The 141236-nt window shown below is 38.1% G+C and overlaps 2 protein-coding genes and 2 pseudogenes across 3 annotated transcripts; 3 read left to right on the forward strand and 1 right to left on the reverse strand.

The window, feature by feature from the left end:
• Positions 1-483: 483 nt before the first annotated feature.
• CYTIP (cytohesin 1 interacting protein) lies at positions 484-74175 on the forward strand. Of its 2 annotated transcripts, XM_060301498.2 has the most exons (9): positions 484-557; positions 9798-9900; positions 51827-51879; positions 52093-52147; positions 57200-57302; positions 57516-57609; positions 60363-60432; positions 68419-68485; positions 70922-74175. In XM_060301498.2, the coding sequence occupies exons 2-9, from the start codon at positions 9898-9900 to the stop codon at positions 71380-71382; spliced, it is 906 nt and encodes a 301-aa protein (XP_060157481.1). In that variant the 5' UTR covers positions 484-557; positions 9798-9897; the 3' UTR covers positions 71383-74175. The 2 variants fall into 2 exon arrangements, with proteins under 2 accessions (XP_060157481.1, XP_069901960.1); XM_070045859.1 differs by lacking the exons at positions 484-557; positions 9798-9900 and adding an exon at positions 44657-44866.
• Positions 74176-77649: 3474 nt separating this feature from the next.
• Positions 77650-79400, forward strand: LOC138842743 (tigger transposable element-derived protein 1-like; annotated as a pseudogene).
• A 5828-nt stretch (positions 79401-85228) lies between these two features.
• On the reverse strand, positions 85229-85435 carry LOC115851141 (U2 spliceosomal RNA; annotated as a pseudogene).
• A 44337-nt stretch (positions 85436-129772) lies between these two features.
• ERMN (ermin) lies at positions 129773-136882 on the forward strand. The gene is made up of 3 exons (XM_030849886.2): positions 129773-130234; positions 130884-130976; positions 133817-136882. Exons 1-3 carry the CDS (start codon positions 129994-129996, stop codon positions 134338-134340), a joined length of 858 nt encoding a protein of 285 aa, XP_030705746.1. The 5' UTR covers positions 129773-129993; the 3' UTR covers positions 134341-136882.
• The last annotated feature ends 4354 nt before the right edge of the window (positions 136883-141236 follow it).

Raw genomic sequence — 141236 nt, forward strand, 5'->3', positions numbered from 1 at the left:
CATTATAGGCATTCTGAAGGATAGCACACTCCATTAAACAATTTGGGCAAAAGTAAAGTGTAAATAAGTGTGATAAGAAGTGTAGCCAGGTTCTTAGTGCCCTCATCGTACAAACAAGAGGCCATAGACTAGCATAAGAGCCTGGAGGAGCACAGATGTTGGCTGTCTTGCTTGTTTCTCTACCGCCAGTGCCCTGCACATAGTAGGCACTCATTAAATATCTGTGGTCTAACGAAACAATGAATAGACTCTCTTTCCTCATGACCTTGCTTGCAGTCATTACCTTAAGGGCATAATAAAGTAGTAATTGCTCCATGACTGCTTGGTCTTATGAGTTAATGTTTGCAAAGCACTTTGAACTTCTTGGGAAAAAGAATGGTGTTTTTTTTGGCACCATTTCATGTTTGCAGTGGCACACAAATTATTCCTCCTCCTCTTCCTCCAGCTGCCCACACTGTGCCCTCCCCCAGCTCTGTGCTGCACCAGGATCTCCCAGAAGGCAGCCACACCGCTCTCACTGCCTTCTTGCAGCTGTTACCTCCAGCCCTGCAGGACAGGTAGGGACAGAGCAAATGCCAGAAAGATTTCTTTAAGACCTTGCAAGAGACTCTGGAAATATGGAATTTGGGTTGATTTTAATAACACTTAGAGCAACTGGTGTATAGAGGGATGCAGATTCTTGGTCGGCCATGGAAGAAGCTATTGGGACAGGCAGGTTGATCTGTGACGATACATCAAACTAGATCCTGAAGGGGAGATAGAGGGTGTCACAGAGGCAACTGGGAGCATGTGCCAAAGCAGCTGGTTTCTAAAGTGTATATGATTTTAGACACACAATACAGAACCTTGACTAGTAACTGGCAGAAAGTACTAGAGTTGTTTTAAAAGGGACTCCATAAGACAAGATGTGTTTCTTTTACATGGGTAAAAATTTCAACTGTTATGATTACTTTCCCTATAATTTAAAAAAATATTTGATGATGAAAAAAAGAGATTCTATCTCACAATAGATAATCATAGGCTGCAATGTTTTCCAATGTGTTTATTGCTATAAAAATTGCCTTGATTTTTAGAAACTCAATAATTAAACAGTTCAAATGTGATTTGGGAAACAAAAGCTGTTTTCTATTAAGAATGGTTGTCCTTTATGAAGAAATTCTAGAAGAAGAGTTTTTTTTTCTTTTTCAGGTTACAATATATGAACTTTCAACTGATCACACACAATGCATATCTCAAGGTAATTCCGGGAAAGCCGGTTACAGGTGCAGAATAACTAGAATGACTATATCAGGGGCAGATCTTGCCTTAAAGGCAGGAACAGATCCTATTTTCCACAACTTTAAAATGACTTGTTTTCCAAACCAAATCATGATGTTTTCTCTGTGTGTGGAAAATTTTCCATGATGCATATTTATATGTTAGCTGCTGTATGCGTGAAAATTTGCTCTCTCTAGAAATAGTTTCTAGGGACTGGAAATGAATGTTATGGGGATAAAAGCTAACATGGTTTTCTATTGAAAAGATAGACCGTGTAAATGATGTCTGCTTTGCTTTAAAGGGAAAACTCAGGTAAGCATGGTTTAGTTGAACAGCATGAAGTCAACCAAAAGTCTCAAATTTTGTTCAGAATAAATTATGGAAGTACCTTCCAATTAAATTGCAATCATTATTAATCTGAAAACAAAAGCAAGGGGAATAAAATTTGTAGTTAGTTTACAGTAAGTAGTATTTGAAACTGAAAGTTTAGCATCCCCATAAAAGCCACATGTGAAACATTGAGATGGGAGTGACTCCAGATAAGAAATGGTTTCTTTCTCCGCTTAATTCATGATAAAATGAAGAACTCTGATTTTCCATTTGTACAGGGCTAAAGGATCACATAGGCATTACTGAATTTTTGTTGTTTCCCTCTGTCTTTTTTTTTTTTTTACATCTTTATTGGAGTATAATTGCTTTACAATGGTGTGTTACTTCTGCTTTATAACAAAGTGAATCAGTTATACATATACATATGTTCCCATATCTCTTCCCTCTTGCGTCTCCCTCCCTCCCACCCTCCATATCCCACCCCTCTACGTGGTCACAAAGCACCAAGCTGATCTCCCTGTGCTATGCGGCTGCTTCCCACTAGCTATTTACCTTACGTTTGGTAGTGTATATATGTCCATGCCTCTCTCTCGCTTTGTCACAGTTTACCCTTCCCCCTCCCCATATCCTCAAGTCCATTCTCTAGGAGGTCTGTGTCTTTATTCCTGTCTTACCCCTAGGTTCTTCATGACATTTTGTTTTCTTAAATTCCATATATATGTGTTAGCATAACGGTATTTGTCTTTCTCTTTTTTTTTTTTTTTTTGATATTTGTCTTTCTCTTTCTGACTTACTTCACTCTGTATGACAGACTCTAGGTCTATCCACCTCATTACAAATAGCTCAATTTCGTTTTTTTTTATGGCTGAGTAATATTCCATTGTATATATGTTCCACATCTTTATCCATTCATCTGATGATGGACACTTAGGTTGTTTCCATCTCCGGGCTATTGTAAATAGAGCTGCAATGAACATTTTGGTACATGACTCTTTGTTTTGTTTTGTTTTGTTTTTTTTTCTTTTCTTTTTTTTTTTTTGCAGTATGTGGGCATCTCACTGTTGTGGCCTCTCCCATTGCGGAGCACAGGCTCTGGGCGCGCAGGCTCAGCGGCCATGGCTCATGGGCCCAGCCGCTCCGCGGCATGTGGGATCCTCCCGGACTGGGGCACGAACCCGTGTCCCCTGCATTGGCAGGCGGACTCTCAACCACTGCGCCACCAGGGAAGCCCCATGACTCTTTTTGAATTATGGTTTTCTCAGGGCATATGCCCAGTAGTGGGATTGCTGGGTCATATGGTAGTTCTATTTGTAGGTTTTCAAGGAACCTCCATACTGTTCTCCACAGTGGCTGTATCAATTTACATTCCCATCAGCAGTGCAAGAGGGTTCCCTTTTCTCCACACCCTCTCCAGCATGCATTCTTTCTAGATTTTTTGATGATGGCCATTCTGACTGGTGTGAGATGATATCTCATTGTAGTTTTGATTTGCATTTCTCTAATGATTAATGAAGTTGAGCATTCTTTCATGTGTTTGTTGGCAGTCTGTATGTCTTCTTTGGAGAAATGTCTATTTAGGTCTTCTGCCCATTTTTGGATTGGGTTGTTTGTTTTTGGTTATTGAGCTGCATGAGCTGCTTATAAATTTTGGAGATGAATCCTTTGTCAGTTGCTTCATTTGCAAATATTGTCTCCCATTCTGAGGGTTGTCTTTTGGTCTTGTTTATGGTTTCCTTTGCTGTGCAAAAGCTTTGAAGTTTCATTAGGTCCCATTTGTTTATTTTTGTTTTTATTTCCATTTCTCTAGGAGGTGGGTCAAAAAGGATCTTGCTGTGATTTATGTCATAGAGTGTTCTGCCTATGTTTTCCTCTAAGAGTTTGACAGTTTCTGGCCTTATATTTAGGTCTTTAGTCCATTTTAAACTTATTTTTGTGTATGGTGTTAGGGAGTGATCTAATCTCATACTTTTACATGTATCTGTCCAGTTTTCCCAGCACCACTTATTGAAGAGGCTGTCCTTTCTCCACTCTACATTCCTGCCTACTTTGTCAAAGATAAGGTGACCATATGTGCGTGGGTTTATCTCTGGGCTTTCTATCCTGTTCCATTGATCTATCTTTCTGTTTTTGTGCCAGTACCATACTGTCTTGATTACTGTAGCTTTGTAGTATAGTCTGAAGTCAGGGAGCCTGATTCCTCCAGCTCCGTTTTTCTTTCTCAAGATGGCTTTGGCTATTTGGGGTCTTTTGTGTTTCCATAGAAATTGTGAAATTTTTTGTTCTACTTCTGTGAAAAATACCAATGGTAGTTTGATAGTGATTGCATTGAATCTGTAGATTGCTTTGGGTTGTAGAGTCACTTTCACAATGTTGATTCTTCCAATCCAAGAACATGGTATATCTCTCCATCTATTTGTATCACCTTTAATTTCTTTCCTCAGTGTCTTATAATTTTCTGCATACAGGTCTTTTGTCTCCTTGGGTAGGTTTATTCCTAGATATTTTGTTCTTTTTGTTGCAATGGTAAATGGGAGTGTTTTCTTGATTTCACTTTCAGATTTTTCATCATTAGTGTATAGGAATGCCAGAGATTTCTGTGCATTAATTTTGTATCCTGCTACTTTACCAAATTCATTGATTAGCTCTAGCAGTTTTCTGGTAGCATCTTTAGGATTCTCTAAGTATAGTATCATGTCACCTTCAAACAGTGACAGCTTTACTTCTTCTTTTCCGATTTGGATTCCTTTTATTTCCTTTTCTTCTCTGATTGCTGTGGCTAAAACTTCCAAAACTATTATGAATAAGAGTGGTGAGAGTGGGCAAGCTTGTCTTGTTCCTGATCTTAGTGGAAATGCTTTCAGTTTTTCACCATTGAGGACAATGTTGGCTGTGGGTTTGTCATATATGGCCTTCATTATGTTGAGGAAAGTTCCCTCTATGCCTACTTTCTGCAGGGTTATTATCATAAATGGGTGTTGAATTTTGTCAAAAGCTTTCTCTGCAACTGTTGAGATGATCCTATGGTTTTTCTCCTTCAATTTGTTAATAGGGTTTATCACATTGATTGTTTTGCATATATTGAAGAATCCTTGCATTCCTGGAATAAACCCCACTTGATCATGGTGTATGATTCATTTAATATGCTGTTGGATTCTGTTTGCTAGTTTTTTTTTTTTTTTTTTTTTTTTTTGGCGGTACGCAGGCCTCTCACTGTTGTGGCCTCTCCCATTGAGGAGCACATGCTCTGGACGCACAGGCTCAGTGGCCATGGCTCACGGGCCCAGCTGCTCTGCGGCATGTGGGATCTTCCTGGACTGGGGCATGAACCCGTGTCCCCTGCATCGGCAGGCGGACTCTCAACCACTGCGCTACCAGGGAAGCCTTGTTTGCTAGTATTTTGTTGAGGATTTTTGCATCTATGTCCATCAGTGATATTGGCCTGTAGTTTTCTTTCTATGTGATATCCTTGTCTGGTCTTGGTATCAAGCTGATGGTGGCCTCATAGAATGAGTTTGGGAGTGTTCCTCCCTCTGCTATATTTTGGAAGAGTTTGAGAAGGATAGGTGTTAGCTCTTCTCTAAATGTTTGATAGAATTCGCCTGTGAAGCCATCTGGTCCTGGGCTTTTGTTTGTTGGAAGATTTTTAATCACAATTTCAATTTCAGTGCTTGTGATTGGTCTGTTCCTATTTTCTATTTCTTCCTGATTGAGTCTTGGCAGGTTGTGCATTTCTAAGAATTTGTCCATTTCTTCCAGGTTGTCCATTTTATTGGCATAGAGTTGCTTGTAGTAATCTCTCATGATCTTTTGTATTTCTGCAATGTCAGTTGTTACTTCTCCTTTTTCATTTCTAGTTCTATTGATTTGAGTCTTCTCCCTTTTTTTCTTGATGAGTCTGGCTAATAGTTTATCAATTTTGTTTATCTTCTCAAAGAACCAGCTTTTAGTTTTATTGATCTTTGCTATCGTTTCCTTCATTTCTTTTTCATTTGTTTCTGATCTGATCTTTATGATTTCTTTCCTTTGCTAACTTTGAGGTATTTTTGTTCTTATTTCTCTAACTGCTTTAGGTGCAAGGTTAGGTTGTTTATTCGAGATGTTTCCTGTTTCTTAAGGTAGGATTGTATTGCCATAAACTTCCCTCATAGAACTACTTTTGCTGCATCCCATAGATTTTGGGTCGTCGTGTCTCCATTGTCATTTGTTTCTAGGTATTTTTTTTTATTTCCTCTTTGATTTCTTCAGTGATCACTTCCTTATTAAGTAGTGTATTGTTTAGCCTCCATGTGTTTGTATTTTTTACAGATCTTTTCCTGTAATTGATATCTAGTCCCATAGCATGTGGTCGGAAAACATACTTGATACAATTTCAATTTTCTTAAATTTACCAAGGCTTGACTTGTGACCCAAGATATGATCTATCCTGGAGAATGTTCCATGAGCACTTGCGAAAAATGTGTATTCTGTTGTTATTGGATGGAATGTCCTACAAATATCAATTAAGTCCATCTTGTTTAATGTATCATTTAAGGCTTGTGTTTCCTTATTTATTTTCATTTTGGATGATCTGTCCATTGGTGAAAGTGGGGTGTTAAAGTCCCCTACTATGAATGTGTTACTGTCGATTTCCGCTTTTACGGCTGTTAGTATTTGCCTTATGTATTGAGGTGCTCCTATGTTGGGTGCATAAATATTTACAATTGTTATAACTTCTTCTTGGATCGATCCCTTGATCATTATGTAGTGTCCTTCTTTGTCTCTTCTAATAGTCTTTATTTTAAAGTCTATTTTGTCTGATATGAGAATTGCTACTCCAGCTTTCTTTTGGTTTCCATTTGCATGGAATATCTTTTTCCATCCCCTTACTTTCATTCTGTATGTGTCTCTAGGTCTGAAGTGGGTCTCTTGTAGACAGCATATATATGGGTCTTGTTTTTGTATCCATTCAGCCAATCTGTGTCTTTGGTGGGAGCATTTAGTCCATTTACATTTAAGGTAATTATCGATATGTATGTTCCTATTCCCATTTTCTTAATTGTTTTGGGTTCGTTATTGTAGGTCTTTTCCTTCTCTTGTGTGTCTTGCCTAGAGAAGTTCTTTAGCAGTTGTTGTAAAGCTGGTTTGGTGATGCTGAACTCTCTCAGCTTTTGCTTGTCTGTAAAGGTTTTAATTTCTCCATCAAATCTGAATGAGATCCTTGCTGGGTAGAGTAATCTTGGTTGCAGGTTTTTCTCCTTCATCACTTTAAATATGTCCTGCCAGTCCTTTCTGGCTTGCAGAGTTTCTGCTGAAAGATCAGCTGTTAACCTTATGGGGATTTCCTTGTGTGTTATTTGTTGTTTTTCCCTTGCTGCTTTTAATATGTTTTCTTTGTATTTAATTTTTGACAGTTTGATTAATATGTGTCTTGGCGTATTTATTCTTGGATTTATCCTGTATGGCACTCTCTGTGCTTCCTGGACTTGATTAACTATTTCCTTTCCCATATTAGGGAAGTTTTCAACTATAATCTCTTCAAATATTTTCTCAGTCCCTTTCTTTTTCTCTTCTTCTTCTGGAACCCCTATAATTCGAATGTTGGTGCGTTTAATATTGTCCCAGAGGTCTCTGAGACTGTTCTCAGTTCTTTTCATTCTTTTTTCTTTATTCTGCTCTGCAGTAGTTATTTCCACTATTTTATCTTCCAGGTCACTTATCCGTTCTTCTGCCTCAGTTATTCTGCTATTGATCCCATCTAGAGTATTTTTAATGTCATTTATTGTGTTGTTCATCGTTGTTTGTTTCATCTTTAGTTCTTCTAGGTCCTTGTTAAATGTTTCTTGCATTTTGTCTATTCTATTCCCAAGATTTTGGATCATTTTTACTATCATTATTCTGAATTCTTTTTCAGGTAGACTGCCTATTTCCTCTTCATTTGTTAGGTCCGGTGGGTTTTTACCTTGCTCCTTCATCTGCTGTGTGTTTTTCTGTCTTCTCATTTTGCTTATCTTACTGTGTTTGGGGTCTCCTTTTTGCAGGCTGCAGGTTCGTAGTTCCCGTTGTGTTTGGTGTCTGTCCCCAGTGGCTAAGGTTGGTTCAGTGGGTTGTGTAGGCTTCCTGGTGGAGGGGACTAGTGCCTGTGTTCTGGTGGATGAGGCTGGATCTTATCTTTCTGGTGGGCAGGTCCACGTCTGGTGGTGTGTTTTGGGTTGTCTGTGGACTTACTATGATTTTAGGCAGCCTCTCTGCTAATGGGTGTTGTTGTGTTCCTGTCTTTCTAGTTGTTTGGCATAGGGTGTCCAGCACTGTAGCTTGCTGGTCGTTGAGTGAAGCTGGGTGCTGTTGTTGAGATGGAGATCTCTGGGAGATTTTCACCGTTTGATATTATGTGGAGCTGAGAGGTCTCTTGTAGACCAGTGTCCTGAAGTTGGCTCTCCCACCTCAGAGGCACAGCACTGACTCCTGGCTGCAGCACCAAGAGCCTTTCATCCACAGAGCTCAGAATAACAGGGAGAAAAAGTAGAAAGAAAGAATTAGTAGAAGTAGAAAGAAAGAAAGAAAGAAAGAAAAGAAAGAAAGAAAGTAGGGAGGGAGGGACGGAGGAAGGAAGGAAGGAAGGAGGGAAGGAAGAAAAAAAGAAAGAAAGAAGATAAAGAAAAATAAAATAAAGATAAAATATAATAAAGTTATTAAAATAAAAAAGTAATTATTTAGAAAAAAATTAAAAAAAAAAAAACTAAAAACGGACGGATAGAACCCTAGGACAAATGGTGGAAGCAAAGCTATACAGACAAAATCTCACACAGAAGCATACACATACACACTCACAAAAAGAGGAAAAGGGGAAAAAAATCATAAATCTTGCTCTCAAAGTCCACCTCCTCAATTTGGGATGATGGTTGTCTATTCATGTATTCCACAGATGCAGGGTACATTAAGTTGATTGTGGAGCTTTAATCCTCTGCTTCTGAGGCTGCTGGGAGAGATTTCCCTTTCTCTTCTTTGTTCGCACAGCTCCCAGGGGCTCAGCTTTGGATTTGGCCCCGCCTCTGCGTGTAGGTCGCTGGAGGGCGTCTGTTCTTCGCTCAGACAGGACGGGGTTAAAGGAGCCGCTGATTCGGGGTCTCTGGCTCACTCAGGCCGGGAGGAGGGAGGGGCACGGAGTGCGGGGCGGGGCTGCGGCGGCAGAGACCTGTGACGTTGCAGCACCCTGAGGCGCGCCGTGCATTCTCCCGTTCTCCCGGGGAAGTTGTTCCTGGATCCCGGGACCCTGGCAGTGGCGGGCTGCACAGGCTCCCCGGAAGGGGTGTGTGGAGAGTGACCTGTGCTCGGACACAGGCTTCTTGGTGGCGGCAGCAGCTGCCTTAGCGTCTCATTCCCGTCTCTGGGGTCCGCGCTTTTAGCCGCGGCTCGCGCGCGTCTCTGGAGCTCCTTTAAGCAGCGCTCTTAATCCCCTCTCCTCGCGCACCAGGAAACAAAGAGGGAAGAAAAAGTCTCTTGCCTCTTCGGCAGGTCCAGACTTTTTCCCGGGCTCCCTCCCGACTAGCCATGGTGCACTAACCCCCTGCAGGCTGTGTTCACGCCGCCAACCCCAGTCCTCTCCCTGCCTCCGACCGAAGCCGGAGCCTCAGCTCGCAGCCCCGCCCGCCCCGGCGGGTGAGCAGACAAGCCTCTCTGGGCTGCTGAGTGCCGGTCGGCCCTGATCCTCTGTGCGGGAATCTCCCTGCTTTGCCCTCTGCACCCCCGTTGCTGTGCTCTCCTCCGCGGCTCCGAAGCTTTCCCCCTCCGCCACCCGCAGTCTCCGCCCGCGAAGGGGCTTCCTACCTTTTCTCCTTCACAGCTCCCTCCCACTGGTGCAGGTCCCGTCCCTATCCTTTTATCTCTGTTTATTCTTTTTTCTTTTGCTCTACCCAGGTACGTGGAGGGTTTCTTGCCTTTTGGGAGGTCTGAGGTCTTCTGCCAGAGTTCAGTAGGTTTTCTGTAGGAGTTGTTCCACGTGTAGATGTATTTCTGGTGTATCTGTGGGGAGGAAGGTGATCTCCGCGTCTTACTCTTCCGCCATCTTCCCAGAACGCTCCCTCTGTCTTTGTAAGGTATTTGATACTAAGCAGTTTGTCCGTGTCCTGGAATAAATAGATGGGAACCCCCTTCAGGAAAGATGAGGAGGTTAGCATGAGTTAGGGTGAGATCAAATTTCCTTTTCAGAATGTCAGTGTCTTGTTGCATTGCAGGGGGCTGTAAATTCATCTGCAGCCGACTAGAGGACACCTCATATGCTCTGGTGTTGAGACCAGGAGGGATCTCTGACTGAGATTTGCCAACTAAACTTCTATGGTAAGTTTGACTTTGAAATATGCGGTTGATTCTCGTTATGTTCTTGTCTTTGATATGGGGGAGGGAAGGAAGCAAACGAGTTTTAATGAAGTGTTTTTTAATAAGATAAATAAAATATTGACGGAATTATTATTGGGATTTCCTTATTCAAGTGTTTAATGAGTAAGCTGGTTGGCTCTTTCTGGTTTATTTCCTAAATATTTTGGACTTCTTGTTTTTACTAGGTCTCTCGTTTTTGTTGATATTCTCGTTACTATGTCTCTGCTACTTTTTCTGATAGCATATGGTCAGCAGATTTGATGACAGGGTATCTTCTATCAAGGCAAAGGTTGAATTTGTAATATCCAGACAACTTTTGGTAATAGTTAGAAAGGTCCAATAAAAACAGGAGTGTGACGTTACTGCAAGAAGGGAAAAATAGAAGAGGCTGATTTAGAAAGTTGAAGGTTCTTATTAAGAGAAAAGAAAAGAGGGAATTGGTAAGAAGCCAGGTTTAAATTGGCTGAGTGCTAGAGCTCAAACACAATATTCTAATGATGAAGACAGGGTAAGGCAGCTAATGGAAATTTACGGTGTGTGTGTGTGTGTGTGTGTGTGTGTGTAAGAGACAGAGAGAAGACTTGCTTATTTTCTTATCTATATCCACACTAGCCTTTCTGAGGAGAGGGACTCTGTTCTTAGCTCTGTACAATCTGCAAAGAATGACAATTAAAAAACATTTATTGATCACAAAAGGTATTTCTTTTTGTAGCTGCTACAGAAAAAAGGTCCACAAACGAGTTGCTTTTATGTGCTTTCTGTGAGACAGGGCTGAAGAAGGTAATCAGAGCTCAGGCAGAGGCAGCTGGAACTTAATCAAATAAGTTGCAACCAAAAGGCGAGCTGTGAGCAGCAGATCACAGAGTATTCCCTCAAATCCCCGTCAGGGTGCTCACGCTTTTAGGTTAGACCACCACAGGTTAGGACATTGTCTCCAAGAAAGCTTTGTTAAAGGACACTTTTGGTGTCAAAGAAGAAAGACACAGGGCAGTGGATCTCAAACTTTTAAAAATGAAAAGTGTTCAAGGACTAGTTCCGGGTTGTCACTTCTAGTGATTGAGATTCAGGAAGTCATCAGTTGGAGTGGGACAGATATCCCTGGGAATCTTTACTTTGTAAAAGATGTAGGTGTTGGAGGACGTCACTTTTGAGAAAAAAGTGTCAGGCTTCTCTAGCTTGTTGATCTCATCGCAGGACTGTTGGTTCAGAACCCACCAGCTGCCCGGTTCTGAGAGGGACTGAGCAGCTTGGATGAAGAAGTAATTCATGCCTGTGCCCCGCAGACCAGGGTTTGAATCCCCTGTGGCTTTGCGCAAAGTGTTTTCCTTCTCTGAAATTCAGGTTCCTCCTTTTAGAAGGACGAGAACCCTATTGTCTACCTCATGGATTTAAAGAAATAATGCAAAAAAGCACTTAGCAGAGTGACTGGCACATAAGAAAGCAATCAGTAAACGTTACTTCTTGTGGTGGGGAGAGAAGGAGATGTCAATAAGTCCTCTGAGGCCAAGAAAAGGGTGTGCAGCAGACAGAGCAAGGCAGGACCAACCAGGAGGCTAGTTCTAAAGATAGATGAGATCCTAGACCAGAAGATGAATAAACATGAGCTTGGGAGACAAAATTTCTCACCATTACAAATGTTTCCCAAGAATGGTAATGAACAACCCAGATGGCACAGTTAATTGGAATTATAATTGATCCCCAAAAAGTATTTAAGTCAATAGTTTAATTGATTGTCCTCGGGAAAACCATTATAAGAACGTCTAAAAGGGAACAGAATGAAATGCATCAAATTCAGTGATTTGTTCATCTCTGCCGCCCACCCTACATAGAAGGATTAATGAATGAAGAGAAAAATGGTCAAAGGGAGGAAGGGAACAGGGACCGCAAACCAAATAGACTGTCATTAAATGAAATCCTTTTCTGGTAATTCATTGGTATGTCAGGTGGTACTGAACCGGCTGGCTGGCTTGCATGTGGCTGCTGCCAGGTACGCTCCCAAGATGACGCATGAAGAATAGAGGAAATGGGACTGATACCTTTCTTAAAAGACAAAGATGAAATTTATCAGCACTTGAATGTATGCTATGGCTGAACCAGCCAACAAGTTAGTAGATGAGGGATATGGACAGGTGGGGGTGAGGTAGGATCAGACTGTCTGTAGGCAAATCTTTTAGCTCTTTGGGCCTTACTTTCCTCTCTAAATGCCCTTCTAGGCCTGATACACTGTGATAAGGCATAGATGGTGGGTCAGATCCCAACACTTTAAACATTTTATTTTACATTTTTCACACCTGGAAAGTAGTCCCTAACTAAGGTACCTAAGTTATCACCAAATGCTAGCTATTTTGAGGAATGTTGTTTACCCTGAACTATGAATTTTTTAGTGTTTTTCCCCCATAAATCCAAATTTCAACTTAAATATGTTTTTACCAATGCTGTTAGTTCTCTGGATAAATAACTATGATAATACAGACTAATGATAAATAGTGAAGAAAAAAATAACAGAAGCCACTATATTTTGAACACCTATCATCTGCCAGTTACTGTGCTCATCACATTTCATCTTTCGTCCTTATACTAACCTTGTTAAGTTGGCGTTATTGTGGCCATCTTCCATGAGAATTCTGAGAGGTCACAGAGACAGCAAATAGCAGAGTCAGGATTTGAATCTAGGTCTTTCTAATTCCAAAACCCATGTTTCTACTCCTTTAATATACCATAAATCTGCTGTACTGAGTGCATTCATAATAATCCTGTATAGTTTCTCCTTGATTCAGAGTCTCCTAATTTTTATTCAGAAAGACGCAGACATAGAGAATGGACTTGAGGACACGGGGAGGGGGAAGGTTAAGCTGGGACGAAGTGAGAGAGTGGCATGGACATACATACACTACCAAATGTAAAATAGACAGCTAGTGGGAAGCAGCTGCATAGCACAGGGCGATCAGTTCAGTGCTTTGTTACCACATAGAGGGGTGGGATAGGGAGGGTGGGAGGGAGACGCAAGAGGGAGGAGATATGGAGATTTATGTATATGTATAGCTGATTCACTTTGTTATAAAGCAGAAACTAACAAAACAAATATTTGGTGGCTTGGAAAAATTATATATGTATTTGAAATTTAAAAAAAAAGAAATACAATGCAAAGTGTGTTAGTGTCCTACTCCTTCACTTTTCACTTATGATCACTTTAGTGGAGCATTTCTGTTCTTAACGGCAATATTATATTATTTTGTTTACTTTGAATAAAGAGTTTACTGATGAATCTGAACTTGCCTGAGGAGTCTGAACTTGAAGGAGATAGTGGCTCCAGTCATTAGTTATCCAACGTCTTTATCCCAATATTGGGGCCTTACAGGCCATATCTAGGGTAAGAGGAAGACTTGCCCTCAATAGCCTGTTACATTTGTGCAATCTTGGGGGCAAAAATTAATTGATATAAAATATAAGACTTCTTATCTGTGAAAGACATTGTCAGTAGAATGAAGAGGCAAGACACAGACTGGGAGAAAATACTTATAAAAGACATATCTGGTAAAAGACTGTTATCCAAAATATACAAAGAACACTTAAAACTCAACAATAAGAAAATGATCAATCTGATTAGTAAATGTGCAAAAGATCCGAAACAGACACCTCATCAAAGAAGGTATACAGATGGCAAATAAACATTTGTAAAGATGCCCAACATCATCTCATTAAGGAATTACAAATTGAAACAACAGTGAGATACCACTATACGCCTATTTGAATGGTGAAAATACAAAACACTGACAACAGTAAGTGCTGGCCAGGATGTGGAGCAACAGGAACTCTTATTCATTGCTAATGGGAATACAAAATGACAGTCACTCTGGAAGACAGTTTGACAGTTTCTTACAAAACTGAATATATTCTTACCATAGGATCCAATTGCACTCCTTGGCATTTACCCAAATGAGTTGAAAAATTGTATCCACGTTATAACCTATATATGAATGTTTAAGCAGCTTTATTCATAATCACCAAAACTTGAAAGCAACCAAGATGTCCTTCAGTAGGTAAATAGATAAACTGTGGTATGTCCAGACAATGCAATATTATTCAGTACTAAAAAAATGAGCTAGCTATCAAGCTATGAAAAGACATGGAAGAATCTTAACTGTATATTACTAAGTGAAAGAAAGCAATCTGAAAAGGCTACAAAATGTATGATTCCAAATTTCAACTATATGATATCCTGGAAAAGGCAAAACTATGGAGACATTAAAAAGATCAGTGGTTGCCAAGGACTGGAGGGACAGACATGAACCAGTGGAGAACAAAGGATTTTAGAGCAGTGAAATTTGTCTGTGTGATATTACAATGGTGAATACATGTCATTGTATACTTACCAAAACCCACAGAATGTACAACACCCAAAGTGAACCCTAATGTGAACTCTGGACTTTGGGTGATAATGAGGTGTTAGTGTAGGTTCATCAGTGGTAATAAATACGCTGGTGTGGAATGTTGATGGGGGAGGAGGCTGTGTGTGTATGAGGACAAGGGGTACATGAGAACTCTCTGCACTTTCTGTTCCATTTTGCTGTGAACCTAACACTACTGTAAAAGATAGTCTACTTAAGCATTAATTTATATTGAAATAGTATTATAAAAAGTCATAGGTAGCTAAAGTAGAGAAGTCCGCTTTCTAAATGGATAACAGATTTTCCACTTTTGTGTGGGACTGAGTGATGTTTTGTTATATGACTCCTTCCCTTGGACAGTGAATGTCTAGCAAATGATAGATGCATTAACTCTTCTGCCTCCTCTGTATTTTATGGTCATCGATACTGATCCTGAAATGACTAGGCAGCAGCACAGGTGAGTGAGTAGAGACGCCTCTTCCTGGAAGCCTTCTCTTTGATAGCGCAGCTGCTTTCAAGGCCACAGAAAACTGCACGACACTTACTGTTCTGAATGATGTAACTCTACAGTGACTCATTATTACCTAAAAAAACCAGCAGTTCCTCAAATTTGGGATTCTGTTTTCCTAGAACATTCATTTCTGTGTTCACAATTTTAGTTGATCTTTGAACCAGGTTAAAAGAAGCAGAGAAAGACAAAATTGAAGCTGGCAAACTTGACATGGTATAGCAGCTCTGAGAAATGTAGCCCCTTGGGCAAACCTCGCATTTGCCTATTATGTTACTTTTTCACATTTAGCTATAGACACCCATTCTGTGCCTCAGTATCTCAGACTACCTTCTATCAAAATAAGAGGTCGTGCCCAACTGATAAAGAGTTAATATTTGGAAATCTTCTAGCTAGGTATTAAGAACGTGTATTTCTTGGTGCTGGTATGAAAGGTGATTTAAAATTATATTTATGCATTTTCTGAAAAATGTTCTTATAATAGACATGCATTTTTTATTATCAGAAAAAATTAATCTATTTTCATTTGAAAATAAAGGTTATCTAAAAGAAAAACAGATAAAGGAGGTACGACAATTTTTTTTTTTAATTTTATTTATTTAATTTATTTATTTTTGGCTGTGTTGAGTCTTCGTTTCTGTGCGAGGGCTTTCTCCACTTGCGGCGAGCGGGGGCCACTCCTCATCGCGGTGCGCGGGCCTCTCACTGTCGCGGCCTCTCTTGTTGCGGAGCACAAGCTCCAGACGTGCAGGCTCAGAAGTTGTGGCTCACGGGCCTTGTGGCTCACGGGCCTAGTTGCTCCGTGGCATGTGGGATCTTCCCAGACCAGGGCTCGAACCCATGTCCCCTGCATTGACAGGCAGATTCTCAACCACTGCACCACCAGGGAAGCCTGGTACGACAGTTTTGAAAGATGAGGGTTACAAGAAGGACTTGCACTGCTAACACAGAACACTGACAACAATAATAGCCAATACTTCTGTGGCACTTTCTACGTGCCAAGCACTGTTCTAAGTTCTTTATTCTATTAATCACTTTACTCTTCATGACAGTCTCACGATGGAAGTAATATTGGTATGCCTATTTTACAGATAAGGAAACTGAGTCACAGAGAGGCCATAACTAGTCTATTGTTAGATAGCTAGTAAGGGGTAGAGCTGAAATCTGAGAACAAGCACCAGTACCAGCTAAAGATCAGAGCTACTAATGTAATAAAGATAAATAAGATAGAATAAAAGAAAAGCTTAACAGGATAAATGAAGCACCATATATCAGTGAGACAGGGGATGGGTAATTTAAAATGCTATTTTGGGGAAACTGATTATTTAGATTAAATAAATTCATTTTAGCAAATCCCCCTAAAAATAATAACCCATTTTATTCTAAATAGATTAAAAAGTTAAGTCTAAATAGCTAAACCAAAATAACTTAGAAGAAATATACTTTAATATTTACCTGATCTTTAGATGGAAAATGATTTTCTAAACTTAAAAGCAATTAAGGAAATCACAGAGGAAGAGATTGATGGATAAAATAAAAAAGTTTCTGTATGTTATAAACCAAATGAAAAGATAAACAACAACTAACACATTAAAGAAATTGTGGTTTTTCATACACATCTGTAAGAAAATCACAAAAGAGGAAACAGAAATTGTTAACAAAATATGAAAAATACCTTCTTTTGTAATATAACAAAGGCAAATTTTTCAGAAATTCAAATTAAAACAAAAATTAGGTAGCAGTTTTCACAGAGCACATTTTACCAAAGATTTTTAACTGATAATAATCAGGTTGTCAGGAGTTCTACAGGATGGATGGACGATTTCATGTTGAAGCTTTCTGACAATAATTTAGCAACTTCTGGCAAGAGCCTTAAAGACAGCCATATTTTTCAAACCAATATTTTTTCATATAAGGATTTGTCCTAAGAAAATGGTTATGTGGACAAAGATTTATGTTCACATTTTTATAACATCATTAATTTCTAATAGGGCAATATTAGAAACAATGTTTAATAAAATTGAATTTGTTGGTAATAAGTGGAAAGTATGGTACAGCTATAGGATGGACCATCACACCACAAATAAAATCATGTTATGAGCAGTTCTTAGTGAGAAAAGAAAACAGTTATTAGATAATGCTTTGTGTAATAAAAGAGGATATATAATTATTTATGCATAATTGTCTTATCTAGTTAAAGTTAATAACAATAAAAAAAGGAATTGAAAAGTCATGATAAATGTCCATGATGATAATTGGTGACAGAAAGGATTTTTTTTTTAAATTTATTTTATTTTATTTTTTGGCTGTGTTGGGTCTTCGTTGCTGCGCGCGGGCTTCCTCTAGTGGTGGCGAATGGGGGCTACTCTTCCTTGCGGTGCGCAGGCTTCTCATTGCGGTGCCTCCTCTTGTTGTGGAGCACGGGCTCTAGGTGCACGGGCTTCAGTAGTTGTGGCTTGCGTACTGTAGAGCACAGGCTCACTAGTTGTGGCACAAGGGCTTAGTTGCTCTGCGGCATGTGGGATCTTCCCAGACCAGGGCTCGAACCCGTGTCTCCTGCATTGGCAGGTGGATTCTTAACCGCTGAGCCACCAGGGAAGCCCCAGAAAGGATTTTTATATTTTACAAACTGCCTAAAACAAACAGACATAATAATGGGGAAAATTATTTTAAGTAAGAAAAAAGAAATACAGAGTGCAATACAGAGACAAAGGAAAAAAGGGCAGATCGTTGAAAATGGTGAAAGGCACATGGATATTATCTCAGATCTGATATCCTGGCAGAGCTGGAATGGAGCAGAGAGCAAATAAATATATTGGAACAATTAATGCTTTTGGCCAGCTCCTTCAGAGCGCCAGAGTCAATATAACAATTGCAGGGACAGACATCTGCTTCTCGCTCAACCATTGGAAGGCCAGTCCATCCTCTGGGATATGTCGATGAAAGTGTTTTCTTAAAACAAACTAGTTTTCTGCCCAAACTCATGTTTTTACAGATGTCATGTAGGTTTTCAAATTTACCTCTAAAATGTCTGGTTAAAATGTTTTCAAAGAAATGAGTCTTGGAATTCAGTCTCTAGCATTTTCTCTATATTTTGTTTAAGTCCAGGAACATGCTTTCCAATTCATGCTATATTATAAATTTTGAGGGGTTCAGGAAGCAGCAGCAAATGTAGATGTAATTTGTCTATTAACTGTTGCTTTTATTTCTCTATAGTCTAAAAATACAGAAGTTTCCAACTTTTCCTTTGCTCACATCAATTGGCCTCCTCTGTCTTGGAGGCGTTTGAAGGTCTAAGTATTTTCTTAAATGCTTTTCTCTTCTGAAGTTGGATGTGTTTATATCTTGGCTGTAGGCTCTGCACCATGGCCAAGGGAATCTACTTCCCTGCATTCTCAGTTCTCAACTGGACCTCTTGGTTCTAATCAAACCCTTCCAGAGTCAGGCTCTTATGTGCTTGCTCTCAGCATATTGGATCCCTGATCCACACACTCAGGTTTATAAGTTCAGCTTCTGTCTCCTCAGATTACTCTGGGATCTCATCCTGTCCTCTCTTGCACTAAGTAGCCTGCCCACCACCACCTAACCCCATATTCCAACAGTGAGTGACCATTTAGGTAGGCATGATAGAAAGGAATGTGTTTTTTTTAAAATTCCTTTTTAAGAGGTATCAATGTTTCTTTGGTTAAAGCATGAACGTAATTATTTATGTCTAAAGAACTTGACTAGAAACAAAGTGTATTTAGAGTCGTGTTTTCCATTGAGTCATCGTTGAACTATATTATGTAGAGAGGAGAATTTTCTTTCCCCTCAGACTCAGTAAGATTCCACGGGGTTCTCCGTCAACCCAGGATGTGACATTCTGGTTGGTGGATCTCCAAAGAGTGATGTCACTGAGTCCCAGGGCATTAATCATCAGAGCATATGTAATGTTTTGCTGCTTTGCTCTGCTGAGCCAAGGAGATGATGCCTGTGAATTCATACTCCTCCACCCTCACTTTCTTTCATCTCCTCTCTCCTCTTTCTCTCTGAAGGCAGTTTTGCCTGCCACCAAATACTGTACCCCAACTGCCAAATTTTTAAACGCAAGTGGTGTTGTGCCTATTTACAGGAACATCTCATCGCTTGAGCCAGTTCATCTTTCAGTGGGTACACACCTACTTGTAATTCAGCTGTGATTTTGGCTGCTGCCTTGTAAATATAAAAGTCGCAAACAATCGTAAAATGCTAATTTAAAGTCGGAATGTCTATAGGTAGGCTCAGATGCCTCTCGAGTCACTAAGTCTCTAGAAGTGTGGAGCTGCGTTAGCCTGCGGTTTTACTCCATATCACATAAGTCCCTCTGTTCCCTCTTGGAATTCTTGTTGCTATTAACCTCTGATGTAAACCCTTCCACCATTGCTTCTACCTCTAGCATTCAATCATTCTTTTAGCAAATATAGAGAGAGCGCCTACCGTTGCCTAATTACCTCATCTTCAGATAACATCACATTGGGTATTAGGGTTTCAATATGTGAATTTGGAGGGGACACAAACATGCAGTCCGTAACACAAGGCAAGCAAAGGGTCTTCTTGAGGCCAAGTGGGCCCCATTGGTGGAGAAACAATGTCAGACTCCAGAATCAGCAATCAGTGGGGAGGCCTGAATACTCCATCCTGGGGCAGAGGTGTCATTAGGCATTAATTTTCTGTTCTGTTTTGTTTTATTTTTTGTTTTCGTTTGTACTGTTTACTGAGTGTTGGTTGTTATGGGCTTAGAGTTGTTAATTCTTGGCCAGAAAAAATGATCTGAAGTATTGTAGTTGAAACCACCCTGGTTGGGGACAGGGAGACAGGTGCTTTGATTATCAGATCAACAGCATTTACATCAGCAGTTCCTATGTAACCCTGCAAATATACTGATGCTTTGGCGCTGCTATAAAAGTTTTATTAGTAAAAAAACACGTTTTTATGAAAATAATTTTTTACTTATTGTAAGAATACATAAAATAAGAAAGAACACAAAAACAAATTTTAATTTTTACTCTCTGTGCTATGTGGATAGATAAAGAAGATTATAGAGATTCCTTACTTCAAGGGGATGAAGTTAGAGCAAGGGTCAAATTGGTTCTAACCAGGTCGCTGAAGAGGCACTTTCAGTGATGGAGGAAGAGGTATGGCCTGGGAAGCTAAGAATAGAAGGTGTATTTAGCTATAGGCCATGGATTAATGGGGCTCTATTTCTTGTTTTGAAGTACTGTCAACCTCCATAGACTTCTTTTTTTTCCTCCAGCTTTACTGAAGTATAATTGACAAAGCTGTAAGATATTGAAATTGTAAAGTGTGATGATTTGTTATATGTATACATCATGAAAGGATTCCCCACATTGAGTTAATTAACACATCCATCACCCCACAAGTTTACCTTTTTTTTGTGTGTGTGTGAACAGTTAAGTTCTACACTCTTGCAAATTTCAATTGTACAATACAGTGTTATCAACTATAGTCTCAATGTTATACATTAGATACTCAGACCTTATTCATCATATACTGAGTAGCCTTCTTGTTGAAGAACCACTAGTGCTAAAGGCTTGTGATAAAAGGGTACTTAGAAGATATCAAAGAGAATCACTTCTACTTCTTTTCTCAGAACGTTGCCGTAGACAGAGACATGACATGGAAGGGGAAATTGCCTGGAGAAGGGCTGTGGCTGACTGTCGTATCACATAAATCTTGTTTACATTTGTTTTTGTTCTTGGCTTGGACCAGCTTTCAGAAGTCCCAGCTAAGTGTCGTCACAAAATCTTTATAGGTAAATTTTCCCCCTTCAGGAACTTCACATAGAGCTAATGAGGGATGCTTCATGCCCCTATACAATTCTACCCAACGTATCAGCAAGAGTTTTGAGCATTCAAAACTACACTCCGGTCTACACTCCATATTCATTACAATTCACATACACACATTTGTTCATATGCACTACACAGTGATGGAATCAGCCAGATTTTGTTTGTTATTTAGCCAATCTCGTGGTTTATTTAATCTCATCCCTGTTTATATCAAAAGGGATTTAAATGGTTAAATTTTAGTAAAATGCAACCAGTTGGCTCAACCAGTTGACATTTAGCGTGGTTTCTCTTTTCTTTGGAAAGTTTTACTTTTTTGGGGAGAGGGTTACTTCATTGTGAGTATAGAGGATTTTCTTGCAGTTGAGAAGCTGGAATCATCTTTAAGTTAACGAAAGGAAAATTGAGATAAAAGAATTTTTCTGAAATGCCAGAAATTTGAATGAGGTAAAGCACCTAGTTCATAAGAAAAAACATTAAGTCCAGCCATCTTTAAGGAGCTGAAATAATATTTTATCTGTTTCTAAGATACTTAGATAAGTTAAACCAAACAGGAAGCAACAGAAGTCCTTGAGTCAGAGAGGAACTGCTCATTACTCATGTGACTTAGCAAGCAGAGAGATGATGCCACTACCCTGAAATCTACAAAACTTAAGACAACTCATTGTCGATTATGAAATACTATGGTTATGCTCTCACACCATGTAATCTCATGGAAAACTTCACCTTCTCCATTTCCTTTAGACAACTCCAGCCCTTCAGAACTAGATCATATTTTCACAAACTTTTTAGAACATGGGACATTTTGGGGAGGAAGAAGATGACTTACAACACTCCGTCTTTTGGGTGACCTACTCCATACTATGTATTGGTAATTTGAATGGGAAAACTATATATGAGAACAAATGGAAAGATTGGTGTTCCTTTGACATAGTTGAGATAATAACTGGTTTCTCAAAAATCCAGGGAGAAGCTAAACGTTAGATGCAAAATTGTTGTAAACACCTGGTCTCCTCGGCCTCCTATGGAAGGCAGTCATCTGTAATATACAGACAGCTTGTCACACCCAATGAAAACCATGAAGGGGAAGCAGAATGGGGAAGTGGGATGGAAAGTTTTAATTTAGTGGTCTTTTAACATGTTGGAAAATGTAAGTCAATGTGGCATTTGCAGAAGTTCTAACATTGTTATCAAAATCATCTTATATTCTCTTTTGTAATTGCACCTAAGAATGCTGGTCCCTTTTTATCCTTTAAGGAGGAGAGAGAATGTCTTTCTTCCTAAAGCTTTTGCCTAAAGATTTTGCCACTTGGGACCCTGTGTCCACATGCCGTGCCAGTGCTCAGCCACTCAGGGTATCTTATTTTTATTAATATTTATTGAGTGCTTGCTACTGTGTCAGGTACTTCTACAGCACTTCAATTTTCACAAAAACCATATGAGGTTGGTACTGTTTTTATATAGATGTGAAAACTGGGACACAGAGAGAAAATGCAGTGATTCCCAGCAGCTTGGTTGCCTCCTGTCCTCATGGGGTCCCTAGTACAGTCCTCATGGGGTACCAGCAGCACTTGTTTAGCTCTTTTCCTCTTTATTTCATCTTTATTTTACAAATTAAACTGTTTTTGAAGCTACAAAAGTAAGTGCATGTATAAGGTAAGGACTAAAACATACAAAGAGATAGGGAAACAAAAGGAAGACTTCCATCCCTTACACCTAAGGACTACTCCATAGAGGTAAATATTATTAATTTTTTATGTATTTCAAAATTGTCTATGCATAAATCAAGATATACACACATATGCATACATATTCATTTTAGTTTTTGGATCTGTTAAGGTACTTGTGTCATACCTTGACATATTATAGTTATCTGTGAACATATTTACTTCCCTGAATTGACTGTAAGCTCTCTGAGGTCATGCTGTGTGTGCTGTCCTGGTTATCTATTGTTAAATAACAAATAATCCCAAGATTTAGTGGCTTAAACTAAAGACAACATTTATTTTGCTCACAGATCTGCCATTTGGGCAGGGCTCACTGGGAAAATCTCACCTTTGCTGCACTCAGCATCAGCTGGGGTGGCTGAGGCTGGAGGCTAGAATTACCTGAAGTCTCAATTGTTCACATGTGTGGTGTTTGATGCTGGCTGTCAGTGAGACCTCAGATGAGGTGGTGGCTGGGACGCCTACACATGGTTTTTCCATGTAGCCGCTTGGCTTCCCCGAGTGTGGTGGTTGGGTTCCAAGCATCCCAAGAGAACTATGAAGAAGCTGTATTTTCTTTTATAACTTACCCTTGGATGCCACATAACATCATTGTTGCAGTAGCCATGGGCTTACCCAGATTCAAGGGGAAAGAATGTATACCCTGCCTCTCAAAAATCACATTGTAAGTAGATTGTGTGGGATAAGCTATATGGATGAGGCCATCTTTGGAAAATACAACTTGTTACAAGTATCTTTTTATTTTAGATCCATCACTCTATTGTACAGACGTTTATTTCCTATATTTGTATACAGTAGATGCTCAATTAACATCTAGGAGATAGAATTGTTGACTCCAGATTGGGAGGAGGCAGCTCTTTGCACTGCTCTGGGCTAACAAGGGAGGGGAGGTGGTGGCTCATGCTTGTGACTATGCTGTCCATTATCTCAAAAGGGTATAAAATCTCACAAGGGACAATTGCTAGGGGTTAGTAGAAAAGGTGCTTATGAAATGATTCCCTTGAGGTAACTAGTAGATGCCTTTGAGCTGTCTTCTTTGTCCAGGAGGTTTCTGAGAAGTGCCCTTTTGATTGTGAAGGGGAAAGAGGGGCCAGTGCTAGGCTCAGTTTCATGTGAGCAGGTGCACTGAAACTGTGCATCCTCTAGGAACCACGGTCAGCGCATAAAGCCCTGCCCCTTTCTAGTGAAGCTCACCTGCACTGCTCAAAAGTTTTGCATGTTTGGCAGTGGTTAAATTAGTATGAAGGTGAAACTCTGGGTAGGAAAGATGAGAGCCAAGTGTGAAGGCTGTGTCTTATTTAGCCTTGGGGGGGATAAATATTATAGGTGCCTATCAGAGCACTGACAGTATCTATGTTGGCCTTCTGGTACTGAAACTAGTCTGTAACACCAGCTGAGGTCTGGTTTTGAAGAACACGTTTCTTGACCAAGCCAAGCAAAGTAAGCTGTGCAAAAGAGAGAGGTGGAGATAGGATGGATGCCCTTGTTCACAGAATTTGTCTCAGAACCCATTCCTGTTACGTGTTATTTTGTCTTCTTTGTTTCTCCGTCATCTCCTCTGAACTACCCTTCATCGTCTCACACTTGGTTTCCTCACTCAGCTCTCAACCTCCCCTGTTCACTGGAAATTGACATATTAGTTCTCTCTTGGTGTCACTTGAACTGACACCTGGCTCAGACCAACCTGGCCCCTAGGAATAATCTCTGACCCCCACCACATGCACATGTACAACTGTAATGCACATACTTGTGGTCTTCCCTCAGAGGAGTCTTAACTGGGGCATGCAAGCTCCAAGGGCTCTTCTTTTCTTCCCATTTTGGCTTCGATAGAGTTGGAACAAGCAGTCATTAAGGTTCAGTGAAGATGCAAGGGCTTAGAACCAGAGATACAATGGAAAAAAAGCTTGTTGTACTCACAATTAAGTGTATTTGGAAAACTGTCAGACAGACAAGGTCAACGTCTTTGGCTAAATACGTCTGGGCTACCTGTAGAAGCTTTCTGTCATGTTGCCTACTGACATCTCCACCCAAGTGGATATCCTGAGTATTGCTTGACTCCATCCTCCCTTTAATTTAGTGCTAACAGGAGAGGTCAGGTGTTGGCTTATGCTTTATTATTATTTTTAATATTTAAACTACTTTAAACCATTGCTTTTGAATAGGTCATTAAAGGCCAACCTCCAGCTGCCTACCTATCACAGACCAAGTTCTTCCCCTCTGATAAAATTCTTTGGTAGAGTATAACCTCTTAGTAATCATTGGGGGTTGCCTGATATAGGAAGAGAAAGCAACCGAAATATGAATTTCACGACAGTCTCTTGATACTCAAGTCAGATTCTCTGATTGGACATCGGTCTAAAGGGACGGTCAGGCACAATTATCTTGTCGAGTTCAAGGTGTACATTTAGTGTGGCTTTCAGAATTACTGTTTTGGAAAGCTACAGAATCTTGACACTTGTTGACTTGCCATTGAAAATGGCTTCTGTAGTGTGGGATAAAGAGAGAATTAGATTTCCCGGTGTGATTTTAATTTTTGGACCTCAGAGGTTGAGCACAGTTTGCTGGGTCTTGACTGGAGTGGTGGCAGTGAAATTAGGATCTAAAGATGGAGCAAAATCATTAGGCTCCTTGTCATCACGGTCCATCATCCTTCCTATTCCCCAGGGTGGTTCAGTCATCATCTCCCTTTATTGCTCCTCATATCCAGGAGGCACAAAATTCTATTGCTTATTCCTCTCCAGTGCTTCTGGCTTCTACTCTTTCCCGTTTTCCCCCACTGGCACTGATCTAGTTCAAGCCTTTATTGCCTGTTTCTAAGATTATGGCATTAACTGAACTGGTCTTTAGCTTTCTCCCTTCAATTCTCTTATAATCCAATGCCAAGTCAATTTTCCTAAAATTCCTATTTAGTTCACTTACGCCTCTCCTCAAACAATGAGTGATTCCCTTCGGCGTTCCCTGGCGGTCCAGTGGTTAGGACTCGGAGCTTTCATTGCTGTGGCCCAGGGTTCAATCCCTGGTCAGAGAACTAAGATCCCATAAGCCACGTGGAGAGGCCAAAAAAAAAAAAAGTGATTCCCCTTTGATTTTTTTTAAAATTTTTATTTGAGTATAGTTGGTTTATAACGTTGTGTTAGTTTCAGGTGTACAGCAAAGTGAATCATTTATGCATATACATATATCTACTCTTTTTTAGATTATTTTCCCATATAGGCCATTACAGAGTATTGAGTAGAGTTCCCTGTGCTCTACAGTAGGTCCTTATTAGTTATCTATTTTATATATAGCAGTGTGTATATGTCAATCCCAATTTCCCAATTTGTCCCTCCCCCCGCCCCATCCCCTGGTAACCATAAGTTTGTTTTCTACATCTATAACTCTATTTCTTCCCCTTTGATTGTTGAATCAAGTTCAAATTATTTGATATAATAGACAAGGGGCCTTACCCATCCAGCCCTGATAAAGGGCATGTTAGTTATCCCTTACTAAGCATCCCACAGTCCTGAAACACCAGTCTCATTACCAATCTCTGATCAGTTCTCTCTCTGTGTTCTCTCTTCATGGCTCTCCTTAATAAGCTCATTTCACATGGGAAATGTTGATTCTTTCCTGGCCACCACATCTTACTATTGGAATTACACTGATTCTTTAAATTTCTCTTTGTCCTTCAATGGCAACTCCTATGCCACCTCAAGAAGAAATTACTCTTTCTCTTCTGTCTTCTTGAAGTGCTTTGTATCGTTTTCTGTCTTGTAAGCTATGGAAGTGGGCGTGTTGATTTCTTACCAGACTGTAGGCTCATGCAGGGCTGAGAGGAGGTTTTAATAACTTCAGCATCGCCTTCCCTTAGCTTAGAGCCAGGTAGGTAGTAGACCTTTGCTAAAATTTGTTGTTTTGAATCAAATTTTCACAGGTTCTCTCTGGGTAAAAGTTACATCTAATTCAGACCATTAACTCCAGTTTTTCTGTATGTAAAGAGTGTAAAGCAAGGGGTATGTAAAGAAATTGTATGATTGGTTTTGGTGCCTAATTACCATGATTATATTTGCTAAGCCAAAAATTTTAAGTGTGATTTATTAAAGGATATCACAGAGATATAATTGCCCAAGGACAATAGGATTGTTTCCTCAAAAATTGGATGTACAGTGGTTATTCTTTTGTGTTAAAGCTTATCAACTCTAACAACTCTCGTAGACAGTAACTCCAATTATAAGTAACCCAATATGCTGACATGGGAAGTCTTTAAATACTTTGCTATATATGCCTTATGCCTTTGTTTTCTTCATCTGTTTTTTAGAGGTGAACTCTGTCGTGTGGTAGGTTTATGAGAAGAGAGAACCTCCGACGTGTCTTTCCATCTTCAACTATACTAACAACAGCCAACTGATGTGTAGGCTAGTTTGAGAATTAGGGTCACAGAAAATTGCATATTAAAGTCTTAAAAACTGCTATTTTTAAAGAAATGCTCTTTCTTGTGATTTTTTGTTTCAAATCTTTTTTCTGTTATATTAAATGTTATAATGTTCAGAATTGATTCTCTTTGCACCTCAACAATATTTAGTTATCCTGTTTTCAGTTTTGAAGTGTGTCATTTTTCCATCATACCTTCAGGTAATACATACATATATATTTTGGTAATGTTATTCATAATGGATCTGATTTTCAGTCCCCTACATATTCAACTATTTCTTTTGGGCACAGAGCTTCCTTTGAGGCCAGTCAGAGCTTTGTTCATAGATGAAATGTGTGGCAGGATGGGGGACGTTTCCCAACTTCCTTTCTCTCTGACTCTTTCATCGTGTGTAACAAAGTTTTCCATTCTTCTATAGATAAGAATCTTTTTGTGAATTTTCTATATTCAATACCAAGTGCTGTTAAGCAACATCAGCCCTTCTCACCACACCCACTCAGATGAAAAGTGAGTTAAAGACAATTAGGTTAGTCTGGCAGGAAATGTGACCCCATAAACTGATAATTTTTGATAGTATCTTTCAGTCCTTGTAGATGCAAACAGCGTGTTCTCTTCTGCAAATGCTAGTTATCCTGTTTTCAGGATAGGAAAACAGGAGACAGACTAAGGCAATTTCCTTTTTACCTCCTGTTTTTGTTTGCTTTTTGTTGTTGTCGTTTTATGGTTTTTTGTTTTAGAGAATAGGATATATTTTCTTTTCTCCACATTCTTGGTCATTTGCTTGATTTCTTAGGGCTAGATGGGTGCTTGATGATACTCACTCCTTACATGCTCAGTTCTTTTTTTTTACAGCCGTGCCACACAGCATGCAGGATCTTAGTTTCCCAACCAGGGACTGAACCCGGGCCACGGCAGTGAAAGCACCGAATCATAACCATTGGACCACGAGGGAAGTCCCACATGCTCAGTTCTTATATATAGTCACTGAGTTTCATTCAACCCTCTTCCCCAGATATCTTGCTTAACTTTGTAGAACTTAGGAAAAAGATACTTCACAAATTCCCTTGACAATACATGCTGATGTCAAATGGTTTTCTTTTCTGGAAAGTACCACCTCAAGTAATCATCTGAAGAGTAATAACCAGGTTGTTCTTATCGGGATATCTGAGGACGTCAGTCATGTCCTCTTTTAGATAATCAGAAGACTGATATCAAGTTATTTATCTATCATGCTTTATCCAAACCCTGTCATTAGGGTCTTAGCTTCTTCCTGATTTCTTCTCTGAATCACCTCCCAGATATCCACAACCTATGAAAGACCAAATTTGGGGCTTTCTTTATTCTAAAGTTATTTTCCATATTGAAGTTTCTTCTACATGAAATAAACTCAGTGAAAGAAGTTTGCTTTTTCACCAACTAGTTCAGCTCCAACTCTTCTGGTTAAGAACCTCAAGGACCAGGAAGATATACTCCTGTGACAACTTTTAGTAAAAGGTCATTCTGAGTCCTTCAACTTAGTGTCTTTATATACATGAGATTGAACACTTGAGGAGAGACAATATATCTTTTCTAAATATTCAGTTATAAGTTTTTGGTAAACTGATCTAAAGGACCATCCCACCACCTCCTGCCCAGAGTAGTTCTGTTTTGGAATTAATTTATTTCTTCTAACTTATTTAGAATAAGTTTCTATGTGTTCTTGGGCAAACTGAATACCCTGTTTCTACCTAAGTTTCTTTGTCTATAAATGAAGCAGAGGAACGGGATTATGCCAAGGATGTTTCATACTCCAATCATACTTGTTGATTTTGAGATTGTAGGTGAACTTCATTGTGGATAGAAAGGTGATGTGAAGGGACAGTTGGACAAAAAGACATGAATTTTGAAGTTAAAAAAGAGTTTGGGAGTCAAATAGGATCATCTTTCTCCTGCTGAGAGAGTCTTCACCATAACTCAGGAAGAGTCTTCAACCTTCTACTTCCCCTGCTGATTTTCTTTCTTCTTCTCCTTTTTATTTCCTCCTCCTTCCCCTATGCTCTTCTTTCTTCTTCTTTCTTCCCATTTTATTCTTCCAGAGGAAAACAGGCATACTTTTTCTAGGCAGCACACTTAGGATGCTTTTGCAATGACTACCCCAGATTCTCATTCTTACGTAGACTGATATTGAACAAAAAGTCTGTGACAGTGTCCACGTGTGTTTTAAAAACTTTATTATGTGTATATTAAATTAACTTTGCATCTCCTTAGCTTTCCACCTGAGACAGAAAGGGCTCAGTGGATAGAATATTTATTAGAGAGTGAGATTCCTTATATCCATGATATTTTTCCTTCCCATGAAAAAAGGTCATGCTAATTCAGGGTGCATATTTTAGTATGACGGATTTTTTTGCTTTAACATATTAATTTTATTTTCTAATGAAATTCCAGTTACCATGATTGAATCTGTATTCTACCTCCTTTCCTTTCTACCTTAAATAATCAAGGACAGAAAAAAGTCTTAGATTTATTTAATTTAGAAGAATAAGTAATAAGAAAAGCAGTTTCATTTAGAGTTGTTTTATCTCAGACTTTTTTCCAGGTTTTTTTTTTTTTTTTTTGCTTTCCTATAATTATGTTTTAGTATTGAGAGTTATTTTTTGTCAGAGTATATTTCTAGCAATTTAGTATAATGTTGTAAATCAGTAAGAGTCTTTAAAAAATTTGTCCTGCCAAGACTGTGAAATACATTCCTACATATTCATTTTTGAATTGATGGATGGATGACAGGCAGTAGGCAGCAGGATTGAGTACTAAACGATTCTTGTGTCAGGCTTCAGAAATCTTAGCAATCTGATCTGTAGCACATGAAAAAGAGTAGGAAAAGAGCAAAAACAGAAATATGTATGAGAATTTGGTCTAAAGTCAGAAAATAGCAGCAAGGAATTATTTTTACTAGGAGGAATAGAAACATAGTAAGTTTAGAGAGCTGGAACTTTTGATACCATTACAACAAAATGAACTGATTATTTTTTATTGAAAAATTACTTGTGCCATGTTGAAATTTTACAGATTAGTTGAAAGACCATAAACATGATTGAAAATTTGGATTTATGAAGAAAGGTGAGAAAACGGCAAAGTGGGTTCTCATGATGATCTTCCAGTAAAAGGTAGTATGGTTTGGCAGGAAGAGCATTGCTCTGTGAGGTAGGAGACCTTTGCCTTGTTCTACAGCTGCTGCCAATGACCCAAGTCGGTTTACCTCTTTGTATCGAATTGTCCATATTAGTCAGTGAGAGCATTGGTTAATTTTTAAGGTCTCTCCAGCTCAAACTTTATCATGGCTTATCATCTATCAGAAATGTGGAACAAGAAGAAATGTACAGAGTGTATGGTGTTAACCTTGGTAAGAAAAAAATACTGCATTTTTAAAGCTAGGGATGAAACATTCATAGAATTGGGGGAAATTTTATTTAATCTATGATGTTGGCGTTTGGGTTCAATGTTTATCTTCTTTCCTTCCCTTTGTAAAGCCCATTGTGTCTTGCTTATTCTTAGCAGTTCAAATACCAGCTGTAAAAAAGAAAAAAAAATGTAAATAGAAAAATTAATGCCAAGTACAATTTCTTCTGGGGAGTCTACTTGTTTCTTTCCAGCCTGCCCTACTTTTTTTCAAACCTGGTTTGCATGCCAGTTTTGTGTGTGTCTTTGCAAACTGTGTTAGAGTTTTGGCAAAAAAAAAAAAAAAAGTGGGGCTAAAAAAGGAAATAAAAAGAAAGGCAATCACAAAATTAAATAAAACTAACAGACTTTCAGTACTTAAAAGCAAAATAGCGGAACTGCATTCCTCTCCACACCTAAAACCTTCACAAGCCCATGGAATCGAGTAAATAACTAACTACTCCTCCCTTGGAGAATGACAAAGAGGGGTTCAAGGTTTGTTGAGCAAGGACTAGACAATCTTCAAAGTCCCATGCAGTCTAAAGTTTCCGTGACATGATTCCTGCCTCTAGGGAAATCGCATTCCAAAAGTGGAGGAAAGGGGAAGTCACACTAGGGCAAGGCGGTTCACTTGAAAATGACAAAGGCTGTTTTACTTCCTAGTGTGTCCCTACCCAACCCCCCTACCCAGCATTGCGGATAAGTATACTCTTTTTCCTGGGGAGTTCACTAATTTAGGGGGTTTTTGTTTTCCAGTTGCTTGAAAGAGTGAGCCATGTTTCAAAAGCCAAACCATTAAGCAAAGGATAGCAAACAGCAAGCAACGGGTCCAGTGGAGAGTGACAAATCAATATTACTATGCACTTGTGAACTCTTTACTATTTTAGGGAATTTCTACCCTTTGAAAAATAAAGTCATCGGTTAGCAGTAATTGGAAAACAAATCAGTTAATCGTAGTGAACACCATTACTCATGTTATCCCTGCATTTTATTTTATCTTTTTAAAGGTTCCTGGCTAATTCTTTTTTAATTTAAAAAATTTATTTATTTATTTTATTTTTATTTTTGCCTGCATTGGGTCTTCATTGCTGCTCGCGGGCTTTCTCTAGTTGCGGCGAGCGGGGGCTACTCTTCATTGCAGTGCATGGGCTTCTCATTGTGGTGGCTTCTCTTGTTGTGGAGCACGGGCTCTAGGCACGTGGGCTTCAGTAGTTGTGGCACGTGGGCTCAGTAGTTGTGTCTTGCGAGCTCTAGAACGCAGGCTCAGTAGTTGTGGCACACAGGCTTAGTTGCTCCACGGCATGTGGGATCTTCCTGGACCAGGACTCGAACCCGTGTCCCCTGCATTGGCAGGCGGATTCTTAACCACTGAAGCATGAAGGAAGTCCCTATCCCTGCATTTTAGAAAGAATATTTCAAAAACATCTATTTTGAAAAATCTACTTTAAAATCTAGTTAGTAAATTGACTCTCAAAGCCAGGGAAAGATGGGAGTCAGTAGCCTGGCAAAAAAACACCTTACAACCCTTGGTTCTGGGAGTGAAATCTTGGGTCTGTTTTCCGGAGTCAAGAGGGAAGGAAACATTCCCTATTTGGTTCTGTATTGGTATGTAATATGTAGAGAATTTTTGCCAGGTGTGTAAGACAAAATAATGTGACACAAACACACTTGGCCCTTATGATAGGTATTATTTAGGGAGAGGAAATGCAGCAGCATGAGAAAGACTAGGAAATGTTAACAATATTCTTACCAGGGAGGGGAAGTACATCTTATACACCTATGGTGGAGTTGAATATCACATCATGGATAGGAGTGACAGATCGATACAATCTGGCTTTTCCTTCATTCAGTTTTTAGCTTGTAGCTGGAAGCCAGGGTTATATTTTCCTCTCTTTGTTCCTCCCTCCAAGCAGTTGCTATGCTTTCCTTCCGTTGCTCAGCCATGTTCAGTGTGTTTCTTTGAGGTCCTACTGAGAATTTTAAACAGTCCTGGCCAGTAATTACTGTCTCTCTCCAGATGCATCTCTTACACAGACTTCATTTTTATTCCTCTCCAGTCTTATGGAGAAGGGTGGTGCTGAAATTCTCTGTGTTACAGAGCTTATCTGCTGAATTCATACCACTAGCGAGAAAGACATAAAGTGCTTCCTTTTCTCTTCCTGCAAAATGGCATTATTTTTCCTTGCTTCTCTCTTTCCTGTAAAATGGTGATGATACATTTTTCCTGACACTGCTAATGCAAAATACTGATATTTTGTAGATTACTTACACCCTGGTTTGCCCCCTCTCTGACTCTGAAACTAACGTTTTATAATTTCCACTTTGCACTTGTTCTGCTTGGTCTAAAAAACAAAAATTGGTTGGGACAATGGCTATTTCACCTTTTAGTGCATTCTAAACATGTCTGGCGTGTTCCTCTACCACGCTTCTGAGTGTCCCGAGTGAGCGTGCGAAATAGCTTGAAATAAAATTCTTAATTTCAGTAATTTTTATTCGGTCTGACTCCCTCCATGTCATCTCAGAAACCACCATGTGACATCTAATCAACGAAATTACCTGTTTCAAAAATCTTATTTGACATATGTTAATCCAATTTTTACTAAACCAAGATGTTCAAATCTACGAGGGTCACAAATAGATATAAATTGGGGTTCCTGTCCTAATAGGAGAATGGCCATGCAAATAAATAACTGGGTTATATGGTGATGTACCAAGGGTTATGTGAATGGGACAGATACTAAATTTTATGGGAGTTCAGTAGTGGTAATGAGATATTTTGGCTGCTGTCCAAAGGGAACACTTCACAGGGGAGGTGGAATTTGAACTCAGCTCTTAATAGCAGAGGGGATTTCAATGAATAGAAGGGAGTTTTAGGAAGAGGGAATAGTTTAAAAAAAGATGCAGAGGTATGACAATGCTAGGTATGTTCTCAGGAGGAAGGCTATTATATCTTGGCACCTCTAAGTCAATTTATTTAGATTAAAACTTAAGACTGGAACATTAGGTAAGAATTAGACGGTGGGTAACTTTTAATGCAAGGCTAAGAAGTCTAAACTTAATTCAGTAGGCATGGGGTAGGACATGATTAGGTAGTAATAGTTAGGTTTGGGAGACTCTATTGGGAGACCCGTTGCCTGCTATTGTATGTGTTGAGGAGTGAACCCAGGGCCTCAGCTTGGAAGCAGCAGGTGGTCATGGAAAGGAGGAGACAGACGTTAGACATTCTAGAGGCAGAAGTGACAAAACGTGAGGTCCAATCAATAGAAAAAGAAAAGTCTGAGATAAATGAGATGCTAGGCTGTGTTCTGCTCTACAGGACTGACTGGGTGAGTCTAGTTTAATGTGTGTACATCTTGGGGTATGGAGGGGAATATGTATTGGGAGAAAAGAGCCCTGACTGCACTTCTTCATGTTGTTGCACCTCTACTTTACCCTTTACATTTCTGAAATTAAGATGCTTCTTACCATCTATGGACACATTTAATGTGAAAGTTTTCCTTGAAAGGTTGTTAGTAAATCAATGGTGAATACTGTCATTGATGGCAACTTATCATAATAGAAATAAAGTTTAAAATATATATTGTTACTGTAATGGATTTTCATTCAAACTGCCAAATTATTTCATTCTCATTATAATTAAGCCAAACTACCCAGTAAATATAAATTACATTAAGTATTAAGCACACACTAAATACTATTCATCAAATACCTACATTGCCCAAAGAAAAGAATCACTAGGAGAATAAATCAGCTGCCAGAGCTTTGGGGAGATTATGGATGTATTCATCAAATGCGTACCGAGCAGCTCTTATGAGAAAGTCACTCTTCTAAGGGCAGGAGGGATACAAAGATGAATGAGAAAGAATCTCTGTCTTGGGGTAGGACTGGGGGCTTACAAGTTATTACAGAAGAAAGGCAGGTGCACATAATTTTCACAGGGCAAAGTGTGATTTATCATAAGAGAGGTCCTTTAGATGTACTTTGGATGCTCTGGGGAGGTGATGCTCATATCTGCTTGGGGATATCAGTCAAGGCTTCATGAAGGATGTAGCATTTAAACTGGCCTGGGAGAATGGGTAGGATTTCTACAGATAGAGGTGAAGTAAGTGAATCCAGGTGAACCATGTGTTATGAACAAAGGTTAAGTTGGAAAGAACCATGCATATTCAGGGAGCACAGCAGTCCAGGGTAGTTGCAGGGAAAAGTGTGAATAATAATAATAACAATGATTACACGAAACATTTATTGAGCAGTTACTATGTGCTAGGTCCTGTTACACTTTATTTGGTGATATGTAGAATGATTGGTCCCATTTTATAGGTGAGGACAGTGAGACCAGGTCAGTTAATTAACTTGCCCAGGGGTCTAAGAGCTCAAGCTGAACCAGTTGACCTTATTCCTTTCATAAGCAGTGTGCTTGTAAGGGCACACACAGGAATATACAGCTGTGAAAGAATGCTGGACATGGGTTAGGGAAGGTGCTGCAAACTATGTGATGGAGTCTGAAGTTGACTCTGTAGCTAATGTTCTGGCATTCTCTGGATTTGGAACACTCTGCCACCCGCCTTTTGGTATGTGTAATAGAATCGGTGTGTGTAATGGTCTTTAGAAATACGGTACCAGAGGAGGGTAGGTTGTATGTCAAATTCTAGCAGCCTCCAGGGAACATTTAAAACCCTTAAATTGTTATAGGACTTTACATTCTCAAAGATCTTTTTCATTTCCTATGTCATTTATTTTGATCCACAGATTGATGCGGCATTTCTCCCTGCATTGGGTATATGGGGAAACGTACCCTACATTGGTACTAACTTTGCCTAAGCAAGCCCCAGGGCTGATAGATGGTGGAGCTAGAGAAGGAAGCAAGATCTTCTGGCGCTTAAATCATTGCTACTGCTTTTTCCTCAGACCTCTTTTCCTTTTACTGGTTTTACATCAACAATCCCCTCTTTACATTCAGAGGTGTAAATGGGTCTACATACTGTAATTGATGGGTTTGCTCAACACTGGAAATAAGTACTCCTAAGTAGAAGATAGTATCCTTGCCCAACAAGAAAAATGGACCAGTTTCTGGCTGACACAGGCAGGACCACACAGTCAGGTGCTTGGTCAGGAGACTTCTGTACTTTTCCACTGCTGAGGAGGGAAGCTGTCCTAGCTGCTGCCTCTTAAAACAGTGTCAGGATTTCATGGAAAATTTCTCAGACTTCTCTTTTGGGAACTAGGCCAGTTGTCCAACTATCTTAGGTTAAATCATTCATTTCACAACCTTTCTGACCCCCACTCTGCAGCTTATTAGTGAAATAGAATGCCCACAGTGCTTGGCTAAAGAGAAGGTGTCACTATTTCTGAATTCAGCACAATTCTTTGTCATATATTTGTATATTAAATTTCAGTACTGGTTATCTCAAAGAACTTCCACTGTGTTTTGGGTTAATATCCTGGCCAATGAGGTGCTGAACAATCACCTATCTGTTCTTGAGATTGACAGCACATTGCACTTCTAATATTGTCATAATACCTCTAAATGTAAGCAAGAATAGAGAGTGTATGTGTTTCCTAGCGTATGAATTTCCTAGTTACCATGACAAATTATCACAAATTTAGTGCCTTAAAACAACAGAATTTTTTCCCTCACAGTTGCAGAGGCTAGAAGTCTGAAATCAAGCTGTCATAGGGCCATGTTCCATCTCAGACTCTGGGTAGAATACTTCCTTGCCTCCTCTCGGTTTCTGGTGCTAGCCGTTGATAGTTGGTGTTCCTTAGTTTACAACTGTAAAGCCTACGATCCAAACTCTGCCTCTGACATCACGTTGTATTCTTCCTGTGTGTCTGTTTTTAACATGGCATTTTTCTCTTCTTATAAGGACACCAGTCATATCAGATTAGGGCCACCCTAAGACTCCATCTTAACCTGATGACATCTGCAAAGACCCTATTTCTAAAATGAGTCACACTCACAGATACCAAGGGTTAGGACTTCAACATCATTTGGGGAGATAGAATTTAACCTATAAGATAGTAAGCAACAGGACTTCCCTGGTGGCTCAGTGGTTGAGAGTCCGCCTGCCGATGCAGGGGACACGGGTTCGTGCCCTGGTCTGGGAGGATCCCACATGCCGTGGAGTGGCTGGGCCCGTGAGCCATGGCCGCTGAGCCTGCGCGTCCGGAGCCTGTGCTCCACAACGGGAGAGACCACAACAGTGTGAGGCCTGTGTACCGCAAAAAAAAAAAAAAAAAAAAAAAAAGATAGTAAGCAATAATTGGCACTTTTCCTTTTTATTATGGTTAATTCTATACAGATAATAACATTTTATCTAGATTGTAAAATTCTTAGGGGTATGAGTTGAACTATAGTAGAGGGAGTACTGTTTTGTTCTTTGGTAAGTTCATAGTGGTTGTTCGAATCACTGTTTTAATTGCTATCACACTGAGACATTTTTTTCTCTATCTTTCCTACCAGATTCTGATCTCCGTGAGGGCAGGAGTCATACCTGGCTCATCCGCACAGTGTTAGCATAGTTTGGGGAAGGCAGTTTTGCATAGTGGCTGACCTTGTCGTTGGAAATGGTTGATGTGGATTCTAATCCCAGCTATCCTAGGTATCAGCTGTGTAATGTTGGGCAGGTGTTTTAGCCTCAGTATCCTCATCTGGAAAAGCATGAGAAATATAATACTATTCTCATTGTTTTATGGGATTAAACTCTTCAGCACATTGCCAGCTGTTACTATGACTATAGTCTCAATAAATTTTTGTAGAATTGAGTTGAAGGAGACCAAGTAGTCCAGCCATAGTTCTGCCATTAAATTACTGTGTCTCTTTGGCAAGACTTACATTTTCTAGGCGTTATTTTTTTTAATCTGAAAATTAAGGGAGTTAGATGACATGGCTCTGAGGTTCCTTCCAGTCTAACATTCTGTAAGTTCAGCTGGTATCTTCTGATGACTTCAAGAATATATATATAGTTTCAGTTCTATATATAGTTGATTCTATTCTAACAAGCACTGTGATTACCAAAGAAAGATATATTGTTAGTGGTTTATCTCCTGTCCTTACTACCTTGTGCTTATTTGTTTGGCTTTATTATTTTAACTCAGTAAAGTTAACAAATATTTACTGATGCCCACTGTTAGTCTCTGTGTTAGGTTATACATAGAAATGACTACTATACTATTCTTCCCTGTGTTACATTTGAATATCAAAGAAGTTGAGATTGCATATCGTTTTCTGAAATTGTAATCAGACAGGGATAGAAAGAAAATAGGGGATTCTGATGTTCTAAGACGTTACCTTATTGCTCTTCTGTACTTCCTTCTGGTGCACGCACACACATTTCCCGCTACCTGCCCCTGCCACCTTTCTAGACTCTGAAAGCAAAGACGGGGAAGGTGAGGATCAGTCCATTAAGCTGCTTCCTGCTGGCCCTTCTCTGCTGATTCTCTTGCTATTGTCAAAGGCAAGTCTCCACCAGGTGGCCAATCCAGGCAGCTCTGGGGGGTGAGCAGATTGGAGGGGTGTCTGCTTAGAGAACTCCAAGGTGAAGGCTCTCTTTGGAGCTGTTCCGTTTGGATGCAGCCTGTTTAACACCTTTATCCATTCAGTTAGGAATATTTGGGGCCTCTCTAGTAGATAGCATTTGAGCTGAGATTTGAAGAGAGAGACAGAGAGAGAGAAAACAAGACAAATGAAGACTGGTGGGGAGATCAGTGATCCAGGCAGAAGGAAGAGTCAGTACAAAAGCCCTGAGGAGAAACTGCTTCTGTTGGAGGGTTAGAAGGAAGGCCAGTGTGACCAGGATGTGGTCTGGTAATGACGCCATAGGATCTACTAGAACAAACATGACCTTAAATGACAGGCTAAAAAGTTTGGATTTTATTCAAAGGCCAGGGGGAATTTACCTACATCTCAAGTAAGTATTTTGTTGTTCCAAGTATTACACAAAATTCCAGTCCCAAACAGGTTTCTTGCTTTCTAAGAAGCTACTTTCTAAAGCACTAAAGCCCTTCTCAGTTCTGTGGGGTGGCTCTGCCCAACCCCATTGAGCAAGTTATGTAAAAGCTGAACGCTGAGTGTGACACAGGGTGTTAGTTAAAGGAAGAGGAAGGAACACTGTCACCTGTTTACCCTGAATTTTGATAAAAGATTTCGATTTTGAAATGGAACAGTGTGTATGCGGTGGGGGAAGGTGGAGGTAATAATGACTAATGAGAACTCTTAGGCAGTTGATGACTGCCGTTTGAGAACCGCAGATTTCAGCAGGACAAACTAATGCCCTTTGCTTCCATGAGAATTAGCGGCGTGATTGCCCTACTCTCCTTTACTGTACTATTTCGTGGAGACTTCAGCAGTCCTTTTTGAGGAGGAATTTTGCTTGGTTGGAAGAACATGATAAAGAAATATGAAAGAATTACCTAAAAAATCCCATGAAGCAAAATAAAATTTTAGCCTATAAACAAATGGCAAACATTCAGTAGATAGACCAATAATTCTTATCAGTAAGCATAAACAGTATGAGGACCTAGAAAATCATAAGGTATTCTCAGCAAAATGTGATTGGCTTTTAAAAATTCTCTGTGAGTTGTTAATATTTTAAAAGTTGACCAACTAATATAAGAATGCCTACTTATTAAAAAAGGTTCAAACCATATATACAATAGAACAAAATTTGGAAGTCTTCCTTCACAAACCTTCCCACTTTCTCCCTCAACTCGTTCTCCAGAGGTAACCACTGTTAACAGATTAGTATATACAGATCTTCCTCGACTTACAATGGGTTTACATCCAGATAGACTGAAAATATTGTAAGTTGAAAATGCATTTGATACATCTAGCCTACCGGACATCATAGCTGAGCCCAGCCTACCTTAAATGAGCTCAGAACAGTTACATTAGGCTACATAGTTGGACAAAATCACTTAACACTGAGTCTATTTTATGATAAAATGCTGAATATCTCACGTAATATATTGAATACTGTCCTGAAAAACAGAATGGTTGTAAAGTCTGTCGTTTGTTTACCCTCGTGATCAGGTGGTTGACTGGGAGCGACGGCTTGCTGCCCTGCCCAGCATCATGCGTATCATCCCCCATGTTGCTAGCCTGATAAAAGATCAAAATTCATAATTCAAAGTATGGTTTCTACTGAATGCCACTTTCACACCAAGGTAAATTCGAAAAATCCTAAGTCAGACCATCTTATGCGGGGAACCATCCATATTATGTAGTCTTTTTTATGTCTGTATGTGTCTCTGTACATATAGATACATGCTCTTTCTTTAAGAAAAAAGAATAAATGGAAACATATCGGGCACATTGTTCTATCTTTTCCCCTACTTTATCTGTCTTAAAAATATTTATGCACGTAATTGTTTATTTTATACTTTCTAGTGGGTGCCGAGCATTCCATTGAATTAAATTATCACAAGTTATATAGCTACTTCTCAACTGATATACATTTAAAACTTCAATTTTTCACAATTTCAAACAATGTCACAAGAAACATACTTGTTTTCTGCACATGTAAGAGTACTTCTGTCGGATAAATTCTTAAAAGTAGAATTCCTGGAGTGCATTTTAAAATTTCAATACTGTCAAATTACCCCACTAATAAAGTTTTATTGATTTATATTCCTACAGAGTGCTAAAAGCCCATTTACTTGTAACTTCACCAATACTGGATATCGCCAATTTTTATTTTTTGTTCATTTTTTGGTAGGCAACAGTTAGTATCTAACTGTTGTTTCAAGTTTTACTTTCCTGATTACTAGTAAGTTTGAACATCCTTTAATAAGTATATTGATGATTTGAGCTTTCTCTGTAAATTATCTGTTCAGAGCCTTTAATCATCTAAAACTACTTTTCTTCAAAGAATAAAGTATTCCTTATGTATTATGGCCTTTAATCAATTATGTATCACAAGTAATTTCTTGTTGTCATTTAGCTTTAACCTATGTATATTATAGCTTCCATTGAACAGAAGTTTTTTTTCTTTGAATGGAAGTTATTTATGTTACTAATGCTCTCTGGACTTCTCTGTATTGTTAGGAAAACCATTCCCAATCTAATCTTACTAAAATACTTTATATTTTTGCTATTATTTTAAATATTTAAAATTATTTTTATACTTAACTCCTTAAGCCATCTGGAATTTATTATTATAATGTAATAAAAGACTATAACTTAATTGTTTCCACACGGGTACCAACCCATTTATTGAAGGGGTTATTCTTTTCCTAATGAATTAAAATAAGTTAATGATATAGTAAATTTCTGAATATTCATGGATATGTTTTGAGATTCTCTATTCATTGACAATATTTGATTTGTCATTATTCTTTTCATTGACCTATTCTATTTGACCATACAGTCCTAAGTCTTGTAATATTTTCTGATACCCAAGTAGGGTGATTTTCTCAATGCTCATCCTTACCTCTATCCCCTACCATTATTATTTTCAAATTTTTCTTAGCTCGTCTTGTGCACTTTCTCTTTCAGATGAGTGTAAGAATGTATGTCAAATTTTATAAACAAGCAAACAAACAAAAGCTGTGTGGATTTTGAATTCAGTACATTGAATATTTTAGAAAATTTGGGGATAATAGACATCTTTACAAGAAGGACTCTTCTCATGTGGGAACGTGGTATTTTTTCCCTTACTCTGGACTTTATAATGTTCTTCATAAAATCTTAAAAATGCTTGCTAAGTTCATTCCTGTTTTATGAATTTTTGGCTATTTTGATAGTATTTCTTTCCTCTGATATTACCAGTTCATATCATCCACTGCTGCTGTATGAGAAATTTCTTTCTTTTTATATGTTACCCTTAGAATCTTACATCTAGGAAAACTATCTTATTAAGTCTGTTCTTCAGTGGATTGTCTTGGATATTCTAGTTATGCAACCATAGCACCAACAAACCTTATAGTTTAGTCTCTTTCTTTACAAATTCTATACCTCCTATCTGTGATATGAACTACAACAGTGATCAGTGGTGAGGGGCTATTGTCATCTCTGCTTTTCTTCTCACTGTAATGGAAACACATTTCAACATTGAAGATGATATTTTGTGGGTGTTTCTGGTAGATACCTTTCATTATGCTAAGAAAGTTTTCCTTCTATTCCTCATTTATTTAGGATTTTTCAAAGCAAAGATGAATCACTATACTGTCGGTGTCTATTGCATTGAATTTCTTCTTTCATCCAGAGATTTAGTGATGTCTGTTAGTATTTTATATCCTGAAGTTGAAGTATCCTTGTATTCCTGGGGTACATCCTACTTCGTTTAGAGGTATTATTTTTAATACACTATTGGACTCAATTTGATATTTTAATTGTATCAGAATTAATAAGTGAGATTAGCTTAATTAGCTTAATTTCCTCCCTCCTTTCCTTCCTTCCTTCCTTCCTTCCTTCCTTTCCTTCCTTCACTCCTTCCTTCCTTCCTTTTTTCCCTCTATATATAGTTTAGGATCAGATTAATTAGCTTTAGAGAATGCATCTTGTTTTATGCTCTGGGACTATTAATATAAGATTTGTATTTATCTTGAAAATTTGGTATAGCACTGATAAAGTAACCTGGGTCTAATCTCATGATTTTTTGACTACTTTGACTACTGTAAAAGGTTCTGTCCACATCTTTCAGATCACTCTTATAGGAGACTATAGCACTTTGGAATATGGGTTAATAGCACAATACTTTTCTGCCAGTTTAGTTTTTCTTCTTTGATGTTTTAGAACAATATTGTTGAATTCATTTTGTTAAATATGTACTGCTCTACCCTTTTCTTTTTCTTAACAAACATTTACTGAACACCTATAGATATAGGATATGAGTGTAAATTTAAAGATAAGAGATGGGCCTTGTGCTCAAGGTAATTAGAGGAAATTAGACAGTGTAGAAACAGACTTGTGTACAATTAACTGTAGTCTAACAATAAAATATTAAGTCTTAAAAGAATGATCTGAAAAAAGTGATATGAGAGTGAAGGCAGATACCATGTCCTGCCCTCCGTCTGCAGCACACAGTGGGGTATTGCTCCAGGACCTTGCTTCAGATGTGTAAGATCCCCCATCCATTGAACCATTGATGTCTCTAAAAAAAGTGATATGACATTTCAGAGGTGAAGTTAGGTAAGAACTTGAAATTCTTTAATTTAATTTTACTTTTAATTTTATTTTATGGACAATGAGGGACTCGTGAAATCTTTTGAGCAGGTAGATAGCTTGATCTGGTTTCATTTTATTATAAAATAAAGGGGATGATGAAGGGGAAGACAGCTTCAGGCTATTATATTTGTCTTAAGGTAGATTCTATAGAAAAGAGAAGTTGTAAATAGTAGAACACCTTTGTAAATCAAGGTTTGAGGGTTGAAGTCACATTTGTATGGAAAGATTAGTTTTTCCCCACATTTTGTCACAAAGGATACTTTTGATCAGGGATGTTATTAAAAATATTTAATAACTAAGTATGACACAGGTCCTGACAATCAGAACAGGGAACTGACCAATCAAAATAGACCAAGTCATAAATATGTAATTAACAAGTGTGACCATACCAGTATGTACTGGCTGAATGTCAAACTTGCCTTTGACTCCAATTTTACAGCCATGGATCTCATGATTTGAAGTATTCTACTTGTTAAACACATTTCATAAATTAAGTAAAAAGATAATTTATTTTCCAATTTCTTAATTTAATAATAGATTTCTATAATTTATATTAGCTTAAGATTAGTATCACACAACTAAATTGATACAATTTTAGCATCCATCTGTAAAACTTGGTTGTTGGTTGGCCTAGTGGCCTTATATCAAGCAAATATGTAATTTCCATTTGGTATTTTGAAATATTAAAATATTTCCCTAATTTTATAAAATTCCCAGAGGACAGGAAGACTGCTGTCCTCAAGTAACAGTGTTGATTTAAGTCATGTACCTTATAGCAGCCTGGAGATGTTTTTAAAATCAATCTCTCTCTCTCTGTCTCTCTGTCTCTCTCTGTCTCTCTCTGTCTCTCTGTCTCTCTCTCTCTCTCTCTCTCACACACACACACACACACACACACACACACATTACATAAATGTCTTTATAATTGACCATATTTTTAGTTGCCAAAGTCTCTACCACTCCCTTTTGTTTTACACATATATGTTATATTATTTTACCTACCTGAACCCAGACGGCATATGTGTTTGTAATCCCTGATTTAGATCTTTTTATGTCTTTGGAGACATCATTTTGCTCATGTCATTATCCAGTTCCAATGGTAATGAGTCATGCTGTGATAGGGTTTTAAAAATTTTTGAGGTGGCTCCATCTCTTGAAGCACTGTTAACTCAGAAGATTTTACAATTTACATTTGGCAGGGTCTGCTCGAGCTGAATTCACATTGACTTCCATTTCAGTTCAAAGACTTTCTGTCTCTACAATTCTACTCTTGACCTTCCAAATGATTTTGAAAATGACAATTGACTTTTCATACTATGCAAAACTTCTCATTTTTATTTTTGTTTTGAATCTTCCTTCTACTTATATACACTGCTTCTTCTCTAAAATCAAGCCTCTTAAAACTGCATGTCCCCAATCCCCCCACCCCCCAGCCAATAAAAGCATCTGTGATCTTGAGTAATTCATGATGGTACCCTTGGCCCATATGCATAAGCAGGGACCAACTGGCAACATCCTTGTGCCACCTTGGTCTGCCTATTACTTTCATGGCCTCCTCATTCCTCCCCTGGGACCACTTGCTGATGCTGTGACAAATTCCAGTCTAAGATATGGACAACTTTGTGCTCTAAATGGGCTGGTCTTCCCCTCCCATTGTTCTTTGTAAAGATAATGGATAATTTTAGTGAGGACAGAGTAGTGGAAGGGCAATCAGAAGAATGCTGAATGGTCACAGACCACGTGGCAGATATAATGTCTTTTTGATGACCATTAATGAGCTAAGATGTACTTTGGGGAAAGTACATTCCAAGGACTTCGTGAGAGGACCTTATGACTGGATCCTGTAAGTCTTGCTTATATTCACAAGAACTCAATGTCCGCACATCCTGACTTTTACATTGCACTGACCATATTAAGTAGCCTAGTGGATGGCAAACAAATGGCAGAATTTGGGGAAGTTTTTCTTTTTGCTTTGAAAAAAAAAAGGCAGATGGTGTTTTGAACACAACTTGCCATAGAACATGAAAGCATAAGAGTTCTGGCTGTTTGAAGGAGAAAAAAAAATAAGTCGACTTATTTTAATGGTATAAACTAGCTTTAGGTTTTCTCAGGGGCTTAAAGAAAAGAGCACTGAGAAATGGGAGTGAACTGCAAGATAGGGTTTGTGTAACAAGTACCTCAAACCACAGAAGTCACATGGGCTCTCTCTGCTTTGCTACTTTTGATTACTTGTCAGAGGGTTACGCTCTTAGCTTCCCCCAGCCTGCAAGGCCACTCAACCATGTGCTAGCTGGAGTAATCTTTATTCACAATGTCTTTACAAAGGCTCATGCAACAGAGCAGCAATGGCAGTTTCGTGGAGTACTGCGCTGGTCCAGCGTATAGCTCTTACCCCACACTCACAGGCAGCTTTCCCATGGATGATAATAGAAGGCTTCAAATGCTGGCAGATACTGTGGCTACTTTGCCTCGGGGAAGAAAGCAGGTATGGTTGCTATTTTGTACCTTTTAGAGTGTTCATGTTCTCTTGAGAGCAGAGTGATGTTTGTCTGACTGCATATTAAAAATGTTATTTTAGCTGCTTTGAAATTAGTGGCTCAGAGTATGGGTGAGGAAGGAGGTGAGGAACCCAGAAAGCTCCTGCGCTAATCCTTAAATCTTGAAGATTTAAGACTATAAGACAACATTTTTAGGGCAAAAGTTAAAAGAAGATTGTTTTTCTTACTGGAAGAGGTGTTCAGGTAAAATAAAAATCATTGAGCGCATCAACTTGAAGAAGGTGTATGTAGACACAACCAGCTTGAGAGTTATTGTTCCTTTTTCCTTTTTCCAGTGTCTCCCATTGATTCCTTCCCTCCCAGCCTCTCTCCCAGTCGTTGATAGTCATTTCAGTTCATAATCCAATGAGAATACTTTTATTAGGGCAAATTTTATTGACTAAATTATCTTCAGTTCTGGGGCACTGGCACATACCTCACACTATTGGGAATTAAGACTCTTAATGGGATAAATGAGTGCAAGGTCCACCACTTACTAGCTGTAGAATCTTGAGTAGAGTCACTTTCTTCTCTAAGATTCAGTTTTGTTTTTTCTAAAATGAAGATAATAATAGAACCATCCAGTGAGGCTCTTCTGCAGCTTAAGTGAGGAAATGTACAATGCTTAACAGAGTGACTGACATGTAGTATGTGCTCAATAATTATGCTATTATTTTAATTTTTATTGAAAAGTATTTCCCTAGAGAGGAAAACTCATTTGGAAAAAATCCATGTACAACTGGATTTATTGTGCGGTTTTTTTTCATTTTTCAATTTCCAGCTAGTAAAAAAAATTTAAACCAAAACACCTCTTCAGATTTTGGTTAAATAACTTGCTATAATGCCCCACGTACATATCTGAATACAGAAAATATTAAGAATTGCTTTAAAGCATGAATTTTTGCCCTTAAATCTTGTATGCACATCATATGTTCCTCTTAAGCCTTCTAATTTCAGGATTAGAGAGTTACAGCATAGTGGGAGAGTCGTGATCTTTTTTCAGTGATGTACATAGCTGATTCCTTGGTATTTTTCACAATGAAGATAAGGGAATAATTTGTCATGGTTTGGATGATTGATCCTTTTCAATCCAAAAGTGCCTTTATGACATTGTTTAACATAATAATGAATATTCTTATCAATTTACTGTCTGAAACTAAAGCAACTGTGGGAAGTACCAAAATCTCTATTCACTTTTCATGTGTACAGCAGTGTAGGGTGTACAAAGATGAGAAGGACACTTTTTCCTGGTCTTACAGGGTTTACAACTGAGTAGGCAGAACCAATAGGCATTATACAACGTAAAATAATATACCTGCTCCAATCCAAGTACATGTCTTTGAATACAGCCTTGAAGGATAGATATTCCAGATATTGAAGGGTATTCCAGAGCAAAGGAATAATTTAAATGCCGCAGCACAGATCTTGGGGCTCTTAGGGCAGTTTAAGTAACAGCACATTATTGTGTTAGGTGGACCTGATGAGAGTCTGTGTGGGAGGGGAGGGGAGACCTCAGAGCTGGGCTGCTTTACACAACACTTGGACACTTTCCCTGAGGAAGTAGTAATTTGACCAGCACAGGGAAACAACTGAGCATGATTGAGTAGAAGGTTTTAGGAACCTTAGTCGGACAACATGCTTGTCGGTAAGTGGGTAGAGAGAGACTAGCAGTGAGGGAGCAACTTTTGTAGTTGGAGAAAGAAGATTCGAAGGAATGGAGAAGAGGCTCAGAGGCTTGGCTGTGAAGGCAGTGAAGAAGGAGGAGACGCATCTGGTTTTAAGCCTGAGTGAAGGTAGCATGAACTAAAAAGAGGAATCAGTAGAAGGCTATTGGCAGAAGATAATGAGAGGGATGTAGGCATATGAGATGTACCTGAGTGTGTGTGTGTGTGTATAATCTGTATAATATCTACACATACACACACATTTCCACACCAGTTATTTTATTCATATGTTCTCATCTTTTTTAGTTCTTCTCTTTTCCCTTTTCTCATATTCTTTCCCATGGTAAGACTTTTCCTATTCAAACAGCTTTTTCTTACTGTTGTGAGATTTACTTAAGAAAACAAAAAGGCAAAACAAAACGTCTTGTATACGATACTTCTGATTCTATACAATTATCATCAGTGAGGCTTGATGCAAGTTTATCCCAACAGTTCAGAATTTTCCGAATGGATGTTCATTTCCCTTAACTGGTTTTTTAGAGAATAATCACCTATTTGGCACTGACTGAACTGCAGGCAACAAGATCCCTTTGAGGCAGTCCCACAAGCAGGTGTTTCTCTGCCCACTGTTATTTTCAACCCTTTCAGGGCTGATGTCAGCAATTCATACTTCTTGTTATCATTGGCTTTGCTTTCTGCAAAGCTCTATCTGGTTAGCCAGGGTGTTTATACTCAACATTATTTAAAAACAGATTTCTGTGTGTTTATATGATCTCAATACCTTTATTTGTAGGAGGTGACACACTCCCAGTGTGGCTTCTACTTCTGAACATGGTTTTAGAAAAAAAACCATCTCTGCAATAGAAAACGCTGTAGGAGGGAGACAGGATCAAGTAACGTCATCTTGATGAATGTGGCAATGCTAAAGGAGTACCACTGGACCTTACACCCACTCTCCCAAGGGCAGTGGGTTGTCGTTGGAAAGTAGTTTTCACTGAATGCTATAGCGAAAACCTGACAAACAGAGGAGAAGCCTGCATGTGCGTTAGTGGGACCACAGACAGACTCTCTTTGCCTGGTTTTCTTTTGGTTATCGAATTATTACTAAATAGACAACTTCTGGAAGGGTTATTTCACTTGTAAGTTCAGGTACAGAATATTGTGCTAAACCCGGTAATGCGTGTATTTCTGGGATGGGTTCTGCCCTTCACGAGCTTTTGCATTATTTCTGGCTACACACCCATCCATTACCAAAACTCCCAAGTGTTCCTGACTGCAAGATATTTTGATCATTGAATGTATACGTTCAGTAGAAAACTGTTAATTTCACTACAAAAGAATTTGAAAAGTATTCTCTAATCCATACTGTGGTATGCTTAGAGACAATATCCAAACATTTTTTCTTGAAAAAGAGGTTCATGGGCCCACAATGGGACTTTCCTGAGAAGCCACAACATTCTATTTGGGTTCCTAAAGGGCCCTTAAATTTAAAAACTTGAGTTCAGCTCTATTATTTTGCTAATCTTAGAATATTTCTGTGGAGCCCTGCTATCCTAAAGCTCCTGACTTAAAAAGGAAAAAAAAAAAAAAAAAAAAAACCTGTGTTCATGGAAGAATTGGGAAGAATGAGGCAGGGGACTGGAAAGGGAGCAGAGCACATAATTTTGGGACTTTTGAAACAAACAACAAAACCAAAAATACCTCATCTGTGAACAGGTATCCTCCCCTCCCCGACCCACAACAGTTTCAGGAAATGAGTACACAGAGGGGCCAGGAAGTAACAGGCTGTTACTTAGCCGCAGAAGTGGCTACAGTATGGAACTACAAGCTCCTGCAGGGCTGTCTGGCTGGCTCTGGGGCAGATTATTCCTAGTTTTTGCAAACTGACAGCTGAAGTATTTGGTCTTGGTTTCGCACTAAAGAGGGGCATTGTGAATCATTGCATAGCAGCAAAAATTACATTTTTAACATTGATGTCTAATCTTTTAAGTCCTCTGACTAAAAACAAAAGAGACGGATCCTCAGCCCTACCCCAGGCATCTTTATTTTAGAAGCTAGCAAGGGGTTAAAGAGCTGTCTACTCAGCAGATGTAATTGAATGTGTAGTTTGCAGCCCTGCCAAACTGCTAAACCTAGATTTCTCATATTAGATAATGTGTAATAAAAGACAGCTGTTGCCAGCATATGCTGTTCATTGCACACCAGTTCCTCATTCATGAGTTTTGCTGTCATCCCCACAGCCCTAAGAAAAAGCTCAGGCTGGGAGGGCAGTCAAGGGAGCAGAGACTCCACTGGTCAGATGCTAGAAGAGGGCTGCTCACTCCAGGGCCTCAGGGAAAACTTTTTCTAAAGTGTAAGACCTTCGCTAAGACCTCAGACGTACTTCTTGTCACTTAGGCAGATAGTTGGTTGAACCCTGAGAACGTTCCTTTCCACATCGCCTGAGTCTGACAGCCCAGATCAAAACCAAGTAAGCATTGTGGCAAGATGTGGAACGTGTCAGAGAATTTGATGGTGCTTAATTTATTTAAATTGTTTTTTTATTTAACCGTTAGGTGCCTATGACAGGCTCATTGCTGATCCAGAGTGGAAACTAATTCCTAATTTGATTTAGTCTGAGTTTTTCCTTTGTGTCACTGATGACCTGGATCAGTCAGTCCACAAGAATTGAGTATCTGCTCTGCATCTCACCTTGTGCTAGGCAGATATTTCCATCTTAATCTAGTTGATTAGCTAGATAGAAAGGTTAGACCGAGAGAGGTGGGGAAATTTCCTTCTCTATAGAAGTCTGGGATTTGTCATGTGGACTTAAACAATTTTATATTTGAAACTATCTGGAATAATTTTTGATTTAGAAGGCAGGTTAAATGGTGGAAGAGATGAAATCTTGAAGTTCCCATCAATGCTATGATTATTTGCTTAGCAAAAGGGTATTTAAAATTGGTGAAGGAAGGCTCAAAATTGTAAGGACTCATTAATTTTTGCCACCATTCATTCATTTAGCAGTTGTGTATTAAGGCATTACTGACTGACTTTGTTTTCTATTAGTCCTTTTTCTATGGTTTTGCGATTCCGGTGCTGTTTTGCGATTCCGGTGTTTGCGATTCCGGTGTTTGTTTTTTTTATCGTTGTTGTTTTTATCCGGTGTTTGTTTTTTTATCGTTGTTTTTTTTCTTTCATTTTAAATTTTACTTTATATTTTTAAATGTCTACCCTTGAGCTTTTCCTATGGATATTTAATTTAATGAAGGACAGAGTTGAAGGCTCTCTTACTTTGGATCTCCCACCACCTCTTACCTGCTCGTCTTGTAGTCTAGTAGTTTACTTCTGTTTGTCTGTTTAGCTGTTTTTACGGTTCCACTCGACTCCAGGCCCTGTGATGGGCACTGGGGTAGAAAGTAAAACAAATACATTCCCCAAGAGGCCCAAAGGATACGGGGAATTATGAACAGAAGTGAGGTATTTAATCCAATCTGACCTTCACATAAATACACATCTGTGCCTCCACATGAATGAATATGTGCATTATCTGATGAATATTAACAGCAAGAGTAATGATTTTAAATATAAACCCTAGTTATGATTTACAGATAGCACGATTAGGTATGACCTACCTAAGTACTTTACAATCTGAAATAAGGATCAAAGCCAAGCAAATGGAAATAATGAAAGTAGATAAGAAAATGTGTGTACAGTGTAACAGAGAGGTTGAGAATGCTTGGGCATATCGAATTTACTGCTATCTTCCTCAAGAAGGCAGCCTACTGCATAACTGAATGGTCCCCACCCTTGTTAATGGTACTTATCAGGACAAAATCAGGCTGAAACAAACCATACAAACTGTTATAGGTCTTCCACAGTTAGTCCTTATAAATTGAAAATAGACACTTTTTAGCAAATATAGAGAACTTTTTTCTTTTTTTGGTTCTGAGCCTTCCTATTGCAGTCTTCACGATGATATAAATGATTTGAAGTCCAAAACTGACAAGAGAGGAAAATATAATTAATTTACATCAAATTGTTAGGAAGAGGTCTTTGTAGGTCTTCATTATGTTAACATTACTGACCAGTGGCCAAATTCTGAACACTGAGCCATTCCAGAAAATTTGTGAGAATGCTGACATTTTGTACTTGGTAATTCAAATTCCTTATAGTGATGTAAGCTTCTCCACTAACAAATGCTTAATGAAGATTTAATTTGTGCATTCATTTCTTCTACGTGTTTTTCTCCTGGCTTTCATCTTCTATTTTACTTTTATTTGTTTGGACTCCTGCATTGATCTCCTGATATTTTCTGTAGTCCTTGACATATGAGAAGCATAATAGGTTGCCAGTTAAATAAACACCATGGGTTAACTAGTAGAATGAGCTTATGTTTTGGAGCCCTGGACCAACACTTGAGGAAGAGCTAATTAACATTTGTTAATTCCTAAGCAAATAAACAAAACAAGAAACACAAAAACTCAGTATAATTACCTTAAAAACAAGATGCCACTTTTTGTTAATTTTTACTTTGTTTATAACGGTAGACTGTATCCTGGAAGCTTATGTTTATATGATCTTTTCCCAAAACATGCAGAGGAGTAAAGGTGATGTTATTTATACCATTTACATCATTCTGAGGTTCCTTTCCTTTCTTGGCTGGAAATCTCACTGTACTCTTTTAAAACTATTGCAAAAATAAATCATAAAAAGAATTGAGGTTTTGAGTCTCTGATTTCACCCGAATTGTGCTTCTGAGTATTAGTTAGTTCTTTAGAGATGATTTTATCCTGCTAAAAACAGTAACATATTGAACTATTACAATAAACACAGTCATTTCATCAGCATCTCCCCAAACTATCAACTATTTGAGTTTTATATGCCATTCCATGGGTGTTATTTTTCTTTGGATTTCAGTGTGATTATAAATTGCTGTGGTTAACCTTTCGGAGGCTATTTTAAATACAGATTAGATATGAAGTTCTTTTTGGAAGCTTTGGAGCTTTGCCACATTACATTAACTCTTTTGCCATGGGGTATTATTATGGAAGCCTCATTTAATCTTTCAAGCGGACTGCCTGAACGGTCCCTTTCCCAGCTCTCCTTTGCTATCGCTAGAGAATGGAGATTACCGCCTTTCCGTAACAATTTCCCAGGAGCTGGGCCAAAGAAGGTGATAAAGAACAAAGTCCTTTGTGATACAGAACATTTTGCAGATGTGTCTTAAGGACCTTTCAATAACTGTGTGCTTGTGTTTTTCAGCTTGCTCTGACGAGATCAAGTTCTTTAGATCATACCTTTTTCTGGTCTCAAAGGTAAAGAAATTAATTTATTTTTTGGTTTCTCAGCAAGATATTTAGGAACACAGCTTTCCAGGCTGTTGATATCACACACACACATAGAGTCTTATATACTACAGTTTACATAAACATCAGCTATCTTTTATTGACAGTTATTTTTAATGATAGGTATGTGCCAAATGTTATACTTTGATCTTCATGCCTAATTTTTTGTTTTTTGTTTTACAGAAAGCTTGTTACTGTGGAAAAACAAAATAAAGGAAAATTTGGGTTTGAAATTCAGGTGGGCAGTTTTCAGATTTTCCAGACTTTAGTGAAGAAAGTGGCACTGGTTATGTCATGATATTTGCAGAGAAAGAATGAAGTTGGGCTTAGGGAATGATGGAGGCTGTGACTTGTTTTCAATGCTTTTGGTAGTCTTTCAGTGTGTTGGATACCATCAAGGAAAGAAAACATTCAGCGGATAAAAAACCCACCCTGGGACATAGTCTGCTTCTTGTTTGTAGCGCTTTAGTCTTCTGGTAGGTTTGAGACTGATCAGAAATTCTTGATATCAGCCAGCTCATAAATAAGAGAGTGATGTACTCTTTATAATGTGCATTTTATATATTTGCATTAGTGATGTGTTTTTTTAAACATCTTTATTGGAGTATAATTGCTTTACAATGTTGTGTTAGTTTCTGCTGTATAACAAGGTGAATCAGCTATATGTATACATATAACCCCATATCCCCTCCCTGTTGCGTCTCCCTCCCACCCTCCCTATCCCACTCCTCTAGGTGGTCACAAAGCACCAAGCTGATCTCCCTGTGCTATGCGGCTGCTTCCCACTAGCTATCTGTTTTACATTTGGTAGTGTATATATGTCAATGTCACTCTCTCACTTCGTCCCAGCTTACCCTTCCCCCTCCCCGTGTCCTCAAGTCCATTCTCTATGTCTGCGTCTTTATTCCTGTCCTGCCCCTAGGTTCTTCAGAACCATTTTTTTTTAGATTCCATATATATGTGTTAGCATATGGTATTTGTTTTTCTCTTTCTGACTTACTTCACTCTGTAGGACAGACTCTAGGTCCATCCACCTCACTACAAATAACTCAATTTCGTTTTTTTTATGGCTGAGTAATATTCCATTGTATATATGTGCCACATCTTCTTTATCCATTCATCTGTCGATGGACACTTAGGTTGCTTCCATGTCCTGGCTATTGTAAATAGTGCTGCAACGAACATTGTGGTACATGACTCTTTTGGAATTATGGTTTTCTCAGGGTATATGCCCAGTAGTGGGATTACTGGGTCATATGGTAGTTCTATTTTTAGTTTTCTAAGGAACCTCCATACTTTTCTCCAAAGTGGCTGTATCAATTTACATTCCCACCAACGGTGAAAGAGGGTTCCCTTTTCTCCACACCCTCTCCAGCATTTAAACAGCATTTTGCAGTTTTTTTTTTTTTTTTTTTTTTTCCGGTACACGGGCCTCTCACTGTTGTGGCCTCTCCCGTTGCGGAGCACAGGCTCCGGACGTGCAGGCTCAGCGGCCATGGCTCTCGGGCCCAGCCACTCCGCGGCATGTGGGATCTTCCCGGACCAGGGCACGAACCCGTGTCCCCTGCATCGGCAGGCAGACTCTCAACCACTGCGCCACCAGGGAAGCCCCTCATTATAGTTTTGATTTGCATTTCTCTAATGATTAGTGATGTTGAGCATTCTTTCATGTGTTTGTTGGCAATCTGTATACCTTCTTTGGAGAAATGTCTATTTAGGGCTTCTGCCCATTTTCAGATTGGGTTGTTTGTTTTTTTGATATTGAGCTACATGAGCTGATTGTATATTTTGGAGATTAATCCTTTGTCAGTTGCTTCATTTGCAAATATTTTCTCCCATTCTGAGGGTTGTCTTTTCATCTTGTTTATGGTTTCCTTTGCTGTGTAAAAGCTAAGTTTCATTAGGTCCCATTTGTTTATTTTTGTTTTTATTTCCATTTCTCTAGGAGGTGGGTCAAAAAGGATCTTCCTGTGATTTATGTCATGGAGTGTTCTGCCTGTGTTTTCCTCTAAGAGTTTTATAGTGTCTGGCCTTACATTTAGGTCTTTAATCCATTTTGAGTTTATTTTTGCTTATGGTGTTAGGGAGTGTTCTAATTTCATTTTTTGACATGTAGCTGTCCAGTTTTCCTAGCACCACTTATTGAAGGGGCTGTCTTTTCTCCATTGTATATTCTTGACTCCTTTATCAAAGATAAGGTGACCATATGTGTGTGAGTTTATCCTGTTCTGGGCTTTCTATCCTGTTCCATTGATCTATATTTCTGTTTTTGGGCCAGTACCATATTGTCTTGATTACTGTAGCTTTGTAGTATAGTCTGAAGTCAGGTAGCCTGATTCCTCCAGCTCCATTTTTCTTTCTCAAGATTGCTTTCACTATGGCAACATTTTTAAACTATTATTTGAAACACTTAAGAACATTTGGCTCTATGTGCGTATTGTCTCGTGCTTTAGGAAAATTTTGACTTCTTTATGGATTTCTATTTAATAGCCTAAGAATTTCATTTCTTATTTTCTGTCTGCTTTTCATGGCCATATTTGCTAAGGTGATGAGTTAGGTCAAATGAAGTCTAGTCTAATTAAGTGCAAGAGAAGTAGTTTAAGTATTGCTGTGTTCTTTTTCCATTACACTTTTGCATTTCTTTTAGAGGCATTTTGCATAACCATATCCTTATACTGCACATCAGTTTTTATATCTTAACTTTGGTGCTGCCTTCAGAAAACTTTGGTGACTAAATATAAGCCCCACAGTTGTAAAGTCAGTGTGTTTTTAGATTAGGAACAGGAAGCTGCTATGTAAGATGTGTTTTATGAATAAAGAAACAAAATGGAACTCTAGCTGCAATGAATAGGGAGAAGGCTCTAGGAGAAAAGAAGAGACCTTCTCCTTTCTTAACTCCTCTACTTTTGAATTTGGTGAAATCTCTAATTCTTCCATCAGGTTTGAGAAGCATAGTACTCTCTCTTGTTCCTCATTCACATGAAACACTCCTTATTCTGTTGTAGAGACACTATGCTTTTTGTGACCACTTCTTTTCAAATGAGATTATCCCCAAGGATGTGCAGTGATTGCTACTGAAAACAGGAGCAAAGTCTACTCACTTACTCTTACTTACTGTAACCAGAGAGGATCTCTTCTCATTTTTCTATAGATATGTCACTGCTTCCCCCATGTTTCTCCCTTATACCATAAACACTCTATATGAAGCAAGAATCAAAACTATCATTAGTAGACAGCAGGCTATAGTGCCTTGAAACTTTGTGGATTCATGTGAGGTAATGGCTTCACCTCTGGACTGCAGCATGTCTGTGCTATCTTACTGATGCAAGGATCCACTCCTCTGCAAATTCCCTTATGGCGTATGCTTTCCATTACCAGCTCTACGCCGTAACGTATTCTCTAGTACTCATAAGATTTGTAGTAGTCATCAAATAGGGGACATGCTCTGGCAACATTTTGAAGACCAGATAGAACCTCACGTACCCTTATTGTGCCCCCATCAATAACACGTATTTGGGCCCTTGTCTGCCAGGTGCAGGGCATGCTGGGAGAGAACAAGTCCACCTCCTCTGGTTTCCATGGGTGCTAGTTTTTTGCTGCTACAGAGAGTAATGTAGTAATTTGGCAGGAAGATAGACCTTAGATTCATGTACACCTGAGTTCATATCCTTTCAGTGCTACCTTAGTGGGTTCTTAGGCACTTCAAATGAACTAACACATAAAGTACTTAGTAATGTGCCTGGTTCCAGTAGAAGATCAGCAAACGACAACTGTTAGAATGAAGGCTATCAGGCATGAGAAAGGCAATGTACTTTTGTGTCTCTAGGAAATGACTGAGCTAGAAGACTGGATAAAAGAGAGAAATATCCAACTAATAATTTCTTTCCAAAACTTGGGGACCTCTGCCTTTCCTTCTCTAAGCCACAAATTTTATACCTGTTGCAAACATATACACAGGTGCAGGCTACATCAATTAACATGTTTCCCCTTCACTGTACTCACCTTTCTCCCTGGACATGGAGGGTAGACTCTCACTGCTAATGAGAATCATTACAACAGTGGTTTCCCAAAGGAGGGTCTGTTATAGCTTTGGTTCATGTCCTCCATGAACCAGACCACCCTTCCATCTCTGGAAGGGCCTGGGCTGTGGCAAGAAGACTCCCGGGCAGAAAAGCTGTTAAAGGGATCTCTGGCATAGATGGAAAGTAGATTACACGATCTCTGAAAGTCCCCTCTATCTTTAAGATACGGGGATTCTAAATGCCTTGCAGAGTACATCTCTTAGGTTAACAAAGTCAAGTTTCTAGAAGTTTGACTGACTTCTGGTTCTGCTGGTTCTGGAGCCTGGAGGTCTGTAATACCAAAAGGAATGAACATCGGACATTCATTTTTCCACAGGGAAGCAGTGCTGGAATGTGGTTTAATTTTAGGAAACAGATGTTCAGAAGACTTACTCAACTCAGAATGCTGACTTTGATTCTAAATGCAGCAAGACCTCATAACTTAAATATGTGAAAAAGAAAAATATAGGTCCTTGGGCCACTCTATTCACCAAACACTTGTGCTGTGTTCTTGGTACAAATCGAAAACAAAAACAAAAACAAAAACAAGCTGCTTTTGCCAAATTGAGGCCAGAGGCGAAGCATAACTTTTTCTAATTCAGTCGAGTGGCTAATGAATGAGTATTTAGGGCAGATGTACCACCGAGCGCTCAGGAATGAAGGTAATTGAGTCAATCATAGTGCTTTTGAATGAATGCAGGGCAGATTGTCATTATTTGCAGAACTCTGATTTAAAATAATTATTGTTGGCGTATCTCCCTTGCTGGATGTGTACTGTTTCATACGCTCCTGTAAGAAGTACTTTAGCTCGGGAGAACCACATAGAGATTTTTCTCTCTGCTCTTGGCCATTATTGTTTTACCCCATTGGGAAAAGAGAAACCAAATTTTTCTTGTTAAATATGCGATAATGATAGCATCAGGTGGTCTCTTAGGCTTGAAAGTCTTAAAGTCTTAAGCCAGTCTTATCCTACTTTCTTTCTTAAGCCAGATGTATTTTTTATGAATGGAGTCAGCTACAGATTGTGTGGGAGAAGTGTAAGATTGGTACTTAGATTTAGTTTATATTCAGAAAAGCTTCCCAAATTGTTCTTTGCACTTATCTATTATGCTGCTTAAGGTAACTGATACCACTTAATATTTTTTTAACAAATAGATTTTGAGTTTTTTGGTAATGGTAATCTATTTTATATTTGGTAATGGGAATTATGTATCCCTTTAATTTTACAGACTTACAGGCTCCAAAACCAGAACACCTGCTCCTCAGAGATGTGCACCCTGATCTGCAAAATCCAGGAGGATAGCCCAGCACACTGTGCTGGCCTGCAAGCTGGTAAGTTAGAACTATGCTCATGTTAGGAATTATTTAAATAGCAAGAAAAATAACTTTTTTGATAGTGAAGGTCAGGACATGATTGTTGCTTTGAATTTCCTTAACTCCTTTATGTTGCCAAGGTTTGGGTCTTGCTTGTTTTATTTCATTCGTGGGTCAGGAAAGATTGTTTAACCAACCGTTTTAACACTCATTTTTCTTGACATCTCCCAGGTGATGTCCTTGCAAATATCAATGGTGTGAGCACAGAAGGTTTCACCCACAAACAAGTTGTTGACCTGATCAGATCATCAGGAAACCTGCTAATGTAACTATCTGGCTGCTTCCCGTGGGGCTTCAAAAATGTTATGGTCTCTCATAATGCCTGTTGAGTGAATGAATAGGCTTTTTGTTCATGATCACAAGAAGGGAGGCAGTGCACCATAGCTTCGGGATTGGGTACAGACGTTTTTATCAGTTCCTTTTGTTTCTCAAGGTTTCCTCAAACTTGAACATGTTGTCAACATCTGAAGTCAGAGGACATCAATAGCCCAAACATCTGAGTGGGTGGGATAGCATTTTTTAAATTTTATTTTTAATTCAAATTCAATTAAACTGGCACACATTCTCTTTGGACAGAGAGGAATGGGTCCAGTTTCCATGGCTGATATAATCCTGTGGTTAGAACAAATGAAAGGTCAGAAGGGCTGAGTTTTTTCCTCTTCTACCACCAGCCAATTGTTTTTCTCTCCTAGTGTTCTGTTTGAAAGAACAGTCTGCTCGGCCCTCATGCCGTGCAACACACACACTCACATCTGCTACTATTCCCAACTTACTAATGGGACATTTGTTTCCCCAGTTAGAGATTCAACTGACATTTCCACCCTTAGTAACTAATAAGACCTTAGTAATTAGTTAAAAGATGGAATTCACCCATTCACTAAAACAATATTTATTGAGCAAATACTATGTTTCCAGCTCTGTGATAGGCTCAGGAGAGATAAAGACTCTTCTGTTGCTTTATTGTGGAAGGAGATAGGTAAGAAGAGCCTGCAACAATAAGTAATTTTGATATTTCAGTTATTGATAACTGCTATAAAGAAAGTAAAACAAGAAATGGGATAGAACATTGAGTGAGAGGGCTGCTATTTTAGCTTAAGTGTTTAAAGTGGTCCTTTCTGAGAAGGTGAGCTTTGAGCTGAGAGCGAAATGAAGAGAAGGGATGGTTAGATGAACTCCTGGTGAGAACATTTCAGATAAAGGGAGAGGTCTCTGAGTTCTCAAAGTGGGCTTGGCATATTCAAGGGATAGAGAGGAAGCCAGTGGAATTGGTGGTTGGTGAATTAGGAAGACTATAGTAAGAAATGAAGACAGAGAGTTCTCCAGGGAGCAGAGCATGGGCCTCACCAGCCAGGCTTAATCGTTTTAGAATTTATTCTGATCATCTCATTTATTCTTCACAGAAGTTAGTTATATTCCTATTTATAAACGAAGTGACTCAGGCTGAAATGAGGTTTAGTTAAGACCAACCATCTAGTAAATGCCAGGGCTGGGATTTGACCATCTGCTCTGGATGCCTGGCCCTATTCTCCAGCTACACCACAGCTGCTCCTTGTAAGCTGCCAATAAAAAATCTGCTGGACAGTCTTTAGTGATCCTAGTCTAAAACTTCAAAGGCTATTTCTTTGGGGTTTGTGTGAGAGTAGTTTTGAAAGATGACTGGTGGTGGTAGAGGACTGAGTCCAACTCTGTGAATCCTATGAGTTCAGGGTAAAGGTTGGGGCCACTTGAGCTCCAGAGAAACTTGAGTCTATAAGGTAGGAATCATATAGAGTCCAGGGGAACATGCTGGTGATTAGAAACAGAAACCTATATTCCAGATGGGTAAAGTGGGCAGACCTCAGGTGGATAATTAAAGAGTATTGGGTGGAGACAATTGGAAATCCAGAGATAAGGAAGATGAGAGACCGTTTGTACAAATACTGAAGAGAGCGGCCAATCTATGGCTGCAGTTCTGCCCACAGACATCTATTGCTTGGGCAGGTCAGGTCAACATTAAAGTGCCAAATAGATTCATAGGGATTGTCACTGTCGCCCAGAGTCAAGCCCGCTAATGAGAAAGCAGACAACGTGTTCTCTTGCTATCATCTCATTATCTTGGGCATAATGCTGTTGGAAATAGAGGGAAACTGGTCTCTGCATTTAATACTATTATTTTACCATGTCTTGAAAATTTTCTTGCGTCTTTATAGAGTTACAGCTTATTTATCAAAATGAATTGGAACCAATATTTTAAAAATGCTTAGTTGTATAACTCACATATCATATTTATCTTATGCAGATTGATGGCATCTAACTTGAGCCCACAAAACAAATCAAATCACTCAGGATAGAGCAAGTCTTTTTATTTTTAGAAGGGCATTTGGTATAGGGAGAAAGAACACCATTAGATGGATAATTCTAAGATTGAAGTTTGTACGCTTAAAAGGTTTTGAGATGAGAGTCATATGAAAGTTATTATCTCATAGTAGTTCTGGTTCTATTTGTTCTAGTTCCAAAATTAAGGCAATTTACAGAGGTAAAATTTCCTAGAATCTTAGGGAAGAAAGGATTTTCCCTTGTTTCAAGAAATAGCTTCTCGACTCCATTGTTTGAAAGTCCCTAGTGCCTGTTTTCATTGCTGTATCCCTCACTTTTAGCACGATGTCTAGAGTCTGGCACATAGTAGATGCCCAATAAATATTCACCAAATGAAGGAGGTGATTCACCCCGACCACACAAGAATAGGTTCCAGCAGAGAACAACCGTCATTGCCACATAGGGGCTTCTATAAAATGAGCTACAGAGTCTTTTCTTTCAGTCACCCTCTCAAAGAGAGTATTTATTTTCCATATTCTTTCTTAGAATGTTGTCAGAAGGTTTGGCTTACATCCAGATACTTGAAGTGCCGTGAGAATGGTAACATTTACGTTACTTTTTAAGGATAGCCTGTGCTCAAAGTGTAGTACTCCATAAAGATGGTACTTGTTTGAAAGAATCACTCATGCTATTCCTCTCCCCCTCCTTTTTTTGTTCAAACAGGATAGAGACTCTTAATGGAACAATGATTCTCAAAAGAAGAGAACTTGAGGCAAAGCTGCAAGTTTTAAAGGTAATTTAATTTAATACAGTGAGACACATTTTTCATCCTTGAATGTGAGTGGTAGAATAAAGATCTATTTGAAGAATTGAGATAGCCCTTGAAGATGAAATGTCGTGATGAGACTAAACTGCTGAATTATCAAGAGCCATACAATTACCTTTGCAGGAATATTAAATTCCACAAACCAGGGCAAATCACTTTCTTCCTTCCTTCTTCTGCATGTCTATGAGGCTCAGAAAGGCAACAGGAAGGCACATCACCTGAAGAACTTTTCATTAATGCACCTGTGATCTCTTTCAATTTACATTTTGTTTGGAAAAAACCAAAGAAGTAGAAGCTGTCTTTTTGTCATTTTCCCAAGTGCTATATATGTGTGCAGGAGGGCCTGGGATTTTTGTTTTTCTGTTGTCCTCCTCTGCGTCCTTTCGTTTTGCCTCATTCTTACTACAAAAATCATCTCCCTCTACTCCTGTGGCTGTCCTTGTATCTACTTTCACTGGCAAATACAGTGTCAACTTTGAAGAGGAAATTAAAGTTTACAGGAGATAGTGTACAATGCAGGATGTTCAGTGAAAATTCTCTAGGCTATTTGAGGGTCTTAAAAATCTCAGTTTCCTAGACTGGTGAGGTTCTGGCAGACCATGAAGTCTAGGCCCTCGCTCATTTGCATCTCAGGATGCGCTCAGTTATTGAGCTCAGGAGGGTAGAGTTAGTATATTCCTACTTTATCTTTTATTCCTCCCTTCTACCACATTTAATTCTTCAACAAGACCTGTTTTCTTCTTTGTCCACATTGCTTTTATATTCTTGTCATTTTGCTTACCCCTGTGATCTTTTGAATCAATTTATAAAATTCATCGGAAAAAAGTCCTCTTCAGACTGTGATAGTAATTGAATCGTATTTATAGAATAAATGATATCAATCGACGTTATTATGGTTTTTGCTTTCCTTACTTCAAGCACAGGATCTCTCTTTCCATTCAGGTCTTTTATGTACTTCAAAAACATTTTGTAATTTCTTCATACATTTCTATATATCTTTGATTATATTTATTCCTATATACCTTCTAATTTTTTTGCTATAATTAATGTGGTCTTTTACATTTTCAACTGCTTATTGCTATTGATTTTTGTGTAAAGTTTTAAATCCAGGAGTCTTGCTGAACTCCCTTTATTCTAGTAATATGTTTGTAGATTCCCTTGGATTTTTTTATATAAACATAGTATCATCTGCAAATAATGAAAGTTTTGCCCCTTTACTCCCAATTATTCAACTAGTTTATTTTTTCTTCTCTTACAGTATTGGCTAGGACCCTCAGGATATTATAAATAGTGAGTCATCTTCTTCATGTTAAAAGGGGTGCCTCTAACATTTTATCATTAAATTTTTGTAAGGAGTAAATAGTTCTTCATATTATATTTAGGTTTTTTAAACTGTCGAAAGTTAATTTGTTTCTGCAAAAGAGAGAGAGTCTTAGTGAACATCATTTTCAAAAAAGTAAAACTGGCTTTTTCAGGCTTTTGTAAAAAAAAAAAAGGAAAGAAATGTAGAATGTAAACTAGTGATGTTATTTAAAACACAAGTGAAAAATAGGTTTATGTTTCATGGAATAAAGAACTCTATTGCACAACACATATTTGCATGCTTCTAAGCATTTTCTGTTCTTTGAACATTTTCTCTTGAACTTTTAATATACATACTTTATTATTTTTTCTAACCTAGAAAAATTTCAACATCTCCATCCTCTCCCAGAACATCATGAGGACCTTAACATGTTTAAATGTCCATTTAAGGCTCCATCTTCCTTATTATTGCTTACTTGAGAAAATTCTATCCATTTTTAAAATGAAAAAGACAGGCTTTTTTTCTTAACAGCTGGTAAACAAGTATACCAACCTGTGAACTGTCAGCCTTGCCCTTGTTTCTTGTATTCTGTTCTTTACCTCCAGGTTTACTTTCCTTCTTGCTGTAGTATTATACTCCTTTAGTGAGGGTAGGTGGGTCTTTATTGAAAAATATCTATTTCACTGCTACTATAGAGAGTTTTATAGGTAATTGAATTATTCTAAGTTGGTGTTTTGTCTCCTTAGCACTTTGAACGCTTTGTTCCTTTGATATTTTGTTTATGAGGGAGCTCCTAATTGTTTATCCTTTGTAAGGTACTCTGCATTTTCTATATTTTCTTCTAAAAGTTTTAAAGCTTTTTAATATCCAAGTCTTTAATTCATTCAGAATTAATTTTTGTATGTAGTATGAGGTAAGATTCCAATTTTGTTTTATTTTTTTCTATTTGAGTACTCAGTTCTCCCAGTACCATTTATTTTATACAGTCCTTCTTTTTCCCCAACGGACCTGCAGTAAAACCTCTATTTTTAAGCTAGTTCCAGATATGAATGGATCTTACAGGCTTCCAATTCTGATCCATTGATCAATTTGTTTATTTCAAACTCAGCTATTGTACCTTTGTAATAATATTGATGTCTGATTGGGCAAGCTTTCCAGGTTATTCTTGGCCCTTTGATTGTCTGTATACATTTTAAAATCAGATTGTTAAGTTCTATGAATGTATGTTGGAGCTTTGATAGATAATACGGCTTTATATAGATAGATCAATTGGAGGAGACTTGACATCCATATGGTATTGAGTTATCTTACTGACAGACTATCTCAGTAAATAATTTTTAATTATTTTCTTTCCATAAATTCCTATAATTTTATGCAGATAGATCCTATGCAGCTTTTATTAGATTTATTCCTTTGTAAAATGATTTTTTGTCCTTATTATAGTTTCTTTATTAAAAATAATGTTTTGATTGAGATTAATGTGTAGATGTGTGAAATCAATTTTTCTGTGCTGTTATAGTCAAACACCCTGCTAAACTATATAATTTCTAATAAATTACAGATTATTTTGAGTTTCTCATGAAGATAATAACTATCTGCTGAGAATGATATTTAGCTCTTTTTCTTATTTTGCTACACTGGTTAAGGCCTATAATACAATGATGGATAGAAGCTAAAATAGTAGGCATCCTTGCTTTGCTTTTGACCTTAAAGGGAATTCTTTTGATTCTTTCCTGTCTCTGGGGTTATACTTTTCAGGTTAAGGAGGTTCCCTTCTACACCAAGTTTTCTGATAGTTTTTACAGTGCTCGTGTATTAAATTGTATCAAATACTTTTTTTCTATAAGTGTTGAGGAGGTCTCATTTATTTATTTTTAAAAATCTGTCAATTTGGTGAATAACATTTAAAAATTTTCTAATGTAAAACCACCCTTGCATTTCTATAATAAATCCAACCTGGTCATAACTTATCATCTTTTTAATATACTTGTAGATTTGATTTGATAACATTTTCTTTAGCATTGTTGAGGGTAACTTCATCTTACAGGTAGAATGGCTTGTAATTTTCTTTTCTCAGACTATCTTTTTTAGTTTTGGTATCAAATTTACTGGACTCTTAGCATGAGGTGAGGAGTCTCTCCTCCTTTTCGTCCTCTGGTAGAATTCTTGTAACGCTATCTGAATCATCTGGGCTTGTGTTTCTTTTTGATGTGAATACTTCTAAACTCTGTTTCAGTTTCTTTATTAGCCATAAGACTGCTCAGGCTTTCTATTTTTGTTTGTTTGTTTGAGCCAGGTTTATTGAATGATGTTTTTGTTAATAAAGTTTTAAAATTTTCAAATTTATTGCCTGAAGTTGATAATAAACATTCTGTTCTCATCTTTTTCTTTTCTATCGCAGCTGTGCTTGTGTCCCCATTTTCATTTGTACTACTTTTTATGCCTTCTTTCTATTTTTTTTTTCTTGGTAATTCTCTCTAGAGGATTTCCCATTTTTAAGCTCTTTTCAAAACCCAGTATTTCAATTTTGGGCAATTTTTCATCTTTTGCTGGTTGCTTTTAAGGTGTTCTTTTGTCTTTCCTGATTTACAGTTTCACCACAATGTGATTAGGTCTGGATTCATTTCTAAATTTATACTGCTTGGAACTTGCAGTGTCCTTCCAGTCTAAAGGCTTCTGACTTTCTTCAGTTTTGTATAATTGTCAGCTTGGCCTTTTTGAATACACCTTCCTCATCATTCCCTGGATTATCTTCTGAAATTTCTGTTAGACATATTTCAGAGTCTTTTGATTTACTTTCCATGCTTCCTAACCACTTCAGATTTTGTATCACTTTATCTTTTTTGTTATGTTATTTTTATTGAAGTATAGTCAATTTACAGTATTGTGTTCATTTCAGGTGTACAACGAAGTGACTGAGTTATACATACATGTGTGTATACGTCTATATCTATATTCTTTTTTTCAGTTCTTTTCACTGTTACGTTATTTTTGAATTCTTTAGTAATATCTTCAGTAATGTTGTCTGTGTTCTGTATAGAATGTGTTTTTTCTCTTGAGTTTTAAAAGTTAATTTTTTATTTTCAAATAGTTCTTTTTCGTGTCTATCTGTTCTTCCTTTGTTTCAAATTTCTTATTCTTAGGAACATCACATTTCTCTCTCAGAGGATTGTAAATATTCTTATTTTAAAGTCTTTGAACACTTTTCTATTTTTATTTTGTTGTAGAGAGTCCATGTCCTGATTATCAGTTTTGTTGTCTTTCTTTTCATTAAACTTCTGTGGAGCTCCGGAGTCTGGACTGCCCATTTCCCTGGGCCTCTCCCTTCCACTCAGTGTGAGAGTTGGGCAGTGGCCTCTGCTCTGCACTTCAAGGCTTCCGGTCTAAAGCCAGGTCTGGCAGCTTGGATGCCTTCCCTGGAGGGCCGGTGTGCTGCTCAGTTCAGGTCATGAGGCCACGTTTATGTGCTCCTGCTTCTCTGGGTACATGCTCTCCATGAGCTTTAGTCGCCCTCAACAGCTTTGCTCAGCTCCTTTTCACAATGGTGGAGCTTCAGCCAAGGTTCTTCTCTCAAGCAGGAAACTTGTCTTTGTCTCTGCCTCACATAATTGCATTTAAACTATCGCCATAGGGTCCAATTTCCTTGTGACCTCTTTCTTTTTCTCCAGATCCAGAAGACTTTTGGGTTCATTTCTGCTCACTTTCTTTCATTTCTGTTCCTTTTCTAATCTTGAAATTATGAGATTTCCAGCTCATCTCTTGAGCCAGAAATGTCTGGGTCTGACCTATTAACCAGAGTCAGGTTGGCTTCCCCTTCACACAATGACATTTAGTTTGTACATCCTACGTGTGCATTGTGTCCCTCAAAGACTCTTTGTGGGGCCATAACCTCTTCTTTAGAAACAATGGTGCCTTCTGAGCTGTGTTTTCAGGGATTCCCTTTCTCATGGCCTGTGATTCAAATGTTTAACATGAAAACAGTACATCTAGTGGGCTGAGGGACCTACTTTTTAATCCAGCTCTGATATTTACTGCGTTTGTAGCCCTTGGGAAATATCTTGCTACATTAAACCTTTATTTTCTAATCTGGAACTTTTTAGGACAGTTAGAAAAATTAAACAGCATATTATCCATGAAAGCACTATAAAAGTAGTAAAGTGCCGTGAAAATGTTTAGCTATATGTCTCATGTAGAATGAAAACGTTGGAGATATGTTCAACCAAAATATCCAGTCTGTGATAGCTGAGTGTTATTCCAGGAAGCCATCCTTTCATTTATTCATTTAGCCAATATTTACTGAGCATCTGCTATGTACCGGGCGTACTGAGCTAGGCACAGCGAGGTGACGTGATCCAGTAGGGTTAAATCTCACATGTACTTTAATTTTCTTCTAACAGTGAGAGGTTAGATTTGTCCAAATACACTACTGTGATATTAATAATAGGCTGACTCTGAGGAAAATAAGGAAGCTTCAATATAGACTAAAAACTCTTAGTCACTTTGACACATCTGCTCTTTGCATTGGTATTTTCTTGGTTTAAGTGACGACATACTTAGATGACTGGGACAAATCAACAGATTTGACATTTAAAAACCTTGACTTTCACAGAAACTGTTTGGCAAGCTCTAACTTTGTATTTCTGCATAGTAAGTGCAGAAATACAACTTCCTCTTCTCCCTATAATTAGTTTTGAGCATCAGTCTATCCTTATGCTCCCCAACTAGACTCTATTCTCTTGCAAGAGATAAACCTCTTTAAGAAAGAAAAAAGGGCTTGGTATATATGCCAGATCCCTGCTAGTTCTGTACTTCCTGGTTTCCTAACTCTGACCTTCACATGACCACAGGTTTACAAGAGCTGTAATTCAGGTAGCCCAGCAGTCTCATAACCAGGTAGACTATATTATAGTACAGAAAGAACAAGAAATTAACTGAGCCAGATATTTTATGGCTTTGACTCATTGATTGCATATTATATTGACAATCATAATGATTGCTGCTAAATGTTACTCTTATCAAGGCTTGGAAAATCCTGCCCAGTGATTGTTCAATTCCTGAACTGAGGAACCAGTCACTTTCCCCCTTAAACACTTAATGACATTCTTGTAATATTTTCTTTTCCTTCAGTCTTCCCCTTCCAAATGTGCTTTTTTCCCCCTCTTCCTTTTTAGCCTTCACCTGCCCCTTCCAGATTGATTTGTACAAAGGACCACTTGTTTCCAACTAGGCTGGCTGTCCTTCAGGATAAGTGTCCCCAGGCAAATCTGAGCTGTTCTTACCTGCTGGACTTGCTGTGGGGACCTGAAATGGCAAAGGAAGGGGTGGAGTAAAGAGAAAAGACGGGGAGGGAGAAGGAGCCTTTTTGCCTTGTCAGATGCCTTCTGCTTGGTTGACTTTTGATTCCAGCCTGTGGGCTAGGCCAGGCCTCACGTGCAGTCGTGACCATTACAGCAGCCATTTCATCTTTCCCTGGGCCACTGCTCTCATGTGCGGGGTAGCCAAGGAAGGAAGCAGTTAAGAAGTCAGGGTGCTTACAGTGTTCTAAGTTTAGCCGTCCAAGAAAGCCTTTTAGAACTGGTCAGCTTCCCCTTTTGGGTATAGAAAATAAGTAGATATCCAGCAGAAAAGACTATTTTAGTGCCCCAGGCTTATAGAATGATGGTGTTTTTTTTTTTAATTGAAGTATAGTTGATTTATAATATTGTATTAGTTTCAGGTGTACAGCAAAGTGATTCAGTTATACATCTATTTTTTTTCAGATTTTTTTCCGTTACTTGTTATTACAAGACACTGAATGTAGTTCCCTATGCTGTACAATAAACCCTTGTTATTTACTATCTTATGTATAGTGTGTGTATCTCTTAATCCCATACTCATAATTTATCCGTCCTCCCGTTCCCACTTTGATAACCATAAGTTTGTTTTCTATGTCTGTGAGTCTGTTTCTGTTTTGTAAATAAGTTTATTTGTATCATATTTCAGATTCCACATATAAGTGACATCATATGGTATTTATCTTTCCTGTCTGACGTACTTCACTTAGTATGATAATCTCTAGGTCCATCCATGTTGCCGCAAATGACATTATTTCGTTGTTTTTTTATGGCTGAGTAATATTTCGTTGTATACGTATACCACGTCTTATGTATGCATTCAAAATGATCATGGTATTTTTTGAACACTTACTAAGCTGTACCCACTGTTCCAATCATTTTACATTTACTAATGCATTTAATCCTCATGACAATTCCCAGGTTTAGGTTCTGTTCTTGTTCTCATATTGCTGATGGAAGAAGCCTAGAGTGTAAAAGCCTTGCCGAAACAGCTAGTAAATGGACACAAACCTAAGCAATCTGTTTCTCTAATATTTTTAAATTAAAAAAATATAAATATCATTGTTTCTATTATCTGTTGTTTCTATTGAAATGACATCATTGTTTCAACTTGTTGGTGATACTAGATTATTTCTTGAGAAATTAGTGTTCCCAATATTCTGCTTTTATACAGAAAAAGAATCTTTCAAATGAATGGGAGGGATTGTTAGTGATAGAAAGAAATGAAAAAAAAATAATGACAAATCTCAACACCTGGAAGTAAATTGCTATCTTCACTGGGTTTTCCAAATAATTAGCACTTTTCTTCTTTCTCAGCAAACCTTGAAGAGAAAATGGGTGGAGTTCAGATCTCTGCAGTTACAGGAACAGCGCCTGCTTCATGGTAAATGTGATTTCCTGTTCAGAAACCACACTTACATTTCATTCTTTCAGTATTTCTGCCTCTAAATTGTTTTAAGATTATCATCATTACAAGAAAAAAAATTGCCTAGCATGGATTGAGAATAGTAGCCTGTGTTTCTTTGGCATGGCTTTTGGAGTGACCACTGTATTTGGAGGAGGGGTAAGTCATCATCACACCCCCTCCTCCATACACAGAACACATGCACATGAAAACATGGACACAGGTGCCTGTGTGCACTCGCTCTCAAGAGGCACCTGGGGATTTTAGAAGAGTAATATGAATGATTGCCTGATTTTCCTACTACTTCAGCAGATGAATTAAATTCCTGAGAACATCTGCAGTTCAGGGGCTGGGTAGTTCTCAGAAACTCTTGAAGCTGGGAATGGTAACATGCTTCTTGGGTGGAGCTCCTATTATTTGCTCAAATTGTGTAAGTTACAGTAATGCAGAGAAATCCTTCCTCATGGCCCTCAAATCCAAAACAGAAATATGAAGGATCGTTATAACAGTAAATGCATGGCTCTTGCTGTTGTGTACATTCTGAAAAGAAGGGTTGAGTTGAAAATTTGTTGACATGGCATTTGCCATGTGACTGGTATAACCTGAGGAATGAACTTGTAGATACAGATAATTCGCTGAAACCACTAACTGTGTGGGTGGGAAATATAGGTTGTATCTTCTTCAGATAACACAGAGCTAACGTCTCTATAACCTTAGAATATCTGTTTGTTAAAAGTGATAATCTGTTTACAGAAGAAGGATACATTTAATTCTTAATTAGGCACTAATTTATGGCTTAGGGGCTTGTGTCAAAGTTCTGTTTTTTTCAAAAACAAACGTGTATGAGTTACTTCTCTTTTCTGTGTTTCTAAATTAATATTCTTAAAAACCTATAGCAGGCTTTGTTGGGGGGGATCTGAAGTTTGCTAACCAGACAGAGGCACACATTTCTGGCCACTTCCTGGATTTCTGTAGACTTGAGGGTGTTTGGGATATCTTTGCCTCTACTTCCGGAGCATCCTGGAGTGGAGATGGGGTTTGGTCTGGTAAGTGTAGGCAGTTCTATGGCTTTATGGAAGTGGCCTTGTATAGACACGATCCTTAGTTCAGAATCAAGGAGTTTGACTTTTCATAGGTCATTGTTGTACATATTTTTTGAGAGATTGAAGGAGTTCTTTAGCTTACTTTTTCTAGACCTACAGTAAATATCCAGGGCATGAGTTTCTACAAGCCAACTGCTCGCCAATCAAAAGAAATTCATCAACTTGTTGGGAGATGAAATAAAATTGGTTTTGTTAACAAAAAGGAAAGCATTATAACTAGTCACCACAGGGCTGGCCCTACTCAACCTTGCAGATCAAATGGAAAAATAAGCAGTCTCTTTTTATAGTGTCAACCAAGGGCAAAGGAGAGCAGAATTAGAGATTATCAGCACAAAATAAAACAATTTCTGAGTGTGTAAGGTTCTATTACTTTTCCTGAAGCAAAGTCGTCTTCTAATGATGTTTTTCTCATGCTAGTATTACAAATAATCTCCTTTCTTTTAGCAGCATACTAACCAACTCAAATAGTACAGAAACAAGTGGGATATGAACAGGCTGTTGGTGTGAGATTAAAATTTGAGTTTGGAGAGCCCAGATGTAGGTTATAAAAGGTTGATGAAGAAATTCAGCTAAGCAGATAACATTCAATTTCTTCAAATGAATTATTACTTATTTTAGGACAGGGATGTTTTCTGGATACACTACCATTTCAAAGCATTTAAGTATTAAAGTGTTCTAAGAATCAACTGGGCATATCGAGGCTGGAAGATATCCTTTCTGTTTTAAACATCTTTGAATTCTCTAATAATCAGCCTACAGGGGCAGGTTTTATAACTGTGTTTCCCATACACTTCAAGTGATGTTATAATAATTTTACAATTATTAAAAAAAGATAGTAACTAAAAATCAGAAGAACTAAAATAGAGAAAATCCATAAGAGGCATTTCCCCAAGTATATTCTTTGGAGCCCATTTCTATGATAATTTTAATAAAAGGTGGCGTGGTCACTACAATATAAGAAATGATTCTTTTGGAAATTCATAAGTCACACTGGCATACTGTTAGATGAGTTGAACTGTTCTCATATGAAGACTCTTGTTTCAATTTATTTAATCTAGCATTACCATTTTTGTCACCATAGAACCCTTTTACCTGGAAACTAGTTCATGAACAAATAGTTTGAAAAATCATAGTATAAGGTTTATTGAATGGTCTCATGAACAGTTACTTATTCATGCAAGTGAAAATTTAGTGAAAAGTATTATTTACCCTTATTCTTTCTTGTGCCCTTCAAAGAGAAATTTGGTGTATTTACTTATAAGGAGTGATGCTCAGATCCATTTCCCAGTAGTCTTTGTTTTCTGCTTTCTAGGTGATGCAGCTAACTGCCCAAGTTTGGAAAATATGGACATAGATGAATCAGCTTTGTTTGGACCCCTGCCGGGTTCAGCTCTCCTGGACCGGAGTCGCTTATCCAGTGAGAGCAGCTGTAAGAGCTGCCTGAGCTCCATGACGATAGACAGTGAGGATGGGTACCAGACATGTGTGTCTGAAGACTCGAGCAGGGAAGCCTTCAGCCGGCAGACAAGCACAGATGATGAGTGTTTTGTCCTCAAGGATGGGGATGATTTTCTGAAGAGGTGTTCTTCAAGGAGGAACCAGAGCATTAGTTCTGCTAGTAGTGGGTCCATGTCTCCCTTGTGGGAAGGCAACTTCTCAAGCATGTTTGGGACTCTGCCCAGGAAAAGCAGAAGGGGAAGTGTCCGGAAACAGCTCTTAAAATTCATCCCTGGCCTTCATCGCGCTGTGGAAGAGGAAGAGAGTCGCTTTTAATGGGTTGTAGTGCCCTTTCATATTAGCTTATTTCATAAATGTCTTCAGATTCATTTAGACCAACTCCACCCAGCTTAGCGGGAAAGTGCAGATGGATTGCAAAACTGACATCCCATTTCATGGCAAGAGTGAACTTTACTTAAATTTTTGTATCATTATGTTTGCTCCTTCAATCATTTTTGTAACCAGAACAACTCAAGTTCCAAGCAGGCAGTAGGAAAATTAAGTAATAAATTAGAAAATATTAACAAATTAACACAAGTGCCTGCTCATTTTAATGCTGCCTGTGAAGGCAAGAGTAAAATTTATTTTCTAGATTATTCATGTAAAATGTTGAGAACTTTTTGGAGTCAAGTGTGAATAAGAAAGTGACAGAATATAATTATTTGGAATACCTTCTGTAGGTTAATTGGTAGGTTACAAAACTTTATATTTGCTTAAGCTCGGTAGCCTTTGGGGAGGCTTATTAATAGGCAATTTTGAATGTTTCTGTTCAAATCTATGAAAGATTATAAACAAAGATGATCATCAGCCCTTTTTTACATCCACAATGACAATAAATCGGGAAGTATACGATTTAATATGGGGGTTTAAACTTTATGAGCTCCATGGAAAGATGTTATCTAAGATGGGTGCTAAGGAAGCCTATAGTAAGTCCTTTTTTATTGGTAGCCTAAACAAAATGGATGAGGTTGTCATTCTTACCTAATTCAACTTTTGTTCTGCCTAAACATTGATGACAAGTCTAGCTCTCTCAAGATCCTACAGCCTTGTGATTTTTTTGAACAAATGTCTAAAATTTGAAAAATTAGGAAAAGTATTTTCCTCCTGTAGATTTTTTTCCACATTACTCCTCACTTTATATTATATATTCCAAATAGTTATTGCCTCAGCGCTCTTTTGTCTATTCGTTATGTTAGTATCACATTACTTCTAGCCTTTCAATCATATTTTTATTCAATACCCATTAAAGTCCATGATTTCTCTGTTCTGGTGATAAAGCTGCTCATTACCTATATTCTAGGGTAGATAATCTGGACAATGCAATAAATAGTCCTTACTGATTTTAAACTCCGTGTGTGTGTGTGTGTGTGTGTGTGTGTGTGTGTGTGTGTGTGTGTGTGTGATAGTTGACTTTGAGCGCAACTGATACACTTAAACACTTAAATAAACTGAGTAAAGAGTGAGTCATTTTGAGGAAAAAAAAAAGAGGTGAAGGTAAGGAAGCTTGTAGGGTAAGAAATAAATAATAAAATAGAAAAAGATTTCTAATTGAGATCTGCTTCCTATTAAGTCTCTGAATTCAGAAGTATCCAGTGGGCTCTGCTTGAGAATCACTCATGTGAAAAGCAGAGCTTTCACAGGAACAACAGCAATCTTGTCTGTCATTTACTGAATGCATAATAGGTTGTAGATGCTTGCCATGTCATCCTCGAAATAACCCTGTAGGGAGATGTTAGGCATACAGATAAGGAAGCAGGTATTGGGAGAAGTTCCCATGGTCGGTGGCAGTGCTGATATTGGAAGCCAGTTCTTCCCAGCTCTAGCCTACCCGCTTAGTCTCTCTAGATATTGCTTACCCTTTTGCTGGGTCTGTGTAGTTATCACCACAGGACTACCTCCTGCCCCAATCCCAGGAAAATTTAAAATGTGCAATTGTAGATATTGCATGAATAAGGATATTGTAAATAGGAAAAAAAACATTCCTATTTGGTAAATAGGAAAACAAACATATATTTAGGGTGACTCTTCCTTCTCGCTTCCACAAGCAAGTTTTCAGATATAAGCACATTAATAACTGCATGGTTAGCAATACATTTATTTTCAACAAGGGCTTGCAAATCAATTGTGATTTGATTGATACTGCTTATTTCTCATCGTAGGCTAGAATTATCACGTTAAAGATCTGTTTACATGAATGCAGTATTATCTGTTAATCCTATTTCGCCAAGTCAAGGGGAAAGAAATATCACATTTATTTGAGGAAAGATGACTTTAAAGTCTTCTACAATGTGAACAATGTTTCAAGAACTACCACAGTTCATCTGGAAAAGCAGACAATATGTCATTTGCTTTTCAGTGGTTTTAAGTGTTAAATATAGTTTAATACTTTCTTACAGTAAATATCAAACCCAAAATGGTACAGGGAAGAAGCACATGGCATGTTTTGCTGCAGTCTGTGATGAGCAGAATTAGAGTCAAGAATTAGATATGTTCAGGAAAAAAAGTTAAGCACTTTTTAACCAAAGTACAGGAAGTAAGGGTATGTCATGTTTTGTGTGTTCACAAGTTGTATGAAAACTCTTGTTTAGTGGAAATGTGGGTAAATTTCTCATAGCACAGCTTTTCAGACTGAATCTGACCTCAGTGGGGCTTTAGAAGATTTCATTTCTCTAATTTTCTGGTGCACAATGACCACAGGACTCACTTTGCTATAATTTACTGGGAAAAGAATGAAGAGTTTTTTTTAACCCCAAAGTTGTCAAATATGTAATGTTGGTGAACTTATTAATTGATAATTTGTTATGAAAATGTATTTTTCTAGTATGGCATTGATTGATAAGCCAAATTTGAAGCAAGCCTACTGGGAATTACTCTGTCATGTGACTAAAAGGAACACCACCATGTCAAACAGGTTGGAACCATATTTTTTGAAATGAACTTTTATTTATTACTTTCTACTTTTCAATTCTTTTATATCTTAGTTGCATGATACAAACAGTATTAAAAATCCCACTTTGAACTGAATATCAAACTTGGACACAGTTTGTGTGACTAATCATAAAGTATAAATACCTATGGATGTATACAATCTAAGCACAGTAAATAACACTTAACAACTATACTATCCTTCAGATCACAAAATTATTGGTGCTTTATATCCATTTCCTTACAGAACTACGGGCAATAAAATAAAAATTTGATACCTTTTTGAAATAAAGAATGCTATTCTTCAGTGTCAGAACTTTCTGCTCTCTCTCTCACTTTACTTACTTACTTTAAATGAAATGGTTGTTTTTAAAGAAGATTAAAAAAAATCTGGGTGACCTCTTAACACCTACCTCTTTGTGGTTCTTAAGAGGCATTACCTACTTAATTGAAGCTTTGCACTTGTATTAGCTTTCTGTTGTTGTTTGACAAATTACTGCAAACATAGAGGCTTAAAACATATTTATTATCTCAAAGTGTGGGTCAGGAGTGTGGGCAAAGCTTACCTGGGTCTCCTCAGTGTCTCACAAAGCAGCAATCACGGTGTCACCCAGGACTGAGTTCTCATCTGCAGGCTTTATTGGGGAAGGATTTCCTACCACAATCCCTCAGGTTGTTGTCAGAAGCATTCCTTGTGGCCGTAGGTTTCACTGCAGCTTGCTTATTAAAACCCAGCAACAGAGAGAAAGAGATAGTGCAAGCAAGACAGAGTCCTAAATAATGCAACGTAACCAGACTGGCATCTCGGCACCTTTGCCATATAATAGAACATAATCACAGGAGTGACATCCTATCAATTGTGGCATGTTGTTTGTCAGACACAATTCACAGGAACCACCCACACTCACAAAGCAGGGCTTACACAAAGGCATGAACATCAGGAGGTGGGGATCAGGGGCTACCTTAGAATCTATTCACAACACTATTCAAGGAGTTCACAGATTGATAACTTCAGATATTGAGTCTTCTCTAAACTTCTTTGAGCAAAAAGAAATTGTGAATGTCACCATTTTTAATTTTTATAGAGAGAAATGTTAAGATTAACGACTTTTGAAATTAAAGAAACTGGCCAAGATTGTATAACTAGCCGATAAGCTGAGTAGGAAACTGTATCCAGGTCTATTATTGACCGCCCAACTTTGTCCCCCAAGTGCATGAAATGATAGAAGATTTTAAAAGAATATTAAAGAGTGAACCAGTAACTTGCTTCCAAATTCTGCTCAGGGAATCTGAATGTATTTAAGTGAATTCAGTGATTGACATGCTAGACTTCATCACTTCTATGTGGGTGCATCTTTGTGAGCAGACGACAGGAATTCCACAGAAAAACAAAACAAAACTTTCATAATCAAAACTACAAAGCACAAAAGGAAATGATCAGCCATGAGCAAATGTCAGGTGATTCCACAAATAGCAGAATTATTAGAACTTGAGAAAATAAAACAGTTTGAAAGAATATAAAAAATGTATATCTTAGGAATAAAGGATAAGTCTCACAACTTGATAAAGAATATCTACAAAAAAGCTACAGCTAATATCATAATGTGAGAAACTGCATGCCTTTTCTCTAAGATTAGTTACAAACTAAGGATGTCCTCTCACCACTTCTATTTACCACTGTACTGAAAGTCCTACTTAGTTCACTAAGACAAGGAAAGGAAATAAAAAAGCATACAAATTAGGAAGGAAGACATGAAACTGACTTTGTTTTCAGATGGTATGGTTGTCAATGTGGAAAATCCCCTCAAATCAACAACAACAAACATTCTAGAACTAATAAGTGAGTATAGCAAGGTCACAGGACACAAATAACTATACAAAAGTCAACTGATTTCCTATATACCAGAAATGAACAACTGAGATTTGAAATTCAACAATCAATACTGTTTACAATAGTACCAAAAAAAAAAAAAAAAAGAACCACTTAGGTATAAACCTGACAAAATATGTACAGAATTTATATGTGGGAAACTAAAACTCTGATGAAAGAAATCCAAGAAAATCTAAATAGATATTCTGTATACATGGATTGGAAGACTCAGTAGTGTTAAGATATTAATTCTTCCTAACTTAATCTATAGATTCATTGAAATTGCAATCAGTATTTTGCAATCATTGAGAAACTAATTCTAAAATTTACATGGAAAAGTAGAAAACCTAGAATAGCCAATGTAATACTGAAGAATAAGAAGTATAAGAAGGAAGGGGAGGAGAAGAAAGTTGGAGGAATCACAATACTCAATTTCTAGGTTTCCTATAAATCTACAATAATTAAGACAGCATGGTTTTGGCAAAAGAATAGACATATAGATCAATGAAACAGATTTGAGCGCCCAGAAATAGACCTGCACAAATATAGTCACTGATCTTTGACAAAGAAGTAAATGCAGTTAAATGGAGAAAGGACAGTATTTTCAAAAATGGTTCTTGAACAATTGGACATCCATATGCAAGACTTTACACATTTCATGAAATTAACTCAAAATGAATCATAGACCTAGATGTAGAACATAAAAGTATAAAAGTTCTGGACAATAACAAAGGAAAACATCTAGATGTCCTTGGGTTTCATGATAAATTTTTTAGATACACCAAAAGGATGATTTGTGAAAGAAAAAGTTGATACATTGAACTTTATTAAAATTAAAAACTTCTGCTTTGGGAAAGATACTGTTAAGAGAATCAAAAGAAAAACCATAGGCTGGGAGAAAATATTTGCAAAACACATATTTGAAAAAGAACTTGCATCCAAAATATAAAAAGAACTTTTAAAATTCAAAAATAAGAATACAAACAACCCAATTAAAGCATGTTCAAAAGATGTGAACACATCTCCGAAGATAATATGTAGGTGGCAAATAAGTGCATTAAAAGAGTTCAATATCATTTGTCACTTGGGATTTACAAATTAAATCCCAAGTAGTAACAAGATACTACTAGATGGCTATTAGGATGACTAAGATCCAGATAACTCACAATACAAATTGCTGGCAAGGATGTGGAGTAACAGGAATGCTCCTTCATTGGTGATGGGAATGCAAACTAGTACAGCCCTTTGGAAGACAGTTTGACAGTTTTTTACAAAGCTAAACATAGCCTTACCATATGATCTAGCAATTGCACCTCTAGGTACAGGCATACCTTGTTTAATTGTGCTTTATTTTATTATGCTTCACAGATATTGCTTTTTTTTTTTTAACACATTGAAGCATCTTTTTTTTTACAAATTGAAGGCAACCCCACATTAAGCAAGCAATATCAGCACCGTTTTTCCAACTGCATTTGCTCATTTTGGGTCTCTGTGTCACATTTTGCTAATTCTTGCAATATTTCAAACTTTTTCATTATCATTATATTTGTTATGGTGATCTGTGATCAGTGATCTTTGATGTTCCTATTGTAGTTGTTTTGAGGCACCACAAGCTGTGCCCATATAAGACGGCAAACTTAATTGATAAATGTCATGTGTGTTCCGACTGCTCCGCCAACCAAATGTTCCCCCATCTCTCCCCCTCTCTGAGACACAATATTGAAATTAGGCCAGTTAATAACTCTACAATGGCCTCTAAGTGTTCAAGCAAAAAGAACAGTCACACATCTTTCACTTTAGATCAAAAGCTAGAAATGATACAGCTTGGTGAGTAGGGCATGCTGAAAGTTGAGATAGGTCAAAAGTTAGGTGTCTTGTGCCAAACAGTTAGCCAAGTTGTGAATGCAAACGAAAAAATCTTGAAGGAAATGAAAAGTGCTACTGCAGGGAACACACGGATAAGAAAGGGAAATGGCCTTATTGCTGATATGGAGAAAGTTTGAGGGGTCTGGATAGAAGATCAAACAGCCACAGCATTCCCTTAAGGCAAAGCCTAATCCGGAGAAAAGCCCTAACTCTCTTCAATTCTATAGAGGCTGACTGAGGTGAGAAAGTTATAGAGGAAAAGTTTGAAGCTAACAGAGGTTGGTTCATGAGGTTTAAGGAAAGAAGCCGTCACTGTAACATCAAAGTGCAAGGTGAAGTAGCAAGTGCTGATGTAGAAGCTGCAGCGAGTTATTCAGAAAATCCAGCTAAGATGATTAATGAAGGTGATTACACTAACCAACAGATTTTCCATGTAGACCAACAGTCTTTTATTGGAAGAAGATGCCATCTAGGACTTTCATAGCTAGAGATGAGACGTCAATGCCTGGCTTCAAATCTTCAAAGGACAGGCTGACTCTCTTGTTAGGGGTTAATGCAGCTACTGACTTTAAGTTGAAGTCAACGCTCATTCACCATTCTGAAAATCCTAGAGCCCTTCAGAATTATGTTAAACTACTCTGCCTGTTCTCTATCAATGGAACAACAAAGCTTGCATGACAGCACATCTGTTTACAACATGGTTTACTTAATATTTTAAACTCACTGTTAAGACCTACTGCCCAGAAAAAAACATTCCTTTCAAAATATTACTACTTATTGACAATGTGCCTCGTCACCTAAGAGCCCTGGTGGAGATGTACAATGAGATTCATGCTATTTTCATGCCTGCTAACACAACGTCATGGATCAAGGAGTAATTTTGACTTCTAAGTCTTATCGTTTAAGAAATTCATTTTGTAAGGCTGTAGCTGCCATAAATAGTGATTCCTCTAATGGACCTGGGCAAAGTAAACTCAGGAAAAGAGCCATCATTCTAGATGCCATTAAGAACATTTGTGATTCATGGGAAGAGGCCAAACAGGAGTTTAACAGGAGTTTGGAAGAAGTTAATTCCAACCCCTGTGGGTGACTTTGAGGGGCTCAAAACTTCTGTGGAGGAGATAACTGCAGATGTGGTGGAAATAGCAAGAAAACCAGAAGTAGAAGTGGAGCCTGAAGATGTGACTGAACTGCTGCAATCTCGTGACAAAATTTTAATTGATGAGGGGCTGCTTCTTTTGGGTGAGCAAAGAAAATAGTTTATTGAGATGGAAGCTACTCCTGGTCATGATGCTGTGAAGACTGTTGAAATGATCACAAAGGATTTAGAATATTTCATAAACTTATTTGCTAAAGCAGCAACAGGTTTTGAGAGGATTGACCCCAATTTTAAAAGAAGTTCTACTGTGGGTAAAATGTTATCAAACAGCATTGCATGCTATAGAGAAATCATTCGTGAAAGGAAGAGTCAATCGATGTGGCAAACTTTTTTTGGTCTTATTTTTAAAAATTTCCACAGCCACCTCTACCTTCAGCAGTCACCACCCTGATCAGTCATCAGCCATCAACATCAAGGCGAGATGCTCCACCAGCAAAAACATTACAGCTCACTGAAGACACAGATGATGGTTAGCATTATTTAGCAATAAAGTATTTTTAAATTCAGGTGTGTAAATTGGTGGGGTTTTTTTTTTTTAGATGATGTTATTGCACACAATAGACTACAGTATATTGTAAGTATAACTTTTATATGCACTGGGAAACCAAAAAATCATGTAACTCTATTTATTGAGATATTCACTTTACTGCGGTAGTCTGGAACTGAACCTTCAATATCTCCCAGGTATGCCTGTATTTACCTGATTGATTTGAAAACTTATGTCTACACAAAAAACCACACACAAATATTTGTAGCAACTTTATTCTCAATCACAAAAAAATTGGAAGGAACTAAAATGTCCTTTAATAGGTTAATGGATAAACAAACAATGGAATGTTATTCAACTATTATAAAAATGAGCTCTTAAGCCAAGAAGAGACTTGATGAACCTTCAATGCATGTTGATAAATGAAAGAAGCTAGTCTGAAAGGGCTACATATTGTATGGTTCTACTTATAGGACATTCTGGGAGAGACAATACTATAGCAATAGTAAAGAGATCAGTGGTTCGCAGGGGTTTGCGGGTGGTGGGGGGGGTGTGTGTACGTGGAGAAGGTTGAATCGATGGAGCACTCATGAGTTTGTGTGTGTGTGTGTGTGTGTGTGTCTGTGTGTGTGTGTGAAGAGGTAGAGGTTTATTGAAATACAAACATTCGAGAACATATAAGATAGAAAATGACCACAACATGTACAGCACTTGCTGCAAGAGGACTTCTGAGGTATTTACCCACTGCCTAGGCTACCCATGTGCTATCACAGTTTTTCCTGGTTAAATTCAAGTAGGATGGGGAGGGGGAGGGGACAGAGCGGCCCTGGCCAATGGCTGCCGTGTGACCTCAGGGCTGCACCATCAGGTGAGCTCCTCTTGGCCCAGGGCCCCATTCTGGGGGCACCTGCTGGCACTCCCACCCTCGGACTTTCAGGCTGAGACCCTGCTGTTGCTCTTGAGGGCAGCGAGGGCTTGCTGGTACTCATGAGTTTTATAATGTTCTCTTAGTCTACGTGAGCTACTGAAATAAACTACCACAGATTGTGTGGCTGAAACAACAGATATTTATTTTCTCATATTTCTGGAGGCTGACTGCCCAGCAGAACCTTGGTGGGTAGGGAAGCTATCTGAGGACAAAGAAACCATCTGCAACCCAAGGAGACAGCTCTAACCAAAAACTGAACCCTCCCAGAACTTGATCTTGGACTGGATCTGGAACCAGCATCCAGAATAATGAGAAAACAAATTTTTATCATATAAGCTATCCGGTCTGTGGAATTTTGTTATGGCAGCCTGAGCTGACTAAGACAAGAGTGGCAAACTACTCTGTGTGATATTGTACCAGTAACTGTGGATACATGACACTATGTGTTTGTCAATTTCCACAGAACTTTCAGCACAAAGAATGACTCAATGTATTCAAATTAATAAAAACCAACTTAGGAGTTTGGGGGATCCCAGAATAGAATGCAGAATGTGACAAGACAATCTAACTGTATTAATAATGTATGCAACAACCTCCTTAAGAAAGTGGAAGGAAAAGAAGCTGACCTAAGTAACTTTGGAAACGACTTAAGTCTGTAAAATTAAAGGCAAAAAAATGATACATGAACATTTGTACTTTCCTAGGGGAGAATTTAACTTACCATTGGTGGCGCGCACACTTTTCCTTCTTTCTTATATTTCTGCAGTTACTAGGTAAGGAAAATATTTATTAAAGGGACAAGGATTTGAAGATATGTATGTAAAAGAATACATATATTCAATCTTTACTTGTTTCTACAATCATCCAAGTCAACAAATCATTTTTGAGCTAATTCTAATTAATGGGAACTCTTAGAAAGTCAAAACAACTAAAAATCCCTTATCTCAAAAGGTAGAGTTCTGTCAGAAGACACATATTGATATTATAGCATGCTAAATTCTTTTCTTTTTTTTATTTTTTGCTGTACGCGGGCCTCTCACTGTTGTGGCCTCTCCCGTTGTGGAGCACAGGCTCCGGACGCGCAGGCTCAGCGGCCATGGCTCACGGGCCCAGTCGCTCCGTGGCATGTGGGATCTTCCCGGACCGGGGCACGAACCCGTGTCCCCTGCATCGGCAGGCGGACTCTCAACCACTGTGCCACCAGGGAAGCCCCCCTTTTTTGTTGTTGTTGACTGCACCGTGCGGCATGCGGGATCTTATCTCCCCAACCAGGGATCGAACCCTTGGCCCCTGCAGTGGAACTATGAAGTCCTAACCACTGGACCGCCAGGGAATTCCCCATGATAAATTCTAAGGTAAAGAAATGTAACGTAATTTAAGAACTTATACAAGGGCCACTTAACTCAGACTGTAGTTAGAAATGTGATCATTATTTTTCACAAACCCTTCGGGGGGAGGAGTGCAAAGAACTTCACCTGGTTATAACATTAAAGCAGACATATGACAAAGGAAATTACAAAGTTTTTAACCTAAGCAAATCACTTGGATTTGAAGTAAGCTTTCCTTTTCTTCACAGCTGTGCCAATTTGGTGATTATGACTTGAGAGCCTTCTGGTCAGGTCACAAATTCATTATTGATGAAAGTGTGTGCTCAGACTGAAGAGCAGAGCAGGTGGAATGGTACCCATTTTCCTTCCCAATGGCCAATGAAGAGAGCGTCTTCCATTCTTGCCACACTCGTTTCCTACCTGAATCTCCAAATACCAATGAACCAGCTAAACCAGAGAGGAAATGTGTTTGCACTGTTTGGTGAGTGAAATTCTGTAATTGTCTTGTCCTCAAATGCTCAGAATTAAGTAACTAGGTCGATATATCTTCAAATCTAATTGACTGAACAATGCAGTTTACTATTATAACATTGCTTCAATATAGTTATTCTACCATTCTTGACCATCAATAACTAAGTGGATTTTTAAACTATTTTTAAATATAAAATAATAACGAAACCATAGAAGATGATCATGGGTATGAGTCTGATCCTAGCTAGCTGCACTTGAAGGCACGGTTGTCATTTCCTCACCACAGTGTGTGACACTTTTATTTAGTTTTAAAACTGTAGACGGAGCCACTGATTAAAAACAGGATGTGGGTAAACAGTTATGCGTAGGACTTGCTGGACTAGACATGAGCTAAGATAGTGGTTCTGAAACAGCATCTTCAGACCAGTGCTGGCTTGCTGTGTAAGAATCACCTGAGAAACTTGTTAGGATGCAAATTCCCAGGCACCAGATCCCAAAGAGTCTGTCAAATAGGTCTGGGCGGGGTCCAGGAATCTTCCTTTTAAACAAGCTCCCCAAGAGATTCTCATACAGATAGCCAAGGAACCACACTTTGAGAAACACAAGAAGCTTACAATTTCTCTGCCAGCTCTGGTCGTGTTAAAGGGCTAGACTGAGTGATAAAGAGAGAAGTATAAGAAAAAATCATGAGAAATCTAAAAAATATTAAAAGTGTCTTTAGAAAAAAGCTACCTCCTAGGAATTTCCTGTTTGATTTCCCATCAGGGCTGTGTGAAATCTTTACCCTTTCCAGCCTCTATTACCCCTCATTTTCAGTGAGTGACACTAACCCTTACTCCACTGCAGTGGAAGTCTTCTGAAAGGAGTTTCCTTAATTCCCTTCCCCCATTGACTTCTGTCTCTCTTTCCCTTTGCCCCTGTTTCAGAGATAAGGTACTGACTGAAGCGAATTCATGTTTTTCCCTTCCCTCACATCTTTTTTACTTACCCACGGATTTCTTCCATTAGGCCTATAAATGTTTTCTATTTTTCCTTATTCTGAATTTAACCAGTTGGACCTGCTTTTCCAACATGAAGTAAAAAGAAGATCACATCTCTTCAATATTTAATTTCATGAGCCCACAATCTGCTCAGCTTTGCAGGAGGAGATTTTCATTCATGGTTCCTGTTCTGCCTTCTTTCCTAAATTCCCTGAGAATCGAGGGTCCTTAATTGGTGGTGCTTCCAAACTTCCTGAAAAGAGAAATGGAGAATTTGAAATGCCACTAGTGGGCCCAGGTTCCGTTACTGTTCTGCTGCTGTCACAAAATGTTGTTACCGAAATCCTGCCCTGTAGAGTTCAAGGCACTGACACCATTCCTTCTCCTGAGCCTTCAAGAGCTTGGTATTGGAAAGAAGCCAGTCTAGGTCATCTGGTATTTAATGCAGCCAAAAGAATGTGAGCTCCCAAGATGGCAGTTGTTTTAGCTTTCATTCACGTGCTCCATTTTTTGTCTTCAAGACCCCTTTCGTAATGGGATGGCTGAATTGGAAGGAGCTGTGGTCTAATTTTCAAAATGGAGCAACCCCTCTTTGCATGCCTAGCAAGGTTCAGATATGGAGCAAAACCCAACAGTTGAGACTGATCCTCCCCTTGTGGTGAAATCTCTTTGTGAGCTTTTCCTGTTAGTGGACCTCATTAAAGACAATCTCAGTTTATCAGAGGTCTTAAGTAGCTAATTTTAGAGTCTAGAGAGAGGAACCAGTATTTCTTTTCTGGCTTCTTGATTCTCCTCCAATGGTGTCCAACTTCACATACCAAGGACAGCCATTGTTTGCTGATGAAAGGTCCTGTTTTATTTTTACACCTGGGATGGTAGGTTGCTACTTGTGTTACAACTAGCTAATTAAAGAGCCATTCTAGTGATTCTTCCCTTATTAACAAAATCATTCTTCAGGATAACCTGCAGTCTCCACTTCCAGGCTTAGAGAAATTTGTCGTAATTTTATATGCCTTAAATATATGTGTATATATATGTGATATGTGTATATATATATATATATACACACACATGCATATGTATACATCTGTATATATGCATCTTGACTGATTTCTTCTTGCATCTGTTGCTGTATCTTTTTCCTTCTGTTAACAGCTAATCTTGGAAAAGTGTCATTGACAGCCTTCTAAAGAACAGTGTTATGTTTTTTTTAAAATTAAACTTTATTTTCCTCAACCTCTTTGTAACATTTGATATCTGTGATCACACTCTTTCCTTTATGAAATACTCTGCTCCTGCCTTCTTGATTATTCCTTTTCTGATTCCTCTTTCAGCCACTTAAACGGAGCCATTCCTTAGGTTCTCTCCTCTCTATACTCTTTTCCTTGGGGTCCTCATCTTCTGTTACAACTTCAAATATCACTGCTGTATACCTCAGCCATTTTCCCAGACCGGAATTCCTTGCTGTTAATCTAACCCTCTGACCTTATCTTTCCTTGTCTCTCCTACATATCCTGTGTTTTAATTGTATTGAATGAACAAACTTTTCTATCTCTGTGACTACAGAGATTAGAGAGAATGCATAAATGAGTGGTGTGGGCCAGGGAAAGACGGATCATTTTATAACAGACACTCAGCCTCAGTGTCAGGACAACAGGGAAAGGTGGGCACTCAGGAGGTTATGGCCAGGAAGCCAGCTGCTACTCAGCTCCAGTGAATTGTTTTTCAGGTTTTGTTTCCTTCCGTCCCTCCTTCTTTCCTTCCTTCCCTCCTTCCTTCCTCCCTCCCTTGCTTCCGCTTCCTTTTCTTTCTTTCTTTTGAAAGATTGTATTTAAATACTTAAGAGACTTAAAATCTGTCACAGAATTTGCAGGCCAGTAATAATGAGTTCCTTCCCTTTTTCTGTCATCGGAGTTGGCACATGAACCAACTCCGGGTAGAAAGATATATTGAACTTACAAGTGGTATATAGCCAGGCAAATACTGAGTTGACGTTCACTGCTTTTAGCAAAATCTTTGGATTTTAATACATGATCATGTTTGCAGTATCTATGCTAATTTTACAATTCGAGATTGTAAATCCACATGCTTCACTTTTGTGCAATTGGAGGTTTTTGATTGTTGCTATTTTAAGGGGAAGAATTTCACATTCAAAATGGTCCAGAAGACATTTATTGATGTTTCTGCCTTAAAAACAAAAAACTTAAAAATGTTGTGTATGCATCACTAAGCATGGGACAGACAAAAATTTGGCAGTCATTTTAAAATAAGAACAGATACTACACTTGATCTTAGCCTAAAGGCCAAGAAGCGATGGCAGTCATTTTAGAAAGGCAACAGAAATATGTGTGCCCTTTGGGTTTATTTTGGAAACAAAAAAGAATTTGAAAATGTCAGGTTTACAAGAGCAGACTCCCCTTGCGGGGTGCCAGAACAGGGAACGTGCTTAGCAGGAATCAAGCATGGGTCATTGACAGTACTCAAATGAGAATGTTCATGAGCATAGTTGCCTGGCAGTGACAAAACAATTTTTGTGCTGTTATTAAATCAAATTGAAAATGTTCAGTTAACTCCTCTTCACTTCCTCAGAGGTATTTTTGTCAAAACTTTGGTGAGTTTTCTTATAGGCATTTGTCTGGGCATTGATATATTAAATTGTGGTTTAAAATATATGTATATATATATATAATTTATATATTAAATTGTACTTTTTAATATCTAAAAAGCCAAAAATGTTTAATATACTTATATAAACTGAATTATACCATATATAATGCTCAGCAACTTGATGTTTTAAATTTCATTAGAGTCCTCTTATTTCTGTAAAATTTACAATCAAGTTTTTTAATATCTAAAGCCCTTTAAAATTTAATTATGTTACCTTGAAATGTTTTCTTGTAATTAGCATTTTAACTATCTTAATGAGTCCCTTGTTTATGCTAATGATTTCCTGATTTTCTTCTTCCTTGTCTATGTTAGTTACAGATATCCAGTCACTCCACTCCCACCCCATCCTCCTTATCCTATTTGAGGTTTAAGATTACCCAAAACTTTCTAGTACTGGTTATGGTCCTGACTCTTAACTGAATCATTTTCCTCATTGTAGCTTGTTGGTCTATCAAGGTAATACTAGCTTTAGGGTTGAAGTGAGGAATGTCTGCTCTTTTTCTATTCTCCCAGAGAGTTTCTGAAAGGTTGGCATGGTCTGGTCCTTGAAGGCTTGGTAGAACTCACCTGTAAAATCACCTAGGTCTACTATTTACTTTGCAGAAAAACTTTAAAATTTTGATTTGATTTTTGTACTAATTTTAGGATAATTCTGTTTCTTCTTGAGACAATTTTAATAGTTTATGTATTTCTAGAACTCTGTTCATTTTGTGTAACTTTTCAGAGACTTTAGCATAATATTTTTCATAGTATCATTTTATTTTCTTTTTAATCTCCACTGACTTTCTGGTTATGTTACCTTTTAAAAATCCTAATTTTTTTGTCTCTTTTCATTTTCCTTCTTCAATCTTGGCAGAGCCTTGTCTATTTTATTAGTCTTTAGAAATAAACTTTTACCTTTGTTGAATTTATTGTATTTTTGGTTTTGATTTTATTAACTTTTGCTCTTTTAAAATTTTCTCCTTCCTACTACTTTATGCAAATTTAGTCTACTGTTCTATTTCTAATTTCTCATGATGGATTTGTATTTTCTAAAGTAATAATTGAAGGCTATAGATTTCTTTCTGATGACTAGCTTGGATGCATCCCACAGGTTTTGACAAATATTTGATATATGTATTTTTTTATTGTTGTTTGGTGCTAAATATTTTAAGTTTGCATTATTACTTATTTTATAAATGAGATATATAGAATTGTGTTTTATATTTCCAAATGTATGGGATGCTTTATTTAACTTTTCGTTATTTATTTCTTAATTAATTATAATGCAAATAATATGGTTTGCATCATGCATTGTGTTTAACATGAGCTGAGATTTTCTTTAGCTTTTTACATGGTCAAGTTTTTCTTGCTCCACGTTTATTGGAGCAGATGTGTATTCTGTAATTTCTGGCTGTAGAATTATATATAATTCACCTTTCTGTGCATGGACAATGAGAAAGGTGTTTGAAAGTCTTCCACTTCAGGTTAGATTAGTCAGTTTCTCATGTTTAAATGATATTTTGCTTTATGTATTCTGAAGCTATTTTATTAGATGTATAAAAATTTAGAATTATTATATCTTTCTGATGACTGGCTACTTTCAGCACTTTGTAGCGATGTCTTTGTCCCTATAGCACTTTGTATTAAAGTCCATATTTCTAATATTAATATATATATTTCAGGATTTTTAATTGTTGTTCTGATTTGCCAGGTGTATCATTTTCCATGCTTTCCATGTGTTTGGATCTTTATTTAGTTATTTAAACATCTTTATTGGAGTGTAATTGCTTTACAATGGTGTGTTAGTTTCTGCTTTATAACAAAGCGAATCAGCTATACATACACATATATCCCCATATATACTCTCTCTTGTGTCTCCCTGCCACCCTCCCTAACCCACCCCTCTAGGTGGTCACAAAACACCTAGCTGATCTCCCTGTGCTATGTGGCTGCTTCCCACTAGCTATCTGTTTTATATTTAGTAGTGTATATATCTCCACGCCACTCTCTCACTTCATCCCAGCTTACCCTTCCCCCTCCCCATGTCCTCAAGTCCATTCTCTACATCTGTGTCTTTATTCCTGTCCTGCCCTCTAGGTTCTTCAGAACATTTTTTTTTTTTAAGATTCCATATATATATATGTGTTAGTGTATGGTGTTTGTTTTTCTCTTTCTGACTTACTTCACTCTGTATAACAGACTCTAGGTCCTTCCACCTCACTACAAATAACTCCGTTTCTTTTTATGGCTGAGTAATATTCCATTGTATACGTGTGCCAAATCTTCTTTATCCATTCATCTGTCAATGGACACTTAGGTTGCTTCCATGTCCTGGCTATTGTAAATAGTGTTGCAGTGAACACTGTGGTACATGACTCTTTTTGAATTATGGTTTTCTCAGGGTATATGCCCAGTAGTGGGATTGCTGGGTCATATGGTAGTTCTATTTTTAGTTTTCTAAGGAACCTCCATACGGTTCTCCATATGGCTGTATCAATTTACATTACAATTTACATCCTCCATAGTGGCTGTATCAATTTACATTCCCACCAACAGTGCAAGAGGGTTCCCTTTTCTCCACACCCTCTCCAGCATTTATTGTTTGTAGATGTTTTGATGATGGCCATTCTGACTGCTGTGAGGTGATTCCTCATTGTAGCTTTGATTTGCATTTCTCTAATGATAAGTTATGTTGAGCATCATTTCAGGTGTTTGTTGGCAATCTGCATTTCTTCTTTGAATAAATGTCTGTTTAGGTCTTCTGCCCATTTTTGGATTGGGTGGTTTGTTTTTTTGATATTGAGCTGCATGAGCTGCTTATAGATTTTGGAGATTAATCCTCTGTCAGTTGCTTCATTTGCAAATGTTTTCTCCCATTCTGAGGGTTGTCTTTCAACTTGTTTATGGTTTCATTTCCTGTGCAAAAGCTTTTAAATTTCATTAGGTCCCATTTGTTTATTTTTGTTTTTATTTCCATTTCTCTAGGAGGTGGGTCAAAAAGGATCTTGCTGAGATTTATGTCATAGAGTGTTCTGCCTATGTTTTCCTCTAAGAGTTTTATAGTGTCTGACCTTACATTTAGGTCTTTAATCCATTTTGAGTTTATTTTTGTATATGGTGTTAGGGATTGTTCTAATTTCATTCTTTTACATGTAGCTGTCCAGTTTTCCCAGCACTACTTATTGAAGAGGCTGTCTTTTCTCCACTGTATATTCTTGCCTCCTTTATCAAAGACAAGGTGACCATATGTGCGTGGGTTTATCTCTGGGCTTTCTATCCTGTTCCATTGATCTATATTTCTGTTCTTGTGCCACTACCATAGTGTCTTGATTACTGTAGCTTTATAGTAGAATCTGAAGTCAGGGAGCCTGATTCCTCCAGCTCCATTTTTCTTTCTCAAGATGGCTTTGGCTATTCGGGGTCTTTTGTGTTTCCATACAAATTGTGAAATTTTTTGTTCTAGTTCTGTGAAAAATGCCAGTGGTAGTTTGATAGGGATTGCATCGAATCTGTAGATTGCTTTGGGTAGTAGAGTCATTTTCACAATGTTGACTCTTCCAATCCAAGAACATGGTATATCTCTCCATCAGTTGGTATCATGCTTAATTTCTTTCATCAGTGTCTTATAGTTTTCTGCATACAGGTCTTTTGTCTCCTTAGGTAGGTTTATTCCTAGGTATTTTATTCTTTTTGTTGCAATAGTAAATGGGAGTGTTTCCTTAATTTCTCTTTCAGATTTTTCATCATTAGTGTATAGGAATGCAAGATATTTCTGTGCATTAATTTTATATCCTGCTACTTTACCACATTCATTGATTAACTCTAGTAGTTTTCTGGTAGCATCTTTAGGATTCTCTATGTATAGTATCATGTCATCTGCAAAGTGACAGCTTTACTTCTTCTTTTCTGATTTGGATTCCTTTTATTTCTTTTTCTTCTCTGAATGCTGTGGCTAGGACTTCCAAGACTATGTTGAATAATAGCGGTGAGAGTGGGCAACCTTGTTTTGTTCCTGATTTTAGTGGAAGTGTTTTCAGTTTTTCACCATTGAGAATGGCTGTGGGTTTGTCATATATGGCCTTTATTATGTTGAGGTAAGTTCCCTCTATGCCTGCTTTCTGGAGAGTTTTTGTCACAAATGGGTGTTGAATTTTTTCAAAAGTTTTCCTGCATCTATTGAGATTATCATATGGTTTTTATCCTTCAATTTGTTAATATGGTTTATCCAATTGCCTGATTTGCATATATTGAAGAATCTTTGCATTCCTGGGATAAACCCCACTTGATCATGGTGTATGATCCTTTTAATGTGTTGCTGGATTCTGTTTGCTAGTATTTTGTTGAGAATTTTTTCATCTATGTTCATCAGTGATATTAGCCTATAGTTTTCTTTTTTTGTTACATCTTTGTCTGGTTTTGGCAACAGGGTGATGGTGGCCTCATAGAATGTGTTTGTGTTCCTCCCTCTGCTACATTTTGGAAAAGTTTGAGAAGGTTAGGTGTTAGCTCTCCTCTAAATGTTTGATAGAATTCACCTGTGAACTCATCGTGTCCTGCACTTTTGTTTGTTGGAAGATTTTTAATCACAGTTCAATTTCAGTGCTTGTGATTGGTCTGTTTATATTTTCTATTTCTTCCTGATTCAGTCTCGGAAGGTTGTGCTTTTCTAAGAATTTGTCCATTTCTTCCAGGTTGTCCATTTTATTGGCATAGAGTTGCTTATAGTAATCTCTCATGATCTTTTGTATTTCTGCAATGTCAGTTGTTACTTCTCCTTTTTCATTTCTAATTCTATTGATTTGAGTCTTCTCCCTTTTTTTCTTGATGAGTCTGGCTAATGGTTTATCAATTTTGTTTATCTTCTCCAAGAACCAGCTTTTAGTTTTATTGATCTTTGCTATCATTTCCTTCATTTCTTTTTCATTTATTTCTGATCTGATTTTTATGATTTCTTTCCTTCTGCTAACTTTGGGGTTTTTTTGTTCTTCTTTCTCTAATTGCTTTAGGTGCAATGTTAGGTTGTTTATTCGAGATGTTTCCTGTTTCTTAAGGTAGGATTGTATTGCTATAAACTTCCCTCTTAGAACTGTTTTTGCTGCATCCCATATGTTTTGGGTCGTCATGTCTCCATTGTCATTTGTTTCTAGGTATTTTTTAATTTCCTCTTTGATTTCTTCAGTGATCACTTCATTATTAAGTAATGTATTGTTTAGCCTCCATGTGTTTGTATTTTTTACAGATCTTTTCCTGTAATTGATATCTACTCTCATAGCGTTGTGGTCGGAAAACATACTTGATACAATTTCAATTTTCTTAAATTTACCAAGGCTTGTTTTGTGACCCAAGATATGATCTATCCTGGAGAATGTTCCATTAGCACTTGAGAAAAATGTGTATTCTGTTGTTTTTGGATGGAATGTCCTACAAATATCAATTAAATCCATCTTGTTTAATGTATCATTTAAAGCTTGTGTTTCCTTATTTATTTTCATTTTGGATGATCTGTCCATTGGTGAAAGTGGGGTGTTAAAGTCCCCTACTATGAATGTGTTATTGTCGATTTCCCCTTTTATGGCTGTTAGTATTTGCCTTATGTATTGTTGTGCTCCCATGTTGGGTGCATAAATATTTACAATTGTTATATCTTCTTCTTGGATCAATCCCTTGATCATTACGTAGTGTCCTTCTTCATCTCTTGTAATAATCTTTATTTTAAAGTCTATTTTGTCTGATATGAGAATGGCTACTCCAGCTTTCTTTTGATTTCCATTTGCATGGAATATCTTTTTCCATCCCCTCACTTTCAGTCTGTATGTGTCCCTAGGTCTGAAGTGGGTCTCTTGTAGACAGCATATATACAGGTCTTGTTTTTGTATCCATTCAGCCAGTCTATGTCTTTGGTTGGAGCATTTAATCCATTTACATTTAAGGTAATTATCGATATGTATGTTCCTATTACCATTTTTAAAATTGTTTTGGGTTTGTTATTGTAGGTCTTTTCCTTCTCTTATGTTTCCTTCCTAGAGAAGTTCCTTTAGCATTTGTTGTAAAGCTGGTTTGGTGGTGCTGTATTCTCTTAGCTTTTGCTTGTCTGTCAATTTTTAATTTCTCCCTCGAATCTGAATGAGATCTTTGCCGAGTAGAGTAATATTGTTTGTAGGTTCTTCCCTTTCATCACTTTAAATATGTCTTGCCAGTCCCTTCTGGCTTGCAGAGTGTCTGCTGAAAGATCAGCCATTAACCTTTTGGGGATTCCCTTTTATGTTATTTGTTGTTTTTCCCTTGCTGCTTTTAATAATTTTTTGTATTTAATTTTTGATAATTTGATTAATATGTGTCTTGGCATATTTCTCCTTGGATTTATCCTATATGGGACCCTATGCGCTTCCTGGACTTCATTGGCTATTTCCTTTCCCATATTACAGAAGTTTTCAACTATAATCTTCTCAAATATTTTCTCAGTCCCTTTCTTTTTCTCTTCTTCTTCTGGGACCCCTATAATTTGAATGATGGTGTGTTTAATGTTATCTCAGAGGTCTCTGAGACTGTCCTCAATTCTTTTCATTCTTTTTTCTTTATTCTGCTCCACAGTAGTTATTTCCAGTATTTTATCTTCCAGGTTACTTATCCGTTCTTCTGCCTTAGTTATTCTGCTATTGATTCCTTCTAGAGAATTTTAAATTTCTTTTTTGGTGTTGTTCATCATTGTTTGTTTGGTCTTTAATTATTCTAGGTCCTTGTAAAATGTTTCTTGTATTTTCTCCATTCTATTTCCAAGATTTTGGATCATCTTTACTATCATTACTCTGAATTCTTTTTCAGGTAAACTGCCTATTTCCTCTTCATTTGTTTGGTCTGTTGGGTTTTTACTTTGCTCCTTCATCTGCTTTGTGTTTCTCTGTCTTCTCATTTTGCTTAACTTACTGTGTGTGGGGTCTCCTTTTCGCAGGCTGTAGGTTCGTAGTTCCCATTGTTTTTGGTGTTTGCCCCAGTTGCTAATGTTGGTTCAGTGGGTTGTGTAGGCTCCCTGGTGGAGGGGACTGGTGCCTGTGTTCTGGTGGATGAGGCTGGATCTTGTCTTTCTGGTGGGCAGGACTGCGTCCTGTGGTGTGTTTTGAGGTGTCCGTGACCTTATTATGATTTTAGGCAGCCTCTCTTCTAATGGGTGGGGTTGTGTTCTTGTCTTGCTAGTTGTTTGGCATATGGTGTCCAGTACGGTAGTCTGCTGGTTGTTGCATGGAGCTGGGTCTTAGTGTTCAGATGGAGATCTCTGGGAGAGCTTTCGCCGTTTGATATTACATGGAGCTAGGAGGTTTCTGGTGGACCAATGTCCTGAACTAGGCTCTCCCACCTCAGACGCACAGGACTGACACCCAGCTGGAGCACCAAGACCCTGTCAGCCACACAGTATGAACCAGGAACTAATCCAGGTCTGTGGATTTCAGTAGTAAAAAGCAGTCAAAAATTTCTGGCTTCATGGAGTTTATACATTTCCTTACAATCTGGAAGGGAAAATCCTTCTGGACAGGGAATATCCTTGTTTCTCTAGTGCGTATTACAATGCCTGGTCCATCACAGAAACTCAATGTGTAATCGGGAAGAACAAATCTGACTCCATACTGGGTCAGTTTCTTTTACTTTTAGTTTAACCTTTGTATTTGTTTGCTTTTGCTTAGTCATATTAGCTCAAGCAGTCATGAAACCTAGCAGGACCCTGTGGGGCCCGCTCAAGTACAAATCCTTCCTGTGTCCCTCATTTCTTATTTGTAGGAAATAGGCTTCATTCAGCTTCCTAGACCTTCCCTGAGTTCCAAAGGGCTTAGATCTTTATGTTTTAAATGTCTCTTTTGAACAGAATATAGCTCAATTTTAAAAAGCTTGTCCTTAAAAAGTCTAATTTTTAGTTGGAATATTTAGTTTCATTTTATTTATTTTGGTAAATGAATTTTTTGTCCTAGTATTTTATATTGTGCTATTGATTTGCTTTTTCTGTGCTTCCTAAAATGCTCTTTTTTAAAATGAGTGGATTTTGTTTTTGTTTTTCCCTCTATTGGGTTGGGTTTGAGATTATACCTCCTATTTCTATACTCTTAATGGGCACACTTGAACTTGTACCTTGTGCACTTAATAACCTAGCAAGGCCTGAAGTTAATAAAAACAGTTAACCTCTCTTTTGAAGAAAGCAAGAATATTATCCATTAACTCTGATCATCCTTCTTTTCACTTGCATGCTATTATTTTCCAGTATTTGAATTCTAACTATACAAATTAAATATAATAAATATTATTTTATAAAGACAATATTTATGACCCTTATCGTGATTAATTCTTACTATTCCTTCTTGTTTCTCAGACAGTCCTGAGATGATTTTCTTCCTTCCAAATATTGATCCATTAGAAAATCCTTTAGTGAAAATCTAGTGGTGAATACTCTTTTTTGAATACAAAAAAAACTTTATTTCATATTTTATGAAATAAATATTTTATGGATTCATAATTATAGGCATGTAACAATTTTTCTCAACACCTTGAAGATTTTATTTTATGACTTTATTAATTTTTTGCCCTTGAGAAGTCTGCTATCAGTTTATTGTCCTTCCTAGGTTGTTTTTTTAAGTGGATAATTTTTATATATTCATTTTATATATAATAATCTACCTTTTTCACTGCAATATGTATAGGTGTTGATTTCTTTTGTTTATCTTGATTGGCATATATTTTGCTTTCCGTATCTAGGACTTCTTATTTTTTATCAGTTCTGGGAATTTTTCAGCTATATCTCTTGAATATCACCTTGCCTTCATTCTCTCTATTTTTTCTCCTTCTTTATATTTAATTAGATGTATGTTGGATAATTCCATTCTATGCTTCTGTGTTTTAACCTCTATTTTGCATTTTGCCTCTCCTAGTTTCACTGTGTTTCCCTCTTGATTTCTTTACATTTAACTAATTCTGGATAATTTCTTCAGATTGTTCTTTTATCTGCATCAAATCTCCTATTTAATTCATTCACTGAAAGTTTAATTTCAATGCTTATATTCCATAAATGTTCTACTTGGTTTTTTTTCAAATTTTCATCATTACTTAGTACTCTTTTGTCCCTTGCTCATTTAAAAAAAAACAATTTTTCATTTTTAAAAATACCTAGTACATAGCTATTTTATATTCTGTATCTGATAGTTCCAATATCTGAAGACTTTGATGATACAATCTATTGTTTCCAGTGACTCTTACCCAGGGTGACTTGTTTCCTTGGTGTGTTCTTGGTCATTATAGCTCTTCATTGAATACCTTTTCAGAGTTCATAATCCTTTTAACTTTCAAGAGTGTAGGGTTGTAGTGCTTAATTTTCTTCTATTTCTTAGGGTACTATTAGATTTTTTTGCTTGGTCTTATCCTTTTATTCATTTTTTAAAATTTTGTAGCTTTCATTTGAGGTTCCCATGTTGGAATCTTTATTTTTATTATTCCTGTTCCTGAATGAGGAAGTTAATGTGTACCTGCACTTTGATTAAGAGCAGTATGGACCAAGCACCCCTGGTCTGAGCTAGAGCCATGGACAGCTTCAGTTCAGGAATGTTGCCTCACAAGTCCTCATCAATTCAACAGAGTTTTCTGACCTTGTAGCACTTTTCCCTTCAGGGTGAGCAGGTGAACTAGTCAGAGGTCATATTGGGTTTCAGTAGAGCATCTTGGCTTACCATGGTCTTGAAAGTGATCATTCTGGATTTACTTCTGCTCAGTTACATTCATACTTAATTGCAAGTCTGGTTTTTGTTTCCCTTTTATTCTCCTCCTCCTCAGGTTACCTCCAGATGGTGGTTTGAGGTCAAATATCCCAGCCTCAGTGGTAGTTTCTCCTGTGCTATTTGCATGATGCTGGCTTTGACATTCTTAGGGCTCTACCATGAGTCTTCTGCAGAAGCCGTGCCCTTAATCCTCCTTATGTTATATAAAATGCCATCAGAAGAGTCTTTGAGTGATCCTCTGGCTTACTTTAAGATGCTTAAGTTTATAGCTGCCTCCTTCATTTTGGCCCATATTTTACTGAACTCAGTAGATTTCGCATGATCATTCCCCTTGATTTTTTTTTTTTTATTATGTTTGGTTGTATGGTAGCGCTTTTCTGAACTTATGAATGTAATGTTCCTCCCCATATAAAATTTTTTGGTACTTTTGGTAGATTTCAAGGAAAAGTATAGAATAGATATACCTTTAATTTGACATATTTTCCTGAAATTCCAAACTAAACAATTTTAGAAGAATGGGGCTAAATGCAAGGCCTGCTTCTTTTTCAATACAAGCCTGCAGGATGGTCCTTTGATGTGGTTTGATATGAGATACCATCTAAGGAGGCCAACCCGAACAGCAAAGCAAGAGAAAGGTTTAAACACTATGAACTTCTTCCCAGAAAACATTTTTAGGAGACTCTCTTTCCCCCATGTTACTTCGATTATAAAGAGTGACACCTTGCATTTCTGTTTCTATCCACCAGAGTCTTACAGATATTTTGGGTCACAAAAATACTGTGGGAGCTTTTACTTATAGCCTCTCCTCTCATTAGAACTTGGACAGTAGCTCACATGGAGACTGGGGTTTGAGCCAAAGGACAAATCCAAGCAAAATTAACCATCACCAACTGTAGCATTTTAACAGCACATAATCAGGTAGAAGTCTTTCCAGGAAGCTTCTCTGTCCTGCTATTATTGCAACTTGGTGTTCATAGGACCTGAGATACACCCAAGCATATTTGCATAGAGTTTATCATTTCTATTCAAAAATACTGTTGGGTAAAATTAAAATTTTAATATTTATTTAATGCTTACTATGTATGCTATAGCACTCTTTAAACTCTACACATACATTATCTCATATTTACTGATCATAATCTGAGAGCCAGTTATATTATTATTCCCATTTTTCATATGAGGAGATTGTGGGTCATTAAGGTTTTATGTCTTACCCAAGGTACCCATAGCTAACAAAAAGTGACATTAATCCAGTTTTATAATGCCTAAGAGTTTGAGTTTGTAGTCGCATAGCTCTGGAATCAAATCCTGTCCCTGCTTTTTGCAAGCTTTGTAATGTTGGACAAGACACAACTTCTCTGAGCCTCGGTTTCCTCAGACATAACATGGAGATAATAGCAGCATCTACCTATAGAGATTTGTGAGGATCAAATAGAATATGTTATGCATAGAGCTTAGGACCAAGCCTGGCACATACTAAGGCTCAATAAATGCTAGCTATAAAAAATAAATAATTCATATCTTCATTGAAAGCAAGAGGTTACAGAAGAGGAGGGAATTCCTGTAAATCAATCTGATAATCAGAGTTTTCTGAAATTCATACTTAGTGATACTTGCAAGAGGAAAAGAAAATGGAATAGTTCTTTTAATAAGTTTACTTGGAAAAAAAAAAGAAACCCAATATGGAGATTTTCATAGGCTCCATAAGAAAATGACCACAAATTGTCAGACTGTGCCCGATATCAGGCTGCTTGTTTTGAAGAATTTGATCCCATAAGTTATGGTTAAACACCAGTAGGCTGCTATTGGTAAGTGGAAATGTTTGAGCAGAAGCTTACGAGATCTACCGGTGCTGTTAAAGAGTACAGTGAAAGGGTTGAGAGCTTGGACTTTGGAATCAGATGTTGGTGTTTCTGTCTACTAATTATATGATCTTGCCCTATTTTTTTAATCTTTAAAATGGAGATCAAAATATTTTATACCTCATGAAGTTGTTGGATGATTAAATGAGATAGTTAATGTAAGCTCTCAGTACAGTGCCTGGTCCATAATAAAGATTCGACAAATGTTAATTAGGTTTAAAAACTGCCACACTTTGGCATTTATCTCTGCAACTCTTTTAGAAGGGTGAAAGTTGGGAAATTCTTCCATTGGTTCTAGAATTCCTCTTTACTTATAGATAATCCTGCTTGAGTTCTTATAACTTAGACCATTCCGTTCCAACTCAGTTCACCTTAAATAAATCCACACTCGGTGTTCTTCTCCAGATACTCTGATCCTTTCTCTTAAAACGCCTTTGAGAGAGAAGAAATTGCCTATCTTGTTAGCCTTTTACTTTCACTTATTCCCTTTATCCCTAAGCCTGTAAAAAAGGTGTTTCTCATTATCCTTTGTCCTGAGCTTCTAAGTTAACAAGAAGTGTATTTGTGTAAAGAGATGCTTAACTCATTGCCAATAATAAAATGTCTCAGTGTAATTACAGAGGAGGATGCAGTATTTTAAAGAAAAATGGAATTATAGAACTCATTGAATTTTCTTATTTCTTGAATAGATGCTGTTTTGCTTTAAATACAAATTGATATAGTTTTGCCACCTATGCTAGTGATAACACTGTGAATTAGATGTGAAGGTGTTTTAGGTATTACATACCATGGGTCAAATATTTCCAAGGTAATCTCTCATTTATGTCTTTGAGCAACTCCATGAGATTAATTTTTGAATCTAAATTTTACACTTAAGGACATTGAGGCTCAGAAAGGTAAAGTAATTAGCCTGAGATGACCTGGCTGGTGAGTGATGGAGCATGAATGCAAACATGTCTTTCTTACTAGATACTTTGTGCTCTTTTTGCAATACCACATGGCTTTCCAATAAAGTAGCTTAAACACGTGAATTAAGCTGTAATGCATAATCTTCCTTTTGACATTTTTTCCCAGGTTTACCTTAGCCATCTATATATACTAGTTATTTTTTTTCCATTGATGGAAAATATTGTTTCTAGAGGGGCACACTGGTACTTGCTGATTACCAATAAAAAGGAAAACTTGTTCTCTACTTTTGTATCACTACTTTTATATTTTATATAAAAATAATGTGTCCCTCCCTCCAGCCCCATTATCCAATTCACCTTGGCCATTTTACCATGAAAAGTTCTATAGAAATACTCCAATTTTAACTCAAGTACCACTTTGTTTTATTTACTCATGTTGACAAAATGTCTTCTGTAACTGTTATAAAAGTTAGTTAAGGGCTTCCCTGGTGGCGCAGTGGTTGAGAGTCCGCTTGCCGATGCCGGGGACACGGGTTCGTGCCCCGGTCCGGGAAGATCCCACATGCCGCGGAGCGGCTGGGCCCGTGAGCCATGGCCACTGAGCCTGCGCATCCGGAGCCTGTGCTCCGCAACGGGAGAGGCCGCAACAGTGAGAGGCCCGCGTATCACACACACACAAAAGAAGTTAGTTAAAACAGTTTAGAGCTTTGAATCTTTAAATTTCTTCTACTCTTTATCCATGGCTAAAAGGAGCTGACCATTATGTAATGAGCTGGTTAAACTGGATGCTTGCAATTACCTCGAGACTTACAGAAGTAAAGCTTTATAATGTTTTCTACAACCCAAGTCTACTTTCATGAGATTCTTATTGAAATTTCCTTGCATCATTTATAAGGTTATGAAACTAGGTTTACCAAAATACCAAGGGCCATGCAGTTCAAGGCAGATCTTTCCTTGTATAATAATATTTGTACTTCAAGGACATAGCCTGAGATCCTATGCTATTCTTCCTCTAAGTATAAAGGGTTCTGGGCATTATCCTTGTAATAATAATACAGATTGCAGACTTGTTCTCTTGGTTTTTACTGTTCACCTCCACAAATACAAAGTTTTGGTAGACATAATGTGATTTTTTTCAAATGCCTGTCACAAAGCATTCAGACTTTTGCCCTGCCTGGAAGCCTGATACATGGTTTCTAGAGTAGCCAACAAAGAGGATGGAAAAAAAAAATAGAGAAGAGAGGCCTGAAATGCAGTAGTTTGGAGCCCCAATTCTCTGCAGAGTTTTTCTTTCAGCATTTCATCAAATTTGTTTCACTAGACTTCTCTTTCACTAAGAAAACTAACTTACTAAACCAAAGGTTAGGTTCAGATTTTTTTTTTCCCCCACTGAGAAATTCATTAGAGGATTTCTAAGAGGATTTCTAAGCCTCCCTCAAGTAGACTTGTTTTAAAGTTTTCTCTTAACAAAGACACGTTATCAGTCTTGGCCACCTTTCGAACTCACTCAGTTCAAAACTTCCTCAGTTCAAAAGCACACAGGAGCTGATGTTTAGAAATGAATTTGCTTTGTATTTGCCAGGCATGTTTCAGGCTTTTCCCCTCTGTTTCTTTCATCCTCTTTGTCTTTACCTAGTGTTTTCTCACTTTCATTTTGTTTTTTTCTTTTCTTTGTCCATATCTATGTTGGCCAAATTTTATTGAAATTATGTAATAGGGTTGTGGCACTTCATTAAACATTGTGAAACATTTATAGTCTAATGTGAAACATAAAGACAGAAGTAGCATAATGTGTTATAATAAAGGAAGGACATGGAAAATTCCACAAATCCAGAAGCCCTGGTCTTCCTACAATGATCACAGAATTAGAGACAGCATTTACTTACTTTTGTTTCTATGGGGGTCTCACAATGCATTGTTCTGCAATTCTCTAATATCTAGTAGACCCTTCCTCATTCTCAAACCTTCTGGGGCTTCCCTGGTGGTGCAGTGTTTGGGGGTCCGCCTGCCGATGCGGGGGGCGCGGGTTCGTGCCCCGGTCCGGCAGGATCCTGCGTGCCGCGGAGCGGCTGGGCCCGTGGGCCGTGGCCACTGGGCCTGCGTGTCCGGAGCCTGTGCTCCACGATGGGAGTGGCCACGGCAGTGAGAGGCCCGTGTACCACCAAAAAAACAAAAAAAACCCTTCTCTTATGTAGATACTCTTTATTTTTATTACCAACTATGAACTCCTACCATGCCACACAGAGGTTGGTATAAAATGGACTGAAGAATAAAGTACAAAAATTGCTGCCTCATTTCCTCATTTTAATTTCACATGTCACATCAATCATAAAACCCATTGGCTTTACTTCCAAAATACATCCTGAATCTGACCACCTCTCAAAGTCACCATTTCTTCTCTGCACCCACCTTCAATGGCAGTCCAAGCCATCACTTTTTTTGTCTGTATTACTGAGTGTTTCAAAATCCTAAATGACTTCCCTACTTCCATTCCTATCTGCCAAATAACCAGAGTAAGCTCTTGAAAATGTAAATTAGGTCCTATTGGTCCATTGCTAAAAACTCTCCAATTGCTCCTTCCCATGGAACTTAGATTAAATATAAACTCATCATCAAGGTTCCCACGTCCTTGCAGAATCTGGCTCTCATTTGTCACACTGACCACATCTCCAAACACATTCTGATTTCCGTGCTTCTGCCACAGTGGCCTCCCTTCCCTAATATGTCATGCTTACCATTGTGGTTCCCTCTACTTTAACCATCCTTCCTCCCAGTGTTCAAGTGACAGGTTTCTCATCACTCAGTTCTTCTCAGGGTCTTCCATAAGAATCCAGTAGAAATAAGCTCTTCTTTGTCCCCATCTCTGTAGCTTTTCCTGATTCTGTTACCCAGTTTCTTTTTTTATAACACTTATCTCCATGTGGAATTATATATTTATTTATTTATTTCATTGTTCAATGTCTGCCTTCCTAAAATAGAATTGTGAATTTATGAGAGAAGTATATTCATCTGTCTTGTTGACTGCAGTATCCTTAGCCTTGGGATACTCAATAAATGTTGAAGGAATGACTATCGAAAGAGATTCATGCATTGAGAAAAAAAAAGATGCATGATACCTCCTATTTAGATTATGAGTTCTTTATGAGTGAGCCACAACAGGACTATTGGTCTCAAACACGCTATTGTTATGCACATAAGGGTATTTAAATAATTCATCTGCTTGTCATTTTAGTAACTAAGAACTTACTGCAGCTTCCTGGCTACTCAGTGAAATGATTCTCAGACACTAAATATGTATTGCATTAAAATAAACATTAAAAAAAGTTTAGATGTGTGTATGACAAAAAAACAGAGGAAATCTATTTTTAGCGATACTTCATGTGATTCTTAATTATTATCCCTGCTTATTCCAGAGAACAAGAAATGTGTCATAACAGACTCTTGGGTTTTTCCCCTAAGATTTATTGTCTAAGTTGTAACTCCCTGTGATTTGCAAAGACTAATAAGAAATATAGAATAATCAGTGGTTGTATACATAAGAATCATTAAGGGCAATCAAATGGGAAAAATATGGAGAAGGGAATGGTGAAAATCAAGGCAGAACAATTGGCTAGCCGTGAGTTTGTCATCTAGAAAGGTGCCTGAAATTCCAAATGCTCAGTTTTCTTCTGAGCGCCAAACAGGTGCGCTACAGTTGCTTGAAAGAATGTACTTTGATAACTGGAGATACGGAGGGAAACAAAATCCTGTGATTTTAATCATTTCTGGATTATTGATCAAGGGTATTATAGAAATTTTTGTTATTTATAAAGAATTATACCATTTGATTTCTACATCCTGGAAGCCAGGTGATAGTCTCCACATGTTTCAAATGAGGAAACAGAGTCTCAGAGAGATTAAGAGATTTGCTTAAATTCAGCAAGTAAAAGGCAGGATGGAACATGTAAAATATAAGCTGTGTCTGTATACTTATAACTTATTCTCATTTCTCTCTTTTGTCTCACTTGTTAACTAATGGTCCGGATTAGAGGCTTGTGTTGGAAGAAGTAATATTATGTTCAATTAATGCTTTGTAGTAAATATGATGCCAGTAAGTCTAATATTTCCAGAAGACCTAAAATCTAGTTTATCAATATGATAAAATAAGTTCATAGTTATTCTTTAATGTAATAGAATATTAGTGTTGGAAAAGACTATGGAGGAGATCTTATTTAACCTTCATAAAGAGTGAAAGCTCCTTCTGGAACATTCCTAAGAGATGGTGGTATTGGATAGGTCATTGAAAGTATCTGCCGTTCATATCCCCGCTTAAGAATTTCCTTCATATAGGTTGCAAAATGTTTGCTATCATGTGGCAGCAACATCCTGGTCACCGCTGAGTGGATTATGCTGGATAGCTCTCCCCAAGGCAGCTATCTGGAGAGAGTAGTAAGAAAGACAGCCTCATGAGAGAAATCTAATAGTGATGCACTAAACTGGATGTTGACAGGCCAATACAATAAGATGATCTCCTACAAAGTTTTAAAGTAAGTCATGGAGAAAATCATCAGATAACAGAGCTGTCAGAAGCCAAACAACAGAGAAAGAAACTAGTGAGTACAAACCATGTGGCAGGTTCTCCTGCCCTGAAGCATAAGAAGTCATGAATAGGAGAAGCCATGAGATGGAAAGAAGTTAGTCAATTGTGGGACAGGTCAAAGCAGTTGGAGCAGCAAAGAGGAGAAGCTCAGTCACAAGCATAGCCAATAACTGGAGTTGCTGTGTTGGGTCAACAGAACAGTTCTTTGACAACTAAAGATGTCTGAATTCTGGACATCAGTACATAATATTCTATTTCTTCTTTAAACACAGCTATGAGATTTCTGAGACTGCCATTTTCACTAATGAATTTTCGGAGTGAAACTTTATTAAGTGAAGTAACCAGAAGATGCCTCTGTTCCTTGGTAACTTCTAACAGACTATCTAACAAGTCTAATCTTTCATCAGCCTGTTTTCTTCTTAGATACCTTATTGAATCATTTTATTATGTTACACCTAAACTTAATCCCTTATAACCATAATTTGTTAGTCCTAGTTCAGCATTCTAGAAAACCACCAAGTCTACACCATTATCCTTATGACAATCTGTTAACTATGGCAAGATAACTACCTCTCCTTAGCGACCCCAAGCCTCCAACCAAATATTTATATCAGTTAAAATATTCTCAAGTTAACCAGTAATGTCATGTGACATAATTCCCAGAACTTTCAACTTTAATGTCAATGGCTTCTTTTATTTATTTATTTATTTTGTTTGTTTGTTTTTTGTGGTACGCGGGCCTCTCACTGTTGTGGCCTCTCCCGTTGCGGAGCACAGGCTCCGGACGTGCAGGCTCAGCAGCCATGGCTCACGGGCCCAGCCGCTCCGCGGCATGTGGGATCTTCCCGGTCTGGGGCACGAACCCACGTCCCCTGCATCGGCAGGCAGACTCTCAACCACTGCGCTACCAGGGAAGCCCCTCAATGTCTTCTTTAATTTGTAAACATTCTATTTCAAGGTTTCATCCAGGGCCAAACATACACCCTAACCTCCTTTAATATTGGCAGTATACTTCTATTAACATAGCCTAAGATTTCATTAACTTTTAGCTTTGTCATCATCTTTTGACTCATGGTAGCTCTGCTTCTGGGCATTTTAAATGACATTTCTCGCCGGGAATTTGTTCTTGCACAATCAGACTTTAAAAATATCCAATGCCAGATTAAAATTGCTCTCTATTAAATTTAGTCCTATTGGTTAGCTCTATTATAGCTTTTTTCTGTCTCTTGCAACATACTTCCTACAGAACATTCATGTGCTCACAAAGGTAGTAAGAGAGTACAAATGTACACACACACATTTCCCATCATGTTATAAGTTTGAGAAGTTCTGGGTTAAAGAGAGGTTAAAAATATTTATCTCGGGCTTCCCTGGTGGCGCAGTGGTTGAGAGTCCGTCTGCCGATGCAGGGGACACGGGTTTGTGCCCCAGTCCGGGAAGGTCCCACATGCCGCGGAGCGGCTGGGCCCGTGAACCATGGCCGCTGAGCCTGTGCGTCCAGAGCCTGTGCTCCGCAACAGGAGAGGCCACAACAGTGAGAGGCCCGCGTACCGCAAAAAAAAAAAAAAAAAAAAAAAAATTATCTCTGTACAACCTCTCAGAGCCTAATCTGTAGAAGAGAGAAATGGCATTAGCTGTTGTTTTACAAAAATTATTTACTGTGAAATTCTTTTTTGTAGAATACCTACCAACACTTGCAGAAACGAAAGTATCTTTATGACTTCAAGCACATTATGTACCTTCCAGAATCATGGCTTCCTAATCCATAAAGTAGAAATAATATTTGTCTTATAAGGTTATTATGAATATTAAAGGAAGTGATATATTTGACCTGGAGAAAGACCCCAATGTTTCTCTTTTTTTGTTCTCTTTTGTTAAGATTTTCAGTTCACTGTTTATGATTTTTCCTGACATATTACTATATTTAGTCATCTAAGTCTACCAAAATGGTTATATTTGTCTTTAATTTTTCAATGGAATTACCAGACTCCTCTATATTCTTTCTCTATGCTTCTATTCTAGAATTATTTTAGTCTTCTATTCAAATATCACATTGAAATTCCACTTTGTTGGCTAGTTTCAATTAAGTTCAATTCAACGCTGTTTCCTGAGCTTTCTTGCCAAGCATGTTGACCCTGGCCTTCTTAGCCATGCATCATAAGTCCTCATTCCTCCTCTCCATCCCTTTTCCCACCTCTTAGGGTGCAATCACATTGAGTTTAGGGCTTTTCAAACTTTCTTTGACTGTCTCAACCTAACCTCTAACTCAGACATTCAGCTCTTGTCTACTGAGATGAATAGCTGTTTGCAATAAAGTAATTATTTTAATTGAGAACTCAGTCTCAAAGTGATCTTGGCTGATACCTGCAAAGACTTTTCAGTTTTTTTTGGTTGATTTTCATCTTTTAAAATTTTACCTGTGGCAAAAATGGAAAGAATTAAAGAAACACACAAAAATGAGACAGGGAATAGGTCCATACTTGCAACTTCTCTGTTTTGGTGGATCTTCTCTTCATGCAGAAATAGCAGCACCTCCCCCGTGTCTCCCCACCCAGGTGTCTGGGGCTGTCGCAGAGAATGCCCTGGCTGCCTCTTTCAGCTGTGATGTGCAGCGACCCAGAAAAGGGCAAGGTAGTGAAGGGAAGGGAGCCAGTGGGAAGAAAAGATGTGGCTGAGCCAGCACATTTGCTTTAAAATAACAACTCCTAATCATTTGGGAATATTAGAAACCATTTGTTTTCTGAGTGCTTTCGGATAATAATTAGTCCACAGGGACTTCCCCGGCGGTCCAGTGGTTCAGACTCCATGCTTCCAAAGCAGGGAGCCCAGAAAAATATTAGTCCACAGAAAATTCTATGAAAGGCAATTATGTGTATTGACAGAACTCTTGAAATCACTCTGAGTCCACCCTTTCCTCTCCTTTGGGAACCTGTAGTCCCCAGCCTAGATAGCACTGCTCTGGAGAATTTATGTGTGCATGTCACCTGCCAGTCCTTCACCTGCCAGGTAGTGGATGCAGGTGATCCGGGTCCTACTCAGGCACAGATGGGAAATCGGCATCCCCACCTTTTCAAGCCTCACAGTTTCCTTTACCATTTCAAAGCAGACTTGTTTCCTCAATCCTAAAGAAGGAAGCTGTGTTAGACCCATAATTTCATTCCCACAAATAGACATGGTTTTGATAAATAACTGATGTGTGAGTGTGTGTGTGTGTGTGTGTGTGAATTATGTTGGCACAATTTGGAAGAGACGGCATTAATCTTTAACACCCCCTTCCACTCTTAATTTCCTTCATAAAGGGCAGAATCATTCAGATTTGTCCTCCCTTTCTTAGCAAGACCAAACTTGTTCCTCTCTTGTATCTAGTCCCCAGATTCTTTCTTCCTTTGTAGTAACGTGAAAGTTAATGGGTTAATCAAAAAAAGTTTTTTGTATGTGACTCAAAAGATTTGTGTTCATGTTATCACTCTGCCACATTCTATCTGGGTGATTCTGGCAAGTCTCAATAATCCTGGACTTCAGTTTTCTCTTCTGTAAAATGAGGGCACTGGACTAGGATGGCTTCTACGGTGCCACTCAGTACTAAGCTAAACTTCAGTTAGCTGGGTGGTATAGGTATCCAAGGTGGTGGAAATTCCCTTACCTCCACAAGTGTGCTATTTATTTCTTTGTAGAAAGAGCATGGGGCTCACAGCAAGATAGACTATGTTCTCAATCTCATTTCTTATTAGTTTATGTGATTGTCTCAGTCAGAGCTCAATCGGGAAAATAGAAACCACTGTGGGCGACATAATGGGCTGCCTACAACTTAGAACTCACTGCTTACTCTTCAGAGAGATGTGGAAGTCTGTTCTCTATGGAACTGAAGAGTGGTGGTGATAAGCTGTCCCACTAGATGATAAGAGGAGTATTTCTTCTCATTATGATTTTGTTTGTATTTCAGAAAACTGCGATCCAAGGGCTTCTAAAACTTCATAGAAGCATTCTTATGTAGGAATCCTGTTGGGGTCTCTTCTAAAAATTGGTTTATTGGAATAATTCAGGGAGGGGTGGATGAAATGTAGAAGCAGGGCATATTTTGGAAAGAGTAAACAGGAAGAGTTTTAACCAAAAGATATAGTGAAAACACTGTTTAGGAACATGAAGAAATATATATGGATATAAAATTCATATGCCCCAGGCTGCCTCCAGATGCAATAAGCAGATGCCAACATGCTTTACTAGTCAGAAAATTTGGGAATCACAGACTTCCATATGGAAGCATTCATCAGGCAGCCAATTGTCCCGAGCTTTGTTTTTCTCTAGATGAAAGCATGTCTTCTTCGAGAAAGCCGAAAGGGTCGTAGACTATTTCCCCAAGGTTTGGTTATACATACATGGGAGGAGTATTGTTTGCAGATTGCTCAGGCTTATTAGATTCACAAGTGCTGTTGGTCTGCAGGAAATGCTATTAATGAGGTGCAGAAGGCCTGACTTTCCTGAATTTGATAAAACAGCAACAGTAGAAATTATTAGTGGTAAAAAAAAAAAAAAAGCAAGAATGTAAATAAAAAACCAGAATTGAAACAGAAGCTTAGGAGTTTGAACAACAGACTAATTATAAGCATTAGCAAGATGTGGTAGTCCATTTATTTTCTGTATTTTCTGCAGAAAGGATGACTATGGTCACATATACATGAAGCAAGTGTAACAGCATTTGAACAGAGGAGCTGTTTTACCATCACAAGTTGCCAGAGAGGGTACTAAATATCTGTTGAGATTTGATTTTCTGATTGAACAGATGGGAGAAATAGTTGCTTCTTAAGGCAAGTGATAAGCTAATATTGGATGCAAGTCAATTGAAATACTTCTTTTAATATTCTAAAACACACTTAAGATTACCATTATAACACTGTTTTGGAGTTCGCTGGTGTAATAGAAAGAGAATGGCTTTTGTAGTCAGACAGACCTGGATTTTAACTTGCCCTGCCCTTCACAAGTTCCATAACCTTGAGTAACAATTTTCTAAGCTCAGGATTCCTTCTCCCTATAATGCACATAGCAAGACTTTCTCATTGAGTTGTTGGGAGGAAGACAGGAAATATCACATATAAAGGGCAAGATAGAGCTTGGTCTTTCACAAAGTAGTTACACTAGAGTCCTTCTTGAGGGCAGGCGGAAGACTGGGCAGACGCTTGTTATCAGCCAGCAGTCAGCCTGCCCAGCGTTCAGAAGGTTCAGAAATCTAGGTTCTGATGAACAAGCTAGCATGCCAGACAAATGTCAGAGCTTGGGATTTTAGCCAACTGTGTTATTTGGGCAGTCAGCCAAGTCACTCTTTTGATTAAAGACCTTAAGAGTAAGAGTCAGAGGGCTTCCCTGGTGGCGCAGTGGTTGAGAGTCCACCTGCCGATGCAGGGGACACGGGTTCGTGACCCAGTCCGGGAGGATCCCACGTGCCGCGGAGCAGCTGGGCCCGTGAGCCATGGCCGCTGAGCCTGCGCGTCCGGAGCCTGTGCTCCGCAACGGGAGAGGCCACAACAGTGAGAAAGGAAAAGCATGGTACTAGTTGAGAGGATTCCACAGGCTTAAAGCAGAACCTAATCAAATGCAATTGGTATGAGCTCTACTAACCCAGCTTCAAGGGCAGAGAATTTAAAATCTGCCTTTAGCTGGCTTTCCTCTGCCGGCTTTGGTTTTCCTTTTCAGATATTTTAATGGTAAATAATGCTTCTCATGAATATTGAAATATCTTCCAAGATGAGGTTCCTGGAAATGTTTTTTATTCCTTTTTGGCTTAAGACTTTGAACAACCATTTTTGTGATTAGAATGTAGAGACATTGTGTTTTTTTGTTTGTTTGTTTCGTTCTGTTTTTTCCTATTGGTTATAAAGGATTTAGTTATTTCAGACATTAAAATGTTAGGAGCCCACAAGCAGAGAATGTGGATATGGATGAGATCCCTGAAGAGAAAAGTCAAAAGGTCTCACCTTTTGACTGTTGATAAAGGCTCTCTTTGTAAGATATGCATTGTCATGGTGATGGGGAACAGGGACTGAATTGGGAAAGGATTAGAGAAGGCATATATAATTACACTTAATGACATGTAATTATAATTATAGCATATATAAACTATGGAGAAAAGTACACTTCCTTGACCTAGACTCAGCCTGCTTAAGGGTACTGGCAGACATTATGCTAAACAGCTGAAGATTCTATGAGCCAGACTGGTCTCTACGTTATCTAGCTATAACTTCATAGTTGAGAATGGGAGTTAGGTGAGGAAATTGTCCTGCTAGTTAACATCCAGTGATACTTTGAGAAGAGTTGGGGAGGCACTGATATCTTAAACATAAACTTTCTTGATATTCCTAAATGTCAGTTTAACACATTTGAATATTTACTTAGCAACACTTATGCACTCAGCACTCTGAGAGTTAACCATAGGACAAACAAAGGCGGTAGGATATTATCCCTAACTTAAAGGAGATAAAAGTCAGACATCAAATGCAAGTTGCATTTTTAATTTTTATGGATGAATTCTTTTAAAATTCTGTGTAAGAAGCGTTGGGAATCAGGTGTAGGAAATTGTACCAAACATCAATTTTTCAAATAATGATTTGTTTTTAGTAACAAATAATAAGAATATAATTTCATTGATAATACCAGTATAATACAGTAAAATGAGTACATTTCAGTATAGGATATTTCCTCAGTCCTTTTTATATTAACTTCATGATTTATGCCAAACCTTAAACCATCTGTACTAGTTTTTACTCACTTAAAAAGTCAATTTCCTTTTTTTTTTAAAGTCAATTTTCTTTTTATTTCAATTTGCTTATTTGAAAAAGAAATGGAAAATCAGAAACAAATATAGTTTAAATAGAAAGTAATTATAGAAATAAGTACAATTGGGACTTCCCTGGTGATGCAGTGGTTACGAATCTGCCTGCCAATGCAGGGGACACAGGTTTGAGCCCTGGTCTGGGAAGATCCCACATGCCACGGAGCAACTAAGCCAGTGCGCCACAACTACTGAGCTTGCGCTCTAGGGCCTGCGTGCTGCAACTGCTGAGGCCCGTGCACCTAGCGCCCGTGCTCCACAACAAGAGAAGCCACTGCAATGAGAAGCCTGTGCGCCGCAATGAAGAGTAGCCCCTGCTCGCCACAACTAGAGGAAGCCTGCGCGCAGCAACGAACACCCATGCAGCCATAAATAAATAAATAAAAATTAAAAAAAAAATTAAAGTAAGTATAGTTCTAAAAAATAAGTACAATTAAAACAAAATAATGTAATTAAATTCTAGATAAATGCTGTTGCCTGCTGAAGGGAGGCCTGTGACCTACATTCCCTTTGTTTAAAAAGGAGATTAACTAGGGCTAGAAAGGTGTGAAACCATACCAGCACCAAAAAGAGACTTTCTTCTTTACATAATTAAAAATATTGGGGCTTCCCTGGTGGCGCAGTGGTTGAGAATCTGCCTGCCGATGCAGGGGACACGGGTTCGAGCCCTGGTCTGGGAAGACCCCACATGCCGCGGAGCAACTAGGCCCGTGAGCCACAACTACTGAGCCTCCGCATCTGGAGCCTGTGCTCTTCAACAAGAGAGGCCGCGACAGTGAGAGGCCCGCACACCGTGATGAAGAGTGGCCCCCGCTTGCCGCAATTGGAGAAAGCCCTAACACAGAAACGAAGACCCAACACAGCCAAAAATAAATAAATAAATTTAAAAAATATATTGAAATCATTTTCTTACTATGTGATTTAATGTTACTTAGTATTGATGCATGTCCAACAGCCATAAAACAAAACAAAACAAGACAAAACAAAACATCATGTCCCATACTTTGAATTCACTGCCTTGAGGCTTTCAAGGTCAAGATCATATACTTTATTTCATCTACCCTTACAAGAACTTTATGAAGTTGGCATTAACAGCTTGTTCATGTATTAGACCAATTTTGGAGATGAGGAAACAAAGACTAAGGAGGTTAAAAGACCACTGCTCCCCCGTGTTTAGTGTTAGATACAGACAGGAGCCCAGATTTTTGAGAAACAAAGCACTTTCCAATTATACAATCATTGTATTATATTATTATGTTTCACACTATTATTGTGTTATACGTTATACAACGACTATTTCAAGCTCTTTTTATTCCTTTTTTCTCCCCAGCTTTATTGAGATATAATTGACATATAACACTGTATAAGTTTAAGGTATACAATGTGTTGATTTGATACACATATATTACAAAATGATTACCACCATAGTGTTAGCTAACACCTGCATCACATCACATCACATAAATTACCATTTTGCTTTTGTGATAAAAGCATTTAGGAGGTAGTCTCTTAACAACTTTCAGGTATATAATACAATATTATTAACGATAATCACCATGTTGTATGGTGATTATCATTATTATTCTGTATCTCCAGAATTTGCTCATCTTACAACTGGAATTTGTATTCTTTGACCAGCATCTCCTCTATTCTTCCATACCCCAGCCCCTTGTAACCACCATTCTAGTCTCTGTTTCTGAGTTCGATTTTTTAAAACTCTGCATATAAGAAAGGTCATACAGTGTTTGTTGTCTCTGTCTGACTTATTTCACTAAGCTCTTTTATTATTAAATATCTCAAATAAGTAACAATAAAAATTATCAAAAAAATTTATTAAGATACAGGAAACTGATTTTTCTTATTTCAATACCCTGAGGGTAGACATTTTATTAACTGACATTCAGCCTCTGCTTGTGATTTATTTCAAGAGGGATCTGGGTTGGTTAGGAAATTTCATTCATCTGCTTTCATATATAGTGTAATAGATGTATGGAGAAGGAAGAGATTTGGCCTGAGTGGCAGTATAGGAAATGTACTAGACTCTTCAATGACCGTAGGTTTAGAGAAGTAAAAATAAGGGCTCCTGATACTGAAAAATTTAAAGTCACAGCAGAGGGGGGAAGCAAAGATCTGAAGATCAGCTTTAGAAAGACTAAGATCCAAAGTGGTTTGTAACTTATGAGAAAGTCAAGGATGACCAAATGATCTTAGTTACATTTAGAACAAGAATAAGATCATCAAGAGAATAGGCTCAGGGACAGGGGGTATATCACAATTAGGATATAAAGTTGCTTGCTGACACCAGAGAGTAGAACTCTTTTTTTTTTTTCCAAAAACATATTAATATTTTATTCTTTTTTTAAAGAAAAAAGCAAGTAGTTCATATTTTACACTGATACATTCTTTTTTTTTTTAACGTCTTTATTGGAGTATAATTACAATGTTGTGTTAGTTTCTGCTGTATAGCAAAGTGAATCAGCTATACATATACATATATCCCCATATCCCCTCCCTCTCGTGTCTCCCTCCCACCCTCCCTATCCCACCCCTCTAGGTGGTCACAAAGCACTGAGCTCATCTCCCTGTGCTGTGCAGCTGCTTCCCACTAGCTATCTATTTTACATTTGGTAGTGTATATATGTCCGTGCTACTCTCTCACTTCGTCCCAGCTTACCCTTCCCCCTCCCTGTCTTCAAGTCCATTCTCTACTTCTGTGTCTTTATTCCTGTCCTTCCCCTAGGTTCATCACAACCATTTATTTTTAGATTCCATATATATGTGTTAGCATACTGAGATAGACTGGCTTCTATATTAAATTGTACAGAATAAACATTGGTTAGGCAGAATGGAAGATAAAGATGGAATAAAATAGTCTAAGAGATAATCCTGCTACTAAAAATGTGTTCAAGTTTCCTGCTGTGGCAAATCAGGAGTACAGTTTCCCAGGGTGCAAATGAGGACAGTGACGTGTAAAGAAATTAGAAGGAAAAGTTGAAGATACGATAATGCAAATTTAGATCCACATTTTAAAAAGAGGAACAAAAAAGAGTATATTCTGACATTCCAGATTAGTGAGATTTAAATTAATATTGGGCAAGGTTCCAGAATGAATTATTAAAGAGAGGATTCAGAAAAACTGAGAAGAAAATCCAGCAAGAGTTCACTAAGATCACTTCATGACAGAATAACTTCATTTCATCTTTTAGCAAGAAATATTGCCTGTTGTATGAGTGTATTTGATCTTCCACAGGCATATTGGAAGTTCCTTCATAAAGTTTCTGGAGAAAGGATGAAGAATAGATTTAATACAATTATAAATATCCTGTTGGAAAATGGTTCACATGCGTCTGAACAAGGGCTGCTTAACAGAATGATGTTATCCAAAGAGGAAGTTCTAAATGCTGCTTCCCAGGATTCTTCCACGTTTAACATTTCTTGAAGGATGGGTCTGTTGGTGATGAATTCCCTCAGTTTTTGTCTGAGAAAAGTATTTCTCTTTCATTTTTGAAGGATAATTTCACAGGATATAGAATTCTAGGTGAGTGGACTTTTTTCTTTTAACACTCTATTTCACTCTACTCTCTTCTTGCTTGCATGGTTTCTGATGAGAAGTCTGTGGTGATTCTTATTCTTGGTCCTTATAGGTAAAATGATTTTTTCCTTCTGGCTTCTTTCATGATTTTTCTTTTTTGTGTTTGGTTTTCTGCAGTTGGAATATGATGTGGTTAGTTTTTTGTTTTGTGTTTCTTACTTAACCTGCTTGGTATTCTCTGATCTTCCCGGATCTGTGGTTTGGTGTCTGACATTAATTTTGTAAAGTTCTTGGCGTTTATACTTCAAATATTTCTTCTGTTTCATTCTCTCTTTTTTATCCTGGTATTCCAATTATATGTCATATCTTTTGAAATTGCCGCATGGGTCTTAGATGTTCTGTTTATTTTTTTCTCATTATTTTTCTCTTTGCATTTCAGTTTTTGGAAGTCACTATTGACCTATTGATTTTTAATTGAAGTATAGTTGATTTACAATTTTGTGTTAATTTCAGGTGTACAGCAAAGTGATTCAGTTTTATATATATATATGTGTGTGTGTGTGTATATACATATATATATATATATTTATCTGTGTTTTTTTCAATCTGAAAAAGACAACCTTTTCCCTTTTAGGTTATTACAAAATATTGACTATAGCTCCCTATGCTACACAGTAGGACCCTGTTGGTTATCTATTTTATGTACAGTAGTATGTAAATGTTAATCTCAAACACTTAATTTATCCCTCCCCCTTCTTTCCCTTTTGGTAACCATAAGTTTGTTTTCTATGTCTGTGGGCCTATTTTTGTTTTGTATATAAGTTCATTTGTGTCTTTTTTTTTTTTTAGATTCTATATATAAACAATATCATATGACATTTTTCTTTCTCTGTCTGGCTTACTTCACTTATTATGATAATCTGTAGGTCCATCCATTTTGCTGCACATGGCATTATTTCCTTCTTTTTTATGGCCGAGTAATATTCCATTGTATATATATATACCACATCTTCTTTATCTGTTCATCTGTCAGCGGACATTTAGTTTTCTTCCATGTCTTGGCTATTGTAAATAGTGCTGCAATGAACATTGGGGTGCATGTAAATTTTTGAATTATTGTTTTCTCCAGATATATGCCCAGGAATAGGATTGCAGGATCATATGGTAGCTCTATTTTTAGTTTTTTAAAGTTACCTCCATATAGTTCTCCATAAATGAGTGTTTTTTATTTGGAATATTTTCTTTTGATTCTTTTTTAGAGTTTTCATCTCTCTGCTTGCATCACTTATCTGTTCTTGCATGTTGCCTACTTTATTTATTAAAGCTCTTAACACACTAATCATAGTTATTATATTATAAATTACCAGACTGATCTGGCATCTCTGAGTTCTGATGACTGATTTTCTCTTTAGAGTGTGTTTTTTTGTTTTTTGTTTTTCCTTTTGGCATGCCTAGTAATTCTTGGTTGAAGGTGAGACAGGTAAATAGGTAATAGGATTTCAGTGTGAGGATTTATATTAATCTGGCTAGTAGTTGAGCTGTGTTTAGTGTTCACTATAGTGTTAGGCATCAGAGATTTCAAATTCTTCCTTAGTTTTGTCTCTCCTCTTGCCTTTGGGCTTCCCTGTTTACTTTTCCTCAGAAAGAATCTATGTCTTGAAGCTCCTTCATTGGCAACCCACTATTATACTGGAGCCCCCATTGCTGTGGTGGAAAGGTAGGGGGAGCAGAAACATTCAATAATTTTATTGTTAAATCTCAGTCCTTTTTGGGGCAGTGTCTCTGAGCTGTCACCTTCACAAGTATTTCTGCACTAGCATAGCTTTTTAATTTCTCCCTTAGGTGAGACAGGGAGACCAGACGGGGCTGGAGAGGGAGGAATGCCCTCCTCCAGCTGGACTAATGCTCAGGGAAAGTCTTTCCCCAGGGAGATTAGACCTTTGTTATGAACAAGACTCTTGGGTATATTTCACAATTATTATTCTTCCTTTTTTTCTGCCAGAGCCAGTAGAAGATCCTTCTCAGATCTTCATCATGAGAACCTGGTTGGGTTTCTGGACATAAAGCCCATAAATCTGTGAGGGAACCCCTGAGAAGTGTGGCCCCCAGGAATTTCTCCTCTCACACTAGTCCTCCCTCAGCTTATAGCAAATTGTCAAAGTTATTGTGTGAGTGTTTCTAACAGTTTATGGCTCCAGTACCTTCTGCTCTAAGTAAGCAGGTATCAACTGTGTCTGTCTGGATGAACCCTTCAGATTTGGAGGTTATGTTTTGCCCTGAAACCTCAATTCTCTGATAGGTCCAAGAAAAGTCAGTGACTTTTAATTTATCCAGATTTTTAATTATAAGGATGGAGGTGATGACTTCCGACCTCATTACATGTTAGATCTGAAACTGAAAGTCCTCAATTCTTCTATGTTTAACATTTATAATTCCCAGTCTAAGTGAAGATGTAGAGAATGTGGTCAGTGTGAGGATGAATGAAAACAAAAGGAACAGTGACTACATAAGATGGCAGAGTTGTGATATTGACAAGCTGGAAAAAGCATGAATTTAACCAAAGGTAATATAAAAGAGATAGACTTAAGTTTCTGCCCTTGAGTTCAAAATACATTTTTCAGGGATAGGAAAGGATAGCTGATCTTTAACAATGACATCCATGAAAAAGATCTGGGGCTTTAGTCACCATTTAGACTGCCATGAATCAACAGTGGGGATCAGCTTCCAAAGTAATTAAAGCATTGGTTCGGCTAAGTGCTTATGGGTATCAAATAAGAGTAAAACCTCAAATGCATTGGGTTAAACTACTTTCTTTATTAAAGAACTTTTTAGAATCTTTAATGTGCTCAAGTTCATCAGGATTTTCCATGAGGATAAAGAACCTGCAGCATTTGCCAAATTTATTTGACCATTGATCTGTTTTTGAATTCTGGCTCTGACATTTAATAGTTGTGAAACACTGGGTAAGATATGTGACCTCCAAGAATCTTAGTGTTCTCTTTTCTAGAATAGGAATAATAATGATTATTTCACAGTCTTTCTATGACAGTTAGATGAGAATAATGTTTGAAAACGCTTGTCATATTGCTGGGCACATAAGAAGCTCTGAGTAAATGTTGAAAGTTTCCTTCAAGTTGTTGTTTTTTTTTTTAAATTTCCGGCCATTACCTTGAAAAAGATAGTTAGGAATAGGTCATATTTAGAACATCTAGCAACTAATATGATTTAGTCATTTACTAATCAACACATTGGTCTAGGAACAACCCTTGATTATTGGTCATGCCGATGTCAGGAGGGTGCCAGGTGATGGGCAAAGGCAGTGGTGGACACTCAGGGAGAGATTTAGAACCATGACTTTTTATCAGTTATAGGGAAACTATTTTAATACACAGTGTATCTATGTTAGTATATATCTGACCCCTGTCAGCCCTGTACACAGCATATGACAGTATGTTCAGGTAAGAACGTTTGATAGTGTAAAGCTACTCAATACAATGTTATATGATGAACCAGAGAAGTTTATTCCAGAAAAGGGAAGACTTGGGAGATGGGGGTGGGCATTAAAGCTGTCTTCAAATATCTGAAGAGTGTCAGGTAGAAGAGAGACTAGACTTGTTCTGGGTGGTTCCAGAGGGTTCAATCAAGCACAACTGATGTGTGAAAGCTTTAGGGCATGAAAGTTCACCTCCATACAGGGATAAGTTTTCAGAACTCAGAGCAGTTCAAGAACGGCTGAATTCTCCATTATTTAACGATATTCGAAAAGAGAATAGTCAAGTGCCTGGAATGGGTGTTGTGGAAGAGATTCAACTATTGAACCGTTGGAGTCATAGATTCAGCTCAAAGATCCCGTCATCCCTGAGCATCTTTGATTCTATGACCAAGAGGCAGGAGTCTCAGTGGTAATTCTGTTATTTCTGTGAGTTACTTATATACATTATGTCAAGTTTATTCCCCTCTTTAGCCTGGAAAATAAAATGAGAGCATGAAACTACATGAGTTAACTAGAAACATAAGCTGCTGGTACGATGAACCTCTTTACGCCTGAGGGCTACTAACCCAAAGAGAGACAAATAAATGCAGAGTGTACGTATCCTAGAGATGTACACAGCAACCCAAACCTATCTGAGGTCAGCTCATTTTTAAGAAGCCTGTTTAAATATTTCAAGTTTTCTTAATTCAATACATTAACCATATATTTTAGTTACACATTAATGTCAATTAATTTAGTGAACAAGGAACCAGAGAGAAGAGGTAGAGCTGGGAAAAAGGAAGGTAATTGGCAGAAGGATGTTCTCTTTTATATGCCTGGCTCTTTTGCCTCTCTTTATGTCTTAACTTCTGCTTCATGAAACTTTCCACTCCTATGAGGTTTGAGTTTTTCATCTATAAATGGAGTGGGTTGGGTAAGATACTTTGTTTATTCGTTTAATTAAACATTTATGAAGTGCATCCTTGGTGGCAGGCATTGCACTAGTTCTCTGTGATGCAGAGACACACGTCCTGGCTTGCCCTTAGGTGCTCTGAGTTCACGTCAAGTCAGTGACAAGACGGCTATGATCCTGGGCTGCCAACATTGTCTTTAAAAAGCTCCTCACTGGACTCAGCCTGAAATGATTTGCTTCGCTCATATCAAAGGAATGACTGTGAAAGACTGTGAACACAGGAATGCTCCATCTATACACATATTCTTATTATCCAAAAGCCTATGCACAGAGTGCGAGGGATTAGAAATGAGAAAGGAGACAAATCACTGTTTAATTTCCACGAATTTCCCCTTAAGGATGACTATGAGTTCTGAGCCCTGTCATTCTCTTACGCACTTTTTTCTTCTCCCTCAGGATTTTGGATGGAAGAAGTGGCAAGTTGTTGCTTAAAATTTGTTGCAAAAGTGAGCCTCAGGCATGAATTTTATTGTCAGCCATAGAATCTCTTGAGAACATAGCCTGGGAAACGTTACCCTTTAAATTATGTTTCTTACTGTAGATAGTAAAAACTAAGTATAACCTTTAGGCTTTTAGGTACACATTAGCTCTTTCCCTCAAAACCAGCCTTTCACAGAGGTTGCTAGGACTTCTCTATCCCTTTAGTCTTTCTGAACCTTGACTTTTATTTAGGATGTATTGGTTTTATTAGGCAGCTCATTTTTTAAAATTAAAACTGCAAACAAGTATAACGTTGCAAGTCTATCCATGAACACCAGACTAAAGAATGCTATTAACCATGGGAATACAACATTGGGATATTGTAAAGTATAAGAAGTGAAGACCAACCTATTAGAAAAAATTTTTTTTAAATCAAACATGGGAAGGTGGAATGCATTAAAAGGTGGCCTGTGACTATACTATTAGTTACCTGTTCCCCTGGGATGTCTATTAAATAGAAAAGCTCTACAGGAAATTTTGTCCCTTATTTGACTAATAGCTGTTTAGTCCCTGTGATTTGGTTCGGTCGTGAATAGTGCTATATTTTTATAAAGGGTGGATTGTGTTTAAGAACATAGGCTCTGACCCAGACTTTCTTGGTTTAGATGCTGGCTCCTGGCTCTGTCCCTTACTAGATAGATGACTAGATGGTGCCTAGGTTTCCTCTTCTGTAAAATGGTGACAACCAGAATACCGATCTCAAAGATTGTTGTGAAGATTAAAGGGCTATTGCTTTCAGAGCTCATTGACCAATCTTGGTACATAGTAAGTGCTAGCACGTGTTGGTTATTATTATTACTACTTTTATTTTTAAATTATTACTGTTATTCCAGAAATTTATTTATTCACAGTCTTTACGTTCTTAAGTAATATGAATAATGAAAAAAACATTGTCCTCCAAGAGTTACTGCCTTTTATTTTTCCTTGTTTAGGTGTGTGTTGGAGGTTAGAAAGTGTAGTATTACTTATTAGAATGTGTACCAGAATCACCCAGGTGTTTGTTTATAGTGCACCTTCTGGACTTCAACCAAGTTAGAATATCTGGGAGTACAGTCTAGAAACCTAGATTTTAAAGGAGGTGCCCAGAATATTCTGAGGCAAACTGAATGTTGAAGATGACTGAGTAACGCAGGCATAGCCTCTTTTGCTTAATCACAGCAACAGGTCCATTTCTAGAGCGTATATTAGACACCAGCCACTGAGATCTCTGGATAGGATCTCATTAAACCCTCATAAGAGGTCTCTGATGAAAGGATTTGCCCGAGAGCTACTGGTGAGGGGGCACATTGAGGGATAGGGTGGGGTCTACCCGGCCAGAATCTAGGGCTCCTAAACACGCCAAGCGCATCACATCCTGTCTGATCACGTGCTCCTCCTCTGTGGAGGCTTTCTGCTCTGGGAAATCCGAGCCAGAATATTCACCTCCAAATCAGTGTCAGCTGACTTCTAAAACTCTCTACATGAAGACTGTATTAGCCAATGTGTATTTTACTGAGAGGTTCTGTCCAGTGAGCAACCAGAAGGGTGACGATGAGAACACTGAGCGTCTTCTGTGGCACCACAGAGCTGCTTTTTTTGGTTTTGCTTTGTTTTGTTTTTTGCGGTACGCGGGCCTCTCACTGCTGTGGCCTCTCCCGTTGCGGGGCACAGGCTCCAGACGCGCAGGCCCAGCGGCCACGGCCCACGGGTCCGCACGCGGGACCCTCCCGAACCGGGGCACGAACCCGCGTCCCCTGCACCGACAGGCGGACTCCCAACCACTGCGCCATCAGGGAAGCCCCACAGAGCTGCTTTTATTTCACTTTCTAACAAACTCTGCCTGTTTGCCAGTAGGTGGCGTCTTCGAAAGCCATACCACAATCCTACACCGTGGAAAACCCGACTCTTAGATCCTGAATCCCTAATACTTAATTTAAATAGATAAAAGCAGATTTGTAAAAGGACAAGAAAGGGATCCGAGATATATTCAAATAAATTTTATTGTCACATTCTAATGCCAGAAACCTCTACTGCCAACTCAAATCTTGTGTATATAACATAGACTGTGAACTAGGTGGTGTGCTTGCCCCTGTAGAAGTACAAAAACAAATCACGCAAAGCCTGCAAGTATCCAACAATATATTAATAAATAGCGTTGTTGCTATTATTCGGCTCTCACTACGTATCAAGCACTGTACCGAGTGATCCACATATATTTTGTCACGTAATTTAATCTCAAAAACTCCAGATGTTCTGAAGTTCTGAAAGTTCCAGACATGAGGGAAAGAATACTCCAAGACATGCAAACGGGAGTCACGTGTGGTAACACAGAATACTTCTCTGTGGCAAGGGTAGAAACAAGAATGGGGCAATTTGGGGTGATCAACCTGGAAAGTAGCTGTATTGTGTTACAAGGAACTGGTACTGAATATGGCAAGCAGTGGAGCAATGGGCAAAAACTGAGTTTCTCTGTGTGTGAATGAACATTTGCTGTGAAGCATATAATGTACTTGGAATTTGCAATATTACCATTTGGAGTTGGGAGACAGAGAATTGAAGACTGGAGGTGGGCAACCAGGTAGAAGACTATTACTACGGTCCACATCAACAATTCCCAGAACCTACATTTACCTTGCTGTGCAGACCCCACAGAGTGAGTGTGCTGTTCTTCTACATTTCTCTGAGTCAGATGGCTTCTTTTTATTTTATTTTATTTTAATTAATTAATTCATTTATTTATTTTTGGCTGTGTTGGGTCTTCGTTGTCTGGTCTTTGTTGCTGCGCGTGGGCTTTCTCTAGTTGTGGCCAGCGGGGGCTACTCTTCGTTGTGGTGCGCGGCCTTCTCATTGCGGTGGCTTCTCTTGTTGTGGAGCACGGCCTCTAGGCACACGGGCTTCAGTAGTTGTGGCACACGGGCTCATTAGTTGTGGCTCACGGGCTCTAGAGCACAGGCTCAGTAGTTGTGGCTCGTGGGCTCTAGGAGCTCAGGCTGCAGTAGTTATGGCGCATGGGCTTAGTTGCTCCATGGCATGTGCAATCTTCCTGGAACAGGGCTCGAACCCGTGTCGCCTGCATTGGCAGGTGGATTCTTAACCATTGTGCCACCAGGGAAGTCCCCAGATGGTTTCTGAAGTACATTTCCTGTTTGGCTTCAAGTGTCGGGGTGCAAGGGGGTGAATAAGCTAATCAATAAATAGAGCTTTCAAATCATTGCTCTCCTCATCTAAACGTCAGAAGAATCTGCACAGCTGTCCAGTGTTCCTCATTTGGATTCAACACAAAGGATTTACAAGAAATTCTAATCTCTCTGCAGATGTGTTTCACGCATTGATAGTGTGTGAATTTTTCCTGCTTACCCTGAAACAGTCTTCTGAGCTAAGTTACCAGAGGCATCTTTGAGGAGATTATATTTGTTCATGGTCACATCACATCACCTTTGTACAAAAGCAGAGATGACTTGTTTTTTCTTTTTTTTTTCCTGAAGGAAAAATGTGTTTAATTATTTTGTTGCCTTTCTCCTCTGAAAAACAATATGTTGCCTTAAACTCCTAGTGACATTCAAAATAGTTCAGGAGGGATGCTGCTGGCAGTGATATGACTTTCATACAGCTCTGCTTCCCCTGGAGGATGATAAAATGCTTTCAAACTACCAAAGAGTGTGTATGCAGTTAAAAACTTTCTTTCTGTGGTTTTATAAACACTTGCACAAATTCCTTTTATTAACTAACATATATGGTGTGTCCGTGAATAAAGAAAGCATTCTTTCCATTAAAGTGCATCAAGAAAAATCCCACTGTAAGTAAGACAGGATTATTATAATTGCCTGGCTAAAAGCTCTCGGGGACACTCCGTGCATCTAGGAGAGTATACTCTTAAAATTACGGCCAACAAAGTGAAATGATTTCATTCCATGGGGCTTCCCCTTCCTTACCTGTGCGATTGCTCTGCAAGGGTCTCAAACATAATTCATTCTCTACTGCAAGGATTGATGTGTAAGAGAGATCTAGGGTTCAAGGTTTTCATAGTCACCTGTTATTTCATACATTTTTAGGATCAGTTTCTGTACATTTTTAGGATCAGTTTCCACCAAGCCAATGCACTGGGGTATTGGTAGTGGCCACAGGCTGGTGCTCACACACTAATCCCAATTCAAGATAGGAGGGATGAAGCCACGGTACTCACCCAGGTGTGTGTTATTAGATGGAACAGATGCCACCATTGTTTGCAATGACCCTCTACAACAAATCATTCTAAAGTGTGTCAATGACTGAAGTTTTCCCAGGGACTACAGGAAGGGACAGGACTGAAGCTACATTAGATCTAAATTCCAGGTATGTGTGTCAGTCTCGGGAGCAGCCCACACATTGCCTCCTACTGAGTGAAAAAGAGCTTTCAGTGATCTAATGATACCTATCTCAGAAGTCAAATTTCAGCGTTTGGTTTGTAAAAAAAAAATCTATGCATATGTAGATAAGATAGGGGTGGTCCTGTTCCTTCTCTCTCAGATAACAATAAAAATAATATCCCCTCTTCATGGTTCTCTCCTATGTGCCAACCTTGTGCCTGGCACCTTGTACATATTAACTTGCTTTTTACTGTTACACGACAAGGGATGTGTTACCATTCTTATTAATATGAAGGAATGGGCTCAGGTAGGTTAAGTGACTTTTCCAAAGCTACATGGCTAGCAGTCATAATAATAGTAACATAACTAAGTAACGATAAAACAATAAACAAAAAAGAAACAAGTATGAATGAATATCTATTATGCCACACGGTGCTAAACAGTTTCCCTGGATTAACACATTCAGCTTTTACAATTCTAGGAGGAATATTATATTAGAATCTATCTTTTACTGATGGGAGACCTGAATCTCTTCAAAAGGTAGGCATCTGCTAATGTCTGGTTTTTGTTTGTTTGTTTGTTTGTCCTATAGTCCCTCTCATTGTCTTTGCCCATTTTTCTGCTCAGGAGTGGACACCTGTCCCAGGCCTGGCAACTGGAGGATTCTATCCCCCAAGTCACAACAACTGGCTCGGGAGTTAACCCATGCCCCAAAGTGGCCCAATGAAGGCCATCCCAGGGACTTGGGCTGGAATTAATGGGAAAGAAATGCTCCTGTTTCATATTAATAATTATCTTGATAATGTAAACTTAGGGTTGCCGGAGAAGTATTTGCTATGACCTTGGGAGAATTTACCTGAGAAACAAGCCAGTATAGAGCAAAGTAGAACAATAAGAGAGAGAGAGAGAGAGAGAGAGAGTGAAAGAGAGAGAGGGAGAGAAACGAAACTTTCCGGAAGCCAGAATAATTCTCATTTCTGTGGAATTTGTTTTGAATTGACTCTCTTTCATTTTCAACCAGTGAAACATTATATATCAAAGAAATGGACACCAAGAGTGAAAGGTAGATTATAGACCTTAAAATGTGCGATTGGATAACTAGGAGTGATGAGAAGAAATGAGAATTCTCTCATTCCTGATTGTGAAACTGACCATCATTGCTCTAAACCGTCCCCTCAAATCTTGATTAGGACCATTTCCTACTAAAGATTGAATTTTAGAAGACTTGATAGAAAAATATCAGGAGGCTTGAGAGTTTATAATTTTCTTATAGTTTTTAGCAAACTGCTACAGATAAAGTCAAACCTGTACTGATGGACAGATGAGTGAGAAGAAAATACAACCTTATTATGAGAGTATGAGAGGTCTTCTTGGCCAGTAGGAAGCAATCCAAGATGATTAAGATTCAAAAATATATATCCCACAAATAGTTGGAAAAGCTGAATTTTCTGCCCCAAGGCAGTCAATGAAAATGAAAGCAGAGAAACAAGAAACTCAGTGTATTAGTTTCTTATTACTGCTGCAACAAATAGTCACACATTTAATAGCTTAAAGCAGCACTAATTTATTCTCTTTCGGTTCTGGATGTTGGAAGTCTAAAATCAAGGTGCTGGCAGGGTTGTACTCCGTTCAGAGTCTTTGTATTCCATTTCCTTGCCCTTTTCAGCTTTTAGAGATGATTCATGTTTCTTACCTCACGATCCCTTCCTTGTATGACTCCAACCTCTTGCTTTCCTGTGACATCTCCTGTGACATCACATTTCACCTTCTTACCTCTTTTTTTTTCAGGGCCCTTGTGATTATTACATTGGATTCAATCTGATAATCCAGGATAATCTCCTTATCTCAAAATCCTTAATTTAATCATGTCTGCAAAGTCCCATTTACCCTGTAAGGTAATGATTCACAGGGTATGGGAATTAGGGGCTTGGACACCTTTGCGAGGTGGTCATCTTCCGGCCTATCACACTCAGCTGGAAATCTTATGGGACCTAGAAAAAAGTTTCACCCAAATACCTCCTAATCATCACCTTCCTTGGAAGAAAGAGAGAAAGGTTACCTGTGACACTGTTTAAATCCTACGATCCAAACGAGTGCAAAGCCAATTCTGGACTTTCTAGTGAAATGATCTATTAAATCCAGAGTTTAAGATTTTTTGAATTGAGTTTCTGTAATCTGCGACCCAAACATGCCTGATTTGTACACTGGCTCAGGGTCACAAAACAGCGGAGCAAGGGCTTCCCTGGTAGCACAGTGGTTGAGAGTCCGCCTGCCGATGCAGGGGACATGGGTTCGTGCCCTGGTCCGGGAAGATCCCACATGCCGTGGAGCGGCTGGGCCCGTGAGCCATGGCCGCTGGGCCTGTGTGTCCGGAGCCTGTGCTCCACAACGGGAGAGGCCACAACAGTGAGAGGCCCGCGTACCGCAAAAAAAAAACAACAAAAAAACGAACAGCAGAGCAAGATTTCATGCCAGGTCATCTGATGACCGAGTCCAACCTCTTGATCATTATAGGGGTCGCTGATGATAATGCTCATTAGCCCTTTATTTGAGGGGGGGGCCTCTTAATTCTTGGTTCGTGCTCTCACTCCCACCTGCCTGCCTTGGCCACAGGGATTTACGTTGTGGCTTCTTGTTCAGGGCTACACTCTCTTCTAATCCTCACCAAATTCCTAGCCTGTTTCTTCCAGTACTTTTAAAAATATGGTAAACAGTAACTCACTGAGAAGCTAGGCCCCAGATTCTAGGGCTGCAAAGACATGTATCTTTCCTGGGGTATAAGAAAGACTTTGTCTTTAGAGAGATAACTAACTATCCCCTTCCAACCGATCCCATCTCCAAGACTGGAAAGCATGCTTTTAGTAAAAAACAGTTGAATTTTTAAATTTTGTTACATTAAATTCTTAAACCTCAAGTGTTACCCACAGACTTCACTACTGGCTGCCTGGAAGACACCATCCTTTGCTTCAAGACCTTCTATTGCCCAAATGATAGCTATTGCTTCAAGCTAGGCTTAAATATAAACACAAGGTACGAAGATGGCATAAGATAATCAACTTAATCTAATTTATGCAAGGTGGTAGGCAATTATTGTTTTTCGAAGTGAGATATATGATTACTGATTGATTTTATGATGTTATAATATTTTGTATTTCTGTAACAGTTCACTTTAGCTGGGCCGTCCCGTCAATTTGGAATGTTAGTCCCTTAAGTGAACCAAATCAGGTTATCCTGGCTCCTTAGCTGGACCTAATATAGCCTTAAGATTCATCATTTGGCATTTGACAAGTGAAATGTGGGTATCTGCATAATGTAATTTTGATACTTTTTAAGTTCCCATGTGAAAATTCTTTCATTATCATATTTTGTTATAGATTTCAGAATGGTTATATTTATATAATATCCTTTACCATTTAGAATAATAACTAGGGAAAAAACATAAATACTCCAGTAAATTCTCTTTTAAAAAAGTCATATTTCATGCAGTGAAAATTATGCAATGGTTTTTTTTTTTTTTTTTTCTGCGGTACGTGGGCCTCTCACTGTTGTGGCCCCTCCCGTTGCGGAGTGCAGGCTCTGGACCCGCAGGCTCAGCGGCCATGGCTCACGGGTCCAGCTGCTCTGCGGCATGTGGGATCTTCCTGGACCGGGGCACAAACCCGTGTCCCCTGCATTGGCAGGCGGACTCTCAACCACTGAGCCACCAGGGAAGCCCATATGCAATGGTATTTTGAAATGAGGATCCTTAATGCAAATTCAAACACACTTTACAAATCGTAGGTTGTTACAGTCAATGGGTGACAACATACCTTTTAATAGATAAAATACCCTGTGTTTTATTTGGTTGTTAGACTCATTTTGGAGCTAAATGGTTTTTGTGTTGCCATCTACTTGTAGGAAAACTTATACACGTTACAAAACATTTTACCTGGCTATTTATAGAAGTGAACACATTGGTTAGCCGAGGCTGATAGAAGTCTGGATCACTTTTCTATGTTTCTAAATCTGAAATAATTCTAATACCCCCCAAAAATGTCAAAGCAAGGCATTAGAAAAAAGATGATCCTCCCCCCACCCCCAAATTTTAGTCCCCATAAAAACTAAGCTATAGGTACAAGTTGCAAGTCGCTATATGGTCATAGCAATCTAAGAGTATGAGAGAGAAACAAAACTTTGCTGTGTCCCTGAGGTACTTGGCAGTCTCGAGGGAACTGACAGATGTTGGAGACAGGATTTCAAAGCTAATGTGAGCGCTTCTACATTTTTATGTTTATTGCTGGGCATTCGGTTGAATTAGTACTATTTCCTGCCCTTCTGCATCTCACAATCTAGTATGTCCCCATACTTTCCTAGCTTTGGTGTTAGTCTCTGCATCCTCCCATCTGATTCCCCCTATATTTTCTTCTTGCCCTAGATCCTGGGCTGTTCTCCCTCTAAGCTAGTGGGGGTGGATCGACCCGGCCCTGAAGCTCCAGGTTCTGATTTTTGAATTAAGAGAATAGCTCTGTTATTTCTGATGGGAAGGAAACTCCCTGGCCCTCCCAACGCTGTCCTCAGCAGCTGGGGTGTCTGTCTTGGGAAGGCCTTGATGACACCTCAGGCCTTCTGTTGCCCTTTCCTGGCTAGAGCTACTTCTGCTGCCGAGGCGGTTAATTCATCAGGCTGGAGCCCAGTGGGTTCTCTGGCCCAAGGAAACACTAGCACCCCGACCAGATGGCTCTTGGCTTCATCTAAGCTGCAAACTCTCAACAGTAGGTTTACCAGCTGTGTGACCTTCAGCAAGTTTCTTAATCTCTCTGTGTTTAATTTTTCTATTCTGCAAAATGAGGCTAATAATAGCACCTTCCTTACACTGCTGTTTTGAAGATCAAATGTGTTACTATTTGTGAAGCATTTGAACAGTGCCTAACATATAATAAATCCTATATGAAAGTTTGTTAAAAAAAATAAAAACAAACAAAAGAAGAGCATTAGGATATGCTACTCCAAAATATGTCTCTTTGGCATAAGGATTATTTTGAGTTAATTTTTTTTGAGAAACTGCAGACACTGGAGAAGCTCAGAAAATAGAAAGGTATCTTTTGTAAGGGAAATTGGCACTTATAAAGGAGATCTCCCTTTGTAAGGGTGTCTCCCTCTCGGTACCAGGAAGAGAAGGATAACTCTAAAACATAACAGAATCTTGTCAATGGAGAAGGCAGCCACGTAAATCTGCATAACATACCATACCCTTGTTGACTGTGGTTTTCCTGGAAACCTCTAACTGGCCTCCTCTCTTCCACCCCCCCCCCCGCACACACCTTTCTCTTTTGTCTTTAGCTGGAGATGATATTTACGGGAGTGGCTTAGGCCATCTTAGGGAGTTACTAGGTTTCCCTGGGTCTCTCCCATGTATACATGAGGCACATTTGTTAAATTAATTAGACAAGGAGGCCATTGGACTAATGTGGCTCTAGTGCCTGGTGGCCTACATAAGCAAACCAAAATAAAAGCCTATATATTCCTCACGCTTCCTAGATCAAAATGCTAAGGACAACCAGTCACAAACAGCCAGCTAGGTTTTAAGCTGTAGTCAATCAATAATTTCCTTACTTTGCTTCTGCCTTTTCTCTATAAAAGTCTCCCCATTTCCTGTCCCATACAGTGCTCCTAGCCACTTCTGGTTTAACATTACCCAGTTAGAATCGATTTTTGCTCAAAAAAAACTCTTAAAATTTTTAATATACCTCAATTTACCTTTTAACAACATATTAATAAACGTCTGTTCCCTTTTCTCTTGTTAATCTATGTTTTATTACAGGGATCTCAGACAAGAACTCAGAAGAAGGTAGAGGGAAAGTTAATTTTCCTCCTGTGCAGAAACAAACAAACAAATAATCAGTGTGTTGGGTAGAGAAGAGTTAGTGATGACAAGGGAGAGAATTCTAGGATCATAGAGATATCCTCCAAGTATATGGGGAAAGGGGATGGGACCAGAGTGCCTTGTATTTGTCGTCCCTGATATAGACCCTAATGCATTCAGCCCTAGACACAGGTTTAAAGATGATAAATGTGCAATTACTCTCAAACCTTATTCTTCTTCCCTTTAGAAAAGATCTTAAATGTATTCTCTAGGGAGTAACATTCATTCATTTATTCAACAGTAATTTTTTTTTCTCTATTCAGTACCTACTTATTTCAAGGCAGATGCTACATGCTGGGGACACACATAAGTAAGTTAACCATGGTCTCTGCCCAGATAAGGCTTAGATTCTAGTTGGTGAGAGACATTATGCAGATAACTGTGCAATTACTTATTTAATCACAACTGTGAAGAGCACTCTGAAGGAGAAAGATAATGTGTAACAGGAGTCCCATCCAAATCCTGTGGGTCAGGGAAAGTGTCTTTAAAGAAATGGTATTTCAGAGGAGCTGGTTAGGCCAGGGGTTTGGCCTTGAGGAAGAGAAGGGCGTTCCAAGCTGAGGGAGCAACATGGGCAAATGCTCTGGAATCATTTTGCACTAGATGAGATTCAACAAAGAAAAGAATTAATGTCTTACTTTAAGAAGGAAGGAATGGTAGGTGGCAGATGTTTTATATAATCACCTGTTTCCCCCAAAGGCAGACAGTGTGGGTGCCTTATAATTTTACCAGCACCATGAAACAGCAGTAGGGAATATTGAAAATAATTCTGATTGAGGGAAGGGAAGATTTCATGGAGGCAATTATACTAGGGTTTTACAGGATGGGTTGAGCTACAATAGACATGAATAAACTAGAGGATAAGAAGCTATAGACCAAATACATCACTGAAATGTAAAATGTTTGGTATTAGCAAGACGGCAGAATTTATGCTTGTATTTTCTTAGATCTACTTCTCTGGGCTCCCGAAAGCATACCGTGGAATCCGCTGCCAGACCACTTACAATAAAGTTGTCCTGTTTACAGGTTTTTGATAAGCTGTTTTTATTCTTTAATAAATAAGAAAAGAGGCCATTGTCCTTTACAAAATAGCTGAGGTTGTACTTGAACAAAATCTGTTTGGAAATGTTAAGCTGGTTACACAGAACTAATATGCCTCAAGGTGGTCATTCTCTCTGGATTAAAGCTGTGGAACAATTGTGGCTCCTGTTACAAGGAAAATGACAAAGGGCCATTATGAAAAGGGACAAAAATCTCTGTTCCCAGAGGGGGACTGACAAGCTGAAAGTCCCCCTGTACATGCCAACACAAAAGGCTGATTGCCTCGGATTGTTTGTTTATGTAAATCAAAAGGCTGCCATTAATTCTGCAAGTGGGACTGCTGAGCAACAAAGAAGGTGGTGATTGGCCAGATTCTCGCTCATGGGTTGGTGGCAAATCTGACAAATTCTATTACTTTTGTGCTATGCTCTATCTGCACACCTTCAGGAAAAGAAGCTTGTTATTATGCACTAAAGGGAATCATTTGTGTCCTTAGAGTAAGAGCTGGATTTGAAGGCAAGAGAACTTCTCAAGGATCTTCCCCAAAGCTCTCTCCAAGTCGGACTCAATTGTACATCATGACAGACGTTCCAGTGACATTCAGTCAGGTTGAGTGTAATGGGGATACACCCCCTGAAAACGGTCAACAAAAAATCACTAAAATCACGGAAAAAGCCAGTGATATGGATGGCACCCCACCATACTGCAGGGTAGAATCTAGTCTTGAAGATGAACCCACGAAAGGAAGTCAGGAGAAAAGTGAAAAATTACAAGAGAACATACTGCTCCACTCGTCCATGGATGAGAAGATTCTAAAAGGTAAAGCATTTTCCTCTTCTATAATTTGCTTGATTTGATTTGTAAACTCACTCAGGAATCTTTGGGTGAACTGTTATGACAGGAATAAGCTGCACATCCTCCCACCCTTGCCCCTGCCCAAATGCAGTCCCTTATCCTACAGGGGCTGCAGAGTATAAGGACTAAACCTCTGCCCTGGGTCAAATCCAGGCTCATTTGTTTGATAGCTCTGTGACCCTAGACAACTTTCTTGGCTTCCCGAAGCCTTGGTTTTCTCAGAAGAAGGCAGAATAATAGTTCTGATATTTGTACAGTTGTTGTGAAAATTACTGTTGGTTAAATGTTAACTACTGTTATTTATTATTATATGGACAGCACCATTATTATTCAGTCAGAAGAAATTCATAAATTCAACTTTTCTTTCTAAATCTACCTGAAAGTGTCTGAATTCGTGGTACTATAAACTTACATAGACATTAAAGGAGAGGTTACCGTTATGCTTATACATAAAAGGAATCAGTGAAGAAATGAGTTGGAAGAATGAAATAGTTATTTTTAGTGACCACAAAAATCAAAGACCTCGACCTTGTTAGAGTCTTCATTGGTAATTTATTTATCTTAGACTACTTAAATGTTAAAATATTAATCTTGTGGGGGGTTTTCTTCCCAGAAAAACCAGAAGAGAATCTCTATATTGCTCATAAGGCTATCACAGATCTTTCTCTCCAAGAAACGAGTGTTGACGAAATGACATTCAGAGAAGGTAAGAGGAACTTCCATTTTGTACACAGAAATTGTTTGATGGAATGTGGAAGACAGTTTTTGCATGGGATGTTACGTGAGTGTGGTATTGAAAAAGCAATCCAGGTAATGCTTTCAAAAACTCAAAGCTGCTATAGGCAGATAAGGGAGTCTGGATTTATCTGTGGGTTCCACCTGGGAAAGCATTACACACTCTTCAAGACTGAGACTGCATGGATCGGTAAAACTGATTGGCACGCTTTGACCCGATGATATGATATCTGCGTCTTAATAAGTTAGTCTACTAAATAAACCTTTCCTTTTTATTAAGTGTCTTCAAATCTATGTCAGGCGCCTTGCAAGATGTAAACATTTCAAAAATGGGTTTATCTTAAAAGTTTACCATTGGCATACTGTTTAAAATAATCTTATAAATTTATTTATCTATAGGAAAATTCTAGGCCTCTGCTGTAAGCACAAAATGGTTACCTAATTCTTGTCAAAGAAATCTTCCAGGTGATGAAGTTAATTTTACTTGTGTTCTTTCAGAAAAATGGGAGAAGAAAAAGAACACTGATTTTTAAATGACTGTATTATTTTTCAAATAAACTCAAGAGTCTAAGAGACACAAAATCTTTTAGACTTCTAAGGAGACACCTACATTCAAACAATTTCAAAATAAAGTGGAAGATAAAAATCTACCAGTTAATCATTCATATCCTCTCTTGCAGCCATACACATCTTATCTCAAAATTGAAGTCAGCTTGGTAGACCTAAGTGATTTAGCTTAGTTAGGACCTTAACAAGTAAAACATTGAAGAGATTATTGGTTGAAATATTAGAACATCACACAAAATAGTAGATGCCTAGGAGGATAAGGTTGTTGGCAGTTTCCTGGGTTTGTCCCCTTTGCCTGGACACCTCTCAGACTGTCTGCTGACTACATACGGTGGTCCACTGTGTAGTCACTCAAAGAAGAATGTAGTAAGCAACAGTCACTGTCAAGCTCTTACATTATCACAGATAATTTATAAGACCTAAACTGCATGAAATGGACTAAATAACCTCTCACCCTAACCCTTCTACTGCCAATGAGCAAGCGAATTCTGAGAGGCAGGGATCTCAACCTTTCAACTAGAGCCCCTTTCAAATTTGTGATCAGAAAGTCACTGGAGACAATAGTTTTCTATGATCTTTCATTTCCTTCAAATAAAGAATAAAAGCAGTCTGGATTTTTAAAGTGGATGATCTCAGGGTGAGTTTTTCCCTGCATGAATCCTTTTGTGTTTGGTGGAACATGTTCCTCCTGTAGGGTTAGAAGGACACATTATAGTGTTTTTTATTTTCACAATGGCAAACAGCTATAAAGTCCCCAAAGAGAATACTCCTGAGTTGAGAAATAGGAAGATGTTAAAAATACTTAGAATTATAATTTAAAGTCAAGAAGTAATTTCATGCATGACAACTCCATGCCCAAGTCACGAATATGAGTAAAAAGATCAGTTTCTTTGGTTCTTATGGAAAAGAAGAAAACAAAACAAAGCTTAAAATTATAGCAAACATTCGAATACATATTTATTTATGATGTAAAAAACACTGACTGGATGCCAGTGGCCTGATAGGAGTTGTGCACAGCTAATGAGGAGAGATGAACCACCTCCACTTCTATCTCTTTGTGTAAGTTTACAATCTGATTCCTATAGTTGGGAAAACAAAACGAAAAGAGAATGAAAAATCTCTGATGGAAATGGACTTGTCAACATCTTTCAGTGAAAATAGGAAATTGTGGAGGAGAAGGGCAAAGAGGAACAGTGCCTCTCGCTTTATATAAAGACTGTTATGGTGTTGAAAGGGAATAGTGAACGCAACCCTGAGTCATGTGCACTGCAGGTTGAAGCTTCCCACAGAAGTCCTTCCGGGCTGAAAGCTCTGAGAACAACCTCTACTCTCCTATTATTAATTCATTTTTTTCATGCTCAATAAATATTATTGAGGATATGCTGATAGGATGTGTTTGAAAAGTGAAATTTGCAATGAATTAAATGAGCCTCTTAAAAGTCACTGCATGGTACCAAACAACTTAAGTTAATTAGTTGTCGGTTAAGGACATGTCGAAAATAATAGGCTAACCTAACACTCTGTAGATACGACCTCAACATGATTTTTAAATCTTGACTCACTAGAAATCAGTAGCAGATCTTAGGCTCTAGCGTGTGTCCTTTCGTGGACTCAATGCATCCATTAGCCCAGCACATGACTCTTGGCCATCTGTACTCCTCCTCCATAGCTGGTACTTTAGGACTTGAGAACTCTGAGAAGCATGGTGGTAAACACTGAATTTGCTACTCTGAGTGTGACCAGTCACTGGCAGTCATTATTTCATTATTTTTACTGTTGGAAGAAAGCCTTTTTTCTAACTTTCCTTGAGGAGTGTGTGTGTGTGTGTGTGTGTGTAGGAGCTAGGTCCAAATATTTTTTAATATATTCACATATCCACTCGTGATAGGCTAGACAGGATTTTTAAAAGTGTGTCTCAGGGAATACCAGTATCACTAGATACAGTAGTCCACACCAAAAATGTTCCATAGTCAAATGAGGTTGGGTTGCTGGATGCTAATATCCATTAGTATTTTAAAGGCTTGGATAAATTCTGAAGAGGCTTACTTCATTGTGCTTAATGCAGTGTCTTCCAAGCTAATTTGATGGTGTAGCCTGTTTTATTGTATAAAACATATTAATAACCCATAAAACAATATCCCATAAAATGTTTGGTGGAAAACGATTGTCCAGAAATATAATCTGGAGAATCTGTGGTATTTTGAAATCTCTACACATATCAATTGCCAATTGATTTTGCTACAGGACGTCAGTGGGAGAAGATTCCTTTGAGCAGCAGTTACCAAGAACCAAGTAGACGAAAGGAAAGGATTGCTGAACAACCTTTAGGAGAGAGAGAAGATGAGGATCTGAAGAACAAAACTCAACATCAGGCAATGGAAATTGAATGGCTAGGATTTCGGAAACCAAGCCAAGCTGATGTGTTACATTCTAAGCATGATGAGGAGCAAGAGGTTTGGGATGAAGAAATTAATAATGATGATGATGATGATTGCAAAGATGATGAAGATGAAGTTCGAGTGATAGAACTTAAGAAAAAAAATGAAGAAGGTTCTCAGTTAAAAGAGGAAGGCGATGCAAGTGAGGACTCCCCATTGAGCAGCCCCAGTTCCCAACCTGTCACACCTGATGAGCAGCCAGCCTTCGGAAAGAAGGGTGATATTTCCAGAAATGCTTATTCAAGATACAATACGATATCCTATCGGAAAATCAGAAAGGGGAACACCAAGCAAAGAATTGATGAATTCGAGTCTATGATGCATTTATAAACTAACTGGAACTGAGAAGTTCTCATGCCCACTAAAGCAAAAGCTAATTCTCTTCTCCTGAGATGCATCTTTGTATGCCTTGAGTCATCCCTTATAAAGAAGTGGAAGCTTAATCTCTGTTTCACTGCAGAATAATGTGGAAATAACCCTAGGCAAAACTCAGTCTGGTAACCTCAAATCAAAAAGCTTTAGATTCATTCTTGGATATTTGCTTTTTAAATCCTCACTAATATAGCCTGTGTGCTAAGCACTAAACAGTTTGACTTTAAAAGTAGCAATGCTGGGAAATGTAGTCATCAAATGAAAGAGGACTATTTGAAATGAAATGCATTTCTTTTGGTGTCTTTCTTCCTGAGGGTGATAGAAAGTCTGGTATCAAATCTCTCTTTCTTTAAAACGTGGTTTTATAGACTCTGGCAATAAACTTTCCAAAATATTTTGCCTTTCCTATTATCTTCAGATTTTAAGTTGTTTTTCTTGGCATGTACAGAGTGAAATTCTGTATAGGCTGCCTTCCTAGGTGTTACCATTCACTGAATTTTCTCACTAGAGGGGCTGAGCAATTGTCAGTCAGGAAAATTCTGTTTACTAAATGTTGGCTTTATGTTCTCAAGATGAATTAAATCCATTGTGAGATTGCCACAGGGAGGGGCTGGAAGATTGGTGGGCAATTGACTAGAGTTATATCAGATAGATTATTTCTGAGACTGAAAATAAAATCTCGTCTAGCACAGTTAATGTCATTAAACATGAAAATGACAGCTTTAGCACAATTTTAAGAAAATACCCCTCTCTATTACTACACTTTCTCCTATTAAGAGTATCTCAGAATAATTTTCTTTCCTTAGAAACCTGAGACAACTCTAGTCATAACTGTACTAGTTACTATGAAAATGGAAATAATTATCTTAGAATATTTTCAAAGTAGAGTGTGAGCATGTATTTTTAGTGAGAAAGCTCTGATGGTTGTTGGGAATATATAATTTACTGGACCTCAGCCCAAATCAGGATGCTTAAAATTGTGCTTGTGAAGCTTCACTCAAACCAATGTGTCAAATAATGTATTGAATATTTATGAAAAGGGAGAGTCTATATTTATATTCTTAGATAGTTCCATAATTTTTCATTTCATGCTTCTATATATATTATCCTGAGCTTTCTGTCACCACAGATAAAGACACTTCTTTTGGCCCTAGAAATAAAAAGACAATTCCTTATTGTCTGAATGTAATACAGTCTTCATTGTACTATTCAACCCTTTGTTTATTTTTCATTTTGTGAAAAACCCTGGGTTAGCCCTTCTCAGATTTTTGCTTATTTCTGTGTAACAAATCCCACACATTCTAAAGGCACTTTCTTTAATTCTTTATTATCATGTAATATGTTTCCATGGTATCACATACTATTAGTGTTTATGAGACTCAATTTTGAATTTTTTCCTTTTATTCTTTCAAACAGATACTTCACAACCTGACCATATAAAAGCCTGTCACGCTTAATCTATAGAATCTATACATTTCACTCTCGACAATGCAAGTTTTCAGAATAAAGACAGGGAAATCAGTTTTTTATTGACAAATTTCGGTAGAAGATTGATGCACTAGGACAATTACCTGTTTACTTAGAGCCTCTAAATCTTTTCACTTGGACAAGCTATTTTCTTTTTGGATTACTGGTGAACCCTACTATTTTCTACTTAATTTCAAAGCACAGTATTGTGTTATCCATCATGGAACAGGACCATATTCTTAACCTACCTGTATTTTGAATTATTCTAGCAGAGGCAGCCAATTCCTGTGGAACTTGAGTGAGGTGGGAGGTCTGTGGTCATTTGATGTGGCCAAGCAACTAGCTCTAATTGGACTCCAAAATATAGTAACCCTGGCCCTTTTAGTTTTGTGCTCTTACCAGATGATTAACCAACTATGAAAGATTTTATCAACAAGACTATTTCAGGGTATGTTCAATGAGTAAATGCTAAATGCTCATGAATGAGGCAATGTAGTTGCAGAAGAGCACTGAAACTATTATTTGGCATTCGTGCCCATTGCCCTATTCCGCCATCTTACATTAAGGCCACAGAGCTTAGTGACTGTAAGTACATAATGGTGATGGGTGGCTGTTTGATTCTTGTAGCCTAAGAAAGACAAGGGTCTGGTTCAAATCTCATGGGGGGATACTTAACATATTTGAAAAGCATATGGGACACATTAAGAACACAGATTGGTAGCTACACATGAAGGTTTACTGCTTTTGTGCTTCAAGGTTCAGGAATGGAAGAAGGACTCTGGTACCTGGTAGGAGGGAGAATTGACTTATTGTGAAAATGCTGGTATTTCTTACATGACTTTTTATTTTCCTTACATGCTGGGTGAACAGGAAGTAATAACAGCTCTATTTCTCTGTCAATATAAAACTTAACCCTTCATATAATGCTACCTTTGAAGACACAGAATATATCAGACTCTATCTATCTACCTATTAACAGTTTAAATAAAGAACTGTGTTTGACTTGCTCTCAATAAAAGTTTGTGTCCTTGTTTTTGGTGCCTAGATTTTATTTTTTTTAATCTGCCTTTTACAATTTAAAAGAACCCTTGCATATTAGCAGCTATTGAGACCATCAATAAATACCATTTCAGAAATCAAGAGAACACCTCATTTTAATTCATTTGCATTATTTATTTCAAAAAGGTCTTAAAATGCTTGTATATGAAATTGTAAAAAGAATTTCTGATGGATAGATATGTAATGTTCATGAGACATTTCTATTATTTTTACAGGAACTGAACTATTGTTTTAGATACATCTTAATTCCAACAACTTGAAAAATATATATATCTTTGTAGTCATTAAGGTAATACATTGCTGTGAACTATGCTGACACTTTTATAGTAATTGTTTCTACATATTTACATGGTGGAGTACTTTTGGCACACTTTCAAATGAAGAACAGACATTTGAGTTTTTCAAAATGATAGGAAAAACATTTAAAATAAGTAATAATAGAGAATTATGGAAAAAGATGAAACACCAGCGTATCATGAAGAAATATGTCTGGCCATATGAGAAAGGCATTGTTTCTTTTAAAGCCTAAACTTTCATTTCTCTATAAAAGCAAGAGGGCTATAAAAAGTAATGTCAAAAGTTACAGCAAACATTTGTCCATATTAAAATATCAGACAGTAACATAATAAATATGAATACCAAAACGTGTACACAGCTCATGAAGAACACAAGGTAAGTAGAACATACAATTGACATAATCACAATAACACGGGTAGTAATGAGCAGTGGAAATCACCCGGATACGTGGCAAACTACAAAATCAAAGCGTTTTGTAATTAACCACCAGCTTGGATGAGTTTTGGTTATGAATTTGGAAAGTAATTGAATTTTTACTTAGAAACTTAAAATTACATATTTGATTTATTCTTTATAGTAAACTTGGTTGGTCAGAGGCAGAAAAACTGGGTACCTAAAAATGTTCAAATTTATTCCAAATTCCTTTCTACTCCATAGTTTCAATCTAGTTTTTCCACTAACAAATATTTTTAGGTAATCAATAACAAGTTCACAAATTTAACCTTTGCCTTCCCTTGTTTTTAGGCCCAGCTCTTATAGCTAATACGTATAAAACTAGCAACATTTGGGCAGTTGTTTGAAGGAGAAGAATTAACGCACGTGCATAAACCTAAACTGAATAACAAGCATCCTGATAATTTAGAGTTTGGTGACTCCTTTCAGGTCTGGAGAAAAAAATACCCAGAGTGAAAGTCTGTGTGAGATACTTTTGTCCAGAAGGCCAGATGCAGATGAAGCTATGCACTTAAGAGAGACTTTAAAAAAATCCCCAAACAGTTCTTAATTTTTCTTTGTTAGTTAAAACTCTTGGTTTTACTTTCTCTCAATTCAAAGCATAAAATATAGAAACATGCCCATAGCCATATATATATGTTTTAGTTTCAACAGCTAATATAAAGACTTTGTATAGATATTTATAACCAATATCCTTGAACTGGGAAAACCTATCAGTCAATAACAAAATAGAAAATCTCAGTTTTCAAAGAAATTACTTGTTACTTATTTGATGGCTACTGTCGTCATTAGAAACTCAGCATATTAGAAGTTGCTCTATTTGCTGGAAAATGAGATTTTTGTGTTTTTGCAAAGCAAAGATTCACATAAACTTGAAAAGAGACCCTAACTGTAGTGATAACTATTAGTTGACCCATTAGGTTGAAAACAGAGGCATTAAATCTTAGTGCGATGGTATTTTTTTCCTTTCTTTTAGGCACGGACACCACCAACACCTGAAATTCCACCCATTAAACCTCATCAGGAGTAGATAATACTTTACATGGCTTATTCAAACCTGACCATGGAATGGCTATTTGCCAAAAATGAATATTTTTGTACATTAACTGTGGTTAGTGTTCCTTTTCTCATTTCAAGGCATCTTGGCTCGTAGCAATTGTTGAGTAAACTTATGCAAAGGTTGTTGTAAAAGCATTATGGTGACAATCTACACATTGGAATGAAAGCTACACGACTTGGTTTTTGTTTTAAATTAAAGGACTCCAGTTTTTCATTTTCCACCTCTGTTCAAATTGAGCAATTTGTCAGCTTTGATTAATGGTGGGGGAACAAAGAGTTGGTAATATCATTCACAGAGAAGCAATCTCTCTATGTCCACTTCTCCCTCTCATACTTGTTCTAGGAAATGGAAAGGAATATGTCCTGCATGAAGTCAAGGAGATAGACCACTGCGAAGTGTATGAGGATAACTACCCTTAAGCCTACACTTCAGTTGTTTAACAGAGAGGGGCGCAGCCTCTATTTCCTGTCTGTACAACATGCAAGAGAGAGACCAAAGAGGTGTGACTCTATACCAAGGGATTTTAACTGAGCCCACCTGAGTTGTCTGTCCTACTTACAGAAGAAATAGAAAGAGGAGAAGAAGGAGGGGGAGGAGAAGAAGAAGAGAAGGAAGAGGAGAAGAATCAAAGAATCACAGAAGCATAGTTTAGTGAAAGAGGCTCACCTTTTTTTTTTTTGAGCCCAATAGAATGGAATCTGGGTTTTAACTCTTACTAGTGGGATGACTTTAGACAATCCCTCTCAGCTATCCTTGTCTGCATAATGAGGAGAATGAAACTCCCCTCACTGGGTTGTGCACAATAGTGAGATGGGGCACAAACAGTGCCTAGCACATAGTAGGTACTCAAAGACACTTAGTCCCACTTCTTTTCTCTTTACTCCTTGTAATTTTCTAGTTTTTATCCAAGTTCTTGGGGCTTTCTTTTGAGACAGAATTTCTTTTCTGCGTTTGAATGTGAAAGTTAAAGATGTTACAACAAATCAAGATGGTACTATCTGGTGCACCTCAACTCCATTCTCTTGCATGAGAGACCCTTGAAAATCATTCTAAGCCATTCATGAAATGAAGGTTGACTGGAAAAATTGAATTCCTATACACCGTAACTAGTATCTTTGCTCCTCTACAGTTCCTAAGGCAATTCTAGAGGCAAGGTGTTAATATATAAGAAAGTATTTCCAAATTAGAGTTCAAAGCTAATGATACATTGTGATCATAGCACATGGTGGTTTTTGCCCTTGTGAATGACACTTGATTAAATGTTGGCAAGAAGAATTGAGCAAATTTGAGGCTGGTGATAAAAAACGGTTGTATCAACAACAGCTGTGTAATCCTTCAAGAGAGTAGGGTAGAATCTCTAGGTAACTGTTGAAAACAAGAAAAGAACTGTGCAAGCTGGAAGGCTCAGAAGAACTCAGACCGTTTGGTAAATGAGTTTTTGATCAAATAAGTCCTGTAAAATATCATCAACTATGTTTGTGTTCAAGGTAACAAGATGCAGAGACATTTTTTCAAGAAAAGACAATAACTTAAGCTAATCCAGGGAAAACTCTGAAGTCCCCAAGAACAGAGCCCCCTATTGAGGAACTTGGGCTAATTAAGACCCTAATGTGTCCCAGCCAAGGGTTTATCTTTAGAAGTACCAGAAAACCTAGAGGCATTTATACTTTTATGAAGGTCTTCTGAAAACAAAAATTAGAGGGCAATGTTTAAAAGAATGTTGGTAGTAGATTTCACAACTAGTCAATACTCTTACAGTTAGGTCCATAAGATTCCTAACTACTGCTTAGTTCCTTGCTTCTAAGAGTAATTGAGCAAAAACATGGTAAAAGCTGTTTTAAAAATTCTACCCAGGGCTTCCCTGGTGGCGCAGTGGTTGAGAGTCCGCCTGCCGATGCAGGGGACGCGGGTTCGTGCCCCGGTCCGGGAAGATCCCACATGCCGTGGAGCGGCTGGGCCCGTGAGCCATGGCCGCTGGGCCTGCGCGTCCAGAGCCTGTGCTCCACAACGGGAGAGGCCACAGCAGTGAGAGGCCCGCGTACAGCAAAAAAAAAAAAAAAATTCTACCCACGAACAAATATGTGATGTATGAAAACAGTTCTTTGTTATATTGACAATATGGATCCAAATATAGCTTCACATATTAAGTATGTCAAGGTAAAGCCAGGAAGAGCATACACTGAACAGACCACAGAAGGTTCTTTTGAGCAAAAACATTCAAATTTCTTCAGCTGGTATACCCAAAGGTAAGTGTATCGAAAACATAATTCATCTTTTTGTGAACAGAGTTGACATTTTTGGTGGAAACTCTTTTTGAATAAAAAGAGATTCTTTAGACTGGCAGAAAACCTTTCAACATTTTTCATTTACACAAAGCATTGCATGAGGCATCCAGCATATTTAGTTTGGTCAGCAACTCAGTTAGTCCTTTAGCAACTGACTTGTGTTTTATCCCTCACATGGCTCTGTTTTGAAAATAATTATCTCATTTTCTACTCATTTTCTTATCTCATCTGCA

The sequence above is a fragment of the Globicephala melas genome, chromosome 7 (genome assembly GCF_963455315.2).
Source record: "Globicephala melas chromosome 7, mGloMel1.2, whole genome shotgun sequence".
NCBI classification, from domain to species: domain Eukaryota; kingdom Metazoa; phylum Chordata; class Mammalia; order Artiodactyla; family Delphinidae; genus Globicephala; species Globicephala melas.

Coding starts and splice junctions, on each gene's coding strand:
- CYTIP (XM_070045859.1), top strand. CDS start 44,693: ATGTCTTTACAAAGGCTCATGCAACAGAGCAGCAATGGCAGTTTCGTG. Junction 57,610..60,362: donor TCATCAGGAAACCTGCTAAT/GTAACTATCTGG, acceptor TTGTTCAAACAG/GATAGAGACTCTTAATGGAA. Junction 60,433..68,418: donor CAAAGCTGCAAGTTTTAAAG/GTAATTTAATTT, acceptor CTTCTTTCTCAG/CAAACCTTGAAGAGAAAATG.
- ERMN (XM_030849886.2), top strand. CDS start 129,994: ATGACAGACGTTCCAGTGACATTCAGTCAGGTTGAGTGTAATGGGGAT. Junction 130,235..130,883: donor GGATGAGAAGATTCTAAAAG/GTAAAGCATTTT, acceptor TTTTCTTCCCAG/AAAAACCAGAAGAGAATCTC. Junction 130,977..133,816: donor CGAAATGACATTCAGAGAAG/GTAAGAGGAACT, acceptor ATTTTGCTACAG/GACGTCAGTGGGAGAAGATT.